At 40.8% G+C, this 144179-nt stretch overlaps 2 protein-coding genes and 1 long non-coding RNA gene across 10 annotated transcripts; 2 read left to right on the top strand and 1 right to left on the bottom strand.

Moving 5' to 3' along the window:
- The first annotated feature begins 23287 nt into the window (after nucleotides 1-23287).
- HECA (hdc homolog, cell cycle regulator) lies at nucleotides 23288-68891 on the top strand. 7 transcript variants are annotated; one of them, XR_009005197.1, is made up of 7 exons: nucleotides 23288-23844; nucleotides 53795-54835; nucleotides 54980-55051; nucleotides 62344-62498; nucleotides 65311-65491; nucleotides 66908-66953; nucleotides 67082-68891. XR_009005197.1 is itself a non-coding variant. In XM_057527879.1 (6 exons), exons 1-5 carry the CDS (start codon nucleotides 23574-23576, stop codon nucleotides 65473-65475), a joined length of 1704 nt encoding a protein of 567 aa, XP_057383862.1. In that variant the 5' UTR covers nucleotides 23288-23573; the 3' UTR covers nucleotides 65476-65491; nucleotides 66908-68891. The 7 variants fall into 7 exon arrangements, 5 of the variants coding, with proteins under 5 accessions (XP_057383862.1, XP_057383861.1, XP_057383863.1 ...); XR_009005196.1 differs by having other exon boundaries at nucleotides 65311-66953; XM_057527879.1 differs by having other exon boundaries at nucleotides 66908-68891.
- Nucleotides 68892-79235: 10344 nt separating this feature from the next.
- On the top strand, nucleotides 79236-93521 carry LOC130704762 (uncharacterized). The gene is made up of 3 exons (XR_009005234.1): nucleotides 79236-79576; nucleotides 86969-87074; nucleotides 93308-93521. It is a non-coding gene; the product is annotated as an uncharacterized LOC130704762 (long non-coding RNA).
- A 9257-nt stretch (nucleotides 93522-102778) lies between these two features.
- Nucleotides 102779-140766, bottom strand: TXLNB (taxilin beta). Of its 2 annotated transcripts, XM_007190949.3 has the most exons (10): nucleotides 140635-140764; nucleotides 137959-138411; nucleotides 130949-131040; nucleotides 125161-125331; nucleotides 120997-121191; nucleotides 119043-119162; nucleotides 115196-115270; nucleotides 108441-108533; nucleotides 106248-106343; nucleotides 102779-104991 (listed from the first exon to the last, which is right to left on the bottom strand). In XM_007190949.3, exons 2-10 carry the CDS (start codon nucleotides 138395-138397, stop codon nucleotides 103330-103332), a joined length of 2943 nt encoding a protein of 980 aa, XP_007191011.2. In that variant the 5' UTR covers nucleotides 138398-138411; nucleotides 140635-140764; the 3' UTR covers nucleotides 102779-103329. The 2 variants fall into 2 exon arrangements, with proteins under 2 accessions (XP_007191011.2, XP_007191012.2); XM_007190950.3 differs by lacking the exon at nucleotides 125161-125331 and having other exon boundaries at nucleotides 140635-140766.
- Nucleotides 140767-144179: the final 3413 nt, after the last annotated feature.

The raw sequence follows: 144179 nt of genomic DNA, 5'->3' as shown, positions 1-144179 counted from the left end.
TGAACAAGAAAGCAAAATTATTGGCTAATTTTAACTGGAGACACAGGTACAAGTATGCAGCTGGATGAGAGTAGTTTGAACATATCATTGACTCTTCCAGCAGGGGGAGCCCACTGACAGTATCCATCCTCATGGTAGCTTCTTCCCAATGGTTGAGCAGTTGATCCTGTGGGATCAGGTCCTGAACTGAGAACCTTACTGATAGACACTTTTTTGTCTCTCACAGTATAGAGAGCCGGGTTGATACCTGTTATGGGTTGAATTACGTCCTTTATCCAAAATATGTTGAAATCCTAATTTCCAGTACATGTGAATATGACCTTATTTGGAAATGGGGTCTTTGCAGAAGATCAAGTTAAGATGAGGTCATGGCTGAATATGACTGGTGTTCATATTACAGTTCTTATGACTTGGGGAAATTTGGACACAGACACAATCACACAGAGAGAATGTCACATGAAGAGAGAGGGTTGGAGGGATGTATCTACAAGCTTCATACTACCAGAAGGTAGGAGAGCAGCATGGAACAGATTCTCCCTCAGAGACCTCAGAAAGAACAAGTTCTGCCAACACCTTGATTTTGGACTTCTAGCCTCCAGAACTGTGAGACAATATATTTATGTTGTTTTAAGCCACCTGGTTTGTGGTACTTTCTTATGACCACCCCCCCAACCCCCCGCCGTGCCCAGGAAGCTAATACATTACCTATAACTTTAGTTCCAAGACAAGATGAAATTCTGTCACTCCATAACATATTAGGATTGGGGCCAAGATGGTATAAAGATCTTCCTGGTCTCCATGCCTGGTCTTCCTGGTTCCCATTCCTCTGTTAAGTTGGTGGTTTCCCAGATATTCATGCCTAAGGATGGAAATAGTTGTCCAGCCCCCAGTTGGGGGGCATTGTATAGCATTCTACTATCTCCCCCCAATATTATATCTTGGTGGAGATCTCCTCTGGGGTTGAGAAGGGGTCTGGCTGGCACCCAGGCCTTCCCTCCCTACTCCTATATATTGGGTTGGCCAAAAATTTTGTTTGGTTTTTTCTGTAAGATGGCTCTAGTCACACTTAGTTGTCTTTAACTTCATTCGAAACAATTCTGTTAGATTGTATGTGACAGCTGTCATATCAGCGTGCATTTTAAAAAACACATCAAAATTGGTGAATTTTTGTGTAGCCATTTTAATACTGAAGATGGAAGAAAAAAAGCAACATCTTTGGCATACTATGCTTTATTATTTCAAGAAAGGTAAAAATGCAACTGAAACACAAAAAAAGATTTCTACAGTGTATGGCGAAGGTGCTGTGAATGATTGAACATGTCAAAAGTGGTTTGCGAAGTTTCATGCTGGAGATTTCTCTCTGGACAATGCTCAACTGGGTAGACCAGTTGAAGTTGATAGCGATCAAATCGAGACATTTACTGAGAACAATCAATGTTATTGCACGTGGGAGACAGCTGACAAACTCAAAATATCCAAATCAAGCGTTGAAAATCATTTGCACCAGCTTGGTTATGTTCATCGCTTTGATGTTTGGGTTCCACATAAGTTAAGCGAAAAAGACTTTCTTGACCGTATTTCTGCATATGATTCTCTACTTAAATGTAATGAAAATATTCAATTTTTAAAACAAATTGTGGCAGGCAATGAAAAGTGGATACTGTACAATAATGCAGAACGGAAGTGATCGTGGGGCAAGTGAAATGAACCACCACCAACCACACCAAAGGCTGGTCTTCATCCAAAGAAGGTGATGCTGTTTGTATGGTGGGATTGGAAGGGAGTCCTCTACTATGAACTCCTTCCGGAAAACCAAACTATTAATTCCAACAAGTACTGCTCCCAATTAGACCAACTGAAAGCAGCACTCAACAAAAAGCGTCCAGAATTAGTCAACAGACAACGCATAACCTTCCATCAGGATGAGGCAAGACCACATGTTTCTTTGATGACCAGGCAAAAACTGTTACAGCTTGGCTGGGACGTTCTGATTCATCTGCCGCATTCATCAGACGTTACACCTTTGGATTTCCATTTATTTTGGTCTTTACAAAATTCTCTTAATGGAAAAAATTTTAATTCCCTGGAAAACTGTAAAAGGCACCTGGAACAATTCTTTGCTCAAAAAGATAAAAAGTTTTCACAAGATGGAATTATGAAGTTGCCTGAAAAATGGCAGAAGGTAGTGGAACAAAAGGGTGAATATGTTGTTCAATAAAGTTGTTGGTGAAAATGAAAAATGTGTCTTTTATTTTTACTTAAAAACCGGAGGCACTTTTTGGCCCACCCAATAATTCAGAGAAGCTAGAACAGTGATTCTCAGCTGTGCAGTGTGAAGGTGGGATACATACTCTCTTACCATGATGAATATCAGAATTTCCAGGAATGGGTGGGCTACGATACATATTTTTGAAAAGCATGTCAGCAAGTTAGGGAGCAGCTCATGGGAACCTATGTAAAAAGTCAGTTGTGGTGGCTACACCCTTTAGCTTTGAAGTTTTGAAACTTTTAAACCCAGCATCTACTTCTGATAAACCTATACACATTCCTACAAGTCTATTTGAAATTTCAAAATAAATGGAAAAGTAACTTCCTATGAATCTATAATTATTTAAAAATAAAGAGGTAAAAAATGGAAAATCTTGTGTATTAGTTTTGCTAAGGCTGCCGTAACAAAGTATTACAAACTGGGTTGCTTAAAACAACAGAAATTCATTGTCTTGCAGTTCTAGAGGCTAGAAGTCCAAGATCAAGGTGTCAGCAGGTTTGGCTGTTTTGAGGGAGAACCTGTTCTGTACCTCTCATGTGGTTTCTAATGGTTTGCTGGTGATCTTTGGCATTTCTGGACTTGTAGCTGCATCACCCTGATTTCTGCCTTCATCTTCATATGGCGTTCACCCTGTGTGACTGTGTCTGTGTCCAAATTTCCCCTTTTTATGAAGATATAGTCATATTAGACTAGGGCCCACCCTAATGACCTCATCTTGATCATCTGCAAATACCCCATTTCCAAATAAGGTCACATTTGCAGATACTGGGTATTAGGAATTCAACATATTTTTGGGGGGGTGGGGTGGAGGGGACATAATTCACTCCATAACAGAGTATATGAGCTTTTTATATTTATCAAAAGTAGATATTAGGTTCAAATGGTTGAGAACATCAGAGCTAAATGGTGTAGCCATCACAACTGACTTTTTACATCGGTTCCCTTGAGATTCTCCCTAACTTGCTGACATGCGTCACAGCCTTTTAAGCTCTTGTTATAGCACTCCTATTCCCTGCCGCACCCCAGATCACCCCCCAAACTCAGCAAATTAGAGGATTCAGAGGTCTCACTGGGGTAGCTTTCTCACTGTCAGTAAGTTTGGGCTCCCCAGAGGAGCAGTACTCAACAATAATTGCCCATGTAGTTTTCTTGAAAAATTAAGTTTATAACTGTGGGAGAAAAAAAATAATTAACTTTATTTCAAAACCTGAATTATGCTAGCAACATCTCCCCCAACACATACACTCACAGCACACACACACACACACACACACACACACACACGCATGTGCGTATGCACAATCCAAGGCTGAATCTACTGCAGAATAGTTTTCACAAAGGAGACAGTAAGGCACGGACTCGGTTTGGATCCTGCAGAAGGTGTTCTTGGGCAGCAGAGAGGATCCGGGCTGAATAGAAAAGAGGTCCCGTACAACCTGGCCTTGAGCTCCTTAGCATCCAGCCTCATCTAGAATCTTCCCTCTGCTCAAATCCCTTCTCCTGACTGTGTGCAGGGCTGGTGCCCTCTCATTAGTCGCTTACGTTACCCGCTGTTTATTGCCTTCACGATATTTATTTTTCAATTTCTGATTATAATTTTAAATCTGCTTACTTGTTTATTGACAGTTTTCCCCCACGAAGCCCTGTGAGAGCAGAGAGTAGCCTGGCCTATTCAGCATCTTGCACATAGTGCAGTCTCAGTATTTGCTGAATGAATGAATGGGTGAATGAATAAATTTATGATTGAGGGGTAGTGGCCTCAAAAACAGCCTGTGACTCTTTCAATATTTTGCAAGGTCAGATATTACACCATTCCCACAGATCCTATTAATGTCCAGCATACCTTATGCCATGTTTCCACCTGAAGACGATAAGGATGCTTTGTTTAATCCTGCCATGTCTTGCTACCTGTTGATGACAGCTGCTGCTGTGTTTGCTCTTGGAGCTACAGGTACTGATCTTTAAGCGTTGATGGCATGGTCCTCAAGAAAAGATGGTACAGGAAGGTCATGTTGGATTTTCAAGCAAGTCTCATTAAAATTTCACTCTCGATTAATTAGCCAGTGAATAGTTTTTCTTTATATACCTCACAAACTATCCTTATTTGGCCCTACTCTCTCTTGGAAACAAAAGTAATATTTAAAACAGGATGAGAAATATTTTACAATTTTTAAAAAGGAACTAGGTATAACTCTAATGGTATTATTAGATTCTAAAGTTCAGCGGAAATGTTTTATTGAAATATTAATATAATCCATTTTCCCCCATGGTCACGAGACCATCATCATAGGACCTTAAGAGCTACCCACTATGGTTGGGATAATGGGAAATTTTATAGTCTCTCCGAATTATCTTTAATTGAATGGGGTCAGGTTAACATTTGGTCTGCTGAAAGTAAGGAGGCGATGTTACTATGAGTACGCATTTCCATTCAAATAAAGGTAATATGCGGTAGGAAGGGAGAGTGAAGAGAATGATCCTTGGGTCATAATATTTCTAAATCTTCTGAGAGCAGACCCAGGATTAAACGGACACAGGGACACAGTGATAAATATAGAACTTAATCTGAGCCACTTAATGATCTTCCATTAAGATTACTTCAATTCAATTACAATGAAATTTAATTACTATTTACTGAGTGCCTAGAAGAAACAAAGTTTTGATCATGGGTTTCTTGGCATTCCTTAATTGTTCTCAGTTAAAAGCTCTGTTCCAGCTCTGAACATAATTCACTCTTACACGTCTAACTCCCTGACCTAATCTTGGCTCCTCTATTCTCATAGTAAAATTACACTCTGTTCTCTTTCAAAATTCTGCTTAAGCCTCATCGCCTTTAAAAGCCTTCCAAGACTAATACCAGTGGATGCCTCTTGTGGTATTTATCACCACAATCGCTTTAATACAAGCAGAAATGTTGACTCTCAAGAAGAGAAAGCATGAACTGTCCTCTGCCTGGCTTCCATTCTCCGAATTCCCCACAGACACTGTCCTGGCTGCACATTAGAATGACCCAGGCACCTTTAAAGAAGTTCTTTTTAAGAAGTTTAAGAAAAACTTTTAATTTGGGAGCTCTTTGCCAGGCTAATTAAATCATAATCTCTGAGGGTGAGGCTCTCACAGTTTATTTTTTGAAATTTCCAGGTCATTTTAATGTTTGTCTAAGGGTGAGACTCTGTCTTGCATAAAGCAGGATTCTCACATACCCTAATTTGTCTATTTAAGTATATGTTTGTTTCTTGCTTTGATGTGTGTCTGTCTGTGTGTGTCTGTGTGTGTGTGTGTGTGTGTGTGTGTGTAATCTCATAGAATTACTATTTTTTTTTATTTATTTTTTGGCCATGCCGTGCGGCCTGCGGGATCTTAGTTCCCCAATCAGGGATTGAACTTGTGCCCCCTGCAGTGGAAGCTTGGAGTCTTAACCACTGGACTGCCAGGGAAGTCCCTAGAATTACTAGTTTTAATATTAAAACTTGTCTTATAATTCATCTGTTCCAATGTATTTTTTATTTTTGGAAATCTCCTGCAAAGGACCTGGCTTACTCAGTCCATGAATGAAGAATCATTTGAAAAATTTCAAGATTTACTAAGCTAATGATGTTTGGAAGATAGCTGTTTAGAAAGCAAATGCAAGGGTCATTTTTATTTGGAATAGCAGACCAAAGTGAACCGCAAATCAGTAGAATAGTGATGCGGTAGTGGACACACCTGGGCTCTGATGTCATGAGACGCCAAGTTTGGCTCCTGGGATGTTGAGGCTGTCTCAGCTCTTCCTTCCTCACTTGCAAACATGTGGAAAGTACTGCCTCCTGGATTGTTTTTTAAGACTAAACTGGATAAATATTTATGAAAGTAGATGTTATATAGTTCAATTTTTTTAACAGTTGTAAAATTGTGAGAACTTTCTTTCACTGACCTTAAAAAGGTAAAGAGAAAAAGAATTATTTTGCATTTAAATAGGTATTTCTTTATTCTATCAATTCTAATGATTTTTAAATATCTCAGATTCCCAGCATAATCTGGCTTAATTTGGCCATTTGGTTTAAAAAATGTATCCATTTCTAGAAAGCACTGCTGCTTTCTAGAACTCAGTCTGCTATATTCTTTGAAGCATATGATAGAAATATATGCTCCATTGTTGTTCAAAAGGAATTCAGCATATTAGTAACCTATAAGAGAACTAATCTACAGTGTTGAAAATATATCCCTTTCGAAATTTGTTTAGAGGAAGAAAATGTTAATTCCTTGAAGTGAACAAATCTCTTTTATGAAGTTATGGTTATAAAAACCCAAAGCAGAGGACATGGTGATTTATCCATCACAAATGAGGAAGGAAAGTTACAAATGCATAGACTAATGCTGTGTGTGCCCGTGCGCGTGCGTGTGTATGTGTGAGTGAGACTGTATTTTCCTGATGGTCTTCTTTTAGTTTGAGCCTGGAGGAAAGCAAATATCAAAGCACTTTTCTACTGTGCCCAGGGCAGCCTATCAGAGGAAGAAAAACAACAGAAGATAAGACCTTAACTAGAGTAATGAGGGCAAGTACTTGCTTTTAATCTCAGAAGCAGGGGAAGTGGTAGAGTTTCAAGGTGTTGTTTGCAAAGTCTGTAGTTTTGCCTGAAGCTGGAGTGATGCAGATGTCTCCCAAGGCCTCTCTGTTTATATGTGACAAATTTTAACATCAAGTTTATTGGGCTAAAAATTAAACAAAAAGAAATGCCATTCCCTAATATTTTCAGGGGAAAAAATTCTTGGAAAAATTATTTCCCTATGTCTCTCATTCCCAAAGCCTTTCACCTGCTTGATTTTAGGCTAGGGAGATCACAGAAATTGGAACAGTATAAGAAATTGAGGGATGACGGTTGAGTCTAGTTAGAGAAGGTATCACATTGTACTTGGGGGTGACATACCTTTAAATCTTAACTATATACACTACGTACTGTGAATGTAAGTTGGAATAATGAGTTATGCTATTTACTTTGATCCAAAGGCATTGTTGGATATATAAGTATGTATCTTATTTCACCTCACTTAGTTCTCTACTCTTCAGACCTAGGATATCTTAAATTGTCACTTTATCTACTCAAGGGTTTCTCCACAAATTATAACATAGAATCTTCCAGAGAGCAAAACTATGATCAATTGAGAGAAATTATAAGGAAGCAAGATTCAGCTTAACATACAAAGGAACTTTCTGGGAAACAAAAATCTCCAATAATGTAGTAGCCTGCCTTAGCTCACTGTCATGGGAAGAGTTCAAGTTAAGGCTAAATGATGAAGCAAGTTTGGAGTCAGTCTAAGGCTAAATGATCATCCGCTTCAGGACTTGGTAAAAGGAATTCCAGGGCTCAAGAGGAGGTCAGATCGCAAGGTCTCTTCCCAATGTACGATTGTATGACTTTGGATAAAATAAATCTGACACAGAATACTTTGGTTTCTGCCACCTTTCTGATTTTAGATGATAAGTATTTGTGAATGATGGTGATCAAGTATTTATGAATAAGGCACTAACTTAAAAGTGACAGAATGGAGAGTATGGCCTATTTGCAAGCTGGAGCCCCTCTCGCTATTTTGGGGGTTCCTTAGAGAACTTTGTTAGTAGTTTTAAAAACTGAAATATCACCTATCTTTATAGTCTTGCCTCCCTTTTACGAGTATTCCCTTGGTCCTCTTACATATTACCTGCCAATGTGTTCTTCTGTTTCATGTTTTACCTGTTCATTATGTTCAGTTATACCCGATTACAGGGTACTTTCATGGAGGATTGATTTCCATGGCAGACTCGAGTGAAATCACATACATCATTTCACCAATCATTTCACAGCAGACATTAGGGTCTATCATTGGTGCTTTGGGTGAAAAATATATTGCATAAAACAAAATTTATTTCTTTTAACTTATTAGAAGCTATTTCAAAACTGATAGCAAAGTTTATTCCTTACCAAAAAAGGGGAGGCTGCAGATAAAATAGAGTCCTTCTCCCCAGGGCCTGGGCATTGCACATGTTAAGACAACAGCTGGCCTGGGGTATATTAATAAACAGCCATTGTCCTTGCACCTGGCTGGGGATCAGTCTGAGACTATAACCAGTGCAGCTGCAGAGGTTCTTGTCAGATTTCTCTGAGCCAGAGAAATGAGAAAAATAATCATTTTAGAAATATGTAACATATTGGCCCTCATGAAATACCTCTGATACTCAGGAAGGATGAATGAAGTATATAGTAGAATAAAATTATTTAGAACAGCCTCCAAACTTTTTAGTCTACTTTTCTACTATCTTAAGAATAAAGAACATTGATTGTAAAGAAAATCAAAGTAGAAGAGGTATTAGGGTAAGAGGGAAATGTGGGGCTAAACACTGCTATTTGAATGTGTATAAATGCTGTGTGAGTCACCTATTCCAAATAAAATAGGGATGCGGTTATGAAAAAAGAAAAAGTATGGAAAAGATTATTTTGAGAAGAAACAAAATTAAACTTGTACGGAAGACCTATTACATACCCCGGATAAAAAGATGTTACTGAATTTCTTCCACTCCCTTCCTTCTCTCCCCTTTCATTTTACTCCATCCCTTTCTACTTCCCTTTTCATTCCCTTTCCCTTCTCTCTCCTTTGCTTTCACAAAGATTTCCTAAACACTATTGGTCAAATCTATAAAGTTGAGGAGAACGCAGCTCTCATATAGCTGCCGCTGTACTCAGAGAGTCAGTGTCTGCGTAAATATCAATAATTCAAAATATAAGTGAGAACAGATCCAAGGGGGAAGTGAATCACAGAAGAGGGTGGCGGGTATTGAGGGCTGGGAGAGATTGAGCCCTGCCAGAAGTCAGGGAAGGTCATACAGGGGAAATGGTGGTGGGAATAGAAAGGAAGGAGGTCTACTTGTGAGAGACCGGAGAGGCGGAATCTACAGGATCTGGACACTCAGTGGATGAAGCAGGGAGAGTGAGGTGGAGACAAAGATGGCTGCAGACTTTCAATGATTTTTACTGGTTCGCCACAGAGTTAGGAAAATACGCTGGATGGATACGCCAGTCCTCTCAGGGCCGCCTCTATTCTCGCCCCACTCCAGCTGTGACGTAGGATCAAACACGACTTTTGGTTCCCCAAAGAAAATCCACCCCAGAAGCCAGTGTTGAGAGGCTGGTATTTTACACGAGGTTTTATATTGTGATATATGCGTATATGGAGACTGGGGCGGTTGGTTACAGGGCAAAACATTTCCTTGAAGAGGCGAGTCGCCTTCCTCAAATCTCTTTTCTCCCCCAGATCTCTCCCTCTCCCTCCCGCCAGCTGATGCTCGCTAGCTCCCGTGTTTCCTCTTCCCTCCCTTTCATAACACCTCCAGCTTCCCCCCCTTCTAGTTTCCTTCCCCGCCCACCTTTCCCCTCTCTCTGCTTAGAAATATATCTCACGCCCACGCCTCCTCACCCATCACTTAATACTGTCTCCAAGTGTCTGTAGTACCGAGGATGACTTCATTTGTGCTCAGCAGACAAAAGATTCTTAAGCTGAATGATCCACCCTCTTTACAGGGTGGCAGATGGATTTGAAATACTCGGTTTTTATTTCTGTCATGCACAAAATGTTGTCAACCTTAGTATATAAAGCACTGCTGGGTGAAGATCTTAAATATTGTTTTGTAATCTCAGCAGCTAATCACAGGTACTGGGAGATAGAGAGTGAATGCAAATGGTTCTCAGTGCTCTTTGACTGGTGGTGGGCAAGTAGATTTCTCCTCTGTGCCAATCATTCTCGTTTTGTGCATTTTTATCTGCGGAGATTTAACATTATCCTTTGTTATCTGGTGTTCGTCTCAATCACCGTGCTGTGGAGACCCTTCTGTCACTCACTTGGCTGGTTCACCCAGGCTGCCCTGTACCTGTTGATGAGGAAGCTGGTCGTGGTACAAAGAGCTGGAAAATGCCACTTCCCTTTCACACCTGTTTGAATACTGAAGAAAAATACTGCCTTCATAAAACCAACCATAGAAGCGTTTACATTCTTTTTGCTTTTCTTTCCCTTCGAGACAAATCTTGTCACCCCTTTTCATTGATTGGATTAGCAATTTAAGACTCTTTGATACCAGATGTGTGAATTATGTTGACAACCTCTTTTTCTGTTTGCTCTTTCTTTTTCTATTATCAGGTAGAAATCTAACTCCTGACCATATCATTTTTTTAAAATGCAGTTTAACATGGAATCAGAACTCATCTCCCAAGAACTCCCTTTGTTTTGTGGTCTTGGGTTTGCGGGGGAGCCTACTATAAACTTGATATAAGTCTAACCTCTCATCGATTCTATGGGCACCCACCCCTCAGGTTAGTAGACTCTTTGTTTCCCTCAATTTATTATTCATTATATTTAATCTTAAAGGTGAGCTGAGATATGTACACTGTAGAGAAAATGAGAATCTTTCAATTGAAAGTGTCTTTTGATTTTTTAATGTGAATTTTGCCATGGTGAGAATGCCCTTTTAAAACAGTATTGCATCCATAATAAAAATTCGAGTTTTAAGAAGGTTAGGTGTTTGCAACAAAACTTGCATATTTCCTTTGGAAATTGAATAGAAGTTCCCAGAATCTCTCCTCAATGATGACATCTGCTCCAGCAGATTTTTTTGTTTTTTTGGGTTTTTTTTATTTGGTTGCACCAGGTCTTAGTTTCGGCAGCGGGACTCCTTAGGAGCGGCATGGGGGCTCCTTAGTTGTGGCGTGAGGGCTCCTTAGTTGTGGCATGCTAACTCTTAGTTGCGGCATGCATGTAGGATCTAGTTTCCTGACCAGGGATCAAACCCTGGCCCCCTGCATTAGGAGCACAGAGTCTTATCCACTGCGCCACCAGGGAAGTCCCATGCTCCAACAGTTTGAACAAGAAATTGCAGTTGTGTCCCCTCTGTTCTCCCACAGAATTTTATGCATATTTCTATCACATTATAATGAATTTTTCTGCTTAAGCAAACCCATGTAAAATTGCTTTTACTGAACTGGACTTTGATGATAAGACATCAGCTCACACTGAGATGTGCTATAAGAAATAGCCCCACTCCTTCACTATAAGGATATTATTGAGGATGCTCTTCAGGATATCAATAGTATTGCATTTGTAGGATCCTTGGGGGTTTGTTTGTTTGGCCTTATATCAGGACTAGCTATATTTTTCTTGAGCAGTTGGTCCGCTTTTATCTGGTGGAACCTGTGGATTGTGTAACTGACCATGTTTCTTCTTTTACAGAGATTGCTAAAAAGCTTAGAGCCAAATTCCTAGTGGATCCTTAGCAAATACATGTAGGCCTTCATTGTATTTATTTTGTGTATTAGTCCACCTCTATTGCATGATCCCATCATTGCTTTCCCTTTGCCTTATCTTTCTCATTTTCTTCTAATATACTTCATTTTCTTATGTTACACATCTCTTTGTTCTCTGTAAGTCCTTTTGAAGAAAGACATGAGAATAAGGACGTTATCTGTGGCTTTCTCTCACCAGGCTCTGAACTCCATGAGAGTGGACGGGGTTTGTTTCTTCATCACTGCAGTTGGATCTGGCACAGACCTTCATTATATGCTCAGTAAATATTTTGAAAATAAACCAAATGCAGTTGTCATTATAAAATAGAAAAGAATCAGCTGGTAATTTGATCCACGCCTGTTTTCTCTTCTGTGGTAAGACAAAGGGAAAAGACTGTAAATCAAATTGTCACCTATAGACAAGAAGTCAGAAGATATCCCATATGTGAGTTAAAGGTAAATAGATGGAGCAAATCTGAAGTTCCTCCTGTTTAACCTGTTCATGCTATGGTCATGACACCTTCGTGGCTTATAAATGAACGGTGCTTGCTATCCATCTATTACAGAGCTTTGCATAAGATTGGTACCAGAAAAATACATGTTGAGTAGTTAAATCTACTTCTTTGGATACTAGGTTGGGAAATAGAGTCACCTAGAAGGCTGGACAGGAAGTGTCTGGCACTTGTTTCATCTCAGACTGAAACCTAAAAATGTCTTGAGAAACCATTGAACCCAGGATTGTTGGCTTAATCCAGAGTTGGTACAAAAGACATCTAGCTCACTGGGCAGCATCTTTTAATGGCAAAATGCCCAGTGTTAACTAGAGCTTTCAAATCTTGATTAATAGTAAATTAATTTTGTTCTTTAAAAGCAAACAAACCAATAGGGTAAATATTGGGTTCTTTTTTACCCTTATGGGCTTTTCCAGAATAGAATGTGCTACCAATTTATTTGTGGGTATTGAAATTCATGGTATCCATCTAAACCAAATAAGATATTGATGAGATTGCCTTTCTTTAAGGTTAAAGATTTTTGTCTTTAGGGCCTATGATTTCTTCCTTCAAAATGTCTATCATGTACATCCTTTCCTCTGGTTTCCCTGTTGACCTCCTAATCCCAAACTCTCATGATCTCATCCCCAAAATGATACATTAGATTTTCTGCTGGCTTCCGAGTCACCACTTTTTCTATCCTATCAGTCCTGAATGTTACTGTCAGACTATTCTTCCAAAAATACTGTTTTCATTGCATTATTTTTTAATCTAGTAACTTGCAATAACTTCTTATACCCACACAAATCAACTTCAAACTCTTGGGCAAAGAAAACATTGCTTCTTATAATCTTCTCCCATTCTGGCTTCCAGCTGTGTACACCAGAGTGCACTCTGTTGCAATCTTTGCATCCGCGTGTGTCGCTGGTTTTGACTGTCTCTTTAAGGTACCCGTATTTGCACACAACAGGAAGTAGAGTGTGGTTTGTTCTTGGATGAGACTAAAGTTGTGTGCTGAAAACAGTTTATCCTTGACCTAGAACCAGTACTGCTTTTAGAAAAAAAAATTGTTTACAGTTAAGAAAGTAGACTGTTAAATAGCATTTACAGTTAAAAGGAGGGCCTTTGAGTAGCAACAGTGAATATAAACTTCAAATGCTCCTGCTAATAAAAATAATAGCTATTGTTTATTGAGAGCTTACTATGTGCTAGGCACTACACAAAAATTATCTTAACTCTGAAATAGATACCATTATTATCCCTATTTCACAAATATGTTGCCGAAGGTCACACAGCTAGTAAGCCAAGCCTGAAACCCGGGAAGTTTGGCTCTGTGCATAGTCTCCTAACCACACAGCTATAATAACACTTAATAGAACCTAAATCCAGTGCCCACCCTGAAACCTGACGAATGGGTGCTCTAGGAAATAACAAAGAATGTTTTGGGCTTATGTGCTAGAAGAAATTCCATGTATCTGGAAAAAAAATTTTTTTTCTGGGGAATTCCCTGGTGGTCCAGTGGTTAGGACCGCTCTTTGACTGCCGGGGGCCAGGGTTCAATCCCTGGTCAGGGAACTAAGATCCCACAAGCCAAGTGGCCAAAAAAAAATTTTTTTTTCTGAACAAAAGCATGCCTTAGCATGGGCCCAAAGCCGGCCTAGGTGGTTGTCTCCCCACCCCGGCTTCCACTTTGGCCTGGATCCTCTAGTTATTGTTCAGAAGTTACATTTCACAGTTTAGGGAGAGCAATGTTTTGTTCTGAATCAGACCACTCGCCTCAGGACGACAGATTTGAGAGTGCTGCGGCATTACTTTGGAGTGCAGTCCACGCTGTGATCCTCTGTGGGAGCCTCTTGACTAAACCCAGTTTGACAGTTTTAATGGTGTAAAAAATGGCACAAGCCAGGAAGACTGGAATCAATGTCTCGGCATTTAAAGAAGCTTCTGATAGAAATGTGATCACAGACAGTATATAAGTAGAGACCCCTGACTAGTTGGTCAGCGGAACACGGGAAAGCCCCTTCCTAGAATTCAGATATAAAAGGATATTTTACATATGTTGCCTCAGTTGCCTATGACAGTGTAACCAAGTCCTACTGATTCACAGAGCCAACTGTCACATCTCTTTATAGCCTTGTGTTCAGTGGCTCATATTGGTAGCCTAAACTTGGCCATGGTAGGAGCATTTATATCTTGGGCAGGTGCAAACACTGCAAGTCAGGACTCCTTCCCTTCCCCTCCTCAGTGGTTTAACAAGAGCACAGCATTGAAACTACCCCAAGAGTTGCTTAGAACAGCAGCTATGTACTATTTCTCACAATTCTGTGGGTTGACTGGGCTCATCTGGACGATCTGCTCTATATGGTGAAGCTGTGATGCCTCATATGGCTGCGTTCAGCTAGGGTAGGATTTCTCAACCTTGGCACTACGTTTGGGGCTGGGATAATTCTTTGTTGTGGAGGCTCTCCTGTGCATTGCAGGATTAGCCACATCCTTGGCCTCTATCTACCAGATGCTAGAAGTGACAACCAAAAATGCCCCCGGGGGCAAAACTGCTCAGGCTGAGAACCATTGAGCTAGGAGCTTGGCTGAGGCTGGAAGACAGCTTCTTATCTTCCAGCTGTCCAAGATCCTCTGTTAAGGAAAAATGTATTCCTGAAACTTGTTTAAGATGGTTAGGCGGACTTTCTTCAGGGGGACTACTACAAGGGGAGAGAGATTGGGCTCAACTCCAAACACAACAAGAAAAACTAGGAATTTATAGCCGCAGAGCTGGGTGGGGGTCAGTGGATGGAAAATTACTGAGAGAAAACATCAGGGGGTAGCGAGAGTCTGGCTAAACCAACTCGATAGTATTCTTGCTGAGGGCAGGCCAGGGCAATGAGATACCAAGGGTGGGATATTTTTGATAAACTGACTCAGCAGGATTCTTACTAAAACTGGACTAAGCTGACCAAGGACAGAGCCCAAGATTAGGGCCTAATCAACAAGAGGACTCTGAGGAGTCTGATTCAAGTTTGGTCAAGCAGAGCGTCTTTGTCACTTCCTCCACTGGACTCTGATCATTCCACAGTCCAGTTCAAGCTCCTTCACAGCATAATGTCTGGCTTGAAGAGAGTATGAGCAGACGCTGGGATGGGAACTGGAGTAACATCAGTTTTGCTACATTTTTAATCGGTCAAAGCAAGTCACAAGGCCAAGTCAGACTCAAGGGGAGGGGAAATAGACTTCGCCTCTTGAAGAGAGGAGTAGCAAACTTGTGGTTATCTTCAATACATGCAGTACCATATTTACATTCAAGTACTCAGAATGAATATTCTACAGAAGGAAAGGAAATCTTGAGAGAGCATTCTATTCACTATCAAGCAAAATTAACTCCAGAAACATACATAACAACCCTTATAACTGGACTAAAGGTGAAACTGATTCTTCATGTGATGGCAAAGAAAAGAACTGTTATCATACTCAGAGGGTACAGGAGATTTATTTTCAGATGCTAGAGTATTTATTATAGCAAAAGTTCTGAACAAAAGTTGGATGCTGGGCTTCCCTGGTGGCGCAGTGGTTGAGGGTCTGCCTGCTAGTGCGGGGGACACGGGTTCGAGCCCTGGTCTGGGAGGATCCCACGTGCCACGGAGCGGCTGGGCCCGTGAGCCACAATTGCTGAGCCTGGGCGTCTGGAGCCTGTGCCCCGCGACGGGAGGGGCCGCGATAGAGAAAGGCCCGCGCACCGCGATGAAGAGCGGTCCCCGCACCGCGATGAAGAGTGGCCCCCGCTTGCCGCAGCTGGAGAAAGCCCTCGCACGAACCGAAGACCCAACACAGCCAAAAATAAATAAATAAATAAATAAATAAATAAGAAAATCCTTAAAAAAAAAAAAAAAAAAGTTGGATGCTACTTCTGGTTGTAATATTGGTAAAGATGTCTTCCCATTGGAAAAATAAGTAGTCCTTAGTAGGTTGTGGACACTAATTTTTTTGTTCTTTGATGGAATAATGATAGCATAAATACATTTCTGAAAACGGAAGCAGTATCGTGAATGTTCAGCTGTTTTACATAATTTAGAATTAGTACTTAATGCATCCTTATCATTATAACAGCTGGAGTTTATAGAGTTTTTAAAGATCTTTCCCAAGACATTTTCCAAAGAACTGGTTGCATACAAGCGGGATCCATTGTCTACCTTTCATTTCAATTTTCACCATTGTATCTATTCGCTTAAACACTAATGCTAGAAGTCGGTATTTTTTGCTCAAAGGCACTGTTTTCCCAGAAAACTATTTAGTAGAACTCTAGTTTTACAGGATGTTAATGGTATTACATGTAAAGGAATTTATAGGTTGTATAAACTTGGGAAATTCTAAGTTAGGAGTAAGCAGGTTTCTTTACTGCTGGACTTCTTAGGGTCTTTACTATAGTAATGTATATCATGACTCATAAAATATGCAGTGTTTCTTAGACTTATTTAACCATAGAAATAGAGGCACATCTTATGTAAGCAGTGTTCCTCAGGATACCCTTGGTAGAAATTGTTCTAAGTGGAAATAAAGGAAGAAGAGGAATCTTGAGAGAGAATTCTATTTCAGATCAATCAAAATTAACTCTGGAAACAGGCACGCAGTGATCTTAGCACTTAAAAAAGTTGTGTCCTTGAAGCAGGCATTCGGATCCAATAATGTACTATCCTGTGTGTTTGTTCTAAACATCAGTAGTGTTTTGAATAAGACGACTGAAACAGTTTAAACAAAAATCATTTTGCAAAAGTTTTAAATTTGTGAAATTTAGTCATCAAAGATTGACTAGTTGAAACAGTAATTTAAAAAGAAAGAACCAGAACAAGTCTGTACCTTTTCTCACTCTTATTGTCATATTGCAAATAAAAATTGTTTATATTTACAGTGTACAGAGACCGATGTTTGGATATACGTATACATTGTGAAGTGATTACCACAATCCACCCCTCTTGTCTTATAAACTAAACTTGAAGCCCTTAGGAATTAGAATTTGGATTGCAAGCAATATATTAACATACTTGTGGGCAACTTCTCAGATGGTTTTCAATGATCCCCATCTCCTGGTATTCATGTCCGTGTGTGATCCTCTCCCCCTGAGTGTGGGCTGAACCTGGGACTTGCTTTTAAGGAACAGAGTGCAGCAAAGATGATGGATGTTACTTCTGAGATTAAGTTGCAGGAGACTGGCTTCTGTCTTGCTTACTCTCTCCTGCTGTCTCACTTGCTCACTCGGATGAAGCCGCTGCCCTCTGTGGGGACTCACATGACAAGGAAATGAGGGAGGCCTCGGGCCAGCAGCCTTGAGGAATTGAATCCTGCCAACAACCTCAGGAGCGATCCTCCCCGCAGATGAGCTTTGACTTGACAGGACTGCATCCCCGCTGATACATGGACTGGAGCCTCGTGAGAGACTCTGAGCCTGAGGACCCAGCTAAGCCATGCCTAGATTCCTGATGCAGAAACTGTGAAATAATGCATGTTTGTTGTTCTGAGCTGCTAAATTGTGGGGTAATTTGGTAGGCAGCAATAGAACTAGTGCAGTATTAAAAGAGGTATTTAGAGAAGACCAGTGCTGTATTATTTAAGTCAAACCTTGTAGACAGTTGAAGGAAACACAAAAGCATAGTGGTGAAATCGTGCTTTAGAGTGGCAGTGTAGAAAAATACCGATTTAATTGGGAAGAAACATAGAGGATCTTGAAGATGAAATCTAGGTGATGAAAGAGTCTTGGAATTTTCAGTGCCAGTTTGGGAGGAGATATAAGGTGTAGAAAGTGATATTAGCATGGTCACTACAATCGCTGAAGAAGATATGGCTGTCATAGGGCTCCTTGTTATACGAAGCTAGTCTCCTTTGGATTAAATATTACAGTAGCTATGGGAGAAGGATGTTATGTCTACCAAGAACATAGTAATATGGTTTTAGAAGGCTCTTTCTTCCCCCCCTTGACCTCTGGTTTGAACTATTCTTTTCTGGTGTTCTTCTATATGTTCTTTTATTCCACAAATATGTGTTGAACACTTACTATCCGCGGGGCACTGTTTTAGGCATTGAGGATTTAACAGAGAAATCCTCACCCTCTTGAAATCTACATTCTAGTGAGGAAAGACAGTAAACAAAGTAAATAAACATTAAAATATATCATATAGTAATAAAAATAAAAAATATGTAGTATAGTAATTAAGTACTATTGGGGAAAGAGAAAACAAGGAAAGGAAAGAGGGAGGGTGAGTTCTAGCTTTCTTAGCAGTTATCAAGGTCTGGACCACAACCAGCTGCGTGTCCACTGCTGCACTGGGCCCACTGTGATCTGAGTGTTCCAGCTCCGCCTGACAGACACTAGAGTGTCTACAGCTTCCTCTCTCCCCTTTGTATGCTCCATACTTATTCTTGCTTTCATGGCTTTTTAAAAGGCTGATCTTCAAGGCTTTCCCATGAAGCCTTCTTTGACAATGCTAGCCTCTGCTAACCTATCTCCTGGGGACCTGAGGGGACCACTGTATGAGAAAAGAAGTGTTTCCGTTCAGGTTAATAGGTGATTAATTTTTTTTTGTTTCATATGTGTTTGTTGTACTTGCAAGCAAAGCACTCTTGATGGTAGGCTCATCGGAGGAAATATAAAAGGTGAGATATGGTGCCTATCTTCAGAGAATTTAAAATATAATGGGAGAGAGAAAATGCTCTCCCTGTGGTGAGAAGACCTTGGAAAGACAGCCTGTATAAAATCAGATACTTCATGGTATGGTATAGCAAGTGACTTTCAGACTTTTTTGTTGTCATTGTTCATTTGTCTGCACCCACAATGAGAAATGGACTTTACATCATGACTCAGTATATATATATATATATATATATATATATATATATATATTTGTTTGGGTTTGTGTGTGTGTGAAACTAAATTTTACAAAATAATATGTATGTTTTACAAAACAATACTTAATTTCTAAATGCAATGCATTCTGATATTTTCTATTCTATTCCAATTTACAAAAAATCCTGATAGAAACCGTCTGAATCGATTTTGAAACCTGTCAGGAGAATATGACCCACAGTTTGGAAAACATTGGTGGAGCCAGGTGGTAGGCACACAGAGGTGGAAAATGAGAGTATGGGGTGGTATGAGTCCAGGGGAATCTGTCTTGCAAAAGATTATACTTGATCTATTCCTTGAAAGGAGCATGCTGTTTAGATTATTGGGGTCCAAGACAGTGTTAATGCTGAGTTGGGACAACAGTATGAGCAAAGAAGTCACTGAAGTGGAGTAAGCAACCAGTACAGGGGTCACTGAGAGCAGAATTCTGATCTTTTATGTGACTGCTTTTGTATATTATGGAAATAATGTAAAAGTCAAACTAAAGGCCTGAACAGAGATTTTGAGGGTACATATTTGAGAAAAAATTACTGTTGATAATTGGGAATGACCTAATAGGAGAGCAGATCTATGGCATTTAATAATCCATATTATTATTTATATTAGTATTCCATTTTTTTTTTTTTTTTTTTTTTAAAGGATTTTCTTATTTATTTATTTATTTATTTATTTATTTTTGGCTGTGTTGGGTCTTCGGTTCGTGCGAGGGCTTTCTCCAGTTGCGGCAAGCGGGGGCCACTCTTCATCGCGGTGCGGGGACCGCCCTTCATCGCGGTGCGCGGGCCTTTCTCTATCGCGGCCCCTCCCGTCGCGGGGCACAGGCTCCAGACGCGCAGGCTCAGCAATTGTGGCTCACGGGCCCAGCTGCTCCGCGGCATGTGGGATCCTCCCAGACCAGGGCTCGAACCCGTGTCCCCTGCATTAGCAGGCAGACTCCCAACCACTGCGCCACCAGGGAAGCCAGTATTCCATTTTTGTCAAAGTTCTTTGTAATCACAATTATCATTATTCCTCAAAGTAAACCTGTGGGCAAGGGAGAAGCTATTTTCAGAGGAAGAAACTGGTGCAAAGAGATAATATACATTGTTCAAGGTATATTTACTTAAAGTGATGTTAGAAGATCAAGCTAACTCTGGCCCAGATGAGTTAGTTCACTCTGAGAGTTCAGAAGACAGGGACAAATTTCAAACAAAAAAACCAAACAGAACAAGAACATTGAAACAATGACCACTTATTCTCATCCAGCCCTGAAGATTAGCTTGTTCCTTTTCTCCAGGGTGTAAATTGTTTACTTTCGGTGACCTTAATTTGTTGCCGTGTTTTATTTAATTTTGCAAAGACCTGGGTGATGGAGCGAGTGATGGTGTTTGGAGAAAGGAAACCTTGGGTAGAGGTACGATTTTTCTGAAGTTTATTTCAGAGCACATGAGTTGATCAGGGAAATTAAAGAAAGAGAAGCCAAGTGTGGCTCTACAGAGCTCAGTGACTTCCTTGGTTTTCCTAGAGTTCTTCCCCCGGAAGCATCTGAGGGGAGGGCTTTGTGTCATCTCTGCCATCTTGCGCTTTTTAGCCTAGTTCTCTCTTTCTTTTCTTTCTTTCCTTCCTCTGTCCCTCCCTCCCTCTTCCCTCTCTCCTTCAGAAATGGTGGGGAAAAGGGAAAGATAAAAGGGCTAGAACAGTAGGATTCCTGTGAAATTCCACATGTTGTATGCAAAGTAGAAAATGGAATCTTTTAACTGTACCTGTTTTGTTTTTAACATCTTGAATTTAGTACACTTTTTTTGTTGTTGCAATAAAATCAGAACTATTGCCTGTGTGTCAAATTTGACTAAGGCTAAAAATAGACTAGCAAGGTTGGGCATGGAAGAAGTGGCCCGCTTCTCCTTCCTCCTTTTCATTTTGTTTCAGTTTGAATGAGAAGGAGGTGGCTCACACAATGAACAAGAACAGCAACTGGCTGGGTGTCTGTGTGCTTTGAGCCAGTTATGATATTTTTGTGGGAAAGTTTCCAATTCTGAAGTCTCAGTTATGTAGAGGTGGGAGGCAGCTGGTGGGAATGGCTGTCTGCAGGGTACATGCACAATTACTCTGATTCAATATGGCATGACAGCAACGTGCTTATTCAAGAAAAGATTATCAATTAAAAATTATCTCAATTTTCCTGTACTTTAAAGCTTCTTCATCCTCACCATTAAAGAAAAAACCCCAAACTCAATACACTTAAAGAAAAAAAAAGTCAAAGCCAAAGTTACCAAAATATTTTGAGATCTCTCAGCCATGTCTAGTGAGGGATATCAGTAATGAAATTAATCTAAGTCCAGTGGCCCACATTAACTCACTACCTTCCTCCACAGCACCAATACCCTCCCCTTGAAGTCTTCCTTTCATTAACTACCATCATCCTTTCCTCCAGTATTCAGAATTTCTTAACTCTCTCCTTCATCCCTCACGTCCAATTGGCCACCAAATCCTGCTGCATCTACCTTCAAAGCATTTGTCCATTTACTTATTCATGTATTTGTCATGCATTTATTAAATGCCTACTGTGTACCATGCACCACATTAGGTACCATGGATACAGTGACAACTAAGACAGACAGCTTCTGCCATCACAGACCTTATAGTCTAGTGGGGGCCCAGACAAGAGACAAGTAAATAGGCAATTTCAATACTGTGTGTGCAAGCTCTTGTGGTGAGCGAGGTACAGGGAGCACATGGGGATGAATCTAACTTTGGGGTATCAGAGAAGGCTTCCTAGAGAATTGATGATTTAGCTGAGACTTTAAGGTTCAGAAAAATGTATCCAGAAGAAGAATGCTTTAGGCATCCTCCATTCAACAAATTTTTTTGAACACTAACTGTGGGTCAGGCTTTATGCTAGACTCTGCAGAATTAGTTAGAAAGATAGACAATCCCGGCTCTCCTAGTGCTTAGGGGAGTTGGGGTGGGGGAGAAATAGACATGAAAGTATAGGCACAAAATATCTATTTTAACTATGAGGTGGCCCTCTAAAGAGTCACTTTCCTCAAACAAAATTAGGGAATTAAAAGATTCATCACTTGCCTAATGAAAAGTCCAATCACCAATTGCTCCTGGGTATCCAGTGCTCTTTCCTGTAGCTCCAGGCTCTGGAACAGACTCTGCTATAAATGCCCAGAGTTCCCAGTCAGAGTCTCCCCATTAGGTGGGCACAGGGCGGGTACCTCGCTGTCTACCTCTTTATGCTTCAGAACACAGCCGAAGATTCTTTACTGGAGAGCTGGGTCAATTAAAGAAGATCACACTATATAGGAAGGGAGAACTGTAAACTGTCAGCTAACATAGTTTTCGCTCCATAGTTTATGGGGAAAAGTACTTAATTTATACACTCAACAAATATATGCTAGCTGTCCCCTGAGGTGCCCAAGACACATAAAATCTCCTACCTATGGAGCTTTCATTTGAGAAGCAGATAGACAGGAAATAATTAAACTTATACTTTGACAACATAATTAGAGATGGATGAGGTGATACTTCTGATAGCTCTTCTGGGGAGGTGTGTCAGTTATATCATCATAAAGGAAGTGATATGTTTGAGCTGAGACCTGAGGGTTGGGAAAGAGCTGGTTGTCCATAAAGCAGAAAAAGAGTTGCAGAAAAAGAGACCATGTGAAACTCTTCCCAGGGTCCCCTGCCCCTTAAGTCACTACCTTATCACAGGTGTCACCTTCTAATCTCCACCTGCTCACAACAGTGGCCACCTATCTTTCAGGACAACTCAGTCCTATCCAAGGGGATTGGGTTTCCCCTCCAGGCACTACCTGCTTCTTGGTCCCAGGCGATGTTTAGTAACATCCCTGAATGGTGGGTCCTGTCTGCGTGAGCGGTTTCACCACTGGGCTGTGACGGCCTTCCATTCACGGACTCCGCTGTCCTTTCCCATTGTCTAGGAACTCAACTCTATTTCTTTAATTTCTGAATCTACGATTGTTTCTGAATTGCAAAGCCTTTCGATGGATGATTAATTAGAAAACCTCTGTTTTCCATTCCTGTTCTGGTCGCCCGCCTATTTTTCCCAGACCATATTGTTCTAAGCCTCAATTGCATGAAGGTCAGGAGGCCCGCGACTAACTCCAGATGCCATTGGATTGGCGTTCGGGGCCATTTCAGGAAGGTCGGTCCGCAGGCGCCGGGGTGCAGCAGGGGCCCGGGAGTCAGGGCGCCCCGATGACGTCACTCCAAGGTGGCCGGCTCAGCGCGGGGCGTGACGTCACGCGGGCGGGCCGGGCTACCGTGAGGTCACCTGGTGGGCGCGGCCAGGCTGAATCCCCAGTGTCGTCACGGGAGGGGGCGGGGCCAGAGCGTGTCAGCGAAGCCGAATCAAAACAAGCCCGAGACCCGCCTTTTCCCTCCGGCTCGGGAGCGTCAAGCTTGCGCCCCGAGCCCGCGGCGCCCGCGCGGCTGCGAGCCTCGGGTGGCCGCGCGCCGGCTCCAGGAAGCCGGGGAGGGCGCGGCGGCCGGGATGGCGCGGCGCGGGCCGCGCGGCTAGACGGGCGCCAGAGGAGCCGCCGGCCCGCGCCCTCCATTCTCGGCCTCCCGGACCGGGCGCCGCGCCGCTGGGAGCCGCCTTCGCCGACGCGGGGCACCTGGACACTCGCGAGATGCCCAACCCCAAAAACAGTAAAGGCGGCCGCAAAAACAAGCGCGCCAACAGCAGCGGGGACGAGCAGGAAAATGGAGCCGGCGCCCTGGCAGCGGCGGGCGCGGCGGGCGCGGCGGCCGGGGGGGCCCTGGCGGCGGCGGCCGGCTGCGGAGCGGCGGCGGCGGGCGTGCCGGGCACCGGGGGCGCGGCGGGCGCGGGAGGCGCGGGGCCCGGCGCCGCGGCCGCCGCGGCCGCCGCGGGGGCTGCAGCCGCTGGCGACGCCAAGAACGGTAAGACGGGGCCGGAGGGGCGAGCGCCAACTTCCTCGCCGACGGAGACGGCGCGTCGGCGGGGCCCTGGGTGGCGCGGGCGATGCGTGGACAATGCGAGAGTCAGGAAGTGCTCACCCCGCCCCTCCGCCCCGCCGCGGCTGCCCCTTCCCGGTCCCCACGCCCGGCGGCGGCGATCGATCGGCGGCCCCGGCTCGGTGTCCGCGCGGCGCACAGGTCGCGCGCCCCGTGCAGCCTGCTCCCCAGACTCCGAGGGGCTCCTGAGTGCCCGGCTGCGGCGGCGCTCCGCTCGGGCCCTGCCCGTCGTGCCCGCGCTGGCAAAGCCGAGCGTGTGCCCTGGACCGGGGAGAGGAAGGAAGGGAGGAAGGAAGGGAGGAAGGAAGGAAGGAAGGAAGAAAAAAAAGAGCTGCCCAAGTTGAGAAGAATGGTCCGATTGAAAACTTAGGCACCAGTTCCTTCTTGCCTCTGCTCCCCTCACCCACCCGCCTTCCCCTCCCCAGAGTGAAGGAGAGCCTCAAATCCCAGAAAACCAAGGCTTGCTGTGTCGATTGCCACAGGTGAAGAGGCCCCAAGACATTTTGACTGTAGGGTGTGTGTGTGTGTGTGTGTGTGTGTGTGTGTGTGTGTGTGTGTGTGTGTGTGTGTGTGTGTGTGTGTGTGTGTGTCGCTGGGGGCGGGGGTGTGCTCTTTAATTCTCTTGCTCGCTTGAGGAAGGAAGAGAATCTGAACTTGACTTCCGTTCTCAGCCAGGAGTTTAAAAAAAAAAAAATCATCCTCTATTTAATTCTGCTTCACATTTTTAGAAGGAAGCCTAATAATCTTAGGTAGTGCCTGAATACACCTTTTGAGGGTGCATTTAAAGAATAGTGAAGATGTGACAGGATTGCCGTTGTCACTGCAGAGACATAACTTTAGTTATAGGGCAAACACTTTTTCGGGGGAACACTTTTTCGGACTTGGACTGTTCTTTGAATTCTTCTGGTCAGGCAGTTTTTCAGGACAGGGAATATAGATGTATTTTAATGAAGGAGATTAGGTTCTTTATATCTGGCTTTTAACTTGTAGGCTTCAGCTTTTGAAGCCATTCTTTACGTAGATCACTCACTTTTTAAACAGGTTACCTGCACTTAGAAGAACCTGACAGTGATCTGAACAGAGCAGATTAAAGGTAGCCTATTAGGAACAGAACCTTAGGCCCCATTGGCTGTGTCTCTGCAATTCTGAAATAGGAAGTTTTTGTGTTTTTTTTTCCCCAGGAACAAACATCCCATTTGTGAATGTTTGAAAATACAACTTTTGGCCAGACTGTCTTCTCCATGTTCTTTTGTTTTCCTCGCTCTAAACTTCATTTTGGTATTGATGTGGCAAAAGGAAAGAAGACAGACTCCTGGCTCAGCCATTTAGAGTTTTGTCATCTTGGGAAGGACAGCTTTTCTGAGCCTCAATGTCCTCACCTGTAAAATTGGGAAAAAGAATTATATACTGATTGTATTGGCTCCCTCATAAGGTTATTGTGAGGCTCAGAGTGTCCCTTCCCTACCCAGTCCCCAGTACTTGTTTTAAAGGCTTGTTACATTTGTAACAAGCTTAGTAAAGTTTCTCAAGAAAAGTAAGTGATCAGTGAATGATAGCTATCGTTCACTCATTCAAAAGATATTAAACATTTACTGTGTTACAAGTGCTGTGTTAAAGGAGAGGTGGCAATCAAGAGAGGACATCTGCATGGGCCTGGTATTCCCAGGGTGTTTCTGGCTTACCCTGCTATTTTATTGTCCGAGTGGAAGCTTCAGGTTGACTGTTTCCTCTTCTTCTTTCTCCAAAAGATTAGGCCAGTCTAAGGTGGTGTGAGGAAATGTTTTTCTCGGGCTGGTGGTATCTCCTCATTCGTAAACATTAAGCTACGGTTATGGTGTCCCTATTACTGCTCTCCTCTGAAGTGGCAATCTAAGGTATATTTAGCAGTTCTGTATATATCTGTGTGAAGATATGTATTTCTGATTTGGAGCTTGTTTTATTAAATGAATGGGGGGGGGGAAGAAATGGGGCAAACACTGCAATAATTACAGTTAGAGAAGGTACAAACTTGAGTTATGTTAGAGCAGTGAGTTGAATTTTATGTTGCCAAATTCTTGGTTCTGACCTGGTGTGAAGTCTCAGTGAATGATGCACCTTAATTTGAAGAACCTCTCACTGCAGTTGATAATTGAACATGGATACTGAGGCCTCCTGTGTGCAAAATTGGTAAATAAGGAAATTATAAATGCTTTTTTCTGTTGTTTGGGTTTTTTTTTGCCATTTAAAGCTGTGCTTTATAATGTAGGGGTGGGAGAGGTGCCATTGGTGAATTTTTAAAGGAAGGGGCAACTGATATGTGCAAACTCTCAGAATCAGCTGATAAGGCCCAATTATTTTTAAATTTAAAAATGACATTAATCAACTATTATGGTATTTCTAAGTATATTTCAATTTTTTATTTAGCTGTGATATTAGATTTTGGGATTATAAATATTACAAATCAAACAGTTATTCCAAGGGTGTAGTAAATCTACATTCTATTAATCTTTTAAACGGTTTGTTCTCACTGTTCGAGTCAGTTGTGATCTACATCTGCAAACATGCAAACTTAATGACTGCACCTGAAGTTAATAGTGTTTGTTTGTAGTTGTATGGAGTTTATAGAGTGGTTTTATGTCTTGTGGTTCTTGGGCAGCATGAACACCAGGGTAGGATAATATTAGTTCTTAGTTTTTCACTGTTAGTCAGTAGTTATAAATAACTACTGATTCTATAAAAAAAGATTTGCTAGTTAGGGAAAGCTTGGGGAAGCCAGGGCGAGGCTGTAGTTGAAGGAGTTGAACTAGTTGCAGTTGTGCTTCTTGGGTAAGTTGCATGTCAATTGTAGGGACTTTATAGCCCTAAAAAGAAATTTATTAGTATTTTTAGAAATGAAGCTTTATTTTAGATATGAAGGTTTATTTTATTTTGAGATATGAAGGTTTATGAAGATTTCTGTGGGGACTGGAGTAAAAGCGCTGTCCTCTTCCTATATAGTAAACATCTGTCTGCACATATTGCAACATTTTGATTGTAGGTGGACAAGATTTGCCAGTCACTATTTTTAGGATCTAGTAATCATGCAGTGGGTTATACCCACGTAGTTTCATTCTGGAATTCTGGTTCCATTAGGCCACTGCTCTTTTGCTTGAGGCCTAAAAATATATGAATCTTGGTCATAGTATCTACTTTTTAATGGGACTGGATCCCAAGTCCTTTTATAAATTCCTGTTTTATGGATGACCATGGTTCACCACTCCACTCATTCCTGACTGCCACCAGAACCCCTGGGCTGCTGAGTTTACCTTCATTCATTCAACAGTTCTTTGTAGTAGATGGAATTAGTTTACCCGGTGATTGACCTTGCATTCAGTAGACCTGGCTCCTCAAACTACTTGCTCTGTGATCTGGGGCAAGTCATTTGACTTCTCTGAGCCTCAGTTTCTGCATATTTAAAATGCGATTATAGTACCTACCCATACATATATAATAAGATATCTATATCTATTATGTATTATTTATATATACATATATATATACACACACACATATATATACATATATACACACATATATATACATATATATATACACACACACAGTGACTGACTTATATGATATGAGCTTACTAAGGGTTAGCCACTTGTCTTAGATTCTGGAAATAGCATTTGAGACAAAGATTTACCTGCCAGAGGTTTACTGAACGTGCTCTTGGAATCGTTACTAGTGGGGGAGTGAGGGAAGCAGGACTGGGCAGAGGGAGGGGTTGAACTGTGATGCGGTGATTACAGGTAGCTCTGGAGCTAGGATGGTCCTGCAGAGTTACCTTACCTTGAGGCATGAGGGCGGGACCTCCTCCCCCTCCCCCGCCATTGACTGGTGAGTGACCTGGGGGTTGGCATCTCTTAGCTGGAGAAGAGGGAGTGACCTGGGGGTTGCCCTCTCTTAGCTGGGGAGCCTCCGTGCAGAGGGAGCTGAGAGCCCTCAGCTGTGAGTGAAGGAGAGCTGCTGGTCATATTAGATTCTTCACTCAGACCACTAGTGCCATTCACCTAAAATGCAGGCGCGGGATAAATAGTTCTCAGGAATGACTAAATCTTCGCAGAACAGGCCAGGAGGTAACCATCATAATACAGTAACATTGTTTTGATGGAAAATGTGTTCTGAATTTCATACATCTGCTTACAGATAGATTTTTGGAGTGCCACCTCTTCCCCGTAAACACGAATTGTATTTTTCTCATACTTAGGCCACCAAACACACTTTTATAGTCCTAGGTTTGTATTATATTTTAAATAGTTTCTCTTTTTAGGTGTTTACTTAAATGTTTACTACATTTATTTATTTTTAAAGTTTATTTATTTTATTTATTTACTTATGGCTGCATCGGGTCTTCGTTGCTGCGCGCGGGCTTTCTCTAGTTGCAGCGAGCCGGGGCTACGCTTCGTTGTGGTGTGCGGGCTTCTCATTGCTGTGGCTTCTCTTGTTTCAGAGCATGGGCTCTAGGCACGAGGGTTTTAGTAGTTGTGGCGCATGGGCTTAGTTGCTCCGCGGCATGTGGGGTCTTCCTGGACCAGGGCTCAAACCCGTGTCCCCTGCATTGGCAGGCGGATTCTTAACCAGGGAAGTCCCTCTTTACTACATTTAAATTACCTATATCCATCAGAAGGAAAATGCAGAATGTTTGCCTGCTGTTTATTTTAAAATCAAAGAATATTTATTTGAGGGTCTAAGGTATGTAGAGCACCATTGTCCTCTTGGAATTTTCTTACCTTATTTAAAAGTTACTTTTTTATGTCTTTAAATATATCTGCTGGTTTTAGACCTTGTCTTTTGAAATCCACCTTTGTAATGGAGATTGGTAGAAAATATTGCCTCATCCATCAAAGCTTCATGTTGTGCACTTTGTATATTATAGTAAGAACCATTCTATGCTCTGCTAATGGTGTCTTATGTACAGTCCTTACTCTTTCTCTTTTTACTTGTTACAGGACCTGAGCCTTAAATTCTAGAGCCCAAACCTTCAATGTCAGCTTTCCTATAATGTCAGCTTTTCCTATATCATTCCATAGAGAATTGAAAACAGGAGATAAAGTGGGAAATATCTTGCAGCTTAATCCTCCTATGAACTTACTCCAGGCTGTTAGCTATGTACAATTTAAAGAGTTTGAAGGTATCAAAAGGAAGACTTCAGGGAAAAAGGTCTGTCTTGATTGATTTTGATCACCAACGAGTTGATTTAATTAAAAATATTTCATTATTTTATTATTTTGCCAGTAATAGAATAGGTGTAGTGGAAAAAAATTTTTTTAAAAATAGAGAAGGTAGGCAAAGTTCTCTTTGACTTTCTAGTCAAGCATGTAATCCTACCACTTAGATCACCATTGTGATACATATTCTTATAGCCTTTAAAATCTTTTTCTTACAGACTTTTAAAAGTACATATACAGTTTTCAGGAAAAAAAAAGAAGATCAGATCATATATTTTATGATCTGCTTTTAACATGTATAATATTTTGTGGACATTTTAGCAGAGCGGTAAATACAGGTGCATCACTATTTTTAATGATTGCCTAATATGCCATCTTATGTCTGCATCTTGGATAACCTGATCATTCTGCTGTTGTTTGATCTTTAAGTTCTTATTTGTACATCTCTGGGCATTATTCAGTTACTTCTTTAAGATAAATTCTTACCTGTAGACTTGCTATGTCAAAGAATATGCACATTTTTATGACTTTTAATAAATACATGCTTACAGATTGCCCTATGGAAAGGTTGTGGCCAGAGTGCCCTTTCCCCACAGCCTCTTCAGTTCCTAGTTCTTATTGTTTTAAAGGCATGCTGGAGAATTGCTGATACTCCCAAATGTATCAGCAGTAGGAAGGCCCCATTTGGATCAAGAGCCTGGAGCAGATGCTGCCACGCTTTTCTAAGGCCGCTTTTATTTCCCCTGTGCTCTTTAGTGATTTGCTGGCTCACAAGGATTCAACAAAATACCTAATAATGGTGAATGACATTTTAGCAACTGGTGATAGTTAGTGAAGGTGAAAGCATAAGCCTTTGAAATTCTGTCTGCACCATTATTCTAATCTTAAGAAGTAAGGCCTAGAATTTTTAAAGTTTTAGTCAAAAAGCATGCTGTTTGAATAGACCTAGGTGTAACCCAAGGTGCCACAACTTACTGGCAGAGTGACTTTGGGGCGAGTGACTTAACCTCTCTCAGCCTCCATTTTCTAAATGCAACCCTTTGGAATGTTTTTGCAGATTAAGAAAAACAGTGTAGGGGCTTCCCTGGTGGCGCAGTGGTTGAGAATCTGCCTGCTGATGCAGGGGACACGGGTTCGAGCCCTGGTCTGGGAAGATCCCACATGCCGCGGAGCAGCTGGGCCCGTGAGCCACAATTGCTGAGCCTGCGCGTCTGGAGCCTGTGCCCCGCGACGGGAGGGGCCGCGATAGAGAAAGGCCCGCGCACCGCGATGAAGAGCGGTCCCCGCACCGCGATGAAGAGTGGCCCCCGCTTGCCGCAACTGGAGAAAGCCCTCGCACGAACCGAAGACCCAACACAGCCAAAAAAATAAATAAATAAATAAATAAATAAGAAAAACAGTGTATGTGAAAGATCTTGGCATAGGGTCTGGCAGATATGGACACTATCAACAATATCTTTTGTAAGTTTTGTGATTTGTTCAGCCTTATCCAATTACAAAGCTTGTTAAACTATTCTGTTGAAAACAGACACTGAGAGACAGTAAGATGGTTTCTGTATTAATATAGAAAAAGACTGTGGTATCATACAGGTTCTTATTCAGGCATTGATTTGACTATACAGGGTTTTCTCTTCTTCCCTCATCATCTCTCTCTGATCATAGTTTACCTTGAAAAATCAGATGATTTAGCCAAAAGAAAAAAGTTAAAAACATAGTGTGAAAACATAGTTTCCTCTTCCTTTCTTCATTCATTTATTTATCCATCTCATATGTTTTGAGCGCCTGCTATTTGTCAGGCACTGTGTCAGGCTCTGGCATTACAAGGACAGAAGAATTGGGCCCGGGGGCTTACCGTCTAGTTGGGAGTCTTTATGGAAATAAGTGCAAGTAGGTTATTGTGTGTACTACACAAGGGCAGCTGTGGAATAAAGAACAGGAGCTTGTGAGGTGGTCACATATTGGATTAAAGCTGGGGATTGTGTCTGAGGACAGGGGCAAATGAACTGAGCACGTGGACGTGAAGGGTAGCTCAGAGGAGGCAAGGCACTGAGGGTGTTCTTTTGGGATGAGCCGGGGCTTAATATTATTGAGAAGTGAACAAAAGACCTTCCTCTCTCCCCAGGTAACAACTTGAAAGTTCATTCATTAGCTTGTGCTTTCGTTTGCTCATTCACTATTTTTTTTTTTTTTTTAATATTTATTTATTTATTTATTTATTTATGGCTGCGTTGGGTCTTCGTTTCTGTGTGAGGGCTTTTCTCTAGTTGTGGCAAGCGGGGGCCACTCTTCATCGCGGTGCGCGGGCCTCTCACTATCGTGGCCTCTCATTGCGGAGCACAGGCTCCAGATGCGCAGGCTCAGTAATTGTGGCTCATGGGCCTAGTTGCTCCGTGGCATGTGGGATCTTCCCAGACCAGGGCTCGAACCCGTGTCCCCTGCATTGGCAGGCGGATTCTCAACCACTGCGCCACCAGGGAAGCCCGCTCATTCACTATTTTGTTCCTCTATGCACTCATGCATTTACTAAACATTTATTATGTGCCTACTGTCTTCTATGACTGAAAGTGTAACGTCGAATTATACTTGGAGGCCTCAGAATCTGCACCCCCCTGGGCTTATGGTGGAGCTGGGACAGAGACATACAAACATTGGGAGGCGTGATAATGTGCTATGGGTGCCCAGTGGAAGAAAGGATTCGTTTCCTGGAAGAGGGGACATTTGAGCTGAGTGCTGCAGGAAGAGACGCAGTTAGCTCTGAAAGCAGAGGAAGGGTGTTTCAGCAGGAGGTGGTGGGAAAGAGCCTTGAGTTCTGGTTGCTGCCAGGAGTCTGTGGCTGGTTTGAGGTACGGTGGTAGGACACGGGACTGGAAAGGGAGTGGGGCCAGACAGTCAAATCTGGATGTTTCGTCACCAGTGCAGAACCAATCCCTGAGGTTTATAAGCAAAGGCATGGTCAGCTGAGCCTGCAAAGGGGGATAATCATACGTTGTTGGCAAGCTTGTAAAGTTATTGTATATTTTAACAGAATGGGTGTCTTTTGGCAATCTTTCTTTTAATACAGCTAATCAAGGTTTGGTGGTACAACCTGTTGCGGACTGTTGATTGTGATTTTTCAGTAAAGTAGTGGGCACACTGCACACACTGCCTTTCTGCATAGCAAATGAAAGTGTCACAGCACTCAAGGCTGCTGTTTGGAAAGTCTGTCTTAATTTGTGGGCACCAGCATCCTGATGCTTTGCGAGCCATGGGAGGTTAGCTAATTGAGGTGAACTTCAGAGAACCTAACGCCAAGGGAGGGCTTGGGGCCATCTGAACAGAAGGACTTTCTCTGGAGGGAGGGGTTGTCCCTATAGTTTATTTTTCATATCTTGGTAGAAAAGTATCTGTCTCTGGTCCAGGTTCGACTAATTATCTTTGTCATTTTATTTTTATCCTCATCGAATCAGTTTTAAAACGATAAACTCTGGTGAGGGGGGATGTCATTGTTTTCTACAAAGTGACTATGTGTTTTAAATCTGTGTGTTTCAGAAGGCTTCCAGTTCTCAGTGGTTGGTGAAATAGTAGCTTGCTTTATTTAATCAACAGGATGCTTTAGCTTGATTGTATTTGAGAGGTTTTTATAAACTGGCAAAAAATAAGTAGCATTTCTAATACTTAATAATTATATGTTCTGATTTATCAGAAGTAGAAAGGAAAAACAAATTATTTCTGCTAAATTATACTTAGGAGGATAATACTTGAAAACAATCTAAGAGTTAGAAACGAAAGATATTAAGAGGAAATTTAAAGAAAAGTGAAAGAAGAGGAAAACTTAAAAAGGAAGTGTTAACTGTTAATCTTATAACTGTTTAGAATAATTAATAAGAACGTTAGCGTGGTTCTCATATGCACACATAGTGCAGTGTATTTCACTGATTTAAATTGTCAGGGAGGAAAAACTTTTCCTCTACCCTCTTAGGTTTATGGATTTGGGGCCTGCAAATTAAACTGACAGAAGACAGAGCAGCAAGAGAAAAGACAGATTTACTCACAGAAGAAATGTGACTCAAAGGGGTGGTTATAATTTGTGGCTTATATACCGTCTTAATAGGTGAAGGGGAGGGGAGAAGGGCACTTCTAGGAAAATGAGTGGCTTCTTAGTAAGAGTAGGAGAGGGGGACAAAGGACACTTATAGAAAACAAATGACTTTTTGAAAAGATAGATGGGCCCTAAGAGAATAGATGGGCGATGATAGTTTTGTGACAATGTCTTTTTAGGTGTGGTGTGGAGAGTTATCTCTGGTGGTAAAAGTCAGTCTTCCCAGGTAGCTTTTTGGGAGGGGATTTATGACAATTGAGTTCTTTTGAGAGGCTCTGCTTTTAGGCAGGTAAGAGATTTCAGGAACTCAAATGCCTTAAGCTCAAAATAATTTTTAGGCCACACTGGTATATTCTGGACCCCTTCAAAATTTGTTGCAGTTCAGTATCACCCCTGTAATAGCAGTTACAGATAGTCAGGTAGCAAAAGATAGTGTCATAAATCCGGATTTCTATTTTTCATTTTATTGGAAATTATTAGAAATAGATGGCCTTAAGGCATATGCCTTTATAAAACTGATAGAATGACTGTAGGCAAAAGTTAGCAGGGTATCAAGTTGCTCCTATAAGTGAGGGAGATATTTGTCAAATTTAAAATGGATGTTTTTCCCAGGGGTTAGCATAGGTTTGATATCTTAGATCATGTCCCTTCAAGTTATAAAAGCATCTCAGGAGAGTCTTTTGACGCTAGTGTTGAAACTAAATCACAAACTGTTTTAGGTTTCTAAATGAGCTCTCCTGAATGTGATGATTATGTCAATATAATATTTAGTAGAACTGTAGTATTACAACATAACTTCTTATTAAAGTGACATATTACTTGTTATGCCTGATAAACCTCAGTGTCTGGGCAGCAATGGAGACTGGGGAATGGGGGGAATCAAGGTCTGGCTATTTTTGATTGGCAGCAGGTGCAGTCTGTAATCTGAGAGGCTGAGCTGGGATGCCTGGTGACTGTTGTTAAGGAACAGACACAGTGCTGCCAGAAGCCATGGAGAGAGCCTGGCACTGGGAAACGGGAAGCATCCTTCCGTGGTAGAGGCAGAAGCGAGCACGTCTGATACACAGGGTAGCTCCAAGAATTCTTCTGTTTCCAACTCCTCAGATCTGTTCTTATTGGGCAGTGCTTACATGTTGGAGTTAATGTTAGCCCTATAATGATATGGTTCCACTGTATTAGACATTTAGTTTTACAAATGCCGACGACGTGTTGCAGTTCAGTAGGAAATTAGGTAAGGTACCTGGATGGTAGGTGTGTTGGGGCTGCAGAACCCATGGACCCATAGGAAGGAGGAGAAGCCGTTGCCAGCGGCAGGAACAGTGATGATGCGCTGACCCCCTTTATGGAGTGCTGACCGGAAGCCAAGCGGGACACCCAGCCGTCTGCCGTCTGCATTGGAGGATGGGGGCGTTCAGCTCCACGGACAGCCTCCTGCCCTTTTTGCAGAAAAGGCACACTCGTGTCAGCGAGATGTGCCTGACCCTGCTGTGGCCGTTGGATCCTATGTGATACTGGCTGCATCTTGACTGATACGCATACATGTGTATGAATGATGAACAAGTTTTTAAGTAGAGGGCTTAAATTTAGTATAAAAACATTAAGGAGGCAATAGGGCTATTTAAGTTACTTTTAGAAGGCCTCATGCTTATCGTTCTGGTACTTGACCTGAAACTAAATTTGTGAAACAAGAAAACACTTGACCAAGGAAGCACTTAGCTGACACGTCGTTCGCTCCTGTTAATCTGATCCTTCTCATGATGACACAAGGACTTCCTGGTCTTGGGATTGTGGCGATAGTGAACATTTGAACTGACACTTCCTGTTCTTAATGGATCACAGTTCATAGCGAGGATGCGATTATCTTCTTTAGGCTACAGTCCTAGAAGTGAGGTCACTGGTCAGCAGGCATGTGACTTTCAAGGCTTTGATACGTGTTGCCAAACCACTTTCCAGAAAGGGTTTCCCTGTTTCCACTAACGCTGGCCCTGCATGGAGTGCTTCTTTCTTCACACCCTTCCACAGGGATTTTGATAACCATTTTCACCTTTGCCAATCAGATAGATGAAAAATCACATCTCGCTGTACTTTTTATCTGCATTTATTGGATTGCCAGCCGAATGAATGTCTTTTTATATGTATGTGGTTCATTTGTATTTTTTCCGTTCGTGATTTTTGTCCATTTTACTAATGGGATAGTTGTATTCTCATTGATCTAAACAAGGTCTTTTTATATTCAGGATACTTTTTGACATATGTTTCCCCTGGCTTATTGTTTATCTTTTTGCCTTGTTTAAGGTGTTGCTGGTTAGACATGTTACAATTTTGTATGATCACAGAACATCCACATAGAGATAGAACCTCAAGAGAAAGGGAAGAGTGGGGAAAGTTGTCTGTGAAATTACTTGTAGGAAAAGCAGTTTGGGCCTGGCATCGGGGTAGTGACTGAGTTCATTTGGGTATCAGCGCACAGTAATGCTGTTACATTTGTGAGGGTCTGTTTCCTTTTTGTACGTAATTTGCAAAGCTCTGTTTCACGGAATTGGTTACGGTTCCTGCCGCCCTCCTTGACCTCCTCCCTGACCACTCCTGTCTGGTTGACAGCTGAAGCTCCTGTGCTCAACACCTGTCATTTCCTGCGCATTCCTAAAATCCCCTGCGGTTTTTATTCGAGCCAGTTCCAAGGACTTTGAAACTTGTAGATAAAGGCTTGTTATTTACTTATCGCCTCTGCTACAAACTGAGGCCTCTTAAGGCTAAATTACCCATAACTTCCTTGTGATAATAAACTTAAATGCTGAATCATAGGAAAGTTCTCATTTTTGTCTTTCTGGCACTTGCGCTGAAATTACATTTCTTTGTTAATAAAATGAGAACATAGTACTGAATTGAACCAAGAGTTTATTTGCACCCTGTGTGTCACGCTGATCCAGTCTGCCCTGTGCTTCTCAAATGTCTGTGGCTTGGAAGAGGTTCCCAAATGCATTGCTTGTTTAAAGAGTGTGAGATTTGAGAGACACAGGTCATAACTTGAGGTCTGCCATTTTGCAAGGCTGATGAACCTTTCTGACCCCAACTATTCTTATCTGTGGAAAACGAGGATAACATGTTATTGTTTGTGACTAACTCCTTGCAAAAAAACCATAGATCTGTTTGAAAAAGCAAACGGTTGTGTCATGATTTGGGGTTTTTTAGCGTTTTCTAGTTGGGTTTTTGGTTTTTAGTTTGTCATGTTGTGGTGTGCCTGCTTCCCTTAGTGATGAATGCACACTCCGATTTGTTGAAAGAACCCAGGGCCAACCTGGGCTTTGCCCCACAGAGTTTGCAGTGAATGTTACTCTTCTAAAATCCTTACTCTGCTTCCTTCGGGGAGCCTTTAGTTTCTCTACAAGTTCAGGTCTGGGAGCTCTCGCTATGTGGATTTTCCCAGAGAATATGCAGTGCTCACCTGCTGGCCTCAGGGCAAGCCCAACTCCTTGAGGGAGCTCCTTCTAGAGTTTGTGACCCCACTGTGGGGAAGGGCTGTGGAGGCTGAAGCCTTGGGGAGGATGCTTTCACCAGCCTGAGGATAGCTGACTTGTGTATGGTTTTGTTGTGATCTGTGAATCATCTGCCCCCAGGTTTCATTATAACCGCAGACTGTACTGTGATTTTAGCCATTTGATTAACAGAGCCTTACTTTTGGCCTGTTGTACTTCATGATTTACACTGGTGTACCTGTATCTGTAATCACACTTTCTTTAGTTTGTATCTCCATTCACTTCAGGCCTTTCTGCTTTCTGCTATTTATCTGCCTCTAGGGTCCTATGGAGTAGGAGTTTGTGTTGTAAAAGCATGTGGAATGCTTACTTACGACTTTCAGTTGTTTCCCTACCTCCCTTTCACATTTTGCATTTTAAATAAGTTTAAAGAATTGTGAATGTACCAAACCGTATTATGGATTTTATCAAAATAACTTCTACAGGCACGTGATAGTGGGTATGTATCTGTATCAGTGTGTTTATGTAAATGTATGGATGTGGTTTTTTAAATCATTGTTTTTCTTGAGATTTGGTTGATTAAAAACAAGCCTCCTCTTTGAGATAGTCGGATTTGAAATTTTTGACTTTGGAATATATCAGTTTTCCTCATAATTTATTTTTTAATGTTCCATGAGATATGTGATCTAAAGATGACTTGGAAGAATTTTTAAAGAATTAATTTGAAATGTTTTTCTCTTGACAGACTTGGAAATACTGTTTAGAATTTATATGGAATATAATCATATATACATTTGTATATATTTATATATTTTAATAGAACTATATTTAACTGGACAAATTCTCTTATGGCAAAAGACAAATTTCTGGATGTTTTTGGTAACTCTTTTATAAATGAGTTTAGAAATGAACAGTTTAGAAATGAATAGTTTTTTTAAAATAAATTTATTTATTTTATTTTAGTTTTAGCTGCGTTGGGTCTTCGTTGCTGCGCGCAGGCTTTCTTTACTTGTGGCGAGCTGGGGCTACTCTTTGTTGAGGTGCGCGGGCTTCTCATTGAGGTGGCTTCTCTTGTTGCGGAGCACGGGCTCTAGGCGCGTGGGCTCAGTAGTTGTGGCTTGCGGGCTCTAGAGTGCAGGCTCAGTAGTTGTGGTGCATGGGCTTAGTTGCTCTGTGGCATGTGGGATCTTCCCGGACCAGGGCTCGAACCTGTGTCCCCTGCCTTGGCAGGCGGATTCTTAACCACTGTGCCACCAGGAAAGCCTAGAAATGAACAGTTTTGAGTCTTTGAAAATAGTCATACTATGAAATTGTATCTGTGTTCCACAAAAGTTAGTAATTGGAAAAGGAATGAATGTCAAGTTATAATGACATCATTGGCTTAATGTATCACTGGGCTCTAAACTTCTAGCTTCCTCTGCAGTAGGAACTTTTATGGCTTACTCTTCTGAAAACAAGTCATATTATAGCAGCTGTGTTGAGTGTGTATATGTGGTGAACTACTGGGCTTGGACATAGACATAATTTATTTTTGAGTCTCGTTTTCACTTTTACTGAGGTCTGTATAAGACTTAGACATGCCCTCTCCTTTGACAAGTCTTTCCTTGTTGCAACAGATTCTATAAGTTGCTTGTTGGTTGCTGATGCATCGTTTCAGAAATAGGCTGAGTGGTGTGGCCCACAGGCAAAAGCTTTGTCTTTTCTCCCTAGATCCCAGCAGAGTGACGGCCAGGGTGGGAAGGATTGCTGTAAAGCAGGGGTCCCCAACCCCCGGGCCGCGGACTGGTGTCGGTCCCGGCCTGTTAGGAACCGGGCCGCGCAGCAGGAGGCGAGTGGTGGATGAGTGAGCGAAGCTTCACCTGCCGCTCCCCATCGCGCCCCATCACTCGCATTATCGCCTGAACCATCCCCCGCCACCGTCTATGGAAAAACTGTCTTCCAGGAAACTGGTCCCTGGTGCCAAAAAGGTTGGGGACCGCTGCTATAAAGTATTTTCCCAGGTTTATTTTGATGGGAAGGCAGGGGAGCTGAAAGAGTATATTTTTCAGGGAGTTCAGCAGGACAGAAAAGGCACATGGAAAACAAAGGAGTGTAAGGATTTAGTTTAGTTTAGGGTAAAGATAGAGTACGGAGATGAATTTAACCACGTTGTACTGGGGGTTTATTGATTTAAATGCAGTAGTAACCCTAAAAATCTTCTTGGGGGTTGGCATGTTGACCCAAACAGGGTTCAGGAGAAGCAGGTTGAGCTTCTGTTTCTCAACATCAGTGCTCTTTCTGCTGCCCTATTCGATAGTCTCCATACTGATAGAGTGCCGTTTCTTTACATTCTTTCCAAGAAAAGTTGCTTTATTCTCATTAAGAAACGAGTAAGCCTTTGCTCATGGCTTATTTATTTATTTATTTTTGAAATTAGCAATTCTGTTAGCTAGAGTAGATTTACGTCTTTGTTTTTAAGGAGTGCAAAGATTGGGAAACCTTTATACTGTAATTGGGTTTAAGCACTTGCTTTTTTTCATAAATGTATTTATTTCATTTATTTTATTTTTGGCTGTGTTGGGTCTTCACTGCTGCATGTGGGCTTTCTCTAGTTGTGGCGAGCAGGGGCTACTCTTCACTGTGGTGCACGGGCTTCTCATTGCCGTGGCTTCTCTTGTTGCGGAGCATGGGCTCTAGGCGCGCGGGCCTCAGTAGTTGTGGCTCATGGGCTCCAGAGCACAGGCTCAGTAGTTGTGGCGCATGGGCTTAGCTGCTCCACGGCATGTGGGATCTTCCCGGACCAGGGCTCGAACCCGTGTCCCCTGCATTGGCAGGCTGATTCTTAACCACTGCGCCACCAGGGAAGCCCTAAGCACTTGCTTCTTTAACTTGACTTTCTGTAGACCTAGTTTTTAAATAATTCTGAGGATTAATATGGACATTGACCATATTGAATAAACTTTTATGTAACCAGATCATAGTAAGCAGTTCTATAATTTTGAATGAGACACTATTCCAAATTATCGAACTGCTTACTATGACCTGATTACACAAAGCTGTTGGTCACTGCCTCCTCTCCTTATAAACTGGCTCTGTGTTCTTTATTGATCTGTGTGCAGTGTGGGTGGGAATGGAAGAGGGAAGGCCCCTTACCAGCTGAATGACTTGGGCAGATCACTAAAGGATCCTCTTTTGGGCTCAGGACGTGTTTGTAGAATCTGAACCAAGGGATTGTCTTATTTCTATTCTGATATTTTGGTATTTTTAAGAGACATTCAGGGAAAACTATGAAACCATTATCTTCATCCTGATATTCAGCCTAAACCAGACATATTTTGGGTCCATGTCCTTTTAGGTCTTGACCTGGCCTTTGGTAGACAAGAAAAAATATGAATTTTCTACTTTAAAGTCATTATTTATACAGATTTCTTACTGATGTCAGAGTGTTGGAGCCAGAATGGAAATTAAAAAATGGGTAAAATAGAAGCCTGTAGCTTTCTATTTAGTTTGAACTTGAGGCTGGGTAGGCTTTTGAGTTTTAATTGAACGTAAGAAAAGAGTGAATCTAGGAGAATAAACCCAGTATATTAAGAGAATGTTAAAACCCCAAGTTGTTAAATATAGTTGAAGAGCACATTGTTGTTTTGTTTTTTGGTTGAGGGAGAATGTGAGGCTTCCATGTTTATTTGGATAGATTTGTCTGAGTTTGTCTGAGTGAAAAGCCTTGTGTTTAAATCCTACTCAAAGCATAAAAACATGTTTAACTGAATGTAATCTCCATGTACTCAACTCGCTACCCTCTTTGGAACAGTCTCACACACTAAAATAACATAAGGGAGGATAAACTAAATCAGAGGTTAAGACAGATATGCTTAAGTGAGCTTTACTATAGCTCCTATACTAATTAAAACAAGTTGACAAAATATTTTGAAAGTATTAGCTTCCCTTTTGTACAGAACTTAGTGTCTTTTAAAAATTTTTAGTAGAGAAAGATCTCAAAATATTTGAGAACATTTATTTTAAAACTTTTTTAGTTTTCACTTCAAAGAATACTCACCAGTTAGTCAAGAAATTATTTTTAACCCCCTGGTGAGTTTGAGGTGTGGTGTGGGCACAGTGGTCCGGGTCCACTCCTCCCCCTTCTGATCTGCACTCTGCACTGCCCCTCAGGGAGGGATGGCAGCTGAAGCAGAGGCTTGGGGCGAGGGCCTGGTGGGTGACCAGGTGGGAGATCCAGCCTGGGGACCTAGTTGTGGAGCTCCTTGATCATAGCCAGAGGATATGGGGCTTCAGTCTGGGAGTTTCCGAGGTTCCTGAATGTGTGTATGATGTCGTCAAAGTGTAATTTTTATTTTTTTATTTTTATTTTATTTTTTTTAACACACACACACTGTATTTTATTTTTACAAGAGATAAATAGACTGACACCAAGCATTGTACATGGATGACCACAACAAAAGCAACAATGATTGCAATTACCAAACATGAAACACACTCATACTATGTCATAATATTGACATTCAGTCCAGTAATCCTCCACTGTAACAGCTCCTTTACTTTGCAGTGAAAATTGATTTGTATATTCTTTGCCTTTGAGTCCTTGTTGGATTTTTTTTTTTTTAATTCAGACAGAAAGTCACAAAAATTATACTCATCCTCATCAGTTCACTCAGTCCCATGTAATTAATTTCTTTTTTCATCTTGATCTTTTGTTAGCACTTTTATGAGTTCATCAGTTTTTCATTAGAGTTCTGAAAATGCTTATTCATTCAGTTCAGCAGTACAGTCAGTTACCAGAAACCTGTACTTGTCAGAGTCTTTTCCATGAATTTCTTGAAGATGAAAGCCTTTTATAGGAACATATTTGCAAAAGCATCAGAGTACACCCAGAACTGTCTGTAAATGACAAAAGACTTAAAAATGACCACAGTTAAAAATTTGATGAAAGTTCATAATAATGCAGTTGACAAGAAAATTAGTTATTTCTGAGATATACATTTTAAGGTAATAACTAGGATTATGACTTACAACATTATACCAGAACATAAAAGATTTTTAGAAATTTCATATAATGTCTGAAACATTTATATTAACATATTTCCATACAAATAACCCAATGAAAGTTTAGTATTAGTTGTTTTGTTTGTTTGTTTTTTTATACTGCAGGTTCTTATTAGGCATCAATTTTATACACATCAGTGTATACATGTCAATCCCACTCGCCCAATTCAGCACAACACCATCCCCACCCCACCGCAGTTTTCCCCCCTTGGTGTCCATATGTCCGTTCTCTACATCTGTGTCTCAACTTCTGCCCTGCAAATGCAGGAGAAGGCTGATTTGAAGGTGGTGATAAAAATTTTTTGCTTGTGTATCCTCTAAAAGAATTTGAGAAAACAAACTTTCTTTTGCATATTAATACTGTCACACCCAGTTTTTTTTAAAGGTTTAAGTAAATGCAGAGGATACAGTCTCCGGTTTGTTGTAAATGGTGTCATTTTAATGTATTTAAACAGAATCCAAATATCATAGTAACTTGCTAACCATTATCAGCCATTTAAGAGATAATGATCAGAAATTTTACATTTTTTCTTTTTTTTTTTTTTAAATAAATTTATTTATTTATTAATTTATTGGCTGCGTTGGGTCTTCGTTGCTGTGCGCGGGCTTTCTCTAGTTGTGGCAAGCGGGGGCTTGCAGAGCACGGGCTCTAGGCACACGGGCTTCAGTAGTTGCAGCACGCGGGCTCAGTAGTTGTGGCTCACGGGCTCTAGAGCACAGGCTCAGTAGTTGTGGCACACAGGCTTAGTTGCTCTGCGACATGTAGGATTTTCCCAGGCCAGGGCTTGAACCCATGTCTCCTGCATTGGCAGGCGGATTCTTAACCACTGCACCACCAGGGAAGTCCCTACATTTTTTTCTTTATTTTTAAATTCTTACCCAGAATCTGTCTGATCTGAAGAAATAGTATCATCCTGCTTGAAACTCTCTTATTGATCATCTTATCATTTTTCTGTAACAAAATATGTATTTAAACTTAAATCTATATTAAGAAGCACTTCTGGAATGACAGAAGAAGGACATCTATAAATCTGCCTTTCCGTAGAAATAATGAGAACACTGGCAAAAATGATCAAAATCAACTTTTCAAAATTCTGGAAATTAACTAAAGGCTTGCAATAATCCTAGGAGTGTTTATTCGGGGAAATGATTGTAGTAAGAACAGTGAATTTTGTTTTCTTTTAACTTGCTTTATTCCCATTCCTTCTCCCTAGCTCTGTGGTAGCTTTATTTTTTAAAATTTATATATATATTTGAAGTATAGTTGATTTACAATGTTGTTTTAGTTTCAGGTATACAGCAGAGTGATACCTGAATCACTCTGCTGTGTATATGTGTGTGTGTTTGTGTCTGTGTGTGTGTATATATATATATACACACACACACGCACACGTATGTATGTGTATATATGTATATACTTTTTAGATTCTTTTCCATTATAGGTTGTTACAAGATAGTGAATATAGTTCCCTGTGCTATTCAGTAGGACCTTGTTGTTTATTTTTTATATAGTAGTATGCGTGGTAGCTTTTTTTTTTTTTAAACATCTTTATTGGAGTATAATTGCTTTACAATGGTGTGTTAGTTTCTGCTTTACAACAAAGTGAATCAGTTATACATATACATATGTTCCCATATCTCTTCCCTCTTGCATCTCCCTCCCTCCCACCCTCCCCATCCCACCCCTTTAGGTGGTCACAAAGCACCGAGCTAATCTCCCTGTGCTATGCGGCTGCTTCCCACTAGCTAGCTATTTTACATTTGGTAGTGTATATATGTCCATGACACTCTCTCACCCTGTCACATCTCACCCCTCCCCCTCCCCATATCCTCAAGTCCATTCTCTAGTAGGTCTGTGTCTTTATTCCCGTCTTGCCACTAGGTTCTTCATGACCTTTTTTTTTTTTTCCTTAGATTCCATATATATGTGTTAGCATACTGTATTTGTTTTTCTCTTTCTGACTTACTTCACTCTGTATGACAGACTCTAACTCCATCCACCTCACTACAAATACCTCCATTTCGTTTCTTTTTATGGCTGAGTAATATTCCATTGTATATATGTGCCACATCTTCTTTATCCATTCATCTGTCGATGGACATTTAGGTTGCTTCCATGTCCTGGCTATTGTAAACAGAGCTGCAATGAACATTTTGGTACATGACTCTTTTTTTTTTTAATATTTATTTATTTATTTATTTAATTTTTTTGGCTGTGTTGGGTCTTCGTTTCTGTGTGAGGGCTTTCTCTAGTTGTGGCAAGCGGGGGCCACTCTTCATTGCAGTGCGCGGGCCTCTCACTGTCGCGACCTCTCTTGTTGCGGAGCACAGGCTCCAGACGCACAGGCTCAGTAGTTGTGGCTCATGGGCCCAGCCGCTCCGCGGCATGTGGGATCCTCCCAGACCAGGGCTCGAACCCGTGCCCCCTGCATTGGCAGGCAGATTCTCAACCACTGCGCCACCAGGGAAGCCCATGACTCTTTTTGAATTATGGTTTTCTCAGGGTATATGCCCAGTAGTGGGATTGCTGGGTCGTATGGTAGTTCTATTTTTAGTTTTTTAAGGAACCTCCATATTGTTCTCCATAGTGGCTGTATCAATTTACATTCCCACCAACGTGGTAGCTTTAAAACAAGCAACCTCGTAGTCACTAGAGGGGGAAGAACAGGTTTGGAGCTTCCCCAAAAGCCCTAGCCCCAGGGAACTCTCACCATTTGACCTGTCTGGAAGGTCCCTGGTAAAGCCTCATTCACAGGGCTGGTCTTTATTTGACCTGGCTCAGAGGTCACCCAGTGTTCGAAGCCCTCTTAGAATGTCTGCTGAAAACACTCAGCAGCAATTCTTTATCATTGCAACTGCCTGCAGCAGTGATACCAGTTGGAGCAAACAAGAAATGGGTCAAAAAACTTAAAGAGAATGTCTTGGAAGTAGGAGGTCCATAAGGGGCTTTGAGAAGCTCTGATGTATTCCTGGTGCTCTAGAAGACTGTGCACATGGCAGCGCTCTGAGCATGTCCAGGAAAGACCTGAGGAGGCCCTCATTCTCACCTCTGGCTGACCTTGAGGCCCTGAGTAAGCAGAGAGTAAAGGCTAAGTAAGGTTGTAAACTGTTGAAGCATTGAAGGTTTACCCAACACACACACACAGCCCCCTGGCGAAGGATGGGACACTTATTGGTTTAGGGCATTTAAGGAAGTCTCTGTCCAGTTTATTAGCTAGACCACTAAGCTAACTGAGCAGAAACTTCAGTGGCTACACGTGACGAAAAAATAGAGACTTTACAGAATTAAACATCACTAAACAAACAGCAGTAACAACAACAGAAGCGTATCCTGCAAGTAGAGAGAATCTGATTTTGAGTGCCACTTTATGTTATTTAAAGTGTCCAGTTTTCAACAAAAAAGTATAAGATACTCAAAGACATAGGAAAGTATGGCTTACAAATTTATTCAACACTTGCAGCCCCTATGTTAAGCTCTGAACTGGGCACATAACAGGTGTTCAAAAACGTTATTTGAATTGACTTGTAATTAGCTGATTTTCAGAGACCCCATGTATTTTCTTTCTCCTGTAGTAAGTGTTTAACCCTAAGACAAACCCTGGTGTTTTTATTACGTCTTCTAAAACAGGGTCTTTATTAAACAATAGCTATTAAAAGAAGCCATACATTTGCCCAAATGAGTGTTTATTAGTATCCTGGAAAATTTGAAGGCTCTTTCTTTAGGTAATTATGTATAATAAACCTGCTAAGAAAACTGATTTATTCAGAGACCAGATCACTTAGAAATATTTCCTATATGAAGTTTATCTGTATAGTTTGAGTTTTTACAGCATTTTGAGAATATAACTATTGTACTGTTTTGCAGATGTCCAGATCTCTAGAGACCTGTAGTCAAGTACTCATATTATCCTGTATTTGACTTCTTTATAGTAAAGATTCAGAAGATTTTAGTGTGTCAGACCTAGTAAACTGGTGTTAAGTCTACTTATCAGGATATGCTGATTAAATAAATCTGGCCTCAAATCCATAATATTTGCAGATGATAAACCTTTACCATTTTCATGATCAATTGCGATGATGGAAGAAATTCAGGGTTGTCATGCGCTGTATTGATGTTCCCTGATTCATTCCAGGAGCAGGAGGAAAGCGGAAATGCTGATGGCATCACATCTGTGCACAGAGTGGAACAATATATTCCTGGTTCCAAATACTCATTTGTGTATATTTTTCTATATTTTTCATCATTCTTTTTTATGCCAGTGTCTGTAAAAAAGATGAAGCAAACCTGCTGGACCCACAAGCTTCAAAACCCCGTGTCACTGCGAGGAGAAGATGCTCACTGAATTTGCTTTGATGCCAAGCAGGGGGGCAAGGGATGATTAATATCTTAGAGAATGTGGTCAGAATTCCAAAAGGTGATGACAGATTCCTGCCGTGGCTAATGCCAAGCTGGCCAGTATTCAAAGAGTGACATGAGAAAGGGCAACCCATAAAGCAAACAGTTGTTTACTGGCAATTGTAATTGCCAAAAGGATGGGTTTACAGTGGATCTCGAGGTTCAAATTTAACTGTTAAAGAACTTGGTTAGCAAAAGCAAGGGTCTTTTGTTGTTGTTCACTGTGGAAATAATATTGCATCTAGAGTAGACGTGTGTGTGTGTACATGTGCATGTGTATGAAATTACATTGATAAGGTGATATCTAGTTATTCATAGATACACTCATGTACACATATATATGATCGCATGTGCCTTATTTCACTTGGCACCTGTTATAAACTTATTTTTTCTTATATTCTTATATATGAGTACATGTATGTATGATTAGTTTACCAATGAATATGACTTTTATTATTAAAACAAGTTGTCATTATAATTGCTAATGCCATTAATAAAAGCGAGATGACTACAGTAATCTGCTATTCTTGCTATTAAGTTTTTACATTGGTGTTTTTTTTTTTGTTTGTTTGTTTTTTTTACATTGGTGTTTTTTCAGTAGCCATCCTAGGAAGACGGAGTTGGTTGGATTCTTGTAGTTGTCAGTGGTGATGTGACCCTGCAGCAGGTTCAGATTGTGTGGCCACGTCTGTAATACTTGCAACTTCTCAGTTCATTGCTCTTTTTTCTGCCTCTCCCCTTAGAGCTAGTCTCTGCAGTGAACATGGGATTCTCCTTTTCATATTTTCCAGAAATGAATTCCTGGGTTTGCTAGGTGAGGGGGGAGAAGGGGAGGAGGGGAGGTAAAGAGGCTGCTTTTGGGGAGAGCTAAGCGGAGGCAAGACTGGGCCCACATGAGGATGACAATGCCCGGAAGAGTCTAGGCTTTGTGGGTTAGAGCCCAGGAGCGAGACCCCCCCCCCCACTCCACACACCCCCAGAAGAAGACAAGGCGGGGTGGAGTTGGGAGGAGTCTGAGCCCACTTCACCGTGTCTAATTTCATCAGTGAGGCTGGGAGCAGGTGATGGGGGAGGCACCTGCATGGTCCAGGTGGGGCAAGGAGGCCAGAGGGGCCAGGTTGGCTGGCAGAGCCGAGCAGCAGGAACCAGCCCGAGGTGTGTCTGAGAGAAGCCAGGTGGGCTGGGAACAGTAGAGGCCTGGGTGTGAATAGCAGAGTGGGAAGCTGGGCCCAGGGGAAGTGGGTGAGAGGCGTGGGCTGTGGGATGGGGGAGAGGCACGCAGCAGGTGAGCAGAGCGGCTCCAGGACCCACCGCTTGTGCCGCAGGCAAGGCAGAGGGGGGGCAGCCTTTCCTGACGGCGCTGTGTTTGTGGGGCTCCCGGGGTTGTGGGTCAGCACCGGCCTCCCCTCTCACTTTGCACCCCTGCTCTGGCCGACTTTGGAAAGTGAGAAGGGAGGGGAGCACCTGGGCCCCCGTCAAGTCCAAATTTTGATAACGTATTAGGCAAAGCTGATTTGAAAGTTATGAGGAGAGGTGGGGAATGGATTTCTGTTTTGATCATTTATAGCCTCCTTCTTCTAAAAATAAAGTGGCTTTCAAAAATACATGTAATACTATAAGAAATAATAAATAAGTGAAAATATTAGTAATAGAGATGATACTGTTGGGAAAAATAATGGACGTCTTGAGGCATTACAAGAGGTAGGTCACAAACGTGGCTTTCGGATTTCCAGCACACAGGAAAGAGGCAGACAGAAGCGGTGGCCTGCGCTACAGTGTCCATCAGATTAGCAAATGAAGCAAAACAAAACCAGCGACTTACGTTATAAAATACTGAGCAATGTCCATGACAATGTCCTTTCATAAATAAAACAAATTTATTAGGCCTGCTCACGTCATTCAAAACAGCCTGTCCAGGGAATAAAACAATGTGGTCCAAGTAACCAACTCTGGGACACCTGGCTTAACTAAGGGATAGCTTTTATCTAGCACAGGGCTCACACACCCAAATGCATCCAGGGTCCTGGCATATGAGTAAGTATATGAATGGGGCTGGAGTGGAGGCCTGGATGACCCAGAGAGGGCATGATACATCTAAAAGGCATTTACACTTCATAACAAAAAACGCTGTACTGGTTTAATAAGACACTGCAGGCCAGACCACCCCACTGCAACTCTGATCTAGAGGAATGTGTGGACATCATCTATGGACTCTTTCTTAAAAATTGTTTCTCTCAGTTGAGCTTTTGGCAGATATTGAACAGCAGTGAGTTATGGATCGTATTCTTTGACAGGTACCTGGTCTGCAGATAACCCATGTTGCCAGGTAATCATGCAGCCATATGTTTTACCCGTTGGACAGACTGGGGGGAGGTGAAGCCATTTGTCTTTTAAGCTGATGGCTTTGGGAATCCAGAGGCAAGGGGAGCGGCCAACTCCACTGTGGCCTTTGGTCTCCAGGCACCATTCTGGGGGCACCAAGAGAGAAGTAGGTCAACGTTTTGGGCACACTGTGCTTATAACTTAGGTGGTAAAATGGGAATTACATATAAAAAATATGATTTAGGAGTTTTGATTATGGCCATATTTTGAATATTTGTGCAGGTAAAGGGGAGGCCATTGACAAGGATAATCAAAATCAGGTTCTAGAGTGTTTCAGAGAAGCAAGGAAAATGCTTTAAATTTGGATTATAGTACTCGAGGATGACGTGAGGTCTTTTCTGGAGTCCTTAACAGTGGGATAGTTTAACAACTGGGCAGTCTCTTTGCAGTTATATATATGCACACATACAGGCACACATGCACACACTAGTGCACGTACACATATACTTAATCTGGAGTTCTGTTCCCATCCTATGGTATTGTGGTTTGGTTCCGAGAGCTCTTGGACCGACCTCTCCTTCAGGGTGAGGGCATGCAGTACATGAAATGCTAGGGTGCTGTGTAGTTCTCCGTGATACAGTGCCCTCAAGATCTAAATCGCCAAGCAGGAGAAAAGGCAGCCTGTTAATTTATTTCCTAGTACAGTGTGATCCCATTATATGCGAATTGAATTATGCAAATTTCAACTAATGACACATAAATAATAATAAAAGCTTCACATTATATGGAAAATTTCAACAGACACATTCCCCCAAGTTATGCATCAAGCCATCTCATATTTTCAAAGCCAGCAGGTCAACTGAATTATAAAAATGCTTTGTTACCCAATGTCATTACCTTTTCTTTTAAAGAGAAATACCTACTAACCCTTGGCAATATTATGTGAACTCTTGTTGTATATAGAACTTTTTCATGGATTTTGGTGACATTTGTGTTATTATTTTTAAATTAACTTATAATTTAAACCTTTATTATAGCTTTCAAAATATCCCAGTGTGCTAATACTGGTACTGAAAAACATCCTGAAAATCTGTAACTTTGGAACAGAAATGTGATAAAACACTATGATATGCCATGCTGTCAATTTATGAGGTACAACTGAGAAATATTAGAGATAATGCTGATATTAAAAAGCACCAGTAAAGCAAAAATACAGCACAACGGCTGCAGATTTATGCATTCTGAGGATGCATTTCCCCATACTCTACCCCCAGACTAGGGGATAATCAGTCTTGAGTTATGTAAGTTCTTTAGGAACACATCTCATGAATCAAACACAGCCATGCCTTTTATGAATCCCTGTTATCCAGGCTTGGAAAAGATTGTTTAGGTTGAAAAACACACATAGCAAGATACTTATTTGTCTGACACTGAGGAGAAAATCTTTAAGGGGTTAGAAGAAGTAAATTTTCCTTCTTCTTTAAAACTTGTCCGTAGATATTTAGTGAATTATTTTACGCACACCACCCTGCTCTGTTTGTTGTAGGGAAGCAGAACATTGCTTGCACTTCTTTACAGATGGAGAAAGGAGGACGGTCACTTGCTGGTTGTAGCTTTGCTCTAAACACATTCAGAGTCCTTTGGTTTTGACATCAGGTAATATAAAGTGATAAAGCTTTTAACAATAATTGCTTATGTTTAAGTGGTGCTCGTTATGTGCTGGGCACTGTTCAGACTGCCTTCACACCTCCTTTGGTTTTCATGGCAACCCTTTCAGGTAGGTGCTCACTCTCATTTCTGCCGTTTTAACAGGTGAGAAGATAGAAGCGCAGGGAGGTTAAGTGACTAGTCCAAGGTCTTAAAACTACTAAGTTTAGAGCTGAGAGTCAGTGCAGGCTGGCTGGCTGGCTCCAGAGTCCGTATCCTCAGTCACCATGCTCTGGCCTCTCAGGAAGCTCAGCGATGAGGATCCTCTGGTCAGAACCGTCATACCCCGAGGGGAACTTGCTCTGCAAACAAGGGGATGTGTTCCCACGTAAGAAGAATTACTGTACGGAACAGATCCCTGTCGTAAAATAGTTGTTCAGAAACCCTAAAGTTTGCCCTTGGTACCTGGATGCTGAAGGAGGGTAGAATAGATCATGGTAAGTCTGAGGAAGTGAGGGTGAGGGCCAGGCTCTGCCCCAGAGAGAATTCTGTGCTGAGTCTAGAAGGCCTGCTGCGACTCAGGGGCGGAGCAGTGGGCTGTGCTCCCCAGTGGCCACCTTCCTCCCCTCTCCCTCCTCCAGCACCCAGTCACTGCAGAGTCCTAAATCCGACCGGGCCGTACTTGCCTTCAACGAGACGTTTGTTAGACATGATACAATCTTCACGGTAGTGGGTTTACAAGGATGAAAATGACCAAGTCCCTACCTTAGGCTTTGTCTAGAAAGCCTCATGTGACTTCAGAAGCCCCTCCTCGCCCCTCCACCCCACCGAACTCCCCATTTTCTTGTGATGCCTGAAACTATTTTAAGAGTGGTGAAAACAGTAAATTTCACAATTAAGAAGCTGAAAATGGCAGTGTCTGGTTTGGGGGGTTCCTGTTAGCATGAATGTGTTTGTCGAGAGCTTTGGGTTTGTGGGCAGCCTGTGTAAATGACTACAGTCAGATCCTTCCCTTTTACTAGGTGGGGGAGGACCGAGGCCTGAGTGGGGAGGAAGGATACAGGATGAGAAAGAGAGTGACAGGCTTTGCCCAAGTGACGTCAGCCTCATTATCTTACTGTCCAGACTTGAAACTACTTGAGATTTTTGCCCAGAATGAGGTGAGCCCTGATTTTTTTCACTTGGGCAGGGAGAAATAGAAGCTGATTACGGAATATTTGACGGTGAAGCCGTAGAAACAGGTACTGGAGTGTTCCCATACGTTTTTTAAAACCATGCTGACTTTGTATAAAGGAACCTTTTCTCATTTTGCTTGTTGGTCAAGCTGTCACAGCTCAGACTAATGTCCCAGGGGAGGTGTGTAACACAGGCCCTCACTGAATGTGGGATTCCCTTCTTTCCACTTCTCCCTTAAAGGTTTGGTTGTATCAGGTGTTTGTATTCCATTTATACCTTTGTGGGACTGCTATTCTTAAGAGCTAGGAATTTTGTAAATTTAGAAACAGCTTTCAGGAAACAATCAAATACATTTCTATAATATGGCTAATTTGTTATAGGTGTGATTTTCGAATGCCACCAGTCCTGTGTTTTACAGTTAAAAAAATGTTTCCTATATGTTTCAGTAAATTGTAAGACTTAGGAATTTGAAAAAGAGGCATGACATTATTCATTTACTTACTTTCTAAACACCTAGTGTGTGAAATGTGAAAATACTTTTAAAAGAAATATCAAGTCCGTCTCAGCATTTAAAATTTAAAATTTTGGATATCGTGAATGCAAGGGTACTGCTAGGTCATTCTTTAAATTTGATTTCCTTAGTCCTGGGTTAATATCACTTTGGTTATTGCCATTACATTACAGAGTCACTGCCTTTGAGGCTGTTCCTCTGAAGGATTAAAGATAAAAGCAACTGAACTTTGTTTAATTGACTGATTAACATTTTAAGATACTAAAGGTGTCTACATTTCAGGTGACTACAGTTAATTTACCCAGTATACATACCACTCTTCTACTTCTTTGCAGTGTGCTTCCCTACACTGGTCTTTCTGCCTAGGGTTACAGCCCTCTCTCTTCCTTGTGCTCTGCTTGTCATGTGTGGGTTTCATGTGCCAGTGTCTTTTCAATGCACCTTTATTCAGCACTGGATGTGTGCAAGGCATGAGCCCAGTGGTGCCAGGAGCACAAAGCTGAGTAATAGGCATCCTTTCCTGAGTCATCACCCGGTGGGGACCAACCACAGTGGGGACTCAAGTAAGGTTCAGTCCAGAACCTTCCTGGGGGTGGGGAGATCAGGATGCAAGGGAAGAGGGGAGTCCTGGCATCTAGAGATGGGCCTTGAAGAATGGGAGGAAGGGGAAGAGGTTTACTACGTGCCAGTCCCTGCTCTCAGCACCACCTGTGTATCAGTATATTTCATCCTTTTAAGAGCCATATAAGGGACATTCAGTTGTTATCTGCATTTTATACAGAGGAAGCTGACACACAGAGAAGTAAAGTAACTTGTTCACGAGCACACAGCTCATCAGTGGTACTGCTGGTGTTCTAAGCGAGGTAGTCTGGTTGCAGAGTCCATGCTGTGAATTGCTACACTGGACGGTTGGGGTTTGGAGAAGTGAAGATTAAGCATTATGACACCCAGGAGGTAGATGGGGAAGCCACGGTGATCATGGGGGTAGACAGTTCGGTTTGGGCCATTTTGCTAAGTTCCTGGAATCCGACACTGAAGGGGATGATTGTAATATAGCCATAGGCTTTGTGGGTCCCATCATCTCTGCCGCTTCATTTGGTGGCATGTTGTATTATATGAGGCAAGTCTGTCTTCTTTTCTCTGTGGTATTCAGGATAACCTAAATCCCGTGATAGTGTTTCGAGGGCCCTTTTGGAGCTACCATCTGAACTTGTTGGTTCAGAGCTCCGTCATATTTCCTAGTTCACTGGAGTGATTCATTTTTTTTTGTTTGTTTTTATAAAGTGAATGGTGTGGGTTTTTAAAAAAAATTTCATTTTATTTATTTTATTTTTGGCTGCACTGGGTCTTTGTTGCTGTGCACGGGCTTTTCTCTAGTTGTGGCGAGCGGGGGCTACTCTTTGTTGCGGTGCTCGGGCTTCTCATTGCGGTGGTTTCTCTTGTTGCGGAGCGCGGGCTCTAGGCGCACGGGCTCAGTAGTTGGCGGCTCGCGGGCTCTAGGGCGCAGGCTCAGTAGTTGTGGCGCACGGGCTTAGTTGCTCCGCAGCATGTGGGATCTTCCCGGACCAGGGCTCGAACCCGTGTTCCCTGCATTGGCAGGCGGAATCTTAACCGCTGCGCCACCAGGGAAGCCCCAGGAGTGATTCATTTTTAAAAGAACCCTGAAACTGCCTTTCATTACACCCACGTCTCAGGAAGACCTCATACTACACTGTTACAAGTACTGACATACGGCTAATTGCACTGTGAAGGATTTGGACTTTTTGAAGCTTACTGGTATGTTTTTCAGCAGATAACGGATAATCAGAAAATAAATTCCCTTGGTACAACGTCACACCAGAAGAAAATGGTGAATGTTTTTGAACCCTGTCTGGTGTTATTCCAGTAGTAGAAATCTCCACACCAGAAAAAACGTACCTTTGGTGGCGTGAATGGGCTAAGGTGGGATGGTAGCTTTGATCTCACACTTGGCCGTGGGTTGGAATCCCACAGCCCGCTAGCTGACCTTCTCTCTCTCCCTCTCTCTGTGTTTCTCCCCAGAAGCCCCTTGTGCCACACCGCTGATCTGCAGCTTCGGGAGGCCGGTCGACCTGGAGAAGGACGACTACCAGAAGGTGGTGTGCAACAACGAGCACTGCCCTCACAGCACCTGGATGCACCTGCAGTGCTTCTACGCTTGGGAGAGCAGCATCCTGGTCCAGTTCAACTGCATCGGCCGGGCCCGCAGCTGGAACGAGAAGCAGTGCCGCCAGAACATGTGGACCAAGAAGGGCTACGACCTGGCCTTCCGCTTCTGCTCCTGCCGCTGCGGCCAGGGCCACTTGAAGAAGGACACGGACTGGTACCAGGTGAAAAGGATGCAGGATGAGAAAAAGAAGAAGTCGGGGTCGGAGAGGAACACCGGGAGGCCCCCCGGTGAGGCGGTGGAGGAGGCCAAGAAGTGCCGGCCGCCCACCAAGCCCCAGAAAGGCCTGAGCCACGACCTGCCCCGCCGGCACTCCATGGACCGGCAGAACTCCCAGGAGAAGGGCGGGGGCGCCGCAGCCTACGGGGCGCGCTCCCCCTGCGGCTCCCCGGGCCAGTCCCCGCCCACCGGCTACTCCATCCTCTCCCCCGCCCACTTCAGCGGCCCCCGCTCCTCCAGGTACCTCGGGGAGTTCCTGAAGAACGCCATCCACCTGGAACCTCACAAAAAGGCCCTGGCGGGGGGCCACGTGTTCCGAAACGCCCACTTTGACTACAGTCCGGCCGGGTTGTCAGTTCACAGGGGGGGCCACTTCGACGCGCCCGTGCAGTTCCTGCGGCGCCTGGACCTGTCCGAGCTCCTCACGCACATTCCCCGGCACAAGCTGAACACTTTCCACGTGCGGGTGGAGGACGACGCCCAGATGGGCCAGGGCGAGGATCTGCGGAAGTTCATCCTCGCGGCCCTCAGCGCCAGCCACAGGAACGTGGTGAACTGCGCCCTGTGCCACCGGGCGCTCCCGGTGTTCGAGCAGTTCCCGCTGGTGGACGGAACTCTGTTCTTAAGCCCCTCGAGGCACGATGAGATCGAATACGATGTTCCCTGTCACCTTCAAGGTACAGGTGTTCACTCACCTTGCCTGTTTTCTGTTTGTGAGAAGTGAAAAGCCAACAAGAAGGGATGGCTCTGTTCGGGCTTAATTTTAACCGATGATGTGTTTTTGTTCTAGTCAGGAGCTAGCTAACTTTTGAATATTTCAGCCCTGCCCAGTGAGGTGGTGGAGGTGGTGTCCTTTCCTCTGATGTCACACTATACCGAGTACAGTGGTCCTGGTGGGTAATTTTATGTTTCTGTCTTGCTGTAATTTGAAGAGAGGATTCAGGTGTATAGTTTTTCGTAATTGGGAGGAACTTTAGAGAAGGAATTGCATAAAAATGTTTCACTTGCTATAAAATAGTTGCCTTTGAAACCTATGTTAATGTGCCCAGCAAGCTGTGTATTCTCTCTGATCCTTGTAAACGTAACACAGTGAGGGAAGGGTCAATGCGTTTTTAGATTAGTTGAATTAATCTTGAAATGTATGAAAGGTGAGACTTCTTGATAGCAGCAAAAGGAAAATGAAAGCTCAGATATTACCCTGGTGGTGAGGCGTGGGGAGCTTCTTATTATTAGTGCTGTGGATGACATACAAAGACTGGGACATTTCAGCCAGAAAATGAATAACAGGGGGTGGGTCAGTTGACAGAGAAATCTGTCAATTCATGTAAAACTACTGAATTTATATAAATATGGGATCCGTGACATATAACCCGTTTATAACTTTAAAAGTGTGCTTTAAAAAGCCTATAGTAAAAATGATATATCCCCACCTATCTTCTTCCCACCTACCCCTGCTGTCTCACTTCTCAGAGTGAGACACTTTCAAATCTTAACTGATTCTTCAGGTTTTTACCATCATAATTTTAAAACTGCTATCTTCATTCTCCGATTTTAGATATTACCTCTAGATTTACTTTTAAGGTGGATGATGGTTCATGCTTTCTTGCATCTTCCCCTTTCTCTCAGGATAATCCATCACAATTCTTAGTTAAATCCTTAATGATTTTGTTATTATGAGTATATAAATATTTAGTGCTGAGCCAAGAAGTATAGATGTATTTCCTATTTAGAGAACTGTATGTTCTGGGACTCCTTTTGTTTTTATCAAAGTTAATAATTGCTTCACATTTTCATTTGCTTAGCCTTTTTTTTGAAGCTTTGGCTGGTGGTTCTAACTCTCCAGCAGCTCTACAAACCACCCTTCAAAAACATGTCCACATACCTGTCAAACATTTTTTTTTTAAACATCTTTATTGGAGTATAATTGCTTTACAATGGTGTGTTAGTTTCTGCTTTATAACAAAGTGAATCAGTTATACATATACATATGTTCCCATATCTCTTCCCTCTTGCGTCTCCCTCCCTCCCACCCTCCCTATCCCACCCCTCTAGGTGGTCACAAAGCACCGAGCTGAACTCCCTGTGCTATGTGGCTGCTTCCCACTAGCTATCTATTTTACATTTGGTAGTGTATATATGTCCATGCCACTCTCTCACCCTGTCACATCTTACCCCTCCACCTCCCCATATCCTCAAGTCCATTCTCTAGTAGGTCTGTGTCTTTATTCCCGTCTTGCCACTAGGTTCTTCATGACCTTTTTTTTTCCCCTTAGATTCCATATATATGTGTTAGCATACTGTATTTGTTTTTCTCTTTCTGACTTACTTCACTCTGTATGACAGACTCTAACTCCATCCACCTCACTACAAATACCTCCATTTCATTTCTTTTTATGGCTGAGTAATATTCCATTGTATATATGTGCCACATCTTCTTTATCCATTCATCCGATGATGGACACTTAGGTTGCTTCCATGTCCTGGCTATTGTAAATAGAACTGCAATGAATGTCAAACAATTTTATGAATTTTTTTCTAGAAATTTCCTTCATGGAGCCTTTCATCTTCCTACTCCTGTCTGTCCTGCTGCACTTAATGCCTGCTGTACTACATAGCTGTCCTTCTAGGAATTCTTTCATCTCTTTCCTATTTTTTATCTTCTGTTTCCTAGATCCCATACTTTCTTTTTTCTTGGTAAATTTCCTCAGTTTGTTAAGAAGCATCCCCTAGGAGCTTTCTGAGAAAGGAAGCATGGGAATAGATGTTTTGAGATTTTGAAAGTCTAGTAGTATCTTGATTCTATCTTCACACTTCCAAGTTATAATTACTTTCCCTTTGGAATAGTTTTCCCTTTGGAATATTTTCCCATAGTCTTCCAAGTTATAATTATTTTCCCTTTGGAATTTTGAAGGCATTACTTCACTGTCTCCTGTCTTCTAATGTTGCTACTGAGAAATCTAATATTATTCTTATTCCTGGTCCTTTATTTCCCCGTCCCATCCTCCAAAGGTTTTTAGATTTTCTCTAGTATTCTGAAGTTTCACCATGTCTTTTTTTCCATTTGTTGAGCAGGATGCTTTCTTGGCTTTTTGATTTTGTAAACTTATAGTCTTCAATTTGGGGAAATTTTCTTTTGATTTATTTCTTTGATGATTTCCTCCCATTTTCATTTTCTTTCTTTCTTTCTTCCTTCCTTCCTTCCTTCCCTCCCTCCCTTCTCTCTTTCTTTCTTTCTTTCTTTCTTTCTTTCTTTCTTCTCTGTAGAACAGTTAATCAGATGTTGGACCTCTTAGCTTGATCCTTTTTTTGTTTGAGGAGGGGGGAGATCCTTTATTATGTATATTTTTAGCCCTGTTCGTCTCTTTATACTGCTTTCTGGAAGATTTCTCTGATTTTATATTCCAGTATTTTTACTGAGTTTAAGATTTTCTGTTGTCTGTTATATTTGTAATTTCCAAAAGTTCTTTTTAATAGCATCCTGTTCTTGTTTCATGCATGCTATTTCTGTTTCATCTTTCTCAGCAGGGAAAGGGAGCTGAATTTGCAAGGAGTGATCTCATTCATTTTCTAGAGTTTTGCCTAGTGTCCTGTGTCTTTTAGCCTTTGTTATAGGGCAAGCCACTCTAAAACTTAGTGGTGTAAAACATTGATGGTTTATAATTTCTCACAATTCTATGAGTTGGTTGGTTAGGATGGCCTCTCACACATGTCTAGCAGTTGGCAGTCTGGTTGGCCTTGGGAACCTCAGCTAGAATGGCTTATCCCTGTTTATATATCCTTTCATCTGCTGGTAGACTAGCCTGGACTTTTTCACATGGTGTTCTCAGGATAGCATTAAAGACGGTGAGAATGGAGCTGCATGGCCTCTCTCTCTTGAGGCTTAAGCTTGGGACCGAGTAACATCACTTCCATCACATTCTATTCTTCAAAAAAATAAGTTTTAAGGCTATCCCAGGTTCAGGGGATGATTCAACAGACTCTGCTTCTTGATGAAAAATGTTGTATAGTTGTATAGTTCTCATGTGTGGTTATTTAGTAATTTGTTATACTCCACTCTTTCCCTTTCAGCACCTCATCTCAACCTCCCCTGTGCTTCTTGTCCAATTTCAGAGCTAAACCATTTATTATTTCTCCATCTAATTTCTGATCTCATATTCAGGGTTGCAAGTACCTCACAGTTTCATGGAAGATAGAATTTGTATTTTGTTCCTTGTACTTTATACTGTGTGGGGATAATTTTAGAGGGAAGTAGATGGAAACATCTTCACTTCACCATTTTATGACTGGAAGTATTCTTTATGAAGATGAATGAGGGTACAGGGGTACAGGGTACATGAGAGGAGAGTTGTCCTTTTTCTAATCATGATGGGCAAATCCTTTTCATTTAATCTGTTCACCAACCAATCAAACTTATGAATTGCATCCTTGTACTGGGTACTATGAGTCCTTGCCACTCATTAGTCTATAATCTTAGGATATAAGATGCATTTACAAAAGTGTAACTAACTTTACCAGGCCTAAGGCACTAGTACCACCTTTGGAACTGGTATCACCTGGATATTATGTACGTGGAACAACCTATCATTTCCAAAGAGGAAGGGGACACTTTGGCCTGGGTAGTCAAAGGAGGTAATGTGAAGGCAGATGTCAAGAGGGGCATTGGACTTTGATAAGTACACAGTCTAACTACACTGGGGGTTTGTTGATAAGGAGTAATGTAAGCAAAGGAATAGTTGTTCATAAAAAGGTCAGGAGACAGTGAGAGAACCAAAGAGCACCATCTGGTTGGAGCAGAGGTTCTAGAGTAGGAAATGAGTAAGGTAGGTGGAGAACAGATTGTGGGTGTCCTTTCAAGCCATAACAGAGAGCTTTGCCATATTGATGAATTGAAGGGTTTAACAATTTTTTTTTTAATTTATTTATTATTTATGGCTGTATTGGGTCTTCGTTTCTGTGCGAGGGCTTTCTCTAGTTGTGGCAAGAGGGGGCCACTCTTCATCGCGGTGCACGGGCCTCTCACTATCGCGGCCTCTCTTGTTGTGGAGCACAGGCTCCAGACGCGCAGGCTCAGCAATTGTGGCTCACGGGCCCAGTTGCTCCGCGGTATGTGGGATCTTCCCAGACCAGGGCTCGAACCCGTGTCCCCTGCATCGGCAGGCAGATTCTCAACCACTGCGCCACCAGGGAAGCCCCAATTTTTTTTTTTTTTTAAAGCCAACGATTGCTTGGGGGAAAAGTTGTTTGAAAGGGGTGGAAGCTATACAGTTGAAACTTAAATCTGTATTCTAGATGCAAGGAGAAGAGAGACAGCTGGGTGGTGATGGTGGAGATTGAAAGGTGGGAACAGCTGTAAGAGATTATATTAAAGGAAAGATCACAGCTTTGGAGACAGCTTTACTGTACGGGATAAAGATGTGTCCTTGTTGGCTCACTTTGGCTCTAGACCAGGTAAACGGTATTGTCACGAACAGGAGTAGAGAATGTTGAGGAAGGGACCTGATCTTAGAGGAAAGAAGATGGGGTACTTGTGTGTATTGCATTTGAAGAGACGTTGGGACTTTTGTGTGGAGGTGTCTTTCACAAGCGCTATTAGAAATAAACATTTAGGATGAACACTGAAGCTTATTTTATAAAATTAGTGGCTAAAAGAGTAGAAGAGGCCTTGAATGGGGAGAAAAGAGAAAGAAAAGGAGGAGTATATGACAGAGCCCAGGACCAGATCTTAAGGGTACCCATCAGAGTGGATGGAGAAAGGTAAAAATTAGACAGGCCTAAGAATTCTGTGTATGTGTGTGTGTGTGTGTACACACCTAAGTGCATACACACATTATCCAAATAGATAATGGATGCGTTAGGTGTGCACTACAGAAGTCTTGAGAAGTTTAACTGTTGATGATAAAGTCTGAGGATCTGGTTGTTGTATCAGCACCAGACAAGTCAATGCCATAAGTGGGGCCTTGTCGTATGTCCGTGTTTTTATTGCCACATCTCGAAGTCCATGCCATCTTTTTTTATAACAAGCCAGTGTCAATAATTTCTTCCATCACAGAGTTCCAACCATGTATTCCTTAAAGCATTTTCAGTTCCAGTAGGAAGGCACGTTCCAGGCCACAGGATTCCAGGCTGCAGTTGATTATACGCTGCTGAAATAATGTGTAATTTCCAGTGGTGGACCGTGTGGATTGTCATTCCCTTGCCCTGGGCCCTTTCCCCCTCAGTGCCCTCCCCAGCCTCCAGCTCCAGCCTCTCCTCCCTGATTTTTCCAGAAGAAGATGTTTTTGTTTGGTTTTAATAATTTATTAAGGTTGATTGAGTTAGGAATTTCTTTTGGTACAATAGTTCTTTACCACTTAGAACTTAGGTAATTATTCTCTCAGAAATCTGCTTTTTGTTTGAACTCACAACCTTAGAATTTAGAAATTTTAAATTCTCAGTATTTAGGACAATATATAACAGTAACTGAAACAAATTCCCAGCCAGGAATTCCCGTGATGTAGCCTGGAGGTTAAGAGTCAGACAAGTCTGGACTTTGCTATTTATTATCTTTTTGAACTCGGGCAAGCTATTCCAGCTCTCTAAGCTTCAGTTCCTCCTATCTGAAGTGGGAATAACAGTAACGCCTACTTTAGAGGGTTGTTGTGAGGGTTAAATGAAATGATTCACGTAGCCTCCTAGCACAGTGTCAGATCCTTGGTAAGCACTCAGTGAAAGTTCCCTGTCAACTTCATCATCATGGTCATTGCTACCAACATGTGACTTCTCCGTCTGTCCCTGTCCCCACCCTTCCTAGCAGCCACCTTGATGTCTTTGAATGTTTGAGATCTGCAGTGTTTGAGAACTCCGTCTAGGACGGAGATTGGAAATGAAGCCTTTTCCAGTGGCTGCTAGATATTGAACTGACATCCTGAAATGCCCCAGGCCACTCTGAGTGTGAGATTGTTTTATTTTCAGTGCCCTACAGCAGAGGTGGGCAGTATTGCAAGAAGCTCTTGTCACCCTTCCCATTCTTTGGCATAGAGGCCTCCAAGGTTATAACGTCTTCGGCTGTTAATATATCCCATCCATTCATGTAACATACAATTATGGAGTGCTTTCTGCGTTCCAGATATTGTGCAAGACACTGAGCCTTCAAGGAGGGCATAGTTCCTGCCCTCAAGGAGGGGGAGAGAGAGTCTTGTAAGTGAATGAAATGAAAGGTTTCCCTATAAGTACTGTATACCCCTTTCTAATGGGTAAGGAGCAGGCTGGTCCTTAACCACTGAAAATACGAAGAGCATGGTCTGGCTGATGGCAACCAGCAGCACATTCTGAATAAGAAGTCACTCAGGAGTATGTGTTCTGCTGCTGGTAGTTTTTTAGCACAGTGGAACCCCCGATCCCCACATAGAGAGCAGCGTTATTGTTGTTACACATTGCCCAGACAGATGCTGGACATTCCCGCTCTTCCCCGATATGAGCCTGAACCCTTCCATATCAACTAGGGTGACATCTTTCCTTTACAAGCATTAGATATTGGTAAATAGTGGAGGAATGAGCTTATGACTTTCAAGAGCCCAGTAAATAACAAGACATTGAACTCCTTTGAAAAAAAAAAAAAAAAACACAAGTAAGATATAATTCTGGTTCCTAAATTGGATGTGGTGATGGATGAGCAATTTTGGAGACAAGAAGAGTTAACATAGTAATTTTGACTATGGTATAATTCTGGGCTACCAATACCAAGACAGACTTTGGACTTTTTCATGATGGGACTTGTTGATGGATGAGAGCCCATGAACACAGACCAACATTGCTGGTTCAGCCTCCATAATCCACAGTAGATCTCTGAGCAGAAAGTCCTGCATGATCACAGGCTGCTTTTGAGCATCTGTGGCTTGGTCATTTTGAGTTTGGATGTCCGTATTATAAACCTGGCAGCACTTCTCGGAAAAATGAATTGAAGCCGGTATTTAATAAGATTGAACTTAAAGTATGTGTCCCATTGACAATGGTTAGTAATCCATCATTATTGTAAAAGGACAACTTGGGGATATATGATAAATATCATCTTATTTTGCTTTTTATATTTATTCACATGATGAAGTTTTGCTTATAACTGACAGATGAGCCATTGTTTTAATCCCCTTTGGTGACAAAAGGTGATTTCTTGGCCAGCCACTCTCAGCATCGTGTCTTCTGTGCACAGGGAGGCTCATGCATCTGTACGCAGTGTGCGTGGACTGCCTGGAAGGGGTTCACAAGATCATCTGCATCAAGTGTAAGTCACGGTGGGATGGCAGCTGGCACCAGCTGGGCACCATGTACACCTATGACATCCTGGCCGCCTCTCCGTGTTGTCAGGTTGGTATTTACCCCACAGAGCGAGTAGTGGGTGCTCTCAGGCTTCTGTCCCCAAGTGAAGGCACAGGAGCTAGAGGCAGCTCTGCGGTTACGTTGGAGGAGGTGGGAGGGTGTGGAGAACGTGCTTCAGGCGTCAGCAGCCATGGGACCCCCCCGAAGTCCAGCAGTGATGGTTGGTTGATTTACTGCAGCGTGGTGCTGCTGTTACTGGAATACTAGGCAGTCATTAAAAGGGATCTTGTAATTATGTGGGAAATATTTTCAGTATTTTAAGTCAAAAGAGCCGCCTTTAAATGGCAGAATAATATGCTTCCATTTGTAAAAAGTGAACATGGAAAGGAACCTGCTAGCCTATTACCAGAGGTTGTCTCTGGGCGGTGGGATGCTGAGCGGTTCCTTTAGTTTTCTTTTTGCTTACTTATATTTTTTAATGTTTTATATGATTAACGTAGTTTCTAGTAAGAAAAAGTTGTCATTTAAAAGGAAAGAAGAAAGTTTCCCTTTCTTTAATAGACAGGATTTTCTTTTTGTTTCGTTTCTGTGCGACAGTGCAGTTATCCAGGAACTGCCTGCCCTGTCAGGTGTTTGAGGTTGACTTGAAAGATTTGTAGTCCTTAAAGCTCTGCTAAGGGGGGGGGGGGCATATTCTGATGCTAAGAAAGCATCTGAACTTTAGCTGTCATGAGGAAAAGAGGGAAGTATTAACATTGGAAAATGCCTTACATAAGTCCATAGAAACACAGGAGACAAAACAAAATCCTTGGAAGTATCTTGATTTATTTCCAAGTGCTTTGGAAAAGAAAACACTTGCTGTATAATTCTTTGATATTCATGGATTGGAGAGATATTTTCCTTCCCTCTTAAGTGGCTAAGTCTTTAATATAAATAACTGATAAACATTTCATTAGTTTTATTACACAGTTTTATATCTTTAGCATTATGGTTTGACTTTTATAAAGAGAATATCCTTACCATTAGCAGTTTATTCAGAAGATAAGCTGCGTTGGTTGAATTAAAAGGTTGGCACAGTTGGTGTTTCAGCTATGCTGTGTCTGTACTAGTGATCTTAGAAGAGAAATATGGTCGTGAGAGACCTGAATGGCCATCTGTAGCCTGTCGTTTAATTCCAGATAGGGTTGACTCCTTTTACGCTATTCTCATACATGGACCACATTTCCATTTAAAACTTAGCCTTGGAAGTGAGATATCATTGTCTTTTAGTTATTCACTGTAGCATTTTATAATACCCACTGTTCCTTGATGCCAACTCTTGAAATGAGGGGAACAAAAGGAAGGGACTCCTCTCTCCCACACACACCAGACAGGGTTATCTTTTAAAGAAATAAGGAAGTGAAAGAATGTGTGGGCCTATAACTCATAGAGTGTTAGCACTGGAAAAGACTCTTATTTTCCACATACAGTGGAGGCCTAAACAATTAGAATGTTTCTCCCAGGTCTACCCGCACGTGTCCCAGCCATGGCCACAACCTCTGTCACTCCCAGTCTGGTGCTCTTTCTACTCCACCACTGAAAGGCACTGGGGTTATTTCCTCATCGTCAGGGAGAAAAGCAGAATGGCATCCTGCCACACCCAGCCTGCTATTCCTCACTATATATTTCTTCCTTAAAACAATTTAAGCCCAAACACTTCTTTTCTGGCCCCTTACTGAAATGGAAAACAGGTTTGATTACTTTTGGCTTAAAAAAAAATCGATTAACTATATTCACTGAGAAGGTACAAGTGTTAAACACTATTAAGGCATCAAGGAGTGTCTTCCAATAAGACTTCGAGGCCAAAATAAGCAGGAATTCATTATTAGAAAGGAATAATAGGTTAAAGAGACTGGTTAAAGAGAGAGGTTTGCTTAGAATCTCACTTTTAATATTGTTCAGAGAGATTAGTCAGTTAAAAGGGAGTTTATCTCAGGTTACAGAAAGGTAGTCCATGTAATGGCTAAGAGGGTAGGCTCTGGAGTAAGCTACTGTGGTTCAGATCTCAGCCTTTCTGCTTTATCACCATATGCCTCAGTTCCATCATCTAAAATTCATGTACTACTACCTACCTACAGGAGCATTTTGAGGACAAAATGAGATTATACTTCTCTATTACCTTCTTAGAATGAGTCTGAATTGAGAGTCTGTTATAATTTCTGGTTATTCACTGAAGTCCTTGGACCTGTTGCTGAGAGCTTGGGTCTTGTGCTGTTAGAGGGAGGCTGGGGCATGAAGAAAGGTACAGTGTGCTTGCAGGTTCCAGAAGCCTCAGGGTAAGCGTGGCCCTTATTCCTGGAGCCTCAATTTTACTAAAGTATTTCAGGGAAATTTTATTTTTACCCCAAAGAAAACAGAAATGTAGTAATGAATAGAATGAAAAATGTATATGGATTTTAAAAATAAACCAAAAAAATCTTCAAAGAAATTTCATGCAGGTTTGGATGAGGGAAGTTGGTTTCAGTCACTTCTTAAAATCCAGGGGGCAGAGATTTCCAATTGTTAGGGGAACTTTACTGGAGAAGTTTAGGCAGTACAAGTTGAGAATTTTCTTCCCACCAGTAGGAGTAATTACTAGCAGTGCTGCACGTCGGGAGAGAAGAGTCATTCATCTTTCAGGCTGATGGGTGAATATTTGAGTGTATACCTCATGCTTATCTGATGCTCTGCATACCCTGTTTTGGGTAAGAAAAGGGATGCTTTACTAAACTCTTGATCAGGTTCCCAGGTAGAGCAGTCTCACGTTTTGGTTGGTCTGATGTGGGCAGCGCTGTGAGGTGGAGGGGTACTGTGGCTCACGGCATCTTGTGTTCCCCCCCAGGCCCGCCTGAACTGTAAGCATTGCGGGAAGCCAGTGATCGACGTGCGGATTGGGATGCAGTACTTCTCCGAGTACAGCAACGTCCAGCAGTGTCCACACTGTGGCAACCTGGACTACCATTTCGTGAAGCCATTTTCCTCCTTCAAAGTCCTCGAAGCTTATTGATGAAAGCTTTGCTTTAGTAATAGCTATTTTATTGACATTATTACTTTATTACATATCTTTTCTAGGGAAGCCTTCTGTGACATTCATTTCTTTTCTAATTGAAAGGAGAGTTCCTTTGTGTATGTGTGCCACTAAAAGGGGGGCTGCCCCTTGCCTTCTCTTGACTCCCGAGTGTTAGCCTGTGGTCACGACCAGAGCCCAGCCGGTACTCCTGTGAGCTTGGGGGAGCGGTTAACTATCACTAAGAGTCTCTCGGGCAGCTTTTAGGGTGGTGGGGAGGATGGGGTGAATTTAGGAAAGGGATTATGTGGTCATAAACTGAGAGCATGGTAGGAGTTGGGAAGAAACTCTTACTCAAATGTTAACTGTCTAAAGGCCCACTTTTAGATCTCCTCCGGGCCTTGGGAAAAACATGTGACAAGTGAATGTAATCTGTGCCTGGAGAGCTGCTGGTGTGTTTGTCCACCTTGGTTTGGCGTTCCGCAGTGCATGCTGGCCTGCAGTTTCCCCTCACTGACAGATCATTGGAAGGTGGACATGAGCCCTCATTCTATCCCTGTTGTAGTTTAGCAGCCAGTTTTCATACTGAAAATAATATCCAAATTATAAGGCATATGAAAGGATATATTTTTAGGTAAGCTGACCTGTAACAAAGAGAATATGCTAAATGAATTTGGAAATGATGCAGACTGACTCAAGAGGGCAAAAAGGCAGAACGCTGTCATTTGAACTGTGTCTTTGAAGTTGGTCAAACAAGCTCTTAAGGAGAACCCAAGAATGACATGATTTGAACGGTACTGATTTATATAGGTTGCACTGTCAAAGTGCCATTTGATGTCGGATCCTTCACACAGGTAAATCTCACAGCCACAGACCCTACCTGGTGAGTTTCAGAACCAGTTGCCACCCTTGTCTTCCCCCCAAATTGCTTATGGCTGCATTTTACCCCTTTAATGCTGCGTTTCCCAAATCAAAGATTTTGCCCTAAGAAGGAAAGGAAAAAATTATTTGCGAGCCTTTGAGGAAAAGAATAATTTTAGTATTTCTTTTTAAAGTGTTTCATTTTGGAAAATCACTGATTATAATACATAACAATATGTTTGAAAATAGATTATTCTGAAGATCTCCATGATACCTTACCATTGGTGAAGAAGATGATAATTTACAGAACTTGATTGGTCAGAGCAATGAGCTTTCCAAAATCCCAGCCTTCTGTTTATTAGAGCTTTCTGATTTAAGTAGACTGACACCCCATACCTTTAGAGAACTGGAATTGGAATGTGATTTCTCAAAAATGAATTTGATAATTTCAACTATAATACACATATATGCTAAAAGAATGTTGAAAATATGATCCTTTTATGGGTAGCTAAATTTGGGGTTATGTGAACATTTTCTATTATTTAGTTTATACCGTTTTTTTTTTCCTCAGAAAAACAGTTGTTTTTCCTCTCAGAAGTGTTTAGGCATCATTGCAAGTGAGTTTCAGTTCTGCTACATGGAATATTTGATGTTTTGTTTGAAAGAACACAGCTGACTGTGAGGGATTGACTAATATTCTTTATCTTTCGGTTTGCATGATTGTAATTCGGCTGACCACATCCAGTTTGATGTTTGATGATCTGAAGAATATCACAGTGAGGGGAAATGCTGAATGCCTGTAAGAAGCAGCAAATTGTCATTGGTCTCACAGTATTGGATGCGAGGAAAGGAGGTCTATAGGACACATCCCTTGCAAATTTGTCTTTAATACACAAAGCTGTAACTGAACTAGCTGTTTCGCTCTTGATTCTCTCATGTACCCAGTTATAAAAATTGGTGAGTTTCTCTTGTCTTCAGAGTACCATTGGATTTTATTTCTGCATTTAAAATGAATAGTAAAATATTTGTAATGCTGTTCTTTAACCCACCAAAATTTCTGAAGAGAAACCTGCTTGTATTGTTGTTCTGAAGCTTCAAGTTTACATAGAGATCACATTCAGCAAGCTCCTCAGCCTAAAACTTCTGCAAGTGTAGTGTCTGATGCATTCACTATTTTCTCCTTATATTGTTGTCTACTCCGAGAAATAAGTATGAGGAAGTTTCACTGTCAGTGAGTAAAATTTGCTTTTGGCATTTATTTTGATGATTAAGTTAGGATTCTATGGATGCTGAATTGATATAAAAGGAGAGACATAGGTATCATATCCGAGAGTATCTTTTGCCTTTAAGGCATTGCATTCTTGTCTAAAATGGAAAATTTGGCTGATTTGAGAATAAAATGTAATTGAGTATGCAACCATGTGAAGAATAAATTTTATTTTGGAATCTGCTGACCTTAATATTTTCTCCACACTTTCTCAAAGTACTTTGCTCTGAGTACCTTGATAGGAATTGGAATATATCAGAAAAGATGATTATTTTTGTTGTGGTTTGGATATTAAAGGATATTAGTCACCCAAGAGATCCACTTTCTGTTTTTCTGATAAATAGTGTTCAGTAACATGAACCTACTCATAAGTGATTTTTATCTACTTTAACTTGTTTTATTTTTAAGAGTTATACCTTGAACAAATAAAATTACCTGCTTTAGTTTAATGGGAAGACTGTTTCTGATCATCTCATCTTCTTCTCTTCAGGCCAGCTCAGTTCTTCAACTCTCTTCTGGTTGCGCTTGAAGCAGTTGATATACTGGGTTTACACCTTAAAAGATAGACATCTGCTGTGAAGTTAGGGAGTGGGGTGAATTATCCCATTGTAATTAAGAAAGAGCTTTCCCCAAACAGTCTTTAATTCCCAGTTTTTGTAAAAGAAGCTCATTCATTTTCTGAGTAAAAAGTATTTTCGAATCTGTCTGGGGGGAAATTAACTCATCAGGAAAATATTATTAGGTGTTTAAATCCTAAAACTAACAGATAAACTGATACGTAACTTATTAGATCACCCAAACTAACTCGCTGAAATCTTTTGTTTTGTCCTGTAAGATCAATGCTTAACATGCAGTCTCTCCTCCCGTGCCCAGGTCAGTAACTCCAGGTTGCTCTTCTCTTTAGTCTCATGGTAGCAGCTGTTGGGTAATTTTAGTCAGAGGTTGGGGAGGAGGTGAGGAGAAAGTGCTCTTGTTCAGTGTTTTGTTTCCTATAAAAGGATGCTGCCTAACCCAGCTCATCTCTGTGTCCTGTTGACTTTATTATTATTCCAGGTAATTGCAAGAAAATATAATGAATGGGCATCATTAACACCAGCTCAAAAACATATTCTTATCAGTGAAGATTTCTTGTCAAATGTCTTGGATTGCACTTTTGTTGAGGGAAGACAGTGTAAATAGTTAAAGAATGTTGATAAAATTGAAACATTTGGTTATGGAATTGTGTGGTGTTAGAAGGTTTCTGTTTGTGAAATGTATGTATTAAAAATAATAAAATTTCAGAAACTAACATTGTATTCTCTCTTTAGTGTGTCACTATTTTTTGCTGGGATTCCAGGTTTTTGAACTTGGGATTGTTTGATAAGAAAAGATAGTAGAGAAGACATTCTGAGGGTTTGACCTCTATTCAGGTAGCCATTTCAAAGTCACTACTGCAGCTAATAAAAACTATGAACTTTTTATGCTGTTTGAAAGTGATGTACCACATGTAAATTCCCTTTGCAACAAAATAAGCATTCTGTATAACAAAGTTGGTTCCATGTGGATAATCCACAATTATTGTTCTGGTTATAGGGAATTCTATTGACTAAGTAGATAATCCTATTCTACAATTTGTTGTTGTTGCTTCTAGGCCTGTAACAATTTTCATAATGAAAAGACTGGATTATATCCTTCTTCATTATAAGAAAATGAGAACTGAGTTGCTGTTAAACTTCTTGCTGACTTGCACTGTGATCTAGTTTAGCTTATCTTTCAAATATCCTCATCCCCTTCATTTCAGATATTATACTCAGCCAATGGATTGAAATCCACAGAGTCATAAGAACACAGGAAACGTGGGTGAAGAAAGAGTCTCCAGTGGATTCACAGTCTGTCTTACCATTATTTACTACAGACATCTGAGGCGTAAATTTTATTTCATTTAAAGCTGTAATGACTTGGGATGTTACACTTGTGATAGTGTTATTTATATCAACAAAATTCCTTTGCAATTGAAAGGAAAATACAGTTCTTACTATAATAGAAAAAAAAACCAAAGTTAAACAGTGATTATTAAGAATTAAGTTTAATGGAAGAAAATCTTATTTGTTCTTAGTGGTTTCCATTTCTTTAAACCTTGCTTATATTGTTTTGACTTCAATTTAGCAGCAATTAGATTGCTAATTATATAGGCTATTTCTCTAGTAAAGAGTTAAATTTTGGAAGAAAAAAAAGCTTTTCTTGAGCTTTTGTTCTTTTCATGTTCTTTCAGCTGAAAGCTGAAATAATGTTATTTCAGGATAAATGTTATCTACTGAATGTGAAATATCTTTGAAGATAGTAAAGTGTTGTATAGATGTACTAGAAATAATGTATTTTTAAAGAATACTTTTCTTCTAATGGCAGCCTTTAGCATTGTGATAATCACTTTATATAAGCTCGATTTGGTATTGCTAAGCCTCAGGGACAGCAAAAACATTGTAAAAATAAGCAAAGTACTTTGTCTCATGGTGTTCAGTAAAAACACTGATTACATTTGTCAGTGTCCAAATGGAATCTGCCCTTATAGCACTGTTTCCTGGTGATGGACACCATGCCAAGTGGTTCTGATACACTTGTTTGAAAGTTTAGATCATATCTTAAAGTCAAGTTTGGAACTATCTAATTGCATTCCTCACAAGCCTCAAAGTATTATAGAAAACTCATAGCCATAAAGTCATAGAATTAGAGATACCAGAATTTAGAGCAGGGACTGTGGTTTTTGTCGTATTCACATTGTGTGTGTGTGTGTGTGTGTGTGTATGTTTATATATGTTTTTTTAATTGAAGTATAGTTGATTTATAGCATTATATTAGTTTCAGGTGTGCAACATAGTGATTCTATATTTTTATAGATTATACTCCATTTAAAATTATTGTAAAATATTGGCTGTATTCCGTGTGCTATACCATATATCCTTGTAGTTTATATATTTTATACATAGTAGTTTGCACCTCTTAAGCCCTTCCCCCATCTTGCCCCGCCCCCCTCCCTCTCCCCGCTGGTAACCCCTAGTTTGTTCTCTGTTTTGTTACATTCATTTGTGTGTTTAAATCGTATTGACTATTGTACTCATTTTAGAGTTAAACTGAGGCCCAGAGAACTTAAATCTACATAAATAAGTCCGTGTAGTTCACGGCTGACTGGGCATTAAGTCTGGATTCCTTCTCCTAGTCCTCAAAATGACATCAGTTGGTGGGTACTTTGTTTTTGGTTGAGAACTTTGGGTTTGTTTTTACAAGGCGCTGGATGTGAAAGGTACAGTAGCCCTTGCTTCAGCAGCCCAGGTGGAAGTAATTCTGAGAGGCTTTGCTGAGACCCTTGCATGAGGGTGACGAGCACATTTGAAATCATCCCCTGTTTTTAGAAAGAAGAAAACAGATGGGAACACTTCTAACTTCTAAAAAGGAGAAATAATATTTGAAATCAATAGTTGTGTCTTTTACCTCATTTTTTGTGCATTCATTTGTTGACTTCTGTTCCCTTTTGTTAAGATCAATCATTGCTTGAGGAGAACTGCGTCTGAGTGTAAGGTGACATTTTAACAGTCTACACTAAGAATCCATCATTCTATTCACTTTGGGATCTGACTTTGAGATGTTTCTGGATTCAACCCCGTCAGGCGGTCGGATCTGACAGCTTTGGTCTACCCAATTGGGGCAGGGTTTTCCTTTTCAAACTTTTCAAACAGTTGCCCTTGGTGTGTTTCACTTTGAGTTTCTCTTCAGTACTCTTCTGTCTGAAGCTCTTGTATTTCAGACTTTGAGTTGCTAAACCTGGTCACTGTTTATTTGTAGTGCTGGTTACATGTCTGAGACAATTAAAATTTTTCATGGTGTAGGGGTTATCTCTTGAGATAATAACTAGAGATATTCCTAGTTATTGCAAAACCATGGGTTGGCAATCAGTGCCTTACACTTTCTTGTTATTTGCATCACATTAACGAATCACATATTTTTCTGAAACTCTGATGACACAGCAAGTGGTTGATGAAGAAAGTAAAGCCAGGGGAAGCCCCTAGGCTAGGGTTTGTCTGAAGCTCCAGAGCCTCATGGCTCTAAGAAGAAAGTAGTTTGGGCTGAGAGTGAGATGGTGGCAGTCCCGGGGGCTATTGTGAATAATTCAAAAAGCTTAACGGAGATCAGAACGTTGCCTGCCACAAGGCTGCACAGAATATCTAAAAGGTCAGTTTATTTTTGGCAGGAGTTGTAGCAACCTTGGTTATCTCATACTGCTCAGAAACACTGGCAGTAGTATATGCCTTTGATGAATAATATATGAGAACATAAATGAATTAATACCTAATAAATGTTGTTTATTTTACAGACATAACCTTTCAAAACAAGATAGAGTTATATTAGGTGGGGGTGGTCTTTGGTGATGGCAGAGTTGGGGAAAAGCCATTTTTTAAAAGTGTCTGCTTTTCCTAATCATTTTCCTTTTACCTGTTGTGATATCTGTTTTATCTTTTTTGTACCTGCCCATCTCTCTTTCCTATCTTGTCCTTTCTCCTGCCTCTCCTGTTGCATCAAGTTTCTTAACCATTGGAATACGATAAAAAGCCACCTGACAAACCTAGACATGAGTTGGTCGGTAAATCAAAAAAGTTAGTTAGGGACTTCCCTGGCAATCCAGTGGTTAAGACTTCGCCTTCCAATGCAGGGGGTGCGGGTTTGATCACTGGTCGGGGAGCTAAGATCCCACGTGCCTTGGGGCCAAAAAAACCAAAACATAAAACAGAAGCAATATTGTAACAAATTCAATAAAGACTTTAAAGATGGTCCACATCAAAAAAAAAACTTAAAAAAAAAAGTTAAAAAGAGTAGATTCCTCCAGTTGGCACAGACATAGACAAGTTGATCAATGGAAGGATAGAGTCCAGAAGTAAACCACACTTACATATATGGGTTAATTTTTGACAGAGGTGTAAAAAGAATTCGGTGAAGAGAGAATAATGTAACAAATGGAGCTGGAAAATTTGATAACCATATGTGAAAAACAAAACAACCAAACCTGGATCCATACTCATACCTTATTAAAAAAAAATTAACTAAAAGTGGATCATAGATCTAAATGTAAAATCTAAAAAAATGGATAAATTGAATTTTATTAAAATTAAGAGCTTCTCCAAAGACATTGTTAGGAAAATAAAAAGACAAGCCACAGACTGGAAGAAAAGGACTTGTATCCAGAAAATAATGAAAAACTCCCAAAATGTAGTAACAAAACAAATGACCCATTTTTTAAAAAGTGCAACATATTTGAACACTTTGCCAAAAAAATGAAGGTGACAAACGCATGATAAGGTACTCAACATCATTAGTTATTAGGGAAATGAAAGTTAAAACCACAATGAAATACCACTATACACCCATTGGAATGACTTAAAAAAAAGAATACCAATTGCTGGCAAAGATGTAAGCAAAGTAAGAAACACTCATACACTGCTGATGGAAAACAGTTTGGCAGTTTCTTAAAAAGTTAAACATATACCTATTTTGTGTCCCAGCTATTCCTCTTCTCTGTATTTACCCAAGAGAAATGAAAGCATGTCCACAAAAAGACTTGTTTATGAATGTTTCTGGCAGCTTTATTTGCAATAGCCCCAAACAGAAACAACACAAATGTCTATCAACAGGAGAATGGATGAACAAAATATGGGATATCTATACTGTAGAATACTACTCAGCAATAAAAGGGAACAAACTATCGATACATTGCAACAGGTATGAGTCACAAAATAATTACACTAAAGAGGAAGAAGCCAGGATGGGGGTGGGAAGTATATACTACATGATTTCATTTATGTGGAACTTTAGGAAAGGCAAATGAACCTGTATTGGCAGATCAATTTTGCCTGGGGATGGGCAGAGGAATATTAATGGGGGCGGGGGGTAGAGAAAATGATTACAAAGGGGCATGAGGAAATTTGGGGGGTGAAAAATGTGTTCATAATTTTGATTATGATGATGGTTTCTTATATATATGTCAAAACTTACTGTATACTTTAAATATGTGGAGCTTATTACATTAATTATACCCCTCCATAAAGAAGTCCCACCCCCAATGACTTATGTACCATAAACATTTTATTTAAATCAGGAATACGCATTCATTGGACAGATTTGGTTCTTTTGTTAGTTTTCATGTGTGATTCCTGCACTTGTAGGGCCATGCTGCCTTTCTTGCAAAATCTCCTTTTGTGATGCATTATCCAAGAAACCTCCCATCTCGTTCTCTTCAAAATGGAATAAGAACTTAAAGACATATGAGAAACAATGTAAATTTACCAACTCTCTAGACTTTGGGGATTTCTGTCCCCTAATCTTTTACTGTATTATCTCCTATGTTTAACTCAACAATGTTTTTGTGTGTATATGATTTGTCCTATCATTCCAAAGCATCCTACTGAGTTACTGAAATAGTATTTTCTTTATATAATTATATGTCAGTGGTTTATGTACTATTTTTATTAAATTACATTATTGCAGTGCCAAGTATAACTGGCATAAACAAGTTTGGGAACAAACATGACTAACTTTTGGTAAGCACACAGCTTTGCAGGGGGAAACTGTATGCAGACCCTGCCTAATAGAAGCTACCAGCTATCAGCTACTGAAAGCATTCATCACAGTGCAGTTTTACAAAATGAATTGGAGTCAGTGCATTTGCTGGATGGGCTAAGGAAAAGTTGGTTGAGGAAGATTCTACTGCTCAAGCATGCTAATGCTGACTTTCCTCAGCTGTAAATATTAAGAGTCTCTGCCTGGGGATAGGGGTATTATTAAGGTTTAAGTGAAGTAATGTAAATAAAGTGCTTAGTGCAATAAGGTCCTTAGCACTTATCCTGGCATGTAGTAAGTGCTAAAAATGTGCCTAATTTTGATCATGTATGTTATTTCAGAAAACATCTTTATAATATTAGGGCAGGAAGGACCTTAGAGATTGACTCAACCCGTTTATTTTACAGATGAGGAAAGTGGCTCAACAACACACACATTGGCAAGTAGGGCTGAAGGTCGCGCACATCGCCAACAAGTTGATAATTTCAGGACGCTTCCCAGGAGGCTTCTTCCTAAGGGGCTCCTGAAAATCTAGAGAGTTCTCTAATACCAGGGGAGGAATTGCACACTTTATGTCAGACTCATAAAAGAGCTTCTTTTGAGAGCAGCCTTACTTGTTCAGAAGGCAGATCATCTTCAATAGCTGTGAACATCTTTTAAAAACATTTGCTGAATTCTACTTTTGAAGTGTCGGTATTCCTTCACACAGCTGAAATCAGTGGGTGTGTGAAGCGAGCTAAAACCAGGCATCAGTGAGCCGCGAAGGGAGTGAGGAGGTTGTGGGACTAATAAACAGATGAAATCTGATTTAATAAGGTGGGTTAGAAATTTTATGAAAGCCACGTTTGGTTTTTCCCACTTGGGTGTAGCTTCAAACTAAGACCTACGCTTTCTTGGGCTGGAAAATGATCCATTTTTTCCCCTTCCTGGTGAAAACAAACTGGCCTACCAGTTGTGCTATAGGGATTGTATTTTTCATCTGAAGTATGCCCATGGAGGCTGGCATCCACACTCCAGACTTGGTGCAGTGAACATCACTTGCAAATGCTAACACTTGGAATGTGACGAAAACAGATCATGGTCACCCTGTGCTGGCCAGGACGATGCCCTTCGGTATTGGTGTTTGCCTCTACTGGCCCGATCCAGCTTGAGGGATCAAAGTTGCAGTGCACCTGCTGAAAAGCTGCAGGGTCGTTAAACCCTGACAGGCATCTGAACTCACTTAGCCAACCAGGGCCAGTGACGTGGCTTCGGAGGCAGGAAGCCTGGGTTTAAACTGTGCCTCTTACACACTCAGGCACATCATTTAACCTTTCGAATTGTGCTTTCTGTTACAACAGGAAAACGTAAATACCAACTTTCTAACATTCTTAGAGTGAGGTTTAATGAATTAATAGCTTCATGAATTTATAAACTCTTTAATGAGAAATAGACACAAGAGGTTATTAAAGTGAGCAAGTCAGTAATGACTCCATTTGCTTCTACTTTAAAAAAAAATGAAATTAGAACACTCCCTAACACCATACACAAAAATAAACTCAAAATGTATTAAAGACCTAAATGTAAGGCCAGACACTATAAAACTCTTATAGGAAAACATAGGCAGAACACTGACATAAATCACAGCAAGATCCTTTTTGACCCACCTCCTAGAGAAATGGAAATAAACACAAAAATAAACAAATGGGACCTAATGAAACTTAAAAGCTTTTGCACAGCAAAGGAAACCATAAACAAGATGAAAAGACAACCCTCAGAATGGGCGAAAATATTTGCAAATGAAGCAACTGACAAGGGATTAATCTCCAAAATTTACAAGCAGTTCAGGCAGCTCAATATCAAAAAAACAAACAACCCGATCCAAAAATGGGCAGAAAACCTAAAGAGACATTTCTCCAAAGAAGATATACAGATTGCCAACAAACACATGAAAGAATACTCAACATCACTAATCATTAGAGAAATGCAAATCAAAACTACAATGAGGTATCACCTCACACCAGTCAGTATGGCCATCATCAAAAAATCTACAAACAATAAATGCTGGAGAGGGTGTGGAGAAAAGGGAACCTTCCTGCACTGTTGGTGGGAATGTAAATGATACAGCCACTACGGAGAACAGTATGGGGGTTCCTTAAAAAACTAAAAATAGAACTACCATATGACCCAGCAATCCCACTACTGGGCGTATACCCTGAGAAGACCATCATTCAAAAAGAGTCATGTACCACAATGTTCATTGCAGCTCTATTTACAATAGCCAGGACATGGAAGCAACCTAAGTGTCCATCGACAGATGAATGGATGAAGAAGATGTGGCACACATATACAATGGAATATTACTCAGCCATAAAAAGAAACAAAATTGCATTATTTGTAGTGAGGTGGATGGACCTAGAGTCTGTCATACAGAGTGAAGTAAGTCAGAAAGAGAAAAACAAATACCGTATGCTAACACATATATATGGAACCAAAAAAAAAAAAAGGTCATGAAGAACCTAGGGGCAGGACAGGAATAAAGACACAGATGTAGAGAATGGACTTGAGGACACGGGGAGGGGGAAGGGTAAGCTGGGACGAAGTGAGAGAGTGGCATGGACATATGTACACTACCAAATGTAAAATAGATAGCTAGTGGGAAGCAGCTGCATAGCACATGGAGATCAGCTCAGTGCTTTGTGTCCACCCAGAGGGGTGGGTGGGAGACGCAAGAGGGAGGAGATATGGGGATATGTGTATATGTATAGCTGATTCACTTTGTTATAAAGTAGAAACTAACACACCATTGTAAAGCAATTATACTCCAATAAAGACGTTAAAAAAAAAAATAGCATCTGGGACTTTTCTGGTGGTCCAGTGGTTAAGACTCCGTGCTTCCACTTCAGGGGTGCAGGTTTGATCCCTGGTCAGGGAACTATTATCTCAGATGCCGCGGGCCAAAAAAAAAAAGCATCTATCCCTGCCTTTAATTTTTGGTGTTAAACATCTGTGACTTTCTCACTAAAATAAATCTTTCACATGTCATGCTTGACACACTAAATGCTAGTCAATTCAGCATTTATTGAGCACATACTATGTGCAGGAGTAGGAGCCAAAAGGAGTCATGATTATTTGTTCAGAAGGCTGATCACCTTCAATAGCTGTGAACATCTTTTAAAAACTCTGCTGAATTCTACTTTTGAAATGGTGGCATTCCGTGAGAGGTGACAAGACTCCTCGAGGTATGTAAAACTAAAATACATCTTGTTCAAAATTACTGTGTTCATCTGTGATTACCCTAACACCAAAATGAAACTGTAAATGTAGATCCTTTTTAAAATAATGAAGTTCTAACAAAGCGTTTGACTTACAAGGTTTGCACTTTTCAATTAAGAAGAATTTTATTAGATTGAAAAAATTCTGAAAGAGAAATTTCACTCCTGGCATGTCTCTCATTTACATTTTTGTCAGGTTTATTAATGCATATGTAGCACTTTGTGTGCAGGGAAGCAAGAGCTTTTTGAAGAATTGTGTTGGAATCGCAGTCATTTTCCAGATGTCTTTAATCTGGTGTCTGTGTAGGCAGGATATAGGCTCTGGTTCTTACTCTTTTGAAATTGGGATTTTAACATTAAGCATTTATATGATGCTTAGTGTAAGAAGTACTAATGTTTTATTATAGCTTTTGGGGTAAAAACATTGCAAAGAGGTGACAGGCATATTGTTTCTGTTGCTAAAAAGTTTATGATTTCTCTTAAAGCTGATGTGCATATTTGGATTTGCATTAGTTGAAAGTTTTAAGAAAATATCTCTAGCAAATCCCTAAGCTATGGAAGAAAGTGTATTCAAAATTGCTAAAATTCAAAAGAGATGATTTTATCTAAGAAGAATGATGTTTAAGATAGTCAAGTTGAAGTTTTTTCTTTTAGAACTTCTATTTTGAGATTGGAACAAGTACTTTGGTACTACTAGTTTTCTTGGTTTACATATAATTTTAATTAACAAGATACTAATTATGAATGTAAAGATTTCAAAATTTATCATTAAACCCCAAAGAAAGGAAATCAGAAATGTCTTGAAGTAAATGGTCTGCTTGTGGAGATGTGCTCATTTTGAAAGTATACACTTCCGGGTCAGATTTCTAATGTGGGCCAAGGAAGTAAGCTTTCAACTCTTCAAAAACAATACTGTCTCTGCAGCCGTCAGGGGGTGCAGGAGCGGGGAGGGCAGAGCCAGATGAAAACAGAGCTTTATAGGATTGCAGGGTCAGCATTTAGCAAGGATGCTCTCATTGTTATGAAGTTGCCCAGATGTGGGGTACAGAGGTGGTGCTAGACTGTTGTGCTCTGGAAACCATGTGATAGGGTTCCAGCAGATACCACTCTGATTATGCCCTGAGGGCCGGGTCTATGTTTTCAACATCTGGTATTCATAATGCCCAGGACAGAGCCTTACCCATCAGCTAAATGAACAGTTGAATGTACTAGCAGCTCTGCATGCCAGAGACACGGAAGAGCTAGTTGTGGGAGAATTCAAAGAGTTTTTCTTTTCACATGTTATACCATAGCATACATTATCCTGTGTTCCCTGGTTTTGTGTTTTTGACACCTGCTCCTTTGGGGATTCCTTTTAGAAAATCAAATATCAAAATATTAAAAGGAAAGAAATACCTAGGTCATAAGAACTGACATTTATTCTGGGGCATTGGTAAAAAGTCACTTCATCTCTCACATATTTAGAAGAAAGGTGATCATGTTTATGATTATTTAAGTAGTTAAGATTAAAAAATCAGAATTAGAGAATGTCAGAAATAGAAGGCACCTTAAAAATCCTCTTTGTCAATCCGCCTACTATAGAAAGGGAAACAGATACAAGCGTCACTTAGAATCGAGGGCTTCAGAGCCGTCCCATGCTGTCCAGTGGCCAAGAGCCACAAGTGGCCATTCTAATTAAATTTTAAAATATTTAAAATAAAAATCCTCTTCCCAAGTTACACTATTTTAAGTTCTCCATAGCCATGTGTGGCTAGTGGCTATCATACTGGGCTGGGCCAATTATAAAACTTTTGCCTCATTGGAGAAAGTTCTGTTGGACCTTGCTGGACTAGACTTTTTCATCACAACTCTTTCCTCTCCACCATGAAAAACCTTAATGTACAGGTTCCCGATGATTGGCCCCTAGCACTGGATCATATATTTCAATAAAGAATTTAAGATTGGAAACCGTGTGTGAAATGATTCTGTTACTTATTATGCATTTTTGGTTCTCCTAGGAGAGAGGTGTACCCAGGAGCCCCATGGAGTGTGTGTGGTTCAGACATCAACAGTCTTGAATGAGCAATCACAGGGCATGTTCCTGAGACAGAATGGAAACTGGCTGTTGGCCCTTGCCTGCCTCGTATGAAACACCAAGGTTAATTTCAGGTCTACGTCATGTGATCCTAATGCTGGTGTTCTTATTTAGCATGTCTGCTTAACTAAGCCTCTTCTATGAGTAGCTAAACGTACAGGTAATTCAGTTTTTTTTTTTTAATTTTTAATTAATTAATTAATTTATTTTTGGCTGCGTTGGGTCTTCGTTGCTGCGCGCGGGCTTTCTCTAGTTGAGAGCGGGGGCTACTCTTCGTTGCTGTGTGCGGGCTTCTCATTGCAGTGGCTTCTCTTGCTGTGGAGCACGGGCTCTAGGCACCCGGGCTTCAGTAGTTGTGGCACACAGGCTTAGTTGCTTTGCGACATATGGGATCCTCCCGGACCAGGGCTCCAACCCGTGTCCCTTGCATCAGCAGGTGGATTCTTAACCACTGCGCCACCAGGGAAGTCCCCGTAATTCAGTTTTTAATAATCTATTATTAATGGCTTTTTTTTTTTGAGTTGATGATATCTTATGAACCTTCATCAGACTTAATCCAAGATGAGTTTTCTTTGTTGAGTGGTTCTGATAGATCACAGTACTAACTGGATTATTCTGAGTAACTGAAATAAGTGGAGGCTGAATCCTGGTTTTTAACTCCTGGTTTATTTATTCAACTAATTAACATTTGGGGACTCCTCTAAAGTCACAGGTCTTGTAGACATACTTGATTATTTAATGTCAGCTGAGGGATGTAAACTAAGGACATTGAGGGAAATAAAATCTTGGAGTATAGTTTTAGCTCAGAAAGCTCTTTACAGCTATTAATCAAATGTCACCTTTACGAAGGTGACCACCCTATTTAAACAGCAGTCCTCTGGCATCCCTGATTTCCCTTTTCCTGCACTATTTTTTAATAGCAGTCATCACCTTCTGTCTCATTTATTGTGCTTATTGTTTATTGTGTGTGTCTCTCTCTAATAAAATCTAAGCCCCTTAAGGGCATGTATTTTTCTGGGGTGGGTGTGGGTGTCTGTTTCACTGGTATATGCCAAATGTCTAGAATAGTGCTTTGTCACAGAATAGGTGCTCTGAGTAGTTATTGAATGAATGAATAAATAGGTGACCAGGATCACAAAGAGTAATGTTTTCATTTAATCACTCCATTAAGACTATTGCGAAGTTCATCAGTGACCTCCATATGTTAAAGCTAGTGGTCATTTCTCAGTCCTCACTGTACTTAAATTATGAGCATTTAATACAGTGATCACTCCCTTTGCCAGGGCACCATGCCACAGGTTCCAGTTTTTCCTTTTACCTTACTGGCTAGCTTCCTCTCAATCCCTCCCCACCTGGCTCTTTTCATCTCCCCACTCACTTAACCGTGAAGTACCCAGTGGTCACTCTTCGACCCTCTTCTTTGTTCTATCTATACTCATGGTCTCTTCCTGTCTCCTGACTTTAAATGCTAACCACATAGTGAGGATACCTACATTACATATCTAGCCTAGACTTCTTCCCTAAACTCTAGGCTGCATTAGTTCAAAAACAAATGAACCCCGCATTTCAGTGGCTTTTACACTGACACACATTTTTTCTTGCTCATGGGTTTGTAGTTCAGCTGCATCTCAGCTCCAAGCTATAGATTGGGTTCAGATTTTTCCCTTGTTCCATAGATGGATCTTCTCTGTCTTCTCATTCTAGGTACCAGTCTGAAGACCCCACCTCTGTCTGGTCTGGGCTATTCTCTTGTAGCAGAGAGCAGGAATGAAAGGGTAGGTGGGGATTTTTGATGGCCAAGACCAAAGTCCATAAAATAGGGAAGTATACTCCATCAACTGAAAGGGAGAGGATGATGTCGAGCAATACAATCTAGCAGAATGTCTATTAGACATTTCAGGCTTCACATGTCCCATACCGAGTTTCTGATCTTTCCCTCCAAAACTGCTCCTCCCATATCCCTCCCCGTTTTAGTTACTGGCAACTCCAATTGCTTAGACCAAGATCCTTGGGATCATGCTAGACTCTTCTTTTTCATATTCTATATCCAATATTTTAGAAAGTCCTGTCAACTCAGCCACTGAAATATGTTTAGAATCCAAACACTTCACACAGCCCAGTGCTGCTGCTTGGTCATTGTCAATGTCACTGTCAAGAGACAAAGTCATCGTCTCTTGCTCAGCTCATTGCAGTAGCCCTCCTGTCCCTCTTACTGCTTCTGCCTTTTGCCCTCTCAGTGAATCTGCAGCATAACAGTCCCACTTGAAACTGTGTAATGCTTCCGCCTTTCTCTTAGAGTAAAAGTCAAAATTCTTAGACTGGCCAACAAGAAACTACATGGTCTGGCCCCCAATTACTTCTCTAGTGCATATGTTACCACTCCTTCCCTTGTTTACTTTGTTTCAGTGATATTTCCTTGCTATTTCTCTAACTTACCAATGTGTTTCCGCTTGTATTAGTTTTCCATCACTGATACAACAAATGACCACAAACTTAGCATCTTCAAACAACATAAATTTATTATCTTACAGTTCTGTAGGTCTGAAGCCTGACACAGGTTTCGCTGGGCTAAAATCAAGGTGTTGGCTGGGCTGCATTCTTTTCTGCGGGCTCCAGAGGAGAATCTGTTTCTTTGCTCCTCCAGCTTCTAGAGGCTGTCCACATTCCTTGGCTCATGGCCCCCTCCCTCCATTTTCAAAGTCCACAATGGTGAGTTGAGTCCTCCTAATATTGCGTCACTCCAACATCATTTTCTACCTCCCTCTTCCACTTTTAAGGACCTTTGTGAGTACATTGGGCCCACCCAATAATTCAGAATAATTTCCCTATTTTAAGGTCAGCTGGTTAGCAACATTGACTCCATCTGCATTACTCAGCACCCAGTTCTGCAAGGGTTAAGTCATAACCAGCTGCAGTTGCTGACTGACAAGGCACCCTGAGAAGAAGTTAAGATGATAACAGGTTGAGGCCCTCTGTGCTTTGGACAAGCAGGCCCCTTAGACAGTTAGATGCATATCTCAGGAGGAATTTTAATGACCCCACATCCCTGCATCTTCCCATACATAGAAAAGCACTAAAATCATTAACTTGAGGTATTGGTTCTTTGGGATTAGCAGTAGCCTTTTACCAAGACGTATGCTTGACTACACGTATTCCCTTGCCAAAAATCATATATAAACTGGCTTCTCTCTCGCCTCTTCAGAGCAGTTCCCTCAGAGCTACTGAAAAGCTGTCTCCTGGGCTATACTCCTCAGCAAGACCCAGAATAAAACTTAAACTTACAACTCTTATGTTGTGTGTTTTTCTTTAAGCTGACAACTGGCATGATCATGAGGAGACAGTTGTCAAAAATAAATGTAAAATATGCGCAGAGGTCCCAAAAGCCAGCTATATGTTATGATGGGGATGACATACTTATTGGGAACATTTGATTCAACATGGATTAGGATGTGATGCAGAAATGTGGAATCTAGAACTGCACTCTCCACAAGGTATCCATTTACCAAACCGGGCTATGTAAAATAAAATTAGTTAAATAAAATAAAACACAAATTTTAGTTCTTTGGTTTCAGTAACCACATTTCAAGCACCTACTAGCCCAGGGAGGCTGGTAGTTACTAAGTGAGACAGTGCAGCTGTAGAACATTTCCATCATTGCAGAAAGTTGTGTTGGATGGTGCTAGTCTAGAGCGCAGGCAGTGGTCATGTCTTTCTATCATTCACTGGTCCTACCACATCAAGGATGTGGTTATGCTGGATCTGAGTAACACATTTCAGAGGGACATAGACCAAATAGAGCATTTTAGATTAGAGGGCCTGGAAAATGAGAGAAATGAAAATCATGCCCTACGAGTCACGTTGAAGGACCTGGGTAATTAGCTAGGAGAAGGGACAGTACCTCCTCTATGCTGAATGTCAAGGCTAACACGAGGAAGAGGAAGGAGATGCCCTCATGGCCCAAGGGGTAAACCAAAGACAAAATTAGTGGACGTTTAGAGGAAGCAGGAATCATTATGCTATGCAAACTCAATAATTTAGAGGGGTTCTGGGGTCAGACAGCCTGTGTTCAAATCCTGCACTGAATCTTCCTTTTTGGATGAATTTGGGCAGGTTATGTAACCTCTTTAAGCTCCATTTCTCTCATCTGTAGAATAGGATCATATTAGTATCTTCCTCACTGCATTATTGAGGAGAATAAAAAATATTATATGTACAAAATTGAATATCTAACAAGTTAACTAGTATTATTATGTCATATTCTGGCTGATATAAGGAAGACTCATCTAAACACTGAATGAGCTGCTCTGGGGTTATAAGTTCCCATCGCTGGAGATGTTTAATGCGATGACAACTTTTGGGCAGGGAGTATGGAGGGCACTGAAGCTCTGAGTAAGGGGCTGAATTGGAGTATTAAGTTTCCTTCCTGTATAAGCATGCATGGTTATTTTGTTTTGTTTTGTTTCATTTTCTGTTTGTTTTCACCAAGGCTGTCTCCAAGTCTTGAGCATTTTTGACTCGGTCAGGTGACAGTTCATAGTTTCTTGCTGACCTTGAGGGATGGAGCAGGAGGGAGAGGAAGGAAGGGAAGGAGGATGAATGAAGGCTGAGCCTAAGCCTCTGGGTCCTGCCCAGTACCTACCAGTCGGTACTCCTCAAAAAGAGACTAGAGAAGCATAAGGCCAATCCTCAGGCCAGTGCAGGTATTCTGGAAAGAACGAGGGCCAGAGCAACCTTGGAGTTTTGTGGCAGGTTCTGAGAGAAGTCCAGAGTGGTGTATGCCTGTCCTCCCAGCAGATCACCTAATGGCTAACTGTGGATTTGTAGTAGCTGATAGTTGCTGTAAGTGCCCTGTCTAAACTGACTTGTAGAAATTAAGGAATAAGGCGTATAAGAAATTTTATCAGGTCAGCAGTCAAAATGATCGGATGGAAACATTTTCAAAACTACTTTGCAGGGCTTCCCTGGTGGTGCAGTGGTTGAGAATCCTCCTGCCAACACAGGGGACACAGGTTCAAGCCCTGGTCCGGGAAGATCCCACATGCCGCGGAGCAACTAAGCCCGTGTGCCGCAACTACTGAGCCTGCACTCTAGAGCCCGCAAGCCACAACTACTGAGTCTGTGTGCCACAACTACTGAAGTCCGCATACCTAGAGCCCGTGCTCCACAACAAGAGAAGCCACCGCAATGAGAAGCCCACACACCACAATGGAGGGTAGCCCCTGCTCACAGCAACCAGAGAAAGCCTGCGCACAGCAACGAAGACCCAACGCAGACAAAAAATACATAATAAATAAATAAATAATGATTTAAAAAAAAAAACTACTTTGCATAGAACCTTGCAAAAAGAAGGGGGTTGGGATGGATGGAAAACATGATGATTGAATCTTTATGGGTAAAAATATGAGCTAACATAAATATTTAATACCTAACACCCAAGTTATTGCTCACCTGGACTGTATTCAAAAGTAAAATCATAGTAAAATACCAGAAACTTTAGCAGGGCCTCAGACACAATTCTCACACTAGTAGCTTAAGAAGTTTTAGTTTGTGAATATTAATTTCTCCCTTAAGTCTATGTATCTTGCATCCAACAGGGCACTTCTTTGCCCATTTCCTATCATTTGCGTTTACCTGGTCTCCTCCCAGAGGAGGAGGCTCACCTGTACAGCTTATTAGAATATGCCTGGATGATGGCTGTGCCTCATGGCTAAAACACCAGGATCTCTCTGTAGGGAAGAGGCCCCCCGGGGTGTTCAGGTTCTGCTGCCCAGCTGCAAAAGTGTGACCGCATCACTGTGTGTTGGGGTCTTGACTTAATAGGGTGTTTATTTACTAACTAACCTAATGTCTGTCTGTCTGTCTGTATTTTAAGTAAGATTTCCTGATGTCATTAGGCACTAAAAACGCTTAAAAATGTATTTTACTAATCACTGTCAGAAATGTGCTATTAGCACATGTAGAGGAGTTTGTGAATACAAGGAAAGGATTTAGCACTTTGAGAGTTTTCCTGGCAAGATTTTCTGAAAGGCAGGCCAAGAGGATGGTTAGGGCATCTGCAAAACAGCTATTTTGAGAACAAAATTCCAAATATTTTATTTGTTAATTGGTAACTCAGAAAACAAACCAAAACAAAACAATAAAGAAGTCATCATGACTTCTTAATCTAAGCTTAGTGACAGTGGGGATAGAACACAGGGAAAGATGGGAAACCCGGATTCCCCCCAACTCCATACTTTGAGATATACTCTGTGGAGTGAATTGTGGCTGGGTTCCTCGAGTGGGTTTGTCAGGAGTACAGATACAGCTTTATCATCTTTCTGTTGTTGGTCTAATGTAGATCATTCATCCTTCTGTCCCTAGTGCCTCACCCAGCATCTGGTTCAGGGTGAGTCCTTAATAACTGTGGTCTATGTCAAACTCTGCCCTGGCTGGCTTGCCCACGGCTCACTTAAGTGGAATACAGCCTGGATCCCAACTGTAGTTTAGTTTCGTTTGTTCAGAGCAAAATAAACTTTCTTGAGACTTTTTCAGCCTAACCGTGGTAAACAATCACTAACGCCGGCAGAAGACGAGGCCACCTTAACCTCTGTATAAAGGTGGTTCACGCCCCCGGCTGCGTGACGGGCCGACCCGGCTAGCCGCGACGCCGGCTACGTCTGCAGTGCTCAGTAGGTGGCGCTCGTGCTCTCTTTGTGCCGGAGTCGGCGGCAGCCAGCGCGGAGGCCGTGGGTTTGGTCCAGATGGTCAACTCAAAGCAGCTCCTTGGGCAAGCAGCTGCACAAACCCATGATCGGCGCGGTGGCAGCCGCTTCTGACTGTCCCTGCACGCAGGCTGGTTCATAGTAAAGGCCTTTGGAATCTGTGAGGCTGGAGACAAGAAGCGAAGCCACTGTCTAAAATAAGCAGGTTAGGAGTCTGCTCTCTGGTTCCCTGTAGAAGGGTCCGGGAGCAGCTTGGAGGCTGAGACCAGGCTGCAGGGAGGCTCTTCCCTCCTGTAACTCTGTTCTGGAAAATCTCATCAATGTGGCCAACTCTCTAAAGCCCTGTCTTGGAACCACATTAGTTAAAATCAAGAACATCTTGAACCAGTGACAGAATTATATTTTTTATACCTATGTGCTGGCTTCTGGTCCGTCCTAATTTCTAACATTCTGTCTTATTGCTAATATAAGAACATTAGCCCTCCTCAGACAGTGCCTCCCTCTGTTTGGGGTATAGAAAATGTGGTCACCATAATTACCCTCCATTTTCTGACAGCTGAGTCTCAAGCAATGTTAGGGACTGAATGTTTGTGTTCCCTCCAAGTTCCTTTGTTGAAATCCTAATCCCCAATGTGATGGTATTTAGAGGTGGGGCCCTTGAGAGGTGATTAGGTCATAAGGGTGGAGCCCTCTTGAATGGGATTAATGCCCTTGGAAAAGAGGCTCCAGAGAGCTTTCTCACCCCTTCCACCAGGTGAGGACACAGTGAGAAGATGGCCATCTATCAACCAGGAAGCAGGCTCTCACCAGACACTGAATCTGGTGGCACCTTGATCTTGGGCTTCCCAGCCTCCAGAACTGTGAGCAATAAATTTATATTGTTTCTAAGCCACTCAATCTAAGGTATTTTGCTATAGTTGCCTGAATGAACTAAGACAACTGTATTCTATGTCAAACTCTGCAGTTGCTGGCTTGCCCCCTCTTCCTATCTAATTCAAACTTAAACTCTTATACAACTTGATGGGAAACCATGAGCCACTGGGATTTGGTTTTTGCTGGTCTCAGTTTATGGGATGAATACCTGCCATGCTAGCAAATCCTCGTCCACCTTGAAGAGAGAGGCAGTAGCTGTCTTTTTAAAATTTGAATGGATACAAAGCAACTTCTCAGAGAGATGAATCCACTTGTGGATCATCTCCTTTGTGTCTGACAAACGCCTGGCAAATATGCTGCCACCACTTCTCTCTAGGGTAGACATTATTAACTTATCATGGCACTTTCCTGCTGGACCAGTTGTGGCCTCAGATGCTTTGGCACGTGGGAAAAAACTTGTCTGGTTTCAACTATGGTTGATCTTTAATATTTTCATTATATTAGATAATAATAAAGGTCAAAATATTAGCAGAAACGAAAAACAGATCCCTTAGAGTTGGTTCTTTAAAGAAACAGAAACTCTAAGGAAAGCCATAGGGAATCATTTAATTTTAGAGCTCAAAGGAAGTGTGATGAATTTCCAGAATCTCAAGATGATGAAGTTGATGGTCAAAAGACAAGCTGGGTGAGAATTCTGCTTCTGGTGAGGGTGGAATCACTTGTTGCAGGGTAACCTTCCCTCCAAGAACAACTAGCAAAGATGGAGAAAATGCATAGAATACCTGTGTGAAGGCACTGGAGTGCTACTCAGACAGCAAAAATGTGAAGGGACAAGGTCCGTAAGAAAAAGAAAAAAAAGAAATGAAGTGACATTCGGACTGGTTTTCTCCCTCAAGGCACTTGCAAATATCCAAGCTGTGGCTGAGAGGCAGAGAAGTTAAGCTACACTTCCATTAGTTTTATGGGTCATGAAGAGAAAAATTGGTGTTTAGGGTCAGCCAATGATCTAGGGTCTTGGCACTGCTCAGGTTTTAGGTTGGGACCCTCAAATTACTATACCATAGGACATAGAAGACTCTTTAAAAAGTCAGAAGCCCAACTTCAAATCACTTCAATTTTTGATTGGATAAGATAATCTGCTCCAAGTTAACTGCCTGTTGGAAGCAAAAATAAACTCCCTTCAGGAAGATAACACAATCTAGAGCTTTAAACTATCTCAAAAATTTTTAATAGAAAATGCCCTGCATTCAGACAAAAATTATCTAGTATACCTCAAGGGAAAATTACTGAAAACTGAGTGGGGAAACACTCAAGAGATTTGAATATTGCAATTATCAGGCATGGAAGTTAAAATAATTGTGATTAGTATGTTCAAGAATTGAAATGATGGGATAGAAATTGCACTGGAAACTATAAGAAATCAGATGGAATATCTAAACTTGAAAATTAATATCTAAAATTAAGATTTCAATGGATTCATTTCACAATGGCTTAGATATAGTTGAAGAGAGAGAACATAAACTGAAAGATGAATCAGGGGAAGGCAGAAAAGGATTAGATGGAGTTAAACTGGACTAAGGCCCTGCTTTGGCCAGAAGGTGGTAAATTTAATACTATTTATTAGACTTTAATAGTCAGAGATGAATGCTAAAATCTCTACGGTAACCACTAAATACATAATGCAATATTATATAATTAAAAATAGCCAGGTAAAGAGGGAGAAATGGGATAATAAAAATAAGAAAAATTCGTAGTCTAAAGGAAGACACAAGAAGAAAGGGAAAAAAGAAACATAAAGCAGAAGGAATGCATTTAAAACAAATAGCAAGATGGTGAGTTTGATTTTATATATATCACTTATTGTATGTAAATAAATAAAAATTCTAATTAAAAGAGAAAAAATGTCAGAATGAATAAAACAAAATAAACAAACAAAAAAACAAATCAAAACAAAACCCAGCTCTATGTTGTACACAAGTGCATGTTGCAAAGTATAAGAATCCAGGAAAGTTGAAAGTAAAAGGATGGAAAATGACATAGCATGTAAATATTAACCAAAAGAAGCTCATTTACCTGTACTTATATCAGATAAAGTAGACTTTAAGGCAACAAGTGTTAATAAAGATAAAAACGGACATTTCATAATAATAAAATGGTCATTCCAACATAAGAATGTCACAGTTGTAAATTTATATACACCTGGTGATGTATAAGGTAATGCTTGGTAGAACAAAATGGAGAAGTATGAAAGTCTGCAATTATAGTAAGAGATTTTAATATACCTCTCTAAGTAACTGATAGAACCAGTGACCAAAAATCAATCAATCAGTCAACCAAGATAAAGAAGATTTGAACAACATGATTAACAAAATTGACCAAACTGGGACTTCCCTGGTGGCACAGTGGTTAAGAATCTGCCTGCCAATGCAGGGGACACGGGTTTGAACCTTGGTCTGGGAAGATCCCATATGCCATGGAGCAACTAAGCCTGTGTGCCACAACTACTGAGCCTGTGCTCTACAGCCCGCAAGCCACAACTACTGAGCCTGCGTGCCACAACTACTGAAGCCTGCACGCCTAGAGCCCATGCTCCCCAACAAGAGAAGCCACCGCAATGAGAAGCCTGCGCACTGCAACGAAGAGTAGCCCCTGCTCGCCACAACTAGAGAAAGCCTGTGTGCAGCAATGAAGACCCAATGCAGCCAAAAATAAATAAATTAATTAATTAATAAAAAGAAAATTGACCAAACTGTTGTATACCGAATATATAGAACATTGCACTCAACAACTACACACAGAACATTTACCAAAATTGACCTACGCTGAGCTATAAAGAATTTCAACAAATTTCAAATGAATTAAATCCTACAGAATGTGGTTTATGACCATAACAGTATTAAACTATTAATTAAAAGCTTAAAAAAAGATAGACAATTTTCTGTTTAGAAATGAATCAATATACCTTTAAACATATGTCAAAGAAAAACTAGTGAAAATTAGAAAATACGTTGAATGATAATCAATATAATAGATCAAAACTTGTGGAATGCAGTTAAAGATATTCTTAAGTAGTCTTTAATTCATATGTTAGAAAAGAAGAAAGGAAGAAAATAATCTAAACATCTATCTCAAGAAGTTAGAAAAAGAACAGCAAATGAAACATCAAGAAATTAACACAAATTAATGAAACAAAACAAAATGTGCAATTAAAAAAGATAAAGTAGATGAAACCAAAAGCCAATAGTTGGTTCTGTGAATAATATAATTGATAACCCTCTTGTAAGACTTATAAAAGACATAGGGACCAAAAATAAAATTAAAAAAAAAAAAAAAAAAAAAAAAAGACAGGGAGAAGGCATAAGTTACCACTATCACAAGTGAAAAATACTACAGATATTACAAAATTTTTTTAAAATTTAAGAGGATATCATGAATAATTTGTGCCAATAAATTTGAATATTTAGGTGCAATGGATTAATTTCTTGAAAATATGGCATTCAGTAACTGATAGAAACAATGGGAAAATTTATTAAAGAAAATTAAATCCATAATTTAAATCCTTTTCCCAAAAAACTCCAGACCCGGATAACTTAACCCAAGAATTCTAATATTTAAAGAAAGAAGAACACTTAACATACACAAACTCTCCCTAAGAATAGACAAATAAGGAGCACTTCCCAACTCATGATGACAAGGACATTATAAGAAGAGAAAGTTAAAGCAATCTCTCTCATGAACATAGATGCAAACATCCTAAACAAAACATTAGCAAACCAAATCTACTAATGTAAAAAGGATATTACTTCAAGACGGAGTTCAATTTATTCCAAAAATGTAAATTTAGCCTAACATTTGAAAATCAGTCACTGTAATCTATCACATTAACAGAAGAAAACAAGAAAAATCATGATTGTCTGAACAGATACAGAAAGAACATTTTATAAAATTCATATCTATTTACAATAAATATTCATAGCAAACTTGAAATAGAAGGGATCATACTTAATCTGATAGAAAATGTCTACAGAAGTCATAAGAGCAAACATCCTATTTAATAGTGAAATATTATGTGTTCCCTTGAGATCAGAAACTAAAGAAAGAAGACTGCCATCACCAGCCATATTCAAATTCTATCAGAGGTCCTTACCAGTACAATAACTTAAGAAAAATGAATAAAAGGTATAATGAGTGGAAAGTGAGAAATGACATTATTTGTAGATAACATTATTGGGTGCTCAGAAAATCCAAAAGCATCTAAAAATGGCCTATTAGAATTAGCTAATGAATTTGATAAGTTGCTAGCTGCAAGGTCAATATGTAAAAAAAAATTATATTTCTATGTAAAATCAACAAACAATTAGAAAGTAAAACTTGGCTATGTCGTTTTCAATATCATCACAAAACACCAAACACCTAGAATTAAACCTAATGAAAAATGAGCAAAAACACCCCCAAAATGATAAATTGTTATTGGAAAATATTTAAAGAAAACTGAAATAAATGGAGATACTTACCACATTCATGGACTGGAAAACTCAATATTGTAAAAATATAAATTCACCCCAAATTGATTTATAGATTAAATCCAATCCCTATGAAAAATCCCTGTGTGTGTATGTGTATATACGTGTGTGTGTAAATTGATAAGCTGATTCTAAATTACACATGGAAATAAAAAGGCTAAGAATAGCCAATACTACCCTGAAGAACAACAAAGTAGGAAGACGTAGATTATCAGCTATAAATACTTATTATAAAGCTACGGTAATTAAAACAATGTGGTGTTTGTGCCAGCATGAACAAATCAATCAGTGGAACAGAAGTCTAGAAAAAGACCCACCCACATATGGACTTTCAATTTATGACTAAGATAGCACTAAAGCAATGGAGAAAAATGTTTTGCTTAAATAAGTGGTGCTTGATGAATGGCCTATCTATGTAGAAAAAAATTGATCTGACCCCCTATGTCAATATTTATTCAAAAATTCATTCTGGGTAGACTGGCAATTCTGGTAAACACCAGAGCTTCTGTAAGATAATGTGAGAGAACATCTTCATTATTTTGGGGTTGACAAAGATTTCTTAAAGAAGACACACATGTATTTGTCAAAAGGTAAAATATTGATAAATTGAACAACATTAAAATCAAGAAATTCTGTTTATCAAAATATATCATTAAAAGAATAAAAATTCACAGAGCCACAGAACAGGAGAATTGATTTGCAATTACAGTTATTAATAAAGCATTTCTTTCCAGAAATATGAGAATGGCACAAATGAACAAGAAAAAGACAGATGACCTAATAGGAAAAAAGGGGGAAAAAATCATGCATGTCAAAAAAGAGGATATCCATCCACTTGGCCAGTAACTATAAGAAAAATGTTCAACCTCATTAGTCATCCAGGAAAGGCAAATTAAAATGACAATCAGATACTGTTACACACACCCAAATGGCTAAAATTAGACTGCCTGATGGTACCAAGAGAAGGGCATGGAGCAACGGCAGCTCTCATACACTGGTTGTTGAAATAATTGGTACAATCTCTTTGGAAAACGATTTGGTAGTGTCTCCTATAGCTGAAGAGGCACATGCCATATAACCCAACAATTCCGCTCCTAAGTATATAGTTAGGAAATGTCACAGCAAAGTTATTTGTAGCAGCCAATAATTGGAAACAATTTAAATGTCAGCCAGCATTAGAATGGATAAATAAATTGTGGAATAGTCATATAATAGATTACTGTATGACAATGAAAATGAATGAACTACTCCTACAATCATGGATGTGTAACATGGATGAATCTTCTTCTGTTTCGAACAGAAGAAGACAGACACAGAAGAATACTTTTATAAAGTAAAAAACCCAAACAACAACAACAACAGCATACATACACATATATACACACAGAAGTAAAACAAATCCCTGTTGCTGTACATAAGGAAGGTTGCTGCCTCTGGAGGTGTGGAGGTGAGGGAACTTCTAGGACGCTCGGCTACGTTTTATTTCTTGACCTGGGTGGTAGGTTACACGAAAGAATTCTCGTACTAATTCAGTATTTTTGCAATAAATAGATTTTAAAGATATGTTGAGAAATTAAAGAGAAAAATAAGATTTTTAAAACATCTTGATGTAAGTTCAATGATTATCATTGTAAACTCTTCTTTTTGGTGTGCCGCACTTCAATTATTTCAGCTTTCTCCTCATCCTTCTTTCCCAGGGCTCTCTGAATGCAGATGGGCAGCAACCTGACTCACACCCTCTTAAACAAAAAGGGAAACGTTTGATCTGTGAAGGCCAACTGGATTCAGGGGCTCAAATATGGTTATCAGGATTATGTCCGTTCTCTCATCTTGCAACTCCACTCCCTTCCTCTTGACACTGTTCTGCACAAAGACTCTCTTCACGTGGTAGACAGAATTCCAGCAGAAAGAACCAAGAGGTAGAGTCCACTGGGTCCTTCTGGGTAAACTTAGGCACACTGAATTCAAGGGGCTTCAGTGCCCACAAACCCCAAGATAACATAAGAGTAAAAACAGTGTGGTTGGGCTTCCCAGGCGCAGTGGTTGAGAATCTGCCTGCCAATGCAGGGGACACGGGTTCGAGCCTTGGTCTGGGAAGATCCCACATGCCGCGGAGCGACTAGGCCCGTGAGCCACAATAGCTGAGCCTGCGCGTCTGGAGCCTGTGCTCCGCAACAAGAGAGGCTGCGACAGTAAGAGGCCTGTGCAGCGCGATGAAGAGTGGCCCCCGCTTGCCGCAACTAGAGAAAGCCCTCACACAGAAACGAAGACCCAACACAGCCATAAATAAAAAAATTAAAAAAAAAAAAAAAAAAAACAGTGTGGTTGGCATGAAGCAAATGCAACTTCATGACATGTCAAATAGCCTCCCGCCCCTCCTTACAGCAGATTGAACCCCCTCCTCTGTGGAAATCCTGGAGCTGTTGCTGTCTGTGAACTAAATACCATATGGAGTGTGATACTGCTTCAGGCTGCCCCGGAGGCTAGGATGGGTGAGGGCGCTAAGGGTCTGTGATTGATGGCCCCATCTAGACTCTATGTATCCAGGACACAGTGCTTCCTCCAAAGAAAGGATGCGGGCAGGCAAGAGCCATGTGTCCGCTCTTTGCTAAATAATTTTTACTTTTGCACATTAGAAAAAGTGTAACGCACACCGCCAAAATTCCCAAATGGACAAGAAAAAGACAGACACCCAATACTGTACCCACAGGTTATGACTATTGGTTTGCTTCATCCTTGCTAATATTTGATATTATCAATATTGAAATTTTTGTCAGTCTAATGAGCAAAAGTGATAGCATCTCATTGTTTTACTTTTTATTGGCCTGATGTGTTTCAGTCATTTGCATTTCTTCTTCTATGAACTGCCCATCCTATTCCACGCCAGTGGGGTACAAATGGGGGATGGGGCACACAGCAAGAGTGATCATCTCTGCCAGGGAGGGCAATTTTACCACTGATGCTATTCAGGATTGCTGTGCATGATGATGATAAAAAGAAGACTGGCCTGTAGTTGGTTTTATTACCATTTTAAAATCCTCTATAGACAATGCCCCCTCTCCCTCATCGCTGGTGCCTGGGTGGGGGGCTCCTACTGTCTCTCCCATGTTCTTCTGAGTTGTTCATCTTATTGCTTTGTATGATTTCTGTTTGTATTTTGTTTTCTTTTCTTTCTTTTTTTTCTGTTTGTAGTTTGGACATTAATGCTTTGTTGTATTTATTGTGACTATCTTCTCCCATTCTGTTCTTGTCTTTTAATTTTATTTATGGTTAGTTGTTTTGCTCCCTTTAACTTTTGAAGATCATCAGTTAACTTGTATGGCAGGCAATTAATTTGTTATAAAAACTCTCACTCTCCTTCCTCCGGGCGTTGCTTTAAATTACTCCCAGACTGAATTGGAGGACTTCTGGATCCGTTTTCTAATGACTGGCAAGGGAGCAGCCAGATGGTCTAGCTATGACAGCATAGCTCGTCCATACTAGACATTTTGGGGAGATGAATTGTGTCAGAGCAAAAAATCTCTCTGCGCAAAGGATGAGTCATGGGCGTGACTGACTGGTGGCTAGCATCTGCAATCAGCTCTGGTTTGCTACCCTCTGACTCACTGATTAAAGCATAAATAGATTGGGCACGATCTTGGCTTTTAGTTCAGAGAAACATTCTTGATATTCAGGGGGTTGGTAGAGGATATTATAACTCTGCCTCCAAGGATGCTGCCTTTGTTAGAAACAGTGACCATGTGAGAAATTGCTTTTGCATGTAGAAAGACCAGAATAAAGTTAGCCTTTCTGCTGCCACTGCCTATGTTCCTTGCTCAAGCTATGGCTGGTCTTTGTGAATTTCCCCAGACATACCCATAGCCTTGCCTGAGGATGGGACTTGTGAGTGAGTGGTGGCTGTCACCTTGGGCTGGTGGTGTATGCAAGCAAAAAAAGGATTAGCTGTGCAAACAGAAGTCTGCAACAAGACATGATCCTATGAAGAACAAGCTAGCCACATGCCTCAAACCTCATCTATAGTATTTCAGCTTTTCAGTTCCCAGCCTCATCGCGCACACACCATTAACTTGCACACGCCAGAAACTCGCACACAGCCACACACTTATGTAGGCTCATGTCAACTTATTATGCAGAAGTATAGTCACATACAATTATAAACATTCACACAGAACTACATTCATACCACACACCTGCACAAAACTACACACATACACTGATACATGTTGCACATGCAACCTCATACATGCCCTCACATACAGGTACGCACTCACACACATTATACATTCACACACAAATAACCACACACACATTTCATATAACCTTCCTTCTCTACCAGGAACACACACTTTCTCACCTGGAGATCTGGGTAGCATTTGTAAGAAAAATGCTCCTAGAAGTTTCCTTCCTGCTGTTTGGCTGCTGAAATTTGTGGGACAAGTAGTGGGAGGGACACTCAGGCCTGAGTCAGAGTCAAGGTGTGGGTGGTCCTGAAACCCTTGGTGTAGCCTTGTAGCCACTGCCATCCCAGGGGCGACCACGGAAACTCACACATAGAAAGACTTCAGTATTTATTGAGAAAAATCAAAGAATTTGTGATTTACCCCTTAACCTTTTCTCTGTCTAAATTTTAAAATTAAAAACAACTTTTTATTAGAGTAATTTCTTGTCTCTTTCCCTTGCCTAACTTCTAACAGACATGCCCAAGGTGATATGCAGATCTCTTATACTAAAACCCTCTCTGGAGAGTAGAAAACCTACATAACTTCCTAAGTCTTTTGAGAATTTAATCGGAGCTGTCAGAACCTTAGAGCTCATCTGATCCAAGGCTGTCATTTTATTGATGAGGCCCAGAGATATTAAGTGATTAAGTGATTTCTCCAAAGTCACCCTGCTGGTTGGTAGCAGAACAGGGACAAGGGACTCAACAGCCTGATTCCTGGACCATTGCTATCCTACAGTTTTCACTTTGGACTTGACTGATTTTATTCCAGGGAATAACTTCTTTTTTTTTTTAATTAATTAATTTATTTATGGCTGCATCAGGTCTTCGTTGCGGTGCATGGGCTTCTCATGGTGGTGGCTTCTCTTGTTGCGGAGCACGGGCTCTAGGCACGTGGGCTTCAGTAGTTGTGGCACATGGGCTCAGTAGTCGTGGCTCGCGGGCTCCAGAGCGCAGGCTCAGCAGTCATGGCACAGGGGCTTAGCTGCTCCGCAGCATGTGGTATCTTCCTGGACCAGGGCTCGAACCCGTGTCTCCTGCATTGGCAGGCGGATTCTTAACCACTGCGCCACCAGGGAATAACTTCTTGATAAGATTATTAAGAAAATAAGTCTTACATATAATATACACTATATTACAATAGTCTATGAGGAATTATACTGGTTTGGGTAGAGCATTAGCTGTATTCTAATAAATCTTGCCTATACTATCACACTGCTAGTCCTCCAATCTAACATATGTTTAACCTTGTGACTTTAGATGTGATGAAAGCATCCCTGTTGTACTATTTCTATAAATTTCAACTCTGCCTTTCTTAATATATGGGATCCCTGAATATTCCATGGTTGGTTGCATCTGCCTGGTAGTTATTAGAGCAATCTCAGGTCACAACAGTTTTTAGCCTTGCCCTACTTAATAGATATGCTATAGCTAGTGATGGTGACCATCATTTCATTAGAGCAACAAAGCCACTAACTGTCTCATTAACTTTAAAGGGATTAGATTTGTTTTAGATCATTGACCTTTATTTAGCCAATGTAATGATTTATGGTATTATCTTATGTTTCCTGTCACTTCATAAACTGGAGTTCGACTTTTTTTTTGTTTTGTTATTTAAGGCATTTGTATTTCTCTAGAGTTGGTTTTTGATATTTATATAATTTTTTGAGCTGTGTTAAGTTTAGACGTCTTACTCTAGCCCACGTCCAGTAGATTTACTTGGAAATCTGTATATGTGCGGTGGAACGTTTAAGTGCATTGCATGGCATAACTGTTTCAAACAACATATAAGTGTGCTGTGTATTTGTATTTGCACAGTCATGCTTATTCTAAAAATAGTATAATATGCTTCCATGTAAGCATATACAACTTGAATACACAATGTGAACGCACAAAGCTGGCAGCTATTAACAGCTATTACTCTCACTTGAACTACTGCACCCTCCCCCAAAGACAAACTAACACAACGTTAAATTAAAAAGATAGGTAATTTAAAATACACTATGATAAGATTTCCCTGGTGGCGCAGTGGTTAAGAGTCCGTCTGCCAGTGCAGGGGACAAGGGTTCAAGCCCCGGTCCGGGAAGATCCCACATGCTGCGGAGCAACTAAGCCCGTGCGCCACAACTACTGAGCTGGCGCACCACAACTACTAAAACCCTCGCGCCTAGAGCCTGTGCTCCCCAGCAAGAGAAGCCACCACGATGAGAAGCCCGCGCACTGCAACGAAGAGTAGCCCCCGCTCACCACAACTAGAGAAAGCCCGTGCACGGCAACGAAGACCCAACGCAGCCAAAAATAAATAAATAAATAAATAAATAAATAAAATTTATAATAAAATAAAATACACTATTACATAGTGAATGCTGACAGTGGTTGTTAGGGTGATAGAGTATTGGGTAAATCTTCTCTTTTCTCTATTTTCTAAATGTTCTATAATTTTATTATTTTAATACTAAAAAGACCACATTTATTATTTTAAAAGAAAGGCAAACAAGAAGAAAGATAATAAAACTGAGAAACATGTTTGTAAAAAATTCCCCAAGTTGACGTTACGGTGTGGAGGTGTGTGAATGTCATTATGGTTCTTGCCCTTTATTATAATCCTGCTTTCACAAAAGGGGCCACCAACTGATGTACCACTTCCTTTGTTGCTCTTAATGGTCTTAAAGTTTTATCTTTTTATTCTTTCTTTTATATAATAGCCCTCTCTCCTTCTTTCTTCCCCTCTCTTAACATAGGTCTTCTTGCTTTGCTTGTTATGGTGGTTTTGTGTTATTTGTTATGTCATCCATTGACTGTCAGTTCTGAAATAATGAATCTGACACCTAGGTGTGTTTTAATTATGATATGAGGTAATTGAACATTATGATATGCCACTTTTATTTTTATTTTTATTTTTTTTAAACGTATTTTTATTTAATTAATTAATTAATTTATGGCTGTGTTGGGTCTTCGTTTCTGTGCGAGGGCTTTCTCTAGTTGCGGTGAGCGGGGGCCACTCTTCATCGCGGTGCGCGGGCCTCTCACCGTCGCGGCCTCTCCCGTTGCGGAGCACAGGCTCTAGATGCGCAGGCTCAGTAACTGTGGCTCACGGGCCTAGTCGCTCCGCGGCACGTGGGATCTTCCCAGACCAGGGCTCGAACCCGTGTCCCCTGCATTGGCAGGCAGACTCCCAATCACTGCGCCACCAGGGAAGCCCGATATGCCACTTTTAAAAATTCAAAGTTTAAATATAAAATACAGCCAATATTTTATAGTAACTGTAAACGGGAAGTAACCTTTAAAAACTGTATAAAAATTTTAAAAAGTGGATTTAATTTAAAAATTAATCGGGGGTTAAAAAAAGAGTAAAAAGAATTTTAAATATAATAAACAGTTCATTCATTCATTCATTCAAAAATATTTGCATATATTGCAAATAAATAAATTAATTAAATGGGATCAACGTCGGTGTTAATAGAAAGTCTGAGGCTCTGATATCCAGCAGGAAGGACTTGCGTTCAGATTTTGCCAAGGTTGATTGTCCTGCTGAAGTGATTTATCTTGTTTCTTATCTCCTGATAGAGTGAAACAGCTTCTGTGAACAGTTTTTCTGCCATGGATCAATGAATTTGTAGGTTTCTTTTGCTAGTTAAATGTTTCTGTCAAATATCCTTATTCACGAAGAAAATGATTCCTTTTTATACTTTGTCCTTGTCAGGAAAAATGATAGTAGGTATCCTTTGAAAATACAGGTGTAAAGACTCACCTATAGGAACAGAATTAAATCCAAGTCAAATTTTATACATGTGTGTTGTGTGCATGTGTGTGTGTACATTCACACACATATGCATCAGTAACTAGCATTTGTGGAAATTCTATCAGGGGATACCACCAAGGAGACTCAACTTCAGGTATTGAGGATACAACTGAACAGTGTTGAGGAAAACCTTTATTGCTATCACTTATGAATGTTTCTATTCTCACGGAATGCTCTCATGGTTGATCCAATGATAACGTTAATTTTCAGGTTCAGAAACGGAAATTAGTTAAGCCTTGTGAAAATTTAACCTATATACTCGACTTGCCTACTTACTTCCTAAATCCTACTTGCCAGTTTATGATGGGAACAAATTTTAGAGACCAGAGTTATCATTTTTATTTCATATCTTCTTTTAGTGAATCCTTTACATTTTAATTACTTTCACTTTTTGTAAATACTGGATTTAACTACTGGTTAGAGCAGGGGCTAAGGAAATTTTCCTGAAATGATCTCTCTCCTCGCTATCTCTTAGTCTTATTGAAAAGCAGCTTCAGTTTTACAACAAACACATAATACTTTCATTATTTAAAAAAAAAAAGAGCTATTTTAAAAATGTGTATCTCCACCATATGAAAAAGGCAAGGTTTAATTTTTTTTTCATTCTAGCTAAGCAACCCTCTTCTCCAAGCATGCTAGGAAATGCTGCGTTCAAGAAGCCCCTCCCGGATCAAGATGGGTTGGGGAGAGGGAATAAGCAAAAGGCAGAACAGTGGGCCTCTTCCGGTCTTGTTAGAGAAAAGTCTTGAAGCAGGTAGAGAAAGGAAAATAAGCTGACACCTTCTACACTCCCTCCCTTACTCCTCAGAATATTTCTGAGGGGGCACATGCCAGAGAAGTTTGTGGAAACATGGTCTCACGGGAGACTGGAACTGAAGTGCGATAGGTCTGCAGCAGCGGATGGCCAGGCCGAGGAGCCTGGGTTCTGCTCCCTCATTAGGCCTGGGCCGTCACATTCTCTCTCTCTCTCCCTTCCTCCTTCCCTCTTTTCTCTCACCGACCGCACGCGTGCGCACACACCCACACCAAAATTTTCAAAGTGTTCATTCCATGTATATTCTACTCATAGACCAAAAATTCAACCAAGAGAATATAACCACAGTCTTTGTTAGGTATTGTTGAAACATAGAAGTAACATAAGTAAAAATAAATATAAGTGAAAAATATTAAAATAAAACCACTACTGGAGCATTTGGGAAGAGAAGTGCCTTTTTAATAAATACATAAATTACAGTTATTTAATTTGGAAAACACCAATAACTTCAGTGTTTCTGGAAAGTAGACTTGGCATCTCTAGAGATAGTTATATGACCTTGATAAAGAACAGAATTCGTTACTCTTTTGGGTCTTATGAGTTATTGTTATAATTAGTAAGGCCAAAGGACTATAATAAAAACATTCTTTGAATATTAAAATAATTCTCCCAAAGCCTATATTAAGCCTTGTAAATTTCAGGCAAGTTATTGTATCTGAAAATCTGCCCAAGATATACACCATAGTGAGTAATGTGTTGCTATGAAAGCTTTTGGATTAAAAAAAAAATGAACTTTGGGTATTAGAATATTTGATTTACTGGATTTTGGCTCCTGTCCTGCCTGTTTCTCTTGCTAAACATTCAGAGTGAGACTTTTCTATGATTATCTAATATTACCCCATTCTTGGAAGTTCAGCCTCTGTAAATAATGGGAAAGGAGACCCTCCTGGATTGTTGTAGTGCATATTTGGCTCTGAATTAAATGAATGTTTAAATAGCTAAGATTTTCAGTTAATGTTGAATTTGGCTGGATACCCTGTGGTTATAAAATTTTAAGCCTTTAAAAATACATGGGTTCTCAAATAGCATATGCTTTTTTCCTGATTTTTTTTTCCTGACTAGCATTTTGTTACTACCCTGTCTGCTTCAAACAAATATTATGCAGTTTACAATTCTTATAGCATATGTTTCTGCCTGCAAGCACTTTGTGTGCTTTAGCAGACAGCCACATGCAACATTGAAAAATGATTTCTTGGATGAGTAGTAGAGAATCTTGCTTTTAACCATTTTTCTACTTGAGTTCAACTTTTAAGGTAGGGTTGGGTTAGATCTGTTTTTTCCCTCCCTCCCTCTCTCTTCCTTTCCCCTACTTCCCTCTCTTCCCTCCTATTTCTTTGTTGCAGTCTCTCTTTACTCTAGATAGAGTAATTCATGCTGTCAGTATTATTAGAGGTTCTTGTCACGCAATAATAATGTAATACTCATGTAGACAACCCCAGGTGTTTCTAGCTTTTGCATCTCCTAAATCCTCACCTATTTTTCAAGTCATTTTGAGTAGGGACCCACTTGTCCTTTGCTTTGAACTTCTGGCTGTACAGAATTCATCCAAGCAGAAAATGTGTTGGTTTGCAAGCCTCATCACTCATATTTAGACCCTGTGTGGATTTGTTTTGGAAAAATAATAGCCTTTACTGAGCCATAATTGAGATGAGGGCTGAATGTAATTTCCTGCTGCCAAGGAGAGGGTTGGAAAGAAGGAGCAGAAACTTTGAGAATATAGACTAGGGCAGTGACAGCAGGAGGTGGTGGGGAAACCCTCTGGAGAGAGTGGTAGACAACAGGGAGGCAACTGAAGAGTTGGCAGGGTCAGGTGAATATGCTCTCTCCAGACCTCTAGCTCAAAAGGCGAGGTACCGGAGCACAGACTCTCAGCCCGAGGGCCCTCAATCCCTCCATCCCCAGCTCCCTTTCCCACTTCCAACCCTTTCCTTGCAGGAAGCCGTGAGTGGGCTGCTTCACCACATGAGGGTGTTGCAAGGCAATGGGCCGAGTTGTGTAGGAGAAGCAGCTGCAAGAGGTGAGCAGTCTACTGCTGTGATTGTTCCCCCATTTTTTAGGGCCTCTTTTGGACATCTTTGTGTCTATGTGCTCTGTATAGCCTTGCAATCTAACCCAATGCTGTTCTGTCATTTAATCCATTGGTTGAATTTATTGACCTACCATTGGGTTACTTATTTTTTTACTCAACATTATGTAGCCTAATATTTGTGTTCTGAACCTATTTCTAATTCACAGAGCATTAGTCTACTGTAGTCCCAAGTGCAAGTAAGAGATAAATTTTTTGATAAGCATCTAAATATTCTGCATGAGAGAAAGTCAAAAAGAGATGATGATAGAAATGTATGTGTAATATATATTTGCATACATGTGTATAAAATATACACGTGTATATAAGTGCATAAGCACATATATGTATATATTCATACATATACATATACACACACACACAATGTATATAATGTTTAAATGGAACCTGGTCATCCATTACTTACTATGGCACTTATTAAACTCTATGGAAATAAAGCATCACATTTTCAGTATTTATATATTGTAATGGGAGTCTTTAAACACCAAATCTTACTGTTGATTAAGAAATTGAATTAAGTAACATCTTAATGGCAAATTAACTTAAATTTGCTACTCGTATGTTTTGTTGCCATTTGAGAAAATTATACTATCAGTGTTAAATAGAAAAGCTCCAAATCAGTTATAAATTGAGAACAAATAGCAAAGGCTGAAGGTACTCCGCATAACATTTTAAAATGTCTTGATTCTAAATAAGTCTCTTCCATTAGACGTCCCCAGCCCTTAATGCCTCTTTCAGGAGACAATCTGTTAGGACGATGGAAAGTCGGGAAGAACAGCCTCAGAAGGCAGAGGAGGCTTAGTCGGCTCCTTCCAGATTGGTGTCGGCCACTTCGGGCAGCGGGGGCCCAGCTGAGGCCCCTCCTGGGAGCCCCTCTGCTGCTGCAGCTGCTGCTGCTGCTGCTGGGGGCTGCCTCCTGGGCTCACATCTAGACTCCCCAGCTGGCACGTGCTCTCCCGCTGCCGGCGGCGGGGCACGACCGGCGGCCTCCATCACCCATAGAAAGGCCTCTGCCGGAGGCTCCGGGGCCCGGCCGGAAGCTGCTGCCTCTGGCCTCCGGGGCTGCCCGTCGGCTTCCATCACCCATAGAAACGCCTCTGCCGGAGGCTCCGGGGCCCAGCTGGAAAATGCTGCCTCTGGCTTCCGGGGCTGCCCGTCGGCCTCCATCACCCGTAGAAACGCCTCTGCCGGAGGCTCCGGGGCCCGGCCGGAGAACGCTGCCTCTGGCTTCCGGGGCTGCCCGTCGGCCTCCATCACCCGTAGAAACGCCTCTGCCGGAGGCTCCGGGGCCTGGGCGGAGAACGCTGCCTCTGGCTTCCGGGGCTGCCCGTCGGCCTCCATCTCCCGTAGAAACGCCTCTGCCGGAGGCTCCGGGGCCTGGCCGGAGAACGCTGCCTCTGGCTTCCGGGGCTGCCCGTCGGCCTCCATCACCCGTAGAAACGCCTCTGCCGGAGGCTCCGGGGCCTGGCCGGAGAACGCTGCCTCTGGCTTCCGGGGCTGCCCGTCGGCCTCCATCACCCGTAGAAACGCCTCTGCCGGAGGCTCCGGGGCCTGGCCGGAGAACGCTGCCTCTGGCTTCCGGGGCTGCCCGTCGGCCTCCATCACCCGTAGAAACGCCTCTGCCGGAGGCTCCGGGGCCTGGCCGGAGAACGCTGCCTCTGGCTTCCGGGGCTGCCCGTCGGCCTCCATCACCCGTAGAAACGCCTCTGCCGGAGGCTCCGGGGCCTGGCCGGAGAACGCTGCCTCTGGCTTCCGGGGCTGCCCGTCGGCCTCCATCACCCGTAGAAACGCCTCTGCCGGAGGCTCCGGGGCCTGGCCGGAGAACGCTGCCTCTGGCTTCCGGGGCTGCCCGTCGGCTTCCATCACCCGTAGAAAGGCCTCTGCCGGAGGCTCCGGGGCCTGGCCCGAAAATGCTGCCTCTGGCTTCCGTGGCTGCGGATCAGCCTGTGGTCCAGCCGGGGGACCATTGCCTTGGGCCTGTGCTCCTGACCCTGATCTGAGGGGAGGTTCTCCCTCGTTGCCTCCCTCCGCCTCAGCCTGAGGACTTGGGTGATGCAGGGGACTCCCTGAATGGCATGCTGGGCTCAGAGGGGCTTGTTCCAGCCCCTTGAGGGCCGTGCCGCCGCCCCCTTGAGGACTGCTGACTTCTGTTTGGATTTCTTTGGACGCATCCAGGGTTGACTCTGGACGATGGATGACCATGAAGGCCGCGGCCAGATTCTGCACAGCATTGTGAACACCCTTGGCTTCCTCCGCCTCTGCCTCTTCACCCACAGAGGTATTTGACTCTGGCTCGTCGTCGTCAGAGGTGAGCTGACCTTGGGCATCCTTTTCAGACATTTTTGTTTCTCTAATTTTTTTATAGAGTTCGTTTCTCTCCTCTTGTAAAGCTCGACAGAGGTTCTCTAGCCTTCCAATTTTCATCACGAAGCACTCATATTCTTTAGCTCTCAATGCTTTCTGTGATTTAAACAGACACACACACTCATAAAACGACATGAAAAGCAAAATTGCCAGGATGCTCTATGGAGACAAGCAAAACCATTTGTCCAGGAATTTGTCTGTGAGGCTCTGACCACAGGGTGGTGGCTGGACAGATACTTGGTCAGGGACATCACTTCTATTTTTGTACTGTGTTGGAGACTCTGGTAGAATTTTAATCCACGTATTCTTTTCTTTAGAAAAGAAAGATAGCAAAGCTTCATCTCTGCTTCAGTCTAGGGCTTTTAAAATCTTATAATAGATGAATTTTCTGCTTCTAGGACTTAGAAGGCATAAGTAGAAGCTTGTGGCGAAATGATTGAGAGGGACTGGGTCTTGGCCATCAGCCATGCCTTATCTGTTCTGTAGATAAACTGCTATATGCTAATCCAGCAACTGTTTGATTTATGTTTATGAATAATAAGCACATCTCTTTGGAATTGGTTGCAATTTGGGATGAATTGTTAGAACAGTAATTATATCCAGAGAAACTCACCACACACTCATTCATGATGCTGCGCGAACTGTTCAATTCTCCTTTTCTCTAGAAATGTTGGTGTGTTTGTGCACGAAATCATCTTACTCCTCAGCCCCACCTTTGTGCTACTCTGTACCTTTTAAGACTTTTTTTTTTTTTTTTTTTTTTACCACTTCTTTCCATGGAGAGGCCTTCACCTGAAAGCGCTGCCTCTCAGGTTAAGGACCATGTATCCTTGCCTTTATGGTCTCAGAATCTCCAGAGCCTGATGTAATATCAGTATTTAAATACCTGTTGGAGGAATTAAACAATATATCTCCGTATCTGTCTATAAAATAGCACATACCCTGGGTGCTTGGGCTAGTGTCTTCTCTCAGTTATGTTCAAATCAACTAATTAATTTATTCTGCGCCTGTTATGTGTCAGGCACCAGGGAAATTCAAGGGCAGGTAAAACACTCATCCTGCCTTTCAGGCATTCACAGTCCAGCAGGTGTGGTGCTGCTTTGGGGACAGCTTTGGCGTCAACAAGTAGGCGTGTGACTTAGGGTCACAACACTATGAGTCTGGACCTGAGACTAAATTACTAAATTGACGTTTGCTCTAATTATTTTTATTACAATATCATATACCACATCCCAGAAAAATTCAGCTCTTTTTCAAAAGTAATTATTTTGTGGTATTAGGCCATAATTATTTTCTGAGTATAAATATATTGACTAGACAGGGAAGATGAGCAAGGGGAAAAACTTCCTCACCTCTTCAATCATGTCCAACAGAGCTTTGTTACAGTTCTCAAACCGAGCTTTCCACGTGGCTGTGTCCTTTTCCAGCTTCTTCATTTTCTTAGTGGTCTACAAAAATGAGTGTTTTAATGTTAATTCTGAAGAGTTAACATATCAAAGAAACTGTCAGTTCTGTATGTGACTTCAAGAAAAGTCCTTTCGTTACCAGCTGCTGAAGCAAGCAAAAAATTCGATGTCAAGAAATGATGAGTGGAGAGAGTCATGATTTATTTTTGAATCATCTAGGTCAGTGGTGAACAGACTTACTTGCACCAGACCCAATTAAGGAGAAAGGGAAACTACTTAGGGCCTTTCTGTTTTGTCATTGCTTTTTCTTTTGTTTAAAATAAAAATAGCTTTATTGAGTTCCAAGAATATGCTTGAAATTTAGATTATTTACTGTACTGAATGGAAGACTATTAGTGAGAAAGTCGACCTGGCTTTTCAGATGTTAAAATGTTGATAATATCTGGGCACATCTGAGAAGTAGCCACACAAAGGCAACTTTCTATTTTCTCAGCCTTCACATTTGTAGAGTGCAGTAGGATTCACAGAATGTGATTACATGCGTTATTGCTTTCATCCTTGAGACAGTCCCCCAAGGAGGGTTCTGTTTTCACCTCCACTTTATAAACGGGGAAACTAAGGTTCAGAGAGGTGGAGTAGTATTCAGATGAGTTAGCAGAAGAGTAGGGCTGGAGTTATTTCATTTAATGCAACATGTGCAGAGTGCATGCTAGTTGCCAGGCTGGGGCTGGGTGTAGGGCATCCAGAAGTTAATAAAATGCAGCCTGGCTTTTTCAGACCTGAAACTACTCACGTTCCTGGTTCCTGGTTCCTTGCCTGAAGTGAAGGACAAGGCGTGTGTTCAGGTGCAGTTACCCTGGATGAACCACACCTGGGCACTGGCTGCTTCATGCTAACCTGCCTGAGGCTGGGTCTGCTTGGAGGCTAGAGGCTGGGCCCAGACAGTTGGCCCCTGGGCCCTATAGAGATGCTACGTGAGCCTTGAGTGCTTTTTTATTTTGATCATTTCTTAACTGAGTTAAACTTTTAAAAGTCATCAGCCCCTTTAGGAATTTGATGAAATCCATTAGACCACACCTAAAGAAATGCAATATGCATATCAAATTTTTTTGCTAATTCTACTAAAAACCTATAAATGAACTCCAGATAGAAAACTCCTTTAATATTTATTCCAATCTTAAAACTATGTAATTTTGCAATAAATAACAGCATTTTTCCTACTCTAATATTTATTCCAAATTAAAACTCTGTAATTAAAAAAATTGTTTTTAATGGATGGATCCATCGTGAAGTGGGAAAGCTGTATTCATTGTATTTCACAATGAGTTGTGAAATTTATCATATTAGTTCATGGAAATTTTCCAAAGAATGCTTTCTACACTTAAAGAGGGTTAATGCCAGTGCCTGTTCAGAAACACAGTTCTGATGCTGATTTTATTTTGGGAAGACACTGAATTAAACAAAATGTAAACAGTATGTCCAATAATAATATTAGCACCTCATATTTGTAAAAGACTTTAAAAAGGTTTAAGACCCTTAAAAATACATTAACTTATTTGAACTTCACAATCTTGTGAAGTAGGCAAGGGAAATCGTTTCTTAATTTATAGATAAGGGGGAAGTTAAGTGAATTGTTCACTGCTACTTGATGAGTAAAAACACACCCAGACTTCATCTTCTCATTCAAGCCCCTGTCCGTTATATCTTATTACATATATTCTCTTCTGAGAAGGATCCTATGAAATGGTATTTTCTACTCTAACATTCTGCTTTTGCATATTTGTGTGAAAGTTAATTTTTTTAATCTTTAAAAGATTAGTTTTTAATTTCAGTATAAACAACATAATATTACATTTCTAGCTCTTATCTTTTCTTTTTACCCTCTCCATGGCCTAGAAAAAGAAAATATTCTTCCTCAGAGTGAAAATGTATCCTAGTGTTTTCGGACTCTTCCTAAGACTAATTCACCAGATACTTACCAATAAAAAAATACAGTCCAAATCTCATTTGCATGTATAAGTGTTTCATTACTTCATGGAATGCACTGAAATATCTTAGCAAGAGAAAAATGAACCCAAAGGAGTATTGCCTGTCGAACTAGAAGATGTCAGTATTTCGTGGGGGATGAGCAGTACTCACTTTCTCCATTTCCTGTTTGAAGGTGGCAAACACCTCATTGCTTTTTGTCAGTGTGCTCTGAAACTCTTCAAACCTTCCCGAGTAGACAGTAAGCTGTAAACAGGGGAAAGAGTAGATCTGTTTTAGGACTGCTTTCAGAATGCTTCCAGAACAAAACAACATGTCATTGTTTATTATTTGAGAAGAAAAATGATTTAAGGTAATTCTTAATACAATGTTAATGATACGTTCAATTCTTTTTACTACGAGATCAGCCTAGGTCAGTGAGTATGATTGAAGTACTTCTTTAAAGAAAAATGAAATAATATGTCATCACCATTTCATTATAACTTTTACCAACAAACATTTTTTGGGCACTGAACATAAGCACTGACTCTGTGTACAAAAGCGTTTAACCTGTAGTTCCTGTTTTTGAGGGCCCTGCACTCCTGACAGGAAGATAGTCCCAAAGACAACTTGGTTATAGGACAGTGAATACAAAGTACCAAGTCAGTTAAGTACTGATCAGGGAAGGAGGTGAGTGTGGCAGGTGATCATTTGAGCCACATTTTTGTGGAGAAGGTGAGCCTTGAACTTGGTCTTGAGGGAAGCAAGAATGTAGACAAGTATGGGCCAGACATGGACTAGGGTTGCTGCCATTATGCAGGTTGTGCTATTATAAGCAATTGTCATTTCCCTTTTTGACATTGTGGTTTTGTGTATTTATGAATACAGTGTTCTAGCCAACAGCAGTTAATTGTCCCTTTTCAACAAAATTAGTTTATTATACCAATTTTTTTATAGATGGAAATAATGAGTCTTGAGGAAGAAATGCTTCTTCTAATTTGCACCAAAAAAACATCATACGGGTTAGCTTGGGAGTATGGAGAAGAGCCTTTGTACCTCCACATCCTTAATTCTGAGGCTTGTATTTGGGGTAGGAATAGGGCAGGATAGGGAAGGAGAGTGTATAAATACTTGATTGTTACTGACAGTGATACAGTAATAAAATCTTGCTTTTGAAAATAATTTTAGGATAGCACGTTTTGAGTGAGTGGAGATTTAATATGGATGATTCTTGTTTACTAACATGGAAAGTTTCCATTTTCAAATGAGACTTTGGTACTCTTGAGTGTCTGGAACAGCCTCAAGTCCTCAGTTGGGCGCCAACTGGCTGGTGGTACTTGTGAGACTGTCCTTTCAAAAGCAGAGAAGAGTGACTGACCGAAAGCCAGTAGGTTGGAGAGTTCCCAGTCTTGGGGATGGGAGTTAGAGGGAGTGTGTGGGAATCAAACAACCCCTAGAACCAAGAAAATTTGCTTATCTAGAATGGCTCATTCTCACATGATTCAGAAGAGCAGAGGTTTTACTGCAGTACACAAGAACAACAAAATAACGTAAAACTTTTCATAGGACACAGATTTTCCCAAGTCAAACAACAGCTGACCATCATTTTGAAATCAATCATTAGCACTGTGGGTATGTGATAAAACTTGAGGTAACTCTAGTGGCCTAAAATTTTTCTCATGATTCTTTGGCATACAGATTTAAAAAGACTGGGTAAAGTGGCAGAAGGGAATTCATGGCCAGGAAGGTACCCTAGGGTTTTACACACATAGTGCATAAGACAATACAGCTGACCCTTGAATAACTCAGGGGGTTAGGGACACTGATCCTCCATGAAGTGCAAAATCCGTGTATAATTTATAGCCAGCCCTGTGTACTCCCGGGTGCTCATATCTGCAGTTCCCCATCTGCAGATTCAACCAACCTTGGATACTGCAGTACTGTAGTATTTACTATTGAAAAAAATCGACGTGTAATTAGATCAGCACAGTTCAAACTCATGTTGTTCAAGTGTCAACTGTACTTGCTCATTATGTGCAGTGCACTCTTGACATATTCTATTTAATTGTTTCATTTTTTTCCCAAAGTACTGGCTGAGATCCACTGAATTGGTTTCAGGGTGCATGAATAGGTCAAGTCCCTCAATTTGAGGGTAAGCTCCTGTGGGACTGGCTGTCTATACTGCCCGTGGTCTAGTGGTGTAGGGTGGGGACAGCTACCCCCAGCTGATCCTCTTCACCTATCACAAAATGCATTCATTTGTATTTTTGGCCAAGCCTCCTGTTGACTTCTTTTCCTTACTTTCTCCTCTTTCTTTTTCCAGCTTTTTAGTAATTTCAGCAGAAGTACAGGGGGTTCGCAGATATGGTCTCCTGAGCTGGTCCTCCCAGACCCTCTCCTGCAGCCCTCTAGTTGTAGGCTGCAGACGGGAAGGGAAGGCGTGGGCACGTGTGCGGTCCATTTCACCTGCGCAACCTTGACAGGCTCAACGGGGGCAACCACACCCACCCCGGCCAGCTCTCTCCCCATTCTTTGGGCAAAATGTTCTTTTGGTGTAATTGGGCAGATTTTGTTTCCCTTCCCCACATTTTCTTGTGGCATGGAGAAGACAGATATACCAGAGTTCCAAGGAGTAGTGTCTCACTTCATGACCACTTCTGGCTTTTTTCTGGTGACCATCAACTTTTTCTCTCTTTTCATCTTTTAAATTGGGTAAAATACACATAACATAAGATTTGCCATCTTAACCATTTTAAGTGTATAGTTCAATATTGTTAAGTATATTCACATTGTTGTGCAAACCAATTTCCAGAAATTTTCATCATGCAAAACTGAAACTCTATACCTGTTAAACAATAGCTCTCCATTTCTTCCTTTTAGTGACTGTTTTTAATAGTCTGCTTTTCTTCCTATTTGACCTCTTTGTCATAGGTGGCAAAACCTGTATGGACTATACTTTTCTCAAGTAACCAACTCTGACACTCTTTATTGATACGAACTAAAATGCACACTTCCTGTTTACTTTATGGATATGTGTTTGGTCATATTTTCCCTCTCACTATTATGCTGACATGATGCATGTTTGATGTGTCATATTCCCTCTTTCACTCTGGTATTTCAGGGAAGCATGGAAGGAACATCTGGAGGTCTTCCTCAGTATTTTTACCAGAGGCAGAAATAGAAACAAACTATTCTAGGGTTAGTAACAGCAACAGTTGCCCTGACATTTCACTTTTAAATGGGCGGAGCGACACACACATTCTTTTACCTGAGCACATATTTTAATTACAAACATTCATAGCATATATGAAACAGAAATGTGTCCAGGAATTGTCTTAGCCAACTTGGGAGATTTCAATTATAATAGTAATTGCAGAGGAATCTCCTTTCATCTTATATAGATAAGGTGAGGCCTTCTGAGATTAAAGACTATGATTACCCATCTTTAACAGTTGACTCACTGATCTTTCCTCTGGGGTAGTATTTTGTGTCTGTGTTGCTGTGTTGTGTTGGTATTGCTGACTTCCCACATCTACTACCATCTCCATCCTTATTGATCCAATGAACACTCTATTTGTAGCTACAATTGTATCCCATTGATCATCTCTGACATTTACTCTATTGGCTTGGTTTGTATAATTGAAAGCTAGACATCTCTTCCCTAAGTGAGAATCATGCCCCAGATTGGCAAGCTGTTGTCTTATGACTGAAAAGTGACTTCCACCTAGGAAAACACAATCTATCCTTGATATTTCCTTTGCTCAGACCATAGAAATGGGGACTAAGGCCTCTCCTTCCTACCATCCGACTCCTTTAATTGTCAAACCAAAGGAAGTGTTTGAGTGCTTTGTGAGATCATCTGTGATAGACTTTGTTTTTCAAGGTTTAAACATTTTAAAAATATAATGCTGATATTTTTCAAGAGGAGCTCATTTAAACATTATTACACATAGGGATTTGGGGCCTCTGTATTCTTTGTGATGATTAAGTAATTATTGCAGTTCTGAAAATGCCTTGAAGACAAAAGAGATAGACAAGGGAGGGTCCTTACAGAGAGAGCCACGTGCCATGGAAAGCAAGGTGATGGAGGAGGCAGGGTTATCTAGTTTAGCTGAGTTCTTCAGCTCTGGATATTCTCTACATTCATAAACTAGAGCTGAACATGGTCTTGAGATCATCTTTTCCAGTGGTTCTTAAACTTTTTTTCAAATAAAGACTTCTTTTGTCTCATATATCACTATGTGGATCCTTACCTATGAAATAATACTAATATTAGCTCATACACTAATCAGTTGTTAGCATTTTAATTAATATTATTTTTATCACTAGATTGTGAGTTTAATTAGGCAGGGATTTTTGATTCTCTTATTAAGTACTATATTTCTAACATCTAGAACCATGCCTAGCACTTAGATGCTCAATAAATATTAGTTGAATTAATTATGCTTACTATGGGGGCAGGCACTGAGCTAAGTGTTCTTTTTTTTTTAATTGTTGAACGTGTCTACTCTTTTTTTTTAAATTAGTTAATTTATTTATTTTTATTTTTGGCTGTATTGGGCCTTTGTTGCTACGTGTGGGCTTTCTCTAGTTGTGGCGAGTGGGGGCTACTCTTCGTTGCGATGTGCGGGCTTCTTATTGCAGTGGCTTCTCTTGCTGCACAGCACGGGCTGTAGGTGCGGGCTTCAGTAGTTACAGCACACGGGCTCAGTAGTTGTGGCTCGTGGGCTCTAGAGCGCAGGCTCAGTAGTTGTGGCGCACGGGCTTATTTGCTCTGTGGCATGTGGGATCTTCCCAGACCAGGGCTCGAACCCGTGTCCCCTGCATTGGCAGGCGGATTCTTAACCACTGTGCCATCAGGGAAGCCCTGAACTAAGTGTTTTGAGTGCATAACTTGAAAACAAACTGCATATACTACATATTCATTAACTCATTTTCCTTCTATAAATTTAATCAAACATATGAATAACTGCCATCCATGCTGATAAGCAAAAGCTGATATAATGTCAAAAGCAACTACATTTTAGATAGTAGCTGCTGCCTTATGTGCTGTTAGGTTTTGGAAATACTGAAAAGTAATGGGCCTCCCAGAGGTCAGAGGACTCCAGCTTGGGATCATTGATCCATTACAGCATCCTTATTTTACAGACCAGGAAATTTAGGTCCATGGAGGTTTAGGTGAGCTGCACAGAATCAGACAGCTTCACAGTAGAAGAGCCAGGATTCTGACCCTGGTCCCTGGGCTCGACCCAGTATTGAGGGATGAATGAGGAACACTGGCAAGTCTAGAACCCTGGGTCATACTTTTTCAAACTTGAGTGGGTATAGGTGGGAAATTGGATTACTCCTTTATGTTATTTCACAGGTCATTAAAGACCTAGTTTCTGATACCAGCCAAATGAATCACTCTCTAGCCTAGAGTCTAATGGTATTCATCTATTCTTCATTTAGCATAGAGGAGTAGAGATTGCTTATAACAGATGGAACAATGAATAACTTCACATACTGCCTTTGTACCCCTCAAGGCTCTGTGCTGTGAATGGGACAGAGATAGAGCCAGAAGCCCTGACTTGCTTCTCTGGACTCTCCCCCCAGCAGCCCCCCACCACTGGACAGTGAGGTCACACCTCCTTTCCCCCCTGCCTGCCTCTGGTTAGAAAACTGCCACTGCCTGCCACCCACCCCACACCACGACATGATGTGTTCCGTGACTGCCTAAAGGATGACCTTGAGTTTGTAACTTTCGAGTTTAGTCCTTTAACTCTGAGTCGTCCTATTCTATTAATAGTGGAAAAAAATTACGGTTCGTATTTCTATGTAATTAATATTTTAAAACTATTTTGATATATTAGTGGGGGAACAATTCATCATTGCATTTTGTACACACATTGGAAAGGTGTGCTTTAGGAAGGTTAGATATCAAAATGTTATTTATGTTTTTGTCTGTGTAGTGGTATAATTTGTGATTTTAAGTTTCTTGTTTTTCCTACTTTCCTTTGTAAAAAATGAACTCGTATTCATTGAACTTGTTCATTTTTTTTCACAATGAACAAATATTCAGCAGTCAGCACATAAACATTTACAAGTGAATTATTCAAATCTTAAATTAATGCTGCCCAGTTTGGAAGGCTTCTGATTTTCTCGCTTTCTGTGAATTTGCTCTGTGTGATTTTACAGTCCCTTTAGCACTTGGGCATTTCTCCCAGCAGGGGAGCTAGAGCCCCTCTGTGGCAGGATGGCTCTCCTGGAACCTGACCGGGAACGTTTGCCAGGAGGGGCAGAGCCCCAAGGGCACCAGAAAGATGGATAGGTCTGGCTTTCCTCTAGAGCCAGCTGTTGCATGAGGCTTTATTTTTGAGCCTGAAATACGAGTTCCCATAGTCTAATCAAAACATACACATAACATCACGAAGCCAAATCAAAATGGTTTCTGACATCTGCCATCTCTAATCATTTGGCACTGACAAGGCCAACCTCTGATAGCACAAAAACTATGGGTGCTGACTCTATTTTTCTAATTTCCTTTTATTATAAATAATGTCAAGTAAGGAAATTTTCAGTATTGACAATTATAGATGGTGCATCTGGACAGTTTACATTTTACCCTTACCGTGACAGGTTAATGGGGGAGGAGAGAGAGGACATATGAACAGGTAGGCGAGGACCTGGCCACCAGCTTATTCTGGTTGACTCTCATTTGTATTGATATGTCAACAGACCTTTTGACTAGAAGTTGTTGGTGCAGAGCATTTATTTTTCTTAGGTATAACATTGTACTTTTATTTTTACTTAAAAATAATAAATATGAAGTTATTCTTCATTTCCAACTCCTGTCCCTACTTCCCCTCCCACATGGAAGGCCTCTTGCAGACTACCTTTGGTTCACAGCAAGGAGGGCACCCCCATGCATTGTTGTCCCCCTACTTCACCTGAGCCTGCAGGACTGTCTCTTGTTCCTTCAGCACTTTGGCCTGAAGTTTCCACTCTGCTGCCTGGTTCAGCAACTGTGAGAAGAGAATGCATGGAAAGACTGTCAAATTATCTTTTAGATTACCATTTGTTGTAACTTGTGTGTAAACTTAATTACTTTCTAAGTAATCCTCTTAAGTAATTTTGGGGGAACTTTGTAAAGAATCTAAGAAAGCTAAGAAAACAACTAGTTTAAAAAGTTTGATTCTCAACTAAAAATTAGTGATTCCAATGGAAAAAAAAAAAAAAGAGGAAAAAAGTCTCCAACTCAAGCATGAATCACACAAAATTCAACCTCCCACCAAATTCTGGACCTGTCTGTAGCAATTCTGGCCAACCTGTCATTCAGCCTCTGCTTGAACATTTCCATAATATTCCCACCTGGGGCATTGTTGTGAGTAACTGTTCCTTTATATTAGACCACTGTTCTCCACCATGGTATGCATCAGAATCTCCTCAGGGGCATGTTAAACTGCAGATCCTTCTCAGAGAAAATAAGTTAGGAAGTATAGGGTGTGATTAGAATCTGTACTTAGAGCAAATACCCAAGATGGTTTGGATATTGGTGGTCTATGGATTATACTTTGAGAAACACCAAGTTATTGGTGGTCCATGGATTATACTTTGAGAAACACCAGGTTAGAAATTTGACCTATTACTCCAAATCCTATATAAGGTTTACAAAAGAAGTCTCACCCCTCTCCTATAAGGCTGCCCTTCAAATACAACCAAAGCCCTCATGTGAAACACGATCAGAACTGGAACTCATGGGTTAAATTGAAAAAGTCGTTTTAGGCGTAAAAATGACACATACATATGTAAGACATGTTATTTTAACTTAAGATGTATGTTCATTTATTTATCAATTTTGATGTAGGGCTATGATCTTTGTTTTGGGTATGGATCTTCTGATTGGAATTCGGAGGGTTTTTGCTTGTTTTTACAAAAATCATATCTATAATATGGCATATAAGATTTATAATTGTTTTAAAACAATACTGCTAGAACCTGAAGACCTAAGATGTTTGTAAAGCAGCTTGATTGGATAATTCTCTAGAGTTTTACAACTTTCTTCCAGTCTTTTACAGTTGCTCACATCTAAGTTGACAATTGTTTTTTTGCTCTTGGCCTACATCTAGGCTTTCAAATCATTAAGCATAGTTTTTTTTTAGAAACAACTCCTTCTTTTAACACATATTTCATCAGTTTATGTATCATTCTGTTGATTTACATAATACGAAACCAAGGATAACTGGGAAGAAAAGGTTTGGGAGCAAAGACCCGATTCTTAGTAAGCTCTGTCTTACTTAACATGGGCAACCACGTGTAGATATTCCAGAATGGCTAACTAGCCCCAGGGTTCAGCATGCTATGGCCATCTGTCAGCGCGCTTCCAGAGAGCGGTGAACGTCATGGATAACCTGGTTAGTCAGTCAGGTGGCTGTCAGTTAAGAAGTTTCTATTTTATTTCAAGATAGGCTGATATAAATTTTTTTTTGTTTATTCATGTTGTAAAAAAAACAAATGTTCATTTTTGCTATCAGAACCAAAAATAATAAAATCATTATTTGTAAAAACTTGGAGGCATCTTTTTTCTTATCCAAGTTAGTCTTGACCTCTCCATTTGTAAAAGGGGGTTGTATATGTCCCTCCATGCCTCCCAGTGAGCAGTGAGGATCAATTATTATAGAAGTGCAATTGACTCACTGTAAGAGAGGTCTGAGGCAGCTGCGGAGTGGAAGACCTGCAGCGCCCCCTCTGGCCATCTGAGCTGTGTGGCTGCAATGTACACGGCCGGCCCCTGCTTGACACACAGGGGCCCTATTGTGATGGGTGGTTCCCGATGAAGAAGGAAGAAGGAGGCTGCCTGTTCTTCTTGAAATGAAGAACGGCCCCTCCCCTGTCCCCCAGCTCTGACTTGATATTTCATCACTTTCAAAAAGAAGTGTCAGAGCTGGAACCCAGGAAGGTAGCCGCTAGCTTTGAAGAACTGAGGGGGACTACCTTTCTTTGACTTGTACCTGCTGTTTTGCTAAACCAGGGAAGGAAAAGGGGGCAGCATGCTAGTTCTTGCTAAGGTTGAGTCACTCCGTGTCTGCCCCCCAGCCTCTCTCACATGAATCTTTGCCTAGTTGTTCCTCTGTCATGCCTCATATATTAAATACCAAAGGTACTGATATTCTGTAGGAAGCATATTTTACCTGAGAGTAATTACATCAACAGTGGAGTATCTGTTTTCTTGGATTCTGAATAATAAATAAATGCTTTATTTCTTACTTTGAGAGCTAGGTTGTAGATGGATTTAATAAATTAATCTTTTTATTAAGAGCACATGGACATCTGATTTGAAATTATGCAACGTCCACCAGGTTATGTTCTCCAGAATTCATCCTTTTGTTGTCAAGTTTGAAAACCGAAGTTTAAAAAAAATTACTACTCTAACAAATTGAAATGATTGTAGTCTGATTTTAGGTAAATGCAGAGCTTGTGATCAATTGTTAAATGGCTACATTTGAACGACTGGTCCATTGACTGTGTCAAATCTCTCTCCCCAGCAACAGACATGTGCTTTCACTCATGCCTCTGAAACACACCTCTGAGTGTGATGTACTATCACAGAGCTTGGGCTTTGGGGACAGATACACTGGAGATGTGACCAACACATCTTGGTCACTTAGCAGTGTGTGACCTTATACAAGTCACATATCCTTTTTGAGCCTCAATTCTCTCATCTCTTTTGGAGTGTTTGGGGTTAATGAGATGTCAGTAAAAGCCACCACTCAGTTTCTTAAACCAAAAACTCAGGAGTCATCCTTGACTCCTTCCTTTCCTCACTGTCACCATCTTCCTGTTCAAAGCATTGCCTGTTGGTTTTACATTAAAAACATAACTTTTATCCACATCCAGCTCTCCTTCTCCACTGCCACCTCCCCAATCCAAGCCGTCATCAGATCTTGCCCAGATTGCTGCCTAGCTCTCTTCTTGCTTTCTTGTCCCTCTTTAGTTCACTCTCCACCTACGAGCCAAATTCAGCTTTTACAGATGCAAAGCAGATCATGTCACTTCCTTTGCTAAAACTACTCAGTACTTTCCCATTATATTTAGAATAAAATCCAAACTACATTTCAAGCTTACAAAGCTATACAATTTGACCCCTGTTTACGTATACAATTTTATTTTGAAATTTTCTCCCATTGGGTCAACCTGCTCTTGCCACCCTGACCTTTTCCAATTTCTGGAGGATGCCACGCTGGTTCCAGCATTAGGATCTTTGTCTCTTCTACAGACACTGCTGCTGGAGACCTCCTCTCTGACTCCCTCTTATCAGGCAGGGCGCAGCTCAAGCGTCCTCCTCTCGGTAGGCCTTCCTAATCACCCAGTCTAAAGTAGGTCCTCTCCTTCTGCCCCATTCGAGGTTCCTCCTTATTTCCCTAGTAGCACTTACTATTATCTGAAATTATCCTTCCTTATTTGTTTTCTTGTTTATTGCGCCTCTTTCCAGTTAGATTCATGCTGGAGTGTGGCCTTCTCCTTCTTGTTCGCTGCTACACCCCAGCACCTAGAAGGGTGCATAGCTCATGAAAGGTGTTTGAAAAAGGTTTGGTGAATGGATGCGTGACTGTTTTAGGTAAAAAACAGTGTAGGTACAGTATTTCCTACTGGGCTAGCCAATTTCATTCTCCAGGGAAGCTTAGGCTCTTTCTCCATCAGTCTAGTGCTCTATGACCGTTGTCAAAAACAACATTCTCAGGGGTTCTCTGACCCCAAGGCAGACCAGACAAGCACACAGACTCAGGTGATAAGTACATATTCCTTTTCACGTTTGTGTCGCTCCTCTGCTTCCTTCATCATTTCTTGCGCCTGCTCGAGTTTTGCATCCACCAGCTTCTGCTGCAGTTCTCTGTGTTTAAATATTTTGTCCAGGTGCTAAGGAAAAATAAAGTGCACATATCAAGCTTGACTTATTATTGGTGCTGAAAAAAATGTAAAAAAAAAGTAATGTTGACATAAACACGTGTTCACTGGGTTTTAAGATTTACAAAAAAAAAAGAGGGGAATAAATGCATTGGCATCGCTTATGGTTTTATATGAAAGTCATAAATTGGTGGAGTCCCCTGCATTTTGCACTACACAAAAGTGGCTGCAAAAGGTGGAGGTACCAGAGTTCAGCAATGCTAACTCCAAAAGGCCCTAACAGTATTTTTCTAAATTTGGTAACTATTAGATACGGCGCTAGTAATTATGCTAGGCAGCACAGACAATGATGTATGTTGCAAGGGCTACAGCACTATCACTTGGTATTTTGGCCCTTTCTGTGAATATAAAGCCACTTTTAATCACAACATTAATTCAGTTTATCATGGTGAATTCTCCTCTACATGCTTGCCTCAAATGGTGGTGAGGAAGCCCTGAGGTAACAGCCTGTGGCCTTGGGTCTGGGACTGAAACAGGAGCCCCTGATGTCAGCTCTGTTTCTCTGGTGGGCAAGACAAGGCTGAGGGTCACAGGTGAATTGACACGCAGATGTGCTACTGCCTCCTCCATGCCTTTTGACCTCTTGACTACCTTGGTGAAGAGAAACTTCCAACTCTACCTCAGTGTGGAGAATTTCTTGGTCATTAGAAGGTCCCATTGGCAAGAGGACATGTGGAATTCCATCCTTGGGCCTTACCTAGAACCAGTCCTAGGAATATACAACTAGTCTACCAGGCCATTCCCATATGAGATCTCTCTGAAGAGTATGGACATTTTCTTTTTAGCTCCTTCCCTTTTGTTTTCTCCTGAACCTCCACTTCGGAGCAGGATTGATCTTCGTGACAAGATAAAATGGTAGCATGGCATTATGGCTTACTGTGAGGAGTTTCTTGATTTACCTAACTGCTATTACTACCTTCTATTGGCTCAGTTTTTTTCTTGATAAAACCTTAGCATGTTGCCAACAGGGCTACTTTGACTATGTTATATTACATTTTAAGGCAGATATTTAAAATTTGGGTGGGATGGGAAAAGGGATATGATATATCAAAATCCTGAGGGGGCATCTGGAGTCTTAAAAACATATTGAATATTAAAGTATAATTTTGGAATAATAAAAGATCCTTATAGTCCCCCTAATGTAAACCATTGACAACAAAACTCTTTGGCTTTTGTGTCTGTGGATAAGTGATTGAATCTCGTAGCCTCTGCTTCCCATCTATAAAATGTGGGTAATATGTTATCATCTGGTGCATAAGATTGTTGAGACAATTAAATGACATATTGTATGTAAAGTATAATACTTAGCACATTGCCTGGCACAAGCTAAGCATAAATAATAATGCCTTTATTACTATAATTACTATATATAGTAATATTTTATATATTATTTGATTGTGGGGTGTATACAATGCAGACTTTTAATTTAGATGACATAGTAATTCTTAAGAGGGAGTGTGTGAGGTATTTCTTGGTTCTGTAGAGAGAGTTTCAAAAAGGCTGAGAAATACTATTTTCAAGAATAACTGTGTTCACGGCCCACCACTTTCTATTTGTTACCTTTGCTTTGCAGTGATTCCACTTTTGAAGAAATCCTGTATGACTTTCAGCCAGGTATTTTGTAATACCGTCTGTTTTTATTTTGGCTAGTAAAAGAAACCCAATCCTAAATATTAATCAATCGAGAGGGCTGGCCATAACTTTGTCATTAACCAAGTTCCCCACCTTCACACCCCAGATCCGGTTTTACATGCAGTGCTTCTAAGTTGTTTGATGTGGTTCTCACCTCCTCCCTGAGCTCATACTGATCAATGATGCTTTTCAGTTTCTCTGCGAGCTCAGTGTTCTCCTGACAGAGCTTCATATTTCGCTCACTCTGCTGCTCGATCTGGGCCTGGATATCTGTGAGGGTGCTCTGGAAATGACTTGTGATCTCCTTCCTTTTCTCTTCTTCCTCACGTGCCCTCTGAAGGGTTTCCTCCTGTGGATAGAAAGCAAACTCTTTTGTTATGCTGGTTTACACGCACCAGGGTTTACAGAACTCAGGGTTTGGTCAATGAAAGATTAGCGTGCAGGGTAAGAAGGATGTTTTTCCTCAGCTCTCTAGAGGTAACATTGCTCAGCCCCAAAATAAATGTTTGAGCAAAGGTTTCAGTTGTGAATACACGGTCACTCAGAGCAGGTGCAGCAAGGGCCTTGAATTTGATAGTTGGTGATGAATAGGCTTGTTTTAAAGACAACAGGTCCCCTGTTGAGTAAATAAACTGCAGGGATTTCTAACAGACATGCAGCCCTAAGGTTCTGATCTCTTGGCTGTAGCCTGGAAAAAAAGGCCACTTGGTTTTACTGATTGATGGGACATATCATGTGTTCCTTTGCTTTGGTATAGAAAGAACAATAGATCTTATGCCTCTATAAAAATGATGGCATATTAATCACATAATTGTATTCCCCAAGTTTTTTAAATATAAGTGATCACACTATAAATTTTCTTTTAGTTAAAAAAAAAACTTTCATCAAAAAGCTTGAAAAGGAAACTAAGATAACCATAGATGAATTACAGCAATTCAAGAATGTAAAAGGAAATCTTAGAAAATATGCTGGATTTTTTTTTTATATATAAATTTATTTATTTATTTTTGGCTGTGTTGGCTCCCCATTGCTGCACGTGGTCTCCCTCTAGTTGCGGCGAGCGGGGGCCACTTTTCGTTGCGGTGCACGGGCTTTGTGGTGGCCTCCCTTGTTGCGGAGCACAGGCTCCAGGCGCGCAGGCTTCAGTAGTTGTGGCTCGCGGGCTCCAGAGTGTAGGCTCAGTAGTTGTGGCGCACGGGCTTACTTGCTCCACGGCATGTGGCATTCTCCCAGACCAGAGCTCAACCCATGTCCCCTGCATTGGCAGGCGGACTCCTAACCACTGCGCCACCAGGGAAGTCCCCTATGCTGGATATTTTTTGAAGGAACAATCATCCAGTGTGTCACATAGGGTTATTGAAATGTTCAGTGTAAATTTTGAATTTGAAAGCAATATTATGTTTCAAATCTTCTTTAACTCAAAAATGAAATATCTAATTTTCCCCTCTTCTACTTTGTTAACATTTAAGAATTGAAAATTAACTTTTATATCATTTCTGTTCTCTTCTCTCCTAAATCAAAAGTCCCCCTTCATTGCTAACTGCTAACAATGTACCCAAATTTTCCCCATATCTATATTGAGAATTATTTGTGTTGTACTTATTCCTCTCATTCTTTTAAAATAAAAGGGCTTAATCTTGCTACATCATACCAAAGATAGAGATACTGCTGACAAGTGATACAGACATTTTAGGATTCCTTTAGTTCTGATTAATTGTTATTATGAAAGCTTGCTTCATTGTTGGCAAGTAAAATTATACTGCATTTAGTTGCCTACCATGATCAAATTATGTAACAGGATTTTTAAAAAGAAATGCTGATTGAAACAGAAGTAATTGTGCAAGTCTTTATTATGACAGTAGAATAATGTGATCAAAATAAAAGTTGATGCTGAAAATACATGCTCTGGAAATATTTTAATCTATCATTACGTATCCCCTTTCTTCTACAATATTTGCATATTTTCTAACTCTAATATGACTCCTGATATCAGAATCATAATTTATTCATGGTATAAACATTTATTGAGTGGAAATTTCTTAGGGATATTGTAGAAGAAATCTACCTTCCTAATAATCTGAAGAAATTAACTATTGAAGATGTTATTTCCCTGAACTTTGAATGCTAACACTTACTATATGTATTTCACTAAAAGTGATTTTGGTGTCTGTTAAGAGCAGTTGAATATACATGTGATAGTGATTGTCTCCTTATTGTTCCTGATTGGTTTAGAAGCCAACAATCTCCTAGTCGTATAATTATACTCCATGATCTGAATGTCATTTGCATTTATAACTATTCCATCCATGAATGAATGAGTAAATGAAAGGACCACCCCATGCTACCCAGCAAGTCTGAGTTTTTCACTGGCCACTGGCTAGAGAAAGAAGGTATGGCTGTTAATATGGCATTAAACACGTCAATCCATCGTAGCACCCAATCCTGGCCCACAGAATGGCGTCTTGCATTTTACATTACATTGTTTTTCAATGAGAGAAAAATAAATGTACTGCAATCATAAAATTTGAGTCCACTGGTAAAGAAAATGCAATCATTTGGACAATGTCTGAGATAAAATTTTCTTTATCATGTACAAAATTCAAAGTGAAAATTAATAATGCAAAGAAAATTGAGGGACAAAATCTGAAATAACTAAGAAAACTTTTCAAGCATCATTGTGCATCTTAGAACCAGTGCTGTGCCTGGGACACAATCCATGGGTATTCAGTATATGTTTATTTAATGAATCAATAAATTATTAATTTACATATAGACATATGAATAGCTTGAACTAGATGATTCCTATAGTCAAAAATTGATGTAATTAAAAGAAAGAAGTAGGCAATTTCACAATAATAGTAGATTTTTTACACCCATCCCTCAGCAATTGATAGAGCAACAAGACAAAAATTCAGTAAAGACATAAATGATCTGGAGCTAATTGTTACTTATGCAACATTACACCTAATGTGTATGTAAAAGCACTCAGCACAAGTCCTGGCATATGTAAAAAGCACTCAGCACAAGTCCTGGCATAATAATGCTACTTAATTCCATTTCCATAACTGGAAGCCATTACTGAGGGTGTGTGGGTATAGTAGCTACAGGATCTCCTGCCACTTCCGTCATTCTGTCTTTGAATGCTGTCCAAAGAGATCAAGCCACATCATTCCATCCACATCATTAAAGGAAATTTAACTTTTATCTCCTTACTATACAACACTACTGAAAGCCAGGAGATTTATGTAAGCACAGAGTGCTATTACTTGATTACATATCTGAAGTTGAGGATGATGACCCCATTCCCATATAACCTGGGTTTCGATTGTCCCAGTGCAACTCGTAATTTGAGAGTTAGAGTTCATCACACTGGCCTCTCATTTCCCAGATATCAGAAAACAGTTTTGGAATATGAGGAGCCATTATCCTATTCTATTTTTCTTCCTAACTCCATTGTAAAAACTTAGCAATGATCTTAATCTGTTTCTTAAAGTATCTTCTTTTAAACACGTGTAATAATAACTATCTCACAAGAATATTGCTATCTAATTAATTCTTGTTTGTCAAAAGCTTTAGGATCTTCAGCTGGAAAGGGGATTGTGGATGCATGCAGTATTATCTTGGAGAGCCCTGCATCTTGCTTCACTGAATGGAGCTAGTGTCTGTGTGTAATCAGATTAACCACACTGCTAGAGGCTTACGCTGTAATTAATGAAACCCATGCAGACTGACTGAAGTGATCAGTCTATTATTTTTAGATTGAATAATTAAGCTTGAAGAGCTTCATTGTTTTTTCGAGTAGCTTCTTTTTTCAGATGACTATTGACATTTTAGCTCTGAACCTTGCCTTACTCTGTCAGTTAGCTTTGTGTCAATTTATTTCATGTCATGCAGATTTCATTATCATACAAAAAATGTTGAATTTTTATAAATTTGTATTTTAAAGAGTAGAACTAAGGCCTACCTTAAAAAACAAAACAAAACAAACTCAACATAAGGAAGAGGAGTGGCACACGTTTTACTAAAGTTCTGCTCCGCATCAGGTACTATGTGAGCACCTTACATATGTGGCCTCATTTAATTTTAATTTTTCCCTGACTACGCAGCGAAGTTGGTGTAATCCCCATTTTATGGATGAGGTAACAGGCTTGGGAGGTAAAATAATTTATTGCAAGTTACAGGTGAGCAAGTGGCAGGGTTAGTATTTGAACCCAATTCTCTCTGATTCTAGAGCTCACACCCTTACCGTAAGTAGCAGAAGCCTGTGCCTGCAGAGCATGCAAGAAGGTGTGTTATGTGGGGCCTTGGTGACACATACCTTCAGTGTCTTGTTGTGTCTCTGCAGCTCCCGGCACAGACCCTCCAGTTTGCTTCGTGCAAGGATAGCTTTGCTGTGTTCACCTTGTAACTGGTCCTTTTCTTTTTGGATCTGTGCCTGTTTCTTCTGGAGGAGTTTTAACTTCCTTTGCTCAGTGCGATGCTCATCCAGCTGGATGTGGGGATGCAAATGTGAAAAAAATGGCAGGGATCTCTGTTGAGTTGACAGAAAAGGACCCGAAGAGGAAACGCCTAAAGACCCCTGTATGGTTGTTTGGAAAATGTTTTGCTATTATCAGTGTCCCTCTGGAATCAAAAGAACTTCATAAATGTTAACTTGGCAGTACCTGTAGATATGGTTTTAAGAGCATAACATTTATGGGTTTTTTTCCTTCATCATTCTTATTATTGATCTCTTTTGCTTTGATCTTCTTCTTGGTGGTCTAGAAACAGTTTTATCTTTCTTGAGTCTAATGAAGTCAGTCAGTATAGAAAAGCATGTCTCAGAATTCATGATAATGCCTTGCGTTAGGAGGATAGTCAATGGTGTGTCTGCTTGGTTTACATTTAGTTTTCCCAATTCTTTCTCAAGACAAGCTTTAGTAACTATTTTTAAAAGTAGGAAAGCGAAAAGCAGCTTCCTAGCAAACAGAAGATGTAGTCTGTGGTTATGAGAAAGGGGGAGCGGAGAATGTACCCCTCGACTACTTAAGGATTGATGATCTGTCACCAAAGTTTCAGAAATAGCCACTGCACAACCCAACAGCACACATGGCAAGTATGCTTAACAAGCCTTGCTCCCTGCCCATCTCCCTCACCCTCTGTGCTTATGGTGAATAAACCATGACACTTGTTTCTGCTGAGCACAGGTGGGGCCTCTTCTCACACTCCTCCAGCAGCCACAGCTAAAGTATCAAAATCAAGGGCGGCATGGAAAATGAAACCAATGAACCCCTGGGCTTTCCATCTTGGGATGCTGAAGTTCTGAGGTAGAGTTGCCAGGTAAGATGTAGGACACCCAGTTAAATTTGAATTTCAAATAAATAGGGAATAAGTTTTTAGTAAAAGTATATCCAAAGTATTGCATGGAAGGTACTTTTACTAAAAAAAAAAAATGTTGGTTTACCTGAAATGCAAAGTTAACTGGGCGTTCTGTATTTTTTTTTTTTTATTATTTTATTTATTTATTTATTTATTTATGGCTGTGTTGGGTCTTCGTTTCTGTGCAAGGGCTTTCTCCAGTTGTGGCAAGCGGGGGCCACTCTTCATCGCAGTGCGCAGGCCTCTCACTATCGTGGCCTCTCTTGTTGCAGAGCACAGGCTCCAGACGCGCAGGCTCAGTAATTGTGGCTCACGGGTCTAGTTGCTCTGCGGCATGTGGGATCTTCCCAGACCAGGGCTCGAACCCGTGTCCCCTGCATTGGCAGGCAGATTCTCAACCACTGCGCCACCAGGGAAGCCTGGGCGTTCTGTATTTTTATCTGGTAAATTTGGCAACACATTTTTATGGAAATCTAGTTGGAATGGGGGGAATTTGGGGTTCAGCCTCCAGAGACTAGCGTAGTAGGAGTGTGGATCCCAGATTGATGATCAGTGTGGCCACGAACAAGCTGCAGCCTTTTTCCAGACCCATTTCCTCTGCTGCACTTAGTTCCCTTAGAACCTGAATGGTGCATAGGCCAGGAGGGCACTCGTCCTAATAATGACCTTGTTGGCTAATGAAGAGGAAAAGGCCTGGGAGCCTCTGGGTGCTCCTGGACCCCAGGTGCTCCTGGTACCTCGCAGAGCCAGATGCAAATGGATACACACACAACGTGAGCCCTGATACATGTCTCAGTTACCCTGTCTTGAAAAAGCATTTGTTCTTTCTGAACTAGATGAACAGGACTGTCACACTTTCTTCAGTTTACATCTTATTTTAATCCTTTCCTCCTTCCCTCCCATCAGCCTGAAATGTCCGTGATAAACCCTTGCCAGATTAAGCTGGGGGTATTCATACATGATATTCTATCTTCGTACTTCAGGGTAGTTTTTACTTATTCGTGAGAATTAGCATCAGGAAAATCTAAGTCCATATTACTATAAATATTGATTGAAATTGGTATCCTTCTTGAGGTTCAATTGGAAAACCAATTATATTTTATTATATATTTCTCATGCTAACCTCATTTTGCACCATAGTTATTAGACAGGGGTGAAACTTCTCATACTTGTGTTCGTACTTTACATGACCTATTGTCCTTTCTTGAAATTTATATGTTGTTATTATTGTTATTGCCGTTTTGGTTCAGACTTTACCTTTGGAAGATTAAACCATTTGTCAGGGTTTCTCAACCTTAGCACTGTTGACATTTGGGGACAGATCGTCCTTTGCTGTGGAGGCTGTCCCCTGCATTGTAGGCTGTTTAGCAGCTTCCCCGGCCCCTACCCACCGGATGCCAGTAGCACCCCCAACTGTCACATCCAGAGTATCTCCAGAGACATTGCCTACTGGCGCATGGTTGGCAAAACTTCCCTGTTTGGGGGAACACTGCCCTATGTGTGGATTTATCTGAGCATCAGGAGGAGGATACCTTGCATGTGTTTCATAAGTTGGAAGAGATGATTTGTGCTATACCTCACTGGCCATTTAAATGTTCTAGTTTTAAGGCAGGATCATACACATCTGAAATATAGCTAGGTCTGTCTTGCTTTGCTCTAAATAGAACCCCTTAACTTGCTGACGATTTTTTTTTAGAGTGTGGCTAATTTTGTTCAATACTTCAGATTTATGTGAATGCATATGGGTTTTCTTAATGAATGAAAGCAAACATATTGCAGCTGGGTCAACTTCAGTCAAATGCTGGCCTTGTGATTTAATAATACCCTTAGACATGTGTCTTCTGTACAATTCTAACAGGCACATAAGATTTTTATCTGGAATTTCTCTTGTTCTCTCTTTCTTTTTTTATTATTAAGTGAAAAAAGTAAAATTAAGGCCAAGTAGTAACGTTGTAACTACTTTTAAATGGAGGAAATTTGCAAAAAATATTTCTTCCAGGTCATTTCTTAATTTAGTCATGAGGTGTCCTTATTTATTAATGAACTTATCCTTATTTATTAATAAATACAATAGTTGATGATATTACAGGATTTAGAATCTGTAAGGATGAGTGAGCTAGGGTGACAGTTTGATTCACAGCCTTGAATTTAATGATTTATTCTATGTTAACACTTGTATTTCAGACACTCTCTATATTAATATCTGAATCAGTGAGCAGGGAAAATAGCTTTTAGTGTCCAAGTAAAAGATTGAAATTCTTCATAATTTTTCCTTTCTGAAAAGGATATGTAATGGGGTTTGGGGGTCAATTTTCTCCTATTCATTTTTTCTAGAATGATCTTTTGAGTTTAAAAGTTTATTATAGGGTATGATACAAGTGCCAAAGTATAGTAAGACTTGAATTGAGTAGAATTTCTGGAAAAATAACCTCTGTGGAGTTGACTTCTTGGCTAGGAGAGTGAGTGGGCTTGGGGAGTTCCTGGAGACCAGGGTGAACAGCCCTGGCTCATGAAGAAAATCTTGGAAAGACTGGATAAGTGGTTCTTTCCCGATATTCTGCTGTGGGACTACAGCACCATAAAGAGTAGTAGTCTAGAAGATGCCCAGTTCATCTAAGTATGGAACATGGCACTAGGAACTAAATATGAATGGCCTTGGTATGAGTGAGTAAGTTGAAGGGCAAAGGGAAATCAATGTAGTAATTATTGAAAAGAGCAAGGATGGACAGGTGAGGATGGGGCCAGATTTGGGGGAAAAATATTAAATTTGGCACCTACCATTTTATGGCACTGAAATTGTTCACGAGTGGTTTAACAGCCAATGTTAAACAAGTTGCAATAAAATTGATACACTAATACTTGCTTTATAAATTTCTACCATTCTTTTGGGAAACAATATGGCCATTAAAAAAAGCATTTATACTGCTTGATTTAGTAATCCCAATTCTGAAACTTTTTCCTAGGGTCATAAAAGAGAACGAACAAATCTCATGCATGATGATGTTCACCGCGGCAGTATTTGGTAGAACAAACACTGGAAGGAGTCTAAATGTCCCCAAATTAGAGAACCAGTAGATAAAGTCAATTAATGGAAAATTACATAGCTTTGACAAAATATAATTATGAAGACTACAAACTACATGGGAAAATGTCTGTCATATGAGCCAAAAAAACAGATACTAAATTATATGCACCTTATGATGGTAGTTATACAAAAGGTATCTCTGAATGTATGGCAGAACTGGAAAAGAAGACAGATAAATCAACGATTGTGTTTTAGATTGTAGGATTAGAGATATTTTTACTTGTGTATTCAGCATTTTCCTTATATTATTGTGATGTGGTTTATGTGATTAAAAAATAATTTAAAAGTATTGTTGGTAGAGTTAAACAATCACTAGTCATTCAGGGTTTCAGAATTTCTCTGGGTCTATTGCATGACAGTTCAGCATAACAGGATGCATCGAGGTACAAGGAAGAAAGGAAAGAATAAATAGGGATCACAGTGCTAAAATTAGAGTAGAAAAAGAAGGAAAACAAGTCACTCACTAAACTCTACTCCATCAATAGGGATAAGATGCAGGCAGAGACCTGAGGGGTTTGTGGGTCTCAGTTTTGGAGACCTTCTTTAAAAAAAAAAGGAAAAAATTTAAAAAAGAGAATTATGTTCAGGGCCCCAGAGGGGCCCATGCAAGTGAGAGGCACTGACTCTTAAGCTTCTTTGCTGTAAGGTAAATCTGCCTTCAGGGGCAGTTCAATCTACTGCCTGGAGGAATTGTTTTGTTGTGTGTAGGGGCTTAAGTTTCATTTTCCTGTCACTGCTTCTCCAAAAGAAATAAGAAAGTGGAAAAAAATGAGGAAAAGAAGCAGAAATGAGAGAGAGGTACATTGCCCAGCCTCACTTGAGAGGACACCACATCTCCTCAGTGGGTCTCGTACACCTCAGGGGTGGTGCACGGACCTCAGGTGCAACTCCTTTAGCCAGTTTTTGTGAGGGTTCACTGAAACTAGGGGGGCTGGCTTCACTGAACCCTCCTCTTTCTTCCAACTGGCCTATTATAAGAGTACTGGCCAGGAGACCATCCACTTCACAGATTCTCTGCAGGCTGGGAGTGGCTTCCCTTCCTGCCAGTGGTCCTACCTTATTGAGAGGGAGACTGCATGGGAGGACCTATAACCAGAAACAAAACAATCCATGTCATATGCTTTGCCATCGTGGGGGACAAGGAGAAGAATGTAGATCAAAGAGAATGAATGAATCAATCAATCAATAAAGTCATCAAGAATAAATGAGAATGTGTCACAAACTGAGAGGTGGGATTAACTCAACCCTCTGCCTTCCTGAGGGGACCACCCCCTCAAAAAATCTGTGTACAAGAACCGGATGAAAGTTTGCCTTTATTCTAGTGTATTTCTGTTTTATTGCAAAGGCAAAAAGAACTTTTAAATATTCACAATTTTTAATTATCTATGATTCTCTCTTCCATCTCCCAAATTATGCACATAATTGAAGGTGGAGTAGACTCCAACTGTATCCTCTTTCTTCCTTTTGCTCTTATGCCTCAGTTTTTCTGTTTCTTTTTATTTCTTTCTTTCTTTTTTAAAAATTCTGCCTTTATGAATTCTGGCTTTGACTTGTCTGAGGTAACCAGCTATAATGATATACCTGAAAAACTAACAGCATCCTTTTCTCAGCTCTAACCAGAGCTTGAATCTTCCTGACAAAAAGGGCTAATCAAAGAACTTACCAATTCAGCATACTTCTTGAATAAAAAATCAAGCTTTTCCTCAGGAGTTTGCAACTTGTTCAGATTTTGCATTAGCAGATTGGCTTCTTTGCCTTAAAAGAAAACAAAAACCATAAAGACATTTTAAAAAATAAGTGTTGAACTTGATGTCAGATGATAAGAGTTAGAATCTCAGGTTGTCTGCTTGTTAGCTGCTATCCAGCCTTGGCCAAGCCACTTCACTTGTCTGAGCTGCAGATGTAATTTTGGTTTTTTTCCCCCTGTATGAAGGAATGATACCTATTTTGCAGAATAAGTGATTAGATGAGAAGTTTGTAAAAATGTGTGGTACAGTGTCAGGCTCATGGTAAATTCTCAATAAATGTCTGCTGTAAGGGTAGTCCCCAAATTTTCATCCCAAGATTCCATTCTTGTTACTTCCCCCCATGTTCTAAATATTCCAAGGGATTTTGAACATTCTGAAAATATTCAAAAGAATAAAAAACACTGACTTTATGAAAGAATAAATCACCCACTTCCCCATGTTAATTATCTAAAAAAAAGAAGCAAACCAGCCTATCCAAATATCTGACTACTGTGAAACAGCCAGCATTAATACATGGAAGCTGTTAAAATTCCAACCCAAAGCAGAGAAACATGACAGTTTAGTCTGCCCATTTTTTTGGTTTTGTTCCTTTAGTACCTCTTTGCTCTTTTTTGGGGGGGAACCAATTCTCTTGTTTCTGTGCATGAGCCCACTCCATGAAGTTTGGGTGGAATGACTCTGATTGTATTTCCTAACAAGTGGGGAATAAAGTCAAAATATAGAGAAAATGGACCCAAAACATGGCAGGGCCTTTTCCACAGGCCTTTTTGTGTCTCTCTGGCTGCAGATTTAGCCTCCCCGGGTCTTCCCTTCTCTCACCCAGGCCTTAATCTCTGTTGGCAGTTGCATTTTCTGTTTCCAGTTGGAGTTTATGCTACATTTAAAAACTCATCTGTTCATGATTATTTGACAGTGAGCCTCAGATTCTTTCTTTTCTTTCCCCATTGTTCTTCCTTTTGTCCTCTTCAGCTCAAACTGCCTGGTCAGCCTTTCTGTGATGCCTGGAAATCTTGTCTTTCAGTGCCCACTGGGCTGAGCGTTGTAGGCAGGAGCCGGACCCCGAGGCCTACGTGTGTGTACCACTGAATGTATCTTTGCCAACAGTAGGGTCAAGGTGGAGCAGCTGCCCCGTCCTCACCCACCTGTGACAGCCACCCTTTCTAATCAGGGTTGGGAGGTCAGACCATACAGTGGAGCCCAAGTTCCCTGATATAAATCTGCTTAAGAATATTAACAACTTTGACAGCCTCTCCCTCAAGAACAGCCATGTCTCCTTTGCTGGAATTTTTGCTTTCATCCTGGAGAGGCAGATATATCATGGAATTAGGGTTGCCAGATGAAATACAGGACATGGGACACACTCGTAGTAAAAAAACAATGGTTTGTTTATCTGAAATTCAAAGTTCCCTGGGCAGCTTGTACTTTCATTTGCTAAAACTGGTAACTCTAACAGCATCAAAGAATTTTAGGTCTAGAAGGAACTTCAAAGAGCACCCAGAGAACTGGTTAATTTTATAGATTAAGAATCGAGGGCTTCCCTGGTGGCGCAGTGGTTGAGAATCTGCCTGCTAATGCAGGGGACACGGGTTCGAGCCCTGGTCTGGGAAGATCCCACATGCCACGGAGCAGCTGGGCCCGTGAGCCACAACTACTGAGCCTGCGCGTCTGGAGCCTGGGCCCCGCAACGGGAGGGGCCGCGATAGTGAGAGGCCCGCGCACCGCGATGAAGAGCGGTCCCTGCACCGCGATGAAGAGTGGCCCCCACTTGCCGTAACTAGAGAAAGCCCTCGCACGAACTGAAGACCCAACACAGCCAAAAATAAAGAAATAAATAAATAAAGTAGCTATAAAAGACCTTTAAAAAAAAAAAAAAAAAAAAAAAAAAAGAATCGAAAGCCCAGAGAAGTCCAAAGTTACATAATCAGTACTGGCAGAGCCAAGGCTTGAATCCAAGGTTTGTCTACTTGCTCTAAATCACTCCACTCCCATGTGGAATTTTGATGCCAGGGAAACCTAGAGAAATTAAAGGAAACTTTATTTGAAAAAAGTGACCTCATTCCTAACAGCTGGTTTCATCTATATTTGCCCAGTGAGTCAGCTCAGATTAGAGACACAGTCTGAGACAGGGGAGAAGGTGGGGGTGAGTGGTGCCCCACCAGCAATCCAATATGGCCTGTGGCATAACACTGCCTTTAAACTGGTAAGCTCTGCGCTCCGCCGCCACCAGGCGTGGCTTTGAGTGATTTCTGTAGCAGCAGGGACGGACTTGTGTTGGTCAGGCCATCCCCTCACCCTTGTCTTCAGTTTGTGCTCACGTGATGACTGCTGTCCTGAGTTGGAGGATCATCCATTAAAGGCAAGAGACTACACTGTTGGTCAGATTTGGCCCAGGACCCCGCACAGTGTTTGGCCCATGGCAAATGTTTAGTAAATCTCGGTAATAATGGAACAAAGCCAACCTGTGCACTAATATCATGTAAGTCAAGTAAACACTGTCCAGAAGACAACTCTGTGATCAACTAGAGGGAAGACAGGTCTCACTCTCCCCTGTGACATGTAATGTATGCTTAGCATACCTCTCAGTGTGAGTATCGACGTAGAAAACCGTATCATGTCTTGAGTGAGTCCAGTGGGTCTCTTTTTCTCTCCACATTCAGTATCTTCTCCCCCTTTTGTTTTCTTTAATGATGAGAACAGGTGTTTTTTTGTTTTTATTTTAATTGTCACACTCACTGAGGTGTCTTTCTGCTCTCATATTCTCTTATTTTGTATAGAAGTTTAACATTCAGATGCATCAGTCCACCCTTCAAAAATGATTTCAACAAAAAAATCCAAGAAACTGGAGACAAGCATGTACGGAATCCGTAACTTTGTAACATCAGAGAGCTTAATTTGTAAACTTCCATTGGTTTCACTGGACTAGAATGCTGTGTGGGATTATGTTGAGGAGGGAGATAGACAGAGACCCACTCATCTTCTAAGAAAGGCTATAATTACAATTTTAGGAAATGGGGTCATTTGGTGACAGTGTCAGACACGAGGAAAAATCGGCTTTATGTGTTTAAACTGCTAGCAATTTCTTAGCTGTAACTATAAAGAAAACTTTCTTAAAAAGAAAACAACTTTGAGCCTAATAATGAGGAGATTATTCCAGGGAAAACAAAATAAAGCAAAACCTTACTATAAAAAAGAATAATATCAGAAAAAGCAGTAAGAAATAAATACATCCATTCCCAGCTTGGGTCAGAAGAAAGTACTAATCATTTTGCCCAAGACAAATTTTTTTTTTCCCTTATTTCACTTACTCCTCTAAACCCTCCTCTCCTTTCAGGATCTGGCCTAAGTTTGAGCTTCTCTATGAATCTACTCATGGACCCTTCAATCTCTGTGGATTCCTCTCTCTCCTAAATTCTTCTGGTTTTCTACCACTTCTTCCAGAAAATTTAGCATTTGTATCAAAGCAACAGTTTATTTCCTTCTCAGAGTGAAACTAGAGAAAAATCAAGCTAAAATCTTATAAAACAGACTACCTGGGAAGGTGACCATTCTAAGGCAGAGTAAGTCAATGGCCGAAAAGATTTTAGAAAATCAATGTCCTAGTCAAGATGGTACTCAGAAGGTAGAACTGAAATTCACCTGTCACTGGAAAGATTAAACCAATTAACTGAACTATAGCTCAATTAAATGCTCCTCAACCAACATACCAATTATTTTTATATATCTTTGGCCCTGTAATATTAGTGACTTCAGGTCTGCACCTTGCTTTCTTTATGACTAATCTCACAACCACATCAATTAGTTGAATAAGTTTTTGGGGGGGGGCAGACTTTAAAACTCTCTAGGCTTTAATTTCCCTCTCAGTAAATCAGTGGGTTGACTAGATAGATTCTGAGCTCAGAACGGACCTGTGGATCAGCTTTGTTTTTCTCGTGGGTTTATGCTTCAAACCTATGAATTCCTACTCAATCAGTTATCAATCTAAATATCAGAAGGGATATTACATTTTATCATTGTTTTGTGCTTCTTACTATGTGGGACTTGTGCAGCCCACATAATGTTGACAGAGAAGAGATTAATAAGACACTTGTGAGCTGGAAGATGGGGTGGGGGAAGGAAGGGGGATACTTAGATGTTAAGAGGACATGTCATGGTGCTGTCTAATGTGGAATCTGTTTTTTGTTTTGGTCAATGCCAAGGAGAAAGTGACTCCACCAACTAAAGAGATTTTAAAGTGTTCCCCCAACTGCTCCAGTGTATAATGTGTTAACTGTGGGAGGATATGCAGCCTGTAAAGGAAAAACAAGTCTTGAGTGCTTGGGTTGTAGAGACATTTCCCAAATATTCAAAGGTGTTCTGTGAAAGAAGGGTGTTTTTGGTCCAATACATTTAGGAAATGTTGTAAACTGTGCCCATCACTATTGGAGATTTTTCACTATTGTATATATTAAAGGTCAGAGAATTCTGGCAGTTAGGAAACAAGCTTGGTCTGAAATCTCAAATATCCCAAAGTATATACTTTGGGGTTAGAGAGTCAGAACATTTTGGTATCTCAAAAATATCCATAAAGCAAATGTTATCTGATAAACATACAATAATTAAAGACTCATCTTTGATCAAATATGTAAGCAAAGACTAAAGATATATCTTTAGGTATGGATTGAATGACATACTAATATTCTATAAAAGCTCCAAATAGTTTCTAAAAGAAGACCACAGCTGGCACTTTATATTTTCTCCAAATGGGTGGAGGAAGAACTTTCTGAACCATCAGAACCATTGCTTCCACAATCTGTTTGTGTCAAAATTACCCAGGGTGGGGGCTTCCCTGGTGGCGCAGTGGTTGAGAATCTGCCTGCTAATGCAGGGGACAAGGGTTCGAGCCCTGGTCTGGGAAGATCCCACATGCCGCAGAGCAACTGGGCCCTCGAGCCACAATTACTGAGCCTGCGCGTCTGGAGCCTGTGCTCCGCAACAAGAGAGGCTGCGGCAGTGAGAGGCCCGCGCACCACGATGAAGAGTGGCCCCCGCTTGCCACAACTAGAGAAAGCCCTTGCACAGAAACGAAGACCCAACACAGCCATAAATAAATTAAAAAAAAAAAAATTACCTAGGGTGCCTTGGCCCCAGTCCAGACCTACCAATTCTGAATCTCTCTGCTCAGCAACAGCATTTTTGACAAATTCTGCATTTGATTCCAATGCACAGTAAGTTTGAAATCATTGGTCTAGACCATAGTGTAGTATCATTTAATTGATAAATAGCCAGGAAACCTGTTAAAACCACTTGCAGATAATTGAAATGATGTTTAAAATATTTAAATTAGCTTAAAAATATTGTTTTAACTCATAATATAGCTGAAATAGTACAATGTTTAGAAGAATATACTGATAGTGTTCAGAGGAACAGCATGAAAGTGTCAGCAGCTTATACACATGTAATTAGAGTGGACCCACCTGGGCACTCTGATCACAAACATTGGTTCTGATAAACACATTCAGTTGAACTTTGGTAACTTATAGAAAGTGGCAGAATTAGTTGTGAAATTTTTTCTTTCTCTAAAAATTTTTTTGATTATTTGGTAAGTATGAGGTTAATACAGACTTTGAAATAACTCATGGAAGACAGAGTAGAAACCAAAATTGGTCATCTTTAACTTCACCCCTGCTTTCTTCATACCTATCCCCCCATTATAACACATACAAATTCCTATGTAGAAGTAGTTTCAAAGTGATAAAGCCAAAGAACTTTCCTGGTTAGGAATACTTAAAATCATTTACCTCTGCGATGTGGTTTTGTTTTATCTTAAGGAAAGTTTAACAATGACTAATGCAAAAGGTTATTTCTCAGATGCCTTGGATAGAGAAGAAAAAATAGCTCTGTAACACAGAGCAACTTTATTCTGTTTCCCAGAGTTCCAAAACACTAAAGTGATTCTAATCTTGCACTTTAGAACTTGGTGTTATCTGGGTTAATCTTTATGCTGAGTACGTAAAGTAGCTGTCTGAATGTGTCTTTTAGCCCTTCTTGAAAGCATTGCCAGCAGTGGTTTCAAGCGTCAAAGTGAAGTCCTATGACAGCATAGACATACTTTGGGGTTCACATGTAACCTGTTCACTGGAGTCTGAACCCAGTTCTGACTCCAGTGCCCATGATCTTTTACTCTTCTACACTGTCTTCCAGAAATGAGTAAGATGTGACCACTGTCTCAATAGATTCCTCCTCCAGCTTGGGAGGCAGGTATATAAACAAATGATTGCTGCAGAAAATTTCATGGAGAACTACGGAAGGTGCTGCTAACTCTCCCTGGGCGTGTCAGGGAATGTATCACATAGGAGGTGGTGACTGTAGTGAGTGTTTCAGTGAAATTCACCAAGACGGGCAGAGGGACGCTCCTATGTGCAGTAACATGCTCTCACTTACAGCTAAAAAATTAACTCTCTCATCCTTCTTTCACAGCCATTTTTGGTGTTACCAATCCTCCATGCTCTCCTAACAATTTTCCTGTGCCTGTTGTAGCACTTATCCTATATAACAATTAGTGTACATGTCTATTTTTCTCTCCAGACCTAGAGCTCCTTAACCAAAGACTTTTTTATCTTTGTGTACCTCATAAAGACTAGGCATTAGTAAATATTTGCTGAACCAGTGAACTAATGGGAGTAAAATTGTTTTCTGAGATTTTCAACATTCTATAATTAATACATTTCTGAAGAGCTTTGTTAAATTAAAAAATATTTTATATATGTAGTAATGGAACACACTACTAAGGGGCTGAGGATAAGTACAGTAAGGTACTGGTGATCCTGAAGGAAGCTATTGTGGTAAAATCCAAATATGAGATGTGGTTCTTAGCAAAGATTGGAGGAAGTGCCCCTTTTTAGGAATAATTCAAAGAAAAGTCATACATTAGAACGTGACTACTTGCCTAATCCTTTTAGGATTTTCTTCTCCAGTTTTTGCTCTTTGTTGCTGACAGGCTCTTTGGCTGTGGGTGGCTCTCCAGAGGCCGGAGGGTCTGTCTCTGTCTCTTCAGTGGTCTCCTCGCAGCCCCTGTCCTCGTTGTCGAGTGGTTCTGTGTTCTCAGGCTGCTCCTCGGCTGTGGTGGGACCCTCTTGCCCTGCCGTGCCGGCAGCAGACCTGTACGTGTTAATGATGTCTTCCAGTTGTCGGTTCAATTCTTCAGAGATATCATGGGCTCCCCGTTCAGGCTGCACACCTGCCTCCTCCTCCGGTGCTGGGAGTGGGGTTGAGGAGTCCTGATCATCTTGCTTCTCCAGGCCATTCTGACTGGGCAGTGCTGCGCTGTCCCCCACAGGTGTTGACTGTGGCTGCCCCGACAGCTGTGCAGACTGATTGGTCTCCATGCTGGGAGTGGTATCTGGAGATAAGCACAGACAGGGTTGATGTAGGTAACCCAGTTACAGGTAAATGGTAAGGCTATTCCCGCATGGGCACCTACTAATTACAGTTTCTAACATAGAATGAATGTTCTTCCACAAACCATCAATATTGCAATTAGTTGAGTAGGAACAGTGAGAAGCATCTTTCCAAATCGAGTCATACTATTAGCATATTTTTGGTTTTGGTCTTTAAATTCCGATAGTATCTCCTATTATTGACGTTAACAGAGTAATTCAAGATACCGTTTTTCATGGTCATAACTGTCATTTTGCTTAGAATAGCCAGTTTGTGTCACCATTCTCTTATATAATTCTATGTAGATTTACAATCGTTATAAATACATAGATGTATACATTTAATGTTTAAATTTAAATTGGTGCTTTTTCCCCCAAAGTTAAAACATTGAATACAAGAGCCATTGACCTTACTAAAATCATTCATAATGATAACATTCTAAACTCTATTTTAATCCATATTGATTAGTATGAGTCCATTAATATAAATGAATTATTATATTGGATACAGGAGATACTTGCTTGTGTGCTATTTTCCTTTTCCCAAATGAGCAACGTGTAATTATCAATCAGAAAAACACTTTTTTTTTTCTGAGGTTCAAACCAGCCTCATTTTTGGAACAAGAGAGAATGAGGAAAGGTATAAATTAACTAATGAACTTGTATGGAAACATGGTGATGCTCATAATAACAATTCCTTGAGTTTCTATACCTTTTTGTTCTGATATAAAAACTGACTTTCTTTTAGAAAAAAAACAGATTACAACTTTCTTGTCTCAGTCAAGGAGCTCTAGGATAACAATACTTTTTAGGAAGTAGATGTCTAAGAAGCAGGGAGGGAATGAACTAGGGGAATAATCCAGGTATAATATGGGCTCTTTGGAAATAGGGGGTGAGGAATGGGCTGAGGGTTTCTGGCTATCACCGTTTCTAGTGTTGCAATACCTTTGGCTTAGACCTTTAAGTTATGGTGCGTTTTATTTGTAAATAATATTTAATGGTGATGCTGCTGATTAGCAGCAGGGCCCTAATAACACGCAGGTGTTGCTGTTGCGGCGGCGTGAAAGCGAAAACTAAAGCCCACTGCTCCGTGTACCACGCAGCTTCCTCCTCTGGTTCTTAGGGCAGGCGACGTCAAATGCTCGAATGCAAACAAGAGCAGAAAATTCAGTGTACAGACATTGCCACCTACCTGTGGCCCTCACCAAGTACTCATTAACTTTGAAGGAAGTACTTTTTTCTCTCATTTATTTTAATTCACCATCTTTATTATCAAACGATGCAGTAAACAGCTTCATTGTCTTCATCACTGGAATTCTTTATCCTGACCCCTGCTTGTTGGGCACACACATCTATATATAACTTATGCTTCCCCTGGACTTGGAGAAAGACACATGGCACCTGCTGTCCAGCCAGAAGTTATTTTAAGCTCTTCTAAAAGGAGCCCTGGCCTTTAGCACTTCATCTTTGGAAATCAAGGGAAGAGAATACTTTTTAAATCAAATTGAAAACAGTAAACATTTATTGGTTTAAACCCATATGTGGGTTTTAAAGTGTTAGGGAGCCTCCTGAAGATGAAATAAAATCTAAAGTAAACCAAACTTCAAAGCAATGAATTTAAAACCGACTGTCCATAGGAATTTTAGTGTGGTTAGTCTAAATGCAAGTGTTTTGTTTGTATTTGATTTATTCTTCATTCATCAGAAGCCATAATCATTGATGTTTTTTATATTAAGTCCATAGATCTCTTTTAAACTCATGCTCCACATTTACTTTAAAACAGAATAACTGAGTCGTCGTAAACCACAGGACAACTCAATTCCTAAAAGTAGCCTCAAGACAAATCCACAAGAGGGAAAGAAACAAAGTCAAAGAACTCTGTTACTTTTAAATTGTCTCTTTCTATATCAATCAATTTTACAGCAAGAAATTATTTCTGTTTTATCTTCTATAAACTTCATTGCCCATCTTTTGCCTCCTCTGAGAGAGAATTTTTCACTTGTCCTGGCAGTCCCAACAGATTACCACACACACATCCCTTCCTGAGCAACACATTTTAATTGTAAATAAAACAATGGAAAGTTCTTCAACAGTTCACTGGCAGTCTCAAAGTTGCAAGTTTCGAACACCACAAACCGCACCCTACATCATCTCACAGGGCTCGGGGGAGTGTTTGTCATACTTACCAGAAGGCAAGGCGCTAAGCAGAGAGAGAAAGAAGAGGCAAGAGGCAGCAAGCTAGTCAGAGCAGCAGCAACAGCGGGAGACAGGCGGGGGCTGAGTTCCTACGAGGGAGAGAGAAACCAAACACATACACACACGCGCGCACACACACACACACACACACACACACACACACACACACGCAGCAGGAGAGCAGGGAGGGGGTGGAGAGGGGAGAGGAACATCCTGTGACACCGCAAGAGAGAAATACACCCAAGCTTTAGTAGCTGTCTCCTGGGCAAATGTCTTAGAAAAGAGAAGCAGCTGGTACATCTTATCAGACTCCATGTTTTGTCCTTTAAAAAATTTAAACTCTCAGTACATAGCCCCTTTGCTAGCGCGGTTTTTCACCATTGTTGTTCTTTGGGGCAGAGATCAGTTTTTCTTATTTCTTGGTTTATTTCCAGTGTGGTCTATGATTCATCTTCTTTTTTTACCACCTTCTTATGCTAGCTTAATTAGTGTCAAGTTTCTTATAGGAATCAAGGAAAAAGAAGAAACATGGCATAACAAAAAGGAGATGGTAGAAGCACTTTAATTCTGATGTCATTGTTTGGTTTCGTTCTAAAATTTGAAATAAAAATTTAGACAGCTCTTTTGGCACTGGGTTTAGTGCCATCTTCATGTACATGCTAATTGGCGTGACCTCAGACCCCACGTCTTACTCAGGTAACTGCCTTTACTCAGATAAGCCCTGGGGAAGCAGTTGCTTTTTCTTTAGTTGCAGGCTTTCCCACCTTCCACAGCGACTTTTCCAAGTCTTTCCCACCTTCTCAAGCCTTCAACCTGTTCCTTAATCCTCCTCAGAAGAAGAACCTCCTCTTCACCATATAATGCCTCTTTCTCTTAACCTATGTCCATTCCCCTTTTCTTCTCTTTCTGGAGAATGTGTTCCCACACTTTTCCAAGTTGGGTTCCCCCATCAGAGTTTCTGCTCCTGGGACTGGCTGGGCATATTGATACCCACTGTGTTAGGCAGAATCATGCCACCAGAAAGACTTCCACATCCTAATCCCAGGAACCTGTGAATATGCTATGTTACATGGTGAAAGAGACTTTGCAGATGTGATCAAGTTGAGGATCTTGAGATAGACAGATTATCCAGAATTACTGGGTGGGTCCCTTGTAATCACAAAGGTCCTTGTAAATGAAAGAGGGAAGCAGGAGGGTCAGAGTCAGAAAAGAAGATTTGATGATCCAAGCAGAGGTCAGAGTGATGGAGGGACACAAGCCAAGGAATGTGAGGAGCCCCTAGAAGCTGGGAAAGACAAGGAAGCACATTCTTCTTGAGATCCTCCAGAAGGAATGCAATTCTGCTGACACCTGATTGCAGCCCAGTGAAACTCATTTTGGATTTTTGACCTCCAGAACTGTAAAAGAAGAAATTTGTGTTGTTTATAAGCCACTAGATTTGTGGTAACCTGTTATAGTAGCAAAAGGAAAGTGAAATATCCTACTCCCCAACTTTTTTTCACCCCTTTCTCCGAGTTCAGGGAAGGCATAGGTTATAGATAGATGAGTACCCAGTAAGTGGAGGTCAGGATAAAGAAATTCCAGAGAGGGAGACAGTGAAGCTGTTTGCTACATCATTTGATAATAAAGTTGGTGAATTAAAACGGGTGAGAGAAAAAAGTACTTCCTTCGAAGTTAATGAGTACTTGGTGAGCGCCACAGTGAGTGATATTTCATATTGGATTGTAGCAAACCAACCCGGAGAGATCTCTCAGTAAATACAAATAATAAGTCAGTGCTTCTCAAATTTAAGTAATGTACATATTCTCTTAACAGAATAACTTAATGTTGAAATTAATTTAAAGGAAGAAAAAGAACTCACCATGACTGAAACAAGTTATATTATTATTTGTACCAATATATACTGATGTAAAAATAGGTATATACTTCTGATAGTTATTATATGATACAATTAAAAAAATATTATTTAGAAAACCCTACAGAACCAATAAATACAATTCAAAATAACAACATTACTTTTATGTGACAGATAATATTTTGCTGAACCCAAATTGCTACTTGCAACATGAATATGGTACTGACTACTGGTCCTTTTGCGTTCCTGGCACTCTTCTACAATAGGCTTTATGAAATGACTCAATTTCATCAACACTTGGTCCATTCAGATTACTACATAAGTTTCATTCATATGACCTGCCATAATTTCAACTGGACTTCCTTTGATATTAATGCATCATTTATTGCTCTTTCTCATCTTCCTGGAATTATTAAAATAATTGGTGCTCACTTAACTAGATGTACACATGATAATGAAGGCACAAAATGAACGATATACATGGTAGCACTGAAATGACAGCTACCCAGATAATCCAGAATTGACTTACACAGGCATACCTTGGAGATATTGCGAGTTAAGTTTCAGACCATCAAAATAAAGCTAATATTGCAATAAATCAAGTCACATGAACTTTTTTGTTTCCCAGTGTATATAAAAGTTATGTTTACACTGTATTGTAGTCTATTAAGGGTGCCATGGCATTATGTCTAAAAAAACCAGTGTACATAGCTTAATTGAAAAATACTGTTTTGGTAAAAAATGCTAGCCATCATCTGAGCCTTCAGTGAGTTGGACTATTTTTGCTGATGGAGGGTCTTGCCTCAGTGTTGGCTGCTGACTTATCAGGATGGTGGCTGCTCAAGGCTGGGGTGGCTGGGGTAATTTCTTAAATAAGACAACAATGAAGTTTGCCGCACTGATTAACTTTTCCTTTCACAAATGATTTCTCTGTAGCATGCAATCCTGTTTGATAACATCTTACCCACAGTAGAGCTTTCAAAATTAGAGTCTGTCCTCTCCAACCCTGCTGCTGCTTTATGAACGAAGTTTATGTAAAATTCTAAATCGTTTACTGTCATTTCAACAATCTTCACAGCATCTTCACCAGGGGTAGATTCCATCTCAAAAAACCACTTTCTTTGTTCATACATAAGAAGCAACTCCTCATGTTAAGGGTTTTACCGTGAGATTGCAGCAATTCAGTCACATCTTCAGGCTCCACTTCTAATTCTATTTCACATCTGCAGTTACTTCCTCTACTGAAGTCTTGAACCCCTCAAAGTCATCCATGAGGGTTGGAATCAATTTCTGCCAAACTCTAGTGAATGTTGATATTTTGACCTCTTCCTATGAATCATGAATGTTCTTAAAGGTATCTAGAATGGTGAATCCTTTCCAGAAAGTTTTCAATTTACTTTACGCAGATCTATCAGAGAAATCACTGTCTGTGGCAGCTATAGCCTTACAAAATGTATTTCTTAAATAATAAGACTTAAAAGTTGAAATAATTCCTTGATCTATGGACTGCAGAATGGGTGTTTTGTTAGCAGTCATGAAAACAACACTAATCTCATAGTATATCTCCATCAGAGCTCTTGGATGACCAGGTGCTTTGTCAATGAACAGTAATCTTTTGAAAGGAATCTTTTTTTCTGGGCAGTAGGTCTCAGCAGTTGGCTTAAAATGTTCAGTAAACTA

Source organism: Balaenoptera acutorostrata, chromosome 14 (assembly GCF_949987535.1).
Source record: "Balaenoptera acutorostrata chromosome 14, mBalAcu1.1, whole genome shotgun sequence".
NCBI lineage: Eukaryota > Metazoa > Chordata > Mammalia > Artiodactyla > Balaenopteridae > Balaenoptera > Balaenoptera acutorostrata.
The sequence above is the reverse complement of the archived record's forward strand: the minus strand, read 5'-3'. Positions and strand labels throughout refer to the sequence as shown.

Bases quoted from the DNA above. Each gene is read 5' to 3' on its own strand.
- HECA (XM_057527879.1), top strand. From the start codon at position 23,574: ATGCCCAACCCCAAAAACAGTAAAGGCGGCCGCAAAAACAAGCGCGCC. The intron at 54,836-54,979 runs GTACAGGTGTTC...TGAATATTTCAG, and splicing joins TGTTCCCTGTCACCTTCAAG to CCCTGCCCAGTGAGGTGGTG. The intron at 62,499-65,310 runs GTTGGTATTTAC...GTTCCCCCCCAG, and splicing joins CCGCCTCTCCGTGTTGTCAG to GCCCGCCTGAACTGTAAGCA.
- TXLNB (XM_007190949.3), bottom strand. From the start codon at position 138,397: ATGGAGACCAATCAGTCTGCACAGCTGTCGGGGCAGCCACAGTCAACA. The intron at 108,534-115,195 runs GTGAAGTAGGGG...CCCTGTTTACAG, and splicing joins AGACAGTCCTGCAGGCTCAG to CTTACTGTCTACTCGGGAAG. The intron at 104,992-106,247 runs GTGAGGAAGTTT...TTTAAATCACAG, and splicing joins TGTTGGACATGATTGAAGAG to AAAGCATTGAGAGCTAAAGA.